General features: G+C 46.6%; 2 protein-coding genes and 1 pseudogene across 6 annotated transcripts; 1 reads left to right on the forward strand and 2 right to left on the reverse strand.

Annotated features, from left to right (window-relative positions):
- Positions 1 to 22,610: 22,610 nt before the first annotated feature.
- On the reverse strand, positions 22,611 to 26,709 carry LOC116658323 (translation initiation factor IF-2-like). Of its 4 annotated transcripts, XR_004313666.1 has the most exons (3): positions 25,927 to 26,655; positions 24,943 to 25,028; positions 22,611 to 23,594 (listed from the first exon to the last, which is right to left on the reverse strand). XR_004313666.1 is itself a non-coding variant. In XM_032463308.1 (2 exons), the coding sequence occupies exons 1-2, from the start codon at positions 26,626 to 26,628 to the stop codon at positions 23,397 to 23,399; spliced, it is 900 nt and encodes a 299-aa protein (XP_032319199.1). In that variant the 5' UTR covers positions 26,629 to 26,705; the 3' UTR covers positions 22,611 to 23,396. The 4 variants fall into 4 exon arrangements, 2 of the variants coding, with proteins under 2 accessions (XP_032319199.1, XP_032319200.1); XR_004313665.1 differs by having other exon boundaries at positions 24,943 to 26,705; XM_032463308.1 differs by lacking the exon at positions 24,943 to 25,028 and having other exon boundaries at positions 25,927 to 26,705.
- A 79-nt stretch (positions 26,710 to 26,788) lies between these two features.
- On the forward strand, positions 26,789 to 117,874 carry LRRC1 (leucine rich repeat containing 1). 2 transcript variants are annotated; one of them, XM_032463306.1, is made up of 14 exons: positions 26,789 to 27,085; positions 65,175 to 65,292; positions 87,186 to 87,264; positions 88,496 to 88,585; positions 91,419 to 91,475; positions 91,765 to 91,828; positions 92,513 to 92,587; positions 93,979 to 94,123; positions 96,361 to 96,479; positions 98,254 to 98,337; positions 106,571 to 106,686; positions 113,457 to 113,629; positions 114,446 to 114,582; positions 116,378 to 117,874. In XM_032463306.1, exons 1-14 carry the CDS (start codon positions 26,927 to 26,929, stop codon positions 116,534 to 116,536), a joined length of 1,575 nt encoding a protein of 524 aa, XP_032319197.1. In that variant the 5' UTR covers positions 26,789 to 26,926; the 3' UTR covers positions 116,537 to 117,874. The 2 variants fall into 2 exon arrangements, with proteins under 2 accessions (XP_032319197.1, XP_032319198.1); XM_032463307.1 differs by lacking the exon at positions 26,789 to 27,085 and adding an exon at positions 59,125 to 59,177.
- A 12,284-nt stretch (positions 117,875 to 130,158) lies between these two features.
- LOC102516447 lies at positions 130,159 to 131,077 on the reverse strand (annotated as a pseudogene).
- Between the last annotated feature and the right edge of the window lie 11,535 nt (positions 131,078 to 142,612).

Genomic DNA, 142,612 nt, shown 5'->3' on the forward strand with positions numbered 1-142,612 from the left:
GGGGTTGGGCTGAGTGTGGGTGGGCTTAACGCCACTTGGGGATGTGAAGGACAGAGGTGACGTGAGGCAGGAGAGGGGTGCAGAGGACAGAAGGCACCAAGCGTGTCGATACAGAAAATTTGCTAACTGCTGATGGCACACCAGGAAAGGGGAAGGAATCCTCTTTCTCTTGCCACAGACCTGGACGCCTTCCTGGACCTTCCTGGGTCAAACTCTCCTTTCCCTTCTCTGTGCTCAGGGTTCTTTGTTAATCCTCTATAGTGGCTGTCCTCGGGTTTATCTGAACTGACCCATTGACTGAAGCCCACCGAGGGAAATAACACTTAATGTGAATCAAACACACTGGCTACTTTCTAAATGATCTCACCTCAGTCTTATAAAAATCCTGCAGGGCAAGATCTGCCACCATCTCCGGGAAACCAAGGCTTAGAAAGGGAGATATTTGGTTCCGATTCACAGAGCACCAAGGAGCAGAGCAGATATTCAAATCCAGTTCTCTCTAAATCCAAAATCTGTCCTCCAGAGACCGCCTGCGTCTCATGAGGCCTGGAATCTTGTCTTGCACCTCGTTTTTCCCTCAGAGTAACCTGCATGTGGTAAGTGCACCACACGTATTTATCAAATTGATTTCGAGTTTGTCGATCTTGCTTTGTGTGGTGGGAGTGTGTGTCAGTTTTTACTGAACTGACCTCAGGGTCAGTGAGAACATATGCTATCAGGGAGACACCAGATGCGAATCCTGTCTCTTCTCAGACTCTCTCCCACATTCCTACACTCTAGCCTGAATTTGGACTAAAGGCCACACTTCAGGCCATTGGAGCTGGTTCCCTGGGAGCCTCTGCAGGGCCAGGTCACACAAGACTGAAAGGTGAGGGGAATTCGATCCTGGTGGGATGAAACTCAATCAAGGGTAATGGGAGAGAGGACGGAGCCAGGCAGGTAAACTTTGTCCTTCCTTTTCTTGAACCCTTGTGGAGAAGGTCTCCAAAGCTGGAGAACAGAATCATGCAGAGCAAAGTGGTGGCCAGCAAGGTAGCCCACTGTCTCGCCTGGCCCTGCACGCTTCCTCACCTCACCTCCTTTTCTCCTCGCCTGCACCGCCCTGAGATTTCACCTCCCAAGTAAAACATCAGCACTAAGACAAGGAATAAAGAGAGACATTATACATCACAACAGGAATAACCCAAGGAACTAGCAAACATGCACTTATATGTATCTAGCAACAGAGACACAAAATAGAAAGATAAAAATTGATGCCACAGGGAGAGCTGGCCAAACTCTCAATCACAATGGGAGAGATTTTAACACACCTCTCTCAGAGGCTGATAGAAAGATTTCAGTACTCCTCCTCTTGAAGCTGAGAGATCAAGAAAAAAGAAATTCTATATCAGATTTAAGTGAGAAAAAAATACAAAACATCTTTGAACACCCAAAGGAGACGAATTCTGTTAAACAATTACAGCATACTTTCTACGGAGATATAGGTTTGGGAATTCAAGAAATTGTCAGGACATGACAGCTGTATAAGTAGGGAGAGTCCTTTCCCTGGGGGAAGTCAGTGCAAGGAGCCGTGGCTCTGTGATTCCCCTGTGCAGGTAGTCGTGGCCCCAGGCTCATGACTCACTCTGCTGCAGGAGAATGGGGCACAAGAGGGTGGTCATGTCCCAGGTCTCTGTTGAGTCCCTGGGACGGGCCACTGAGTGAGGGTCCTTGGCTTCCAGCAGGAAAGAATTCAAGAGCGAACTATAGTAAAGTGGAAGCAAATTTATTTAGAGAGATACACATTCCATAGATAGAATGCAGTCCTGTTTCAGAAGGGAGAGCAGTCCCAGGGTGCAGGGGTGGTTAGTTTTTATGGCTGGGTAATTTCATATGCAAACAAGTGGGAGGATCAGTCCAACTATTTTGGGGAATTAGGGGGATTTCCAGGAATTAGGTCACCATCCACTTTCTGGCCTTTTATGGTCAGCCTCTGAGTTGTCATGGCGCCTGTGGGAGTGTCATTCAGCAGCTGATGTATTACCATGGGTGCATAATGAGGCCCAAGGTCAACTGGAAGTTGACTCTTCTGCCATCTTGGGTTAAGTTGGTGCTAACCAGTTTATGTCCCATCCTGTTTTTGTCAATGGCTGTGTCATTCTTTTAGTGGTTGTGCCCTGCCCCCTTCCCTCTGGTCTCAACTCTGCAAGTAAAATCTCCCAAAGAAGCCAAACACTGCTGCTTAAAGCCCACACCATGTGTCACAATAGAAGGTGGGCCTTCGAAGATCTGTGGTCTTTGCTCCCAGCCTCCCACTCCTTTAACTCTCTCCTTGTGTTGAGTCCCCGCTTTCCTTGCAAAGTTAACTCTGATCACCTCCAGAGAACTGTGAGAAAATTGTTCTGATGCTAACGCCTTTACTGAGTTACATGTTTGACATTCTTGGTGGTCTTTTCCGAGGGAATGAGCATAAAATTTTGCCCTGTCGAGGTTTTTCTCCTCTACTGTATATATTCAGTTGCTATTAATTTGAATTCCTTTCTCCATGAACAACTTGCTGTTTGGCATTTTCCAAGGACACATGTTATTAATTAGAAAACAACACTTTTTTATTTCTTTCTCATTATAAAAGCAATCCTTGTTCACTGTAGAAAACTTAGTAAATACAGAAAAGCAGAAAGAAGAAAATAAAATGCATTCATTATCCTACCTCTCAGGGGCGGGCACTTTGGCATTTCATTTTAACCCCGTGACAACTTTTTGAAGTATGCTGACCAGATTTTCTGACGTCTGCAGGCCTGGCTTCTCCTCCACCTCCATCCTTTCCGGGTGGAGAAAAGACCCTCCAGCCCCTCCCCCATTTCCTCTACACCTGCCATTCATCACTGAGGAACGAACAGCTCCCCAAAATTAAAATTGTAAATGTCATTATGAATATGGTATTAACTCAGAAAATTTAGTTGGGACAGAGCCACAGGTGAAGATGTGACTTTGCCCATCAGATTTGATATTGAAGGCAACTGCTAGCACAAGTCATCTGAGGAATGAATTGGGTGAGAATCAGGGAAGAGTTCTAGGCTTACCCCCAAATCTCACTCTCCCCAGTTTTACAGAGTCAACAGTCCAGACCTCTCTAGAGCAAAATCCATCTTGTTCACTGTGTTCTAATAATAATGGTACAGCGCACACATCACTTACTGTATACCAAACCCTGTTAGAAGCACTTTACATATGTTACATTCATTGAGTTTTCACAATCATCCTGTGACAGAAGCACTGGCGCTACCACTCCCATTTCACAGATGAGAATACTGAGGCACCAGAGCTTAAGTGACTTGCTCTACATCTCGAAGCTAACAAGGAACAGGGCTGGGATTTGAACCCTGGCAGTCCATTTCTAGACTCTGCTGTCTCACACCGCTATTCAATGCTGCATCCAAAGTGATTTCATATGCTTTAAGTTGTGATTCCCACAGCCTGGGATGTGAGACAAGTTTAGGTGGTTCATGGAGGAAGTTTTTAAAATACCATGTGTTTAATGTGTGTTAGAAAAAAAAAATCTTGCACAAAGGTAATGCCACAAATGTTTTCACCTAGGGTGAATCAAGTTTAAAAGTCAACTCCAAACAATTATTAATAACAGTACCAATGGTTGCAGAAGGTTGCAAAAATAGTGAAAGTGATGGGCTCTTTAAATCTTTAATTTAAAAGTCAAAGGCAAGAGCCCACCTCCAGCTCAGTGAGACGCCTGCAGGAGGTTTCCCACCAGCTGAGAGTGATTCAAAGATGGCGGCTCAGATTCTCACCCATATTGCGACGTGAATGGGGACTCTTTGGTTGAACTTTACTCTCCCATAAATTATAATCCTATTATAGTCCTATTAGTTTTTTTTTAGACATTTTCTGCTTTGAAAAGTCCTCTGCCAGGTTTTCTTAGACTGAGGTCCTACCCAAGGAGCTGACAGTCATTCCATTACTAATCTTGACTCTAGTTGTATTGACTGGCTGAGAAATATTTACAAATAATTCAGAATTGTGTACAGTTTTAATAACTAGTGCCTTGGCCATGAGCTGGTCACACAAGAGGCATACAGACCTCCCGGCAAGGGAATCTGCCCCCAGAAAGTTCAAGGTCAGGGGGACAGTGTCTCGGCAGCTCAGATAGCCATTTGCAGTGGATAAAACACACATGTATTTTCAACAAAACGTGTGTTTTGTCTGTCCTTCCTATAAAACTTATGCTTCAGTGACACGATGCTGTAATCCTGCGAGGCTCTTGGCTGGACATAAGTTGAAAGTATTTTTTCAGTTTTTTACAAGGTCCTCTTTATGACAATGCAGGAGGCATTTTTTTTTTTTTTTTTGTCTCTAGTCTCGGTTACAGAAATAGACTTTTATTTTAGGAAATTGTGAATACACTACTTGTTTTGATGAATAAAACTTAGAGCCGACAAGGAGCCCTCTGCTTGCTAATCAGTGGCTGTCATCTCTCAGATACACAGACGCTAGAGCTGCAGCTCTTTTTTTTTTTAAATTGAAGTAGAGTCAGTTTACAATGTTGGGTCAACTTCTGGTGCACAGCATCATGTTTCAGCCATGCATGTACATCCATACATTCCTTTTCATACTCTTTTTCATTGTAGGTTACTACAAGATATTGAATATAGTTCCCTGTGCTCTACAGTAGGACCTTGTTGTTTATCTATTTTATATATAGTGGTTAGAATCTGCAGATCTCTACCTCCTAGTTTATCCCTTCCTCCCTGCACCTGTCACCATAAGTTTGTTTTCTATGTCTGTGAGTCTGTCTCTGTTTTGTAAATAAATTCATTTGTGTCTTTTCAAATACCATATGGTATCACTCATATGTGGAATCTAAAAAAAAAAAATAGAGCTGCAGTTTTTGACTTCTGTTTTATCTCATCATTTTCCCACTTATTTTTTTGTGTGGTTTGGATTCTTTATTCTTGTATTCAAAATTTGGTTTCCCCCATGACTCATAGGTCAGTATAATCCCTTTTATGTCTTACATGAAATTACCCAGAATGTAAATAAGTAAAATTATTATTCCCCAGATACTAAATGTTAAATAGATTGTGACCCAAATCGCTAAGGGCAGGAAAAACGTAGGAAGTGTTTTTTTTGTTTTTTTTTTTTTTTTTTTTTTTTTTACTGCCGATCACAGTTAATTTGGCTTCCGGGGCCAAACCTGATGTCTGCCTCGTTTCTAATCCAACTTCCAGGCATACATATTCATAGCCCGCTTGACAGCCTGTTTCCCCCACCCCGTGCTTTCTGTCTCAATAACAGCACTAATTGCCTGGGTAGGGAGCCCATTCAAGCGAGATTTTTTTCTTTTTCTTTTTCTTTTTCTTTTTTCTTAAACAGACTGCCCGATCTATTTTAGACAGGGTCTGCATATTTGTGGTAATAGGCATGATTCTCCTATTCTGTTACCGTTCATGGTCATTCTGATTAGAGATCTATTTAAAGCTTTAAAAAAAAAAGTTGAAGAAATTCACAGCGCAAAGAAAGAAGTAGGGAAACCGAAGCGCGAGTCAAAACACTTCCCCGAGACTCGTGGGTAAAGGCCTAAATAAACATCTTTGCCACGTCCTTGTAAAACTATTTTTGGTGTAGCCTTTTAATTAAACTGTCCTCAGGACTTTTTCAGATGCCCGCTCCACCCTGTTTCCATTCTGAAGATGAGAGGAAGTTGCACATACATCTCAAGTTTTCAGTGATGACTAGAGACTCAAGTTTTATCTGCCTGGGGCACAGGGAGCTCACGTGCAGGCTTCCAGGGGTCTCTGAACTGTTGTGTACAGGCTTTTTAAGGATAGAAAAATAGGCTTTGGCTTCATTAGATTCTCAAAGTATTTAGACATGAGTTAAGGAAGGTCTGTGGTCTCTTCAGGGCCAGCAATGCCCTTGGCACTCACCCTTTGACACTGAGCCAGTAAGGCCTTTCACTCTCAGCCCAGATCAGCCCTCAGTTCTTTTTTTTTTTTAATTGAATTATAGTTGATTTGCAATGTTGTGTTAATTTCTGGTGTACAGCATAGTGATTCAGTTTTTTATATATATATATATATATATATATATTCCTTTTCATATTCTTTTTCATTATAGGCCATTACAAGATATTGAATATAGTTCCCCAATATTGAACTCCCAATTTATATCTCTCAACCCACTCACCTCCTGGCCCCACAACCAAAGAAAGTTTGTTTTCTTTCTTTTTAAAATTCATTTATTTTTTCTTTCTTTCTTTCTTTCTTTCTTTCTTTCTTTCTCTCTTTCTTTCTTTCTTTCTTTCTTTCTTTCTTTCTTTCTTTCTTTCTTTCTTTTCCTTTCTTTCTTTTTCTTTTTTGGAGGGGGCAGTAATTAGGTTTATTTATTTATTTATTTATTTTATTGCTTTTAAAAAATGGAGGTACAGGGGATTGAATCTAGACCCTCGTGCATGCTAAGTGCACACCCTACCACTGAGCTACACCTCCCTCCTCCATAAGGAGATCTTCTCTGTCTGTGAGTCTGTCTCTGTTCTATAAATAAGTCCATTTGTGTTCCTTTTTTTTTTTTAAACATTTTTTATTGAGTTATAGTCATCTTACAATGTTGTGTCAAATTCCAGTATAGAAAACAATTTTTCAGTTATACATGAACATACATATATTCATTGTCACGTTCTTTTTTGCTGTGAGCTACCACAAGATCTTGTATACATTTCCCTGTGCTATATAGTATAGTCTTGTTTATCTGTTCTACATATGCCTGTCAGTATCTACAAATTTTGAAATCCCAGTCTAGGGAGCAGCTTTTTGGAGAGAGGTACCCACCCCCCACCCCCTTGGCAACCACAAGTTTATATTCTATGTCTATGAGTCTGTTTCTGTTTTGTATTTATGTTCTTTTTTTTTTTTTTTTTTTTTTTTTTTAGATTCCACATCTGAGCGATCTCATACAGTATTTTTCTTTCTCTTTCTGGCTTACTTCACTTAGAATGACATTCTCCAGGGACATCCATGTTGCTGCAAATGGCATTAGGCATTATTTTATTCTTCTTTATGGCTGAGTAGTATTCCATTGTATAAATATACCACATCATCTTCATCCAGTCATCTGCCGGTCAGCCATCAGTTCTTAAACACCCTTGTCCGCAAGGACCAGGGGCCGTGGGGGACAAGGATAGCTCTGGGGCTGCCCGGGCCTCGCAGGAGTTACAGTCCGATCAAACCTTCACATGCAAGACAGTCAACTATGGATCTCACACAGCTGCAGGTTCTCATCTAGTCACTGTGGAGTGGGCCCAACATTCCCCGCTCTCTCAGGCATAGAAAGAATAATTATTAGCAGTATCACCTACTTTCCATGTGTGTCTGACTTGCAGCAAACAAACTCCATGTTGGCAAATCTGGATTTATTAAACAGGTAAAGCAGGTTTGCTATAGTAAGGAAGGCACCGTTTTGGCACATCGGGTCCCCTGCTCCGCTGCACACTGCAGTCACCTGGGAATCTTTAAAGTCTGTTCATGCCTGGTCCCCACCCCCTGACATGCTGATTAATTGGTAAGGATGCCACCCGAGCAGGGCACGGGGACTGACAAGCTCCCCGGGAAATTCTAGAAGACAGCAAAGCTTAGGAGCCACTGATCTAATAGCCACAATCACTGCCTCATAACTTCTGAAAGCGATCAGCCAAGTTATGACAGAAAACTTGACCTGCCTGAGCCCTGAGCCTTCTACCGGACGGGACCTTCCGAGCATTCAGCTCAAACACTTCCCACCCATTTTCTGTCAGTTTCTCCGAAATGTTTTCTAGGACTTAACCAGTACCTCTCTCCAAAAAGCTGCTGCCTGGATTTTGGAAGCAGCTGGGAGGTTAGACGGATGTTAGGCGCAGAGGACCTTGCCTGAGGCCGCCGCGGTACGTGCTCAGCCAACCGCTTTATCACGAGGGTTTCGGTGACCCGGCCGCCAGGGGAGGGTTGGCTGGAAGAGCCCAGCAGCCTCCATCATTGTCTAAGTATCCTGGGTCCCGCGATGATCATTTTACAGGGAGCCTTTGAAGTAACTCGTCTTAAAGGTAGTGGAATTACTATTAAACTTCGATTTCCAAGATCTCTTACACTTAAAAACAAATCAACAGGTGAATAATGTGACATAATGGCATAAGCTCTTACTTTTTTAATCGATGTTCTGGTATTTTTTAATTTACCCACTGTGAATAAATTGGCATTGCTAAGTCTGTTATACAGAATAAACGAATTCCCTTCCCTCTTCCCCCTTTAATTGGTTAAAATCATTAGGAATCGCTTTGGATAACTTGTTAGTGCAACAGGTAAGATTAAGAACTTAATTGTTCATTTAGGGAAAGCAGAGATTTTGTGAGGCTTTTAAAGGTAAGAATAAAATAATGAAATGTGTGTTACCAAACTGAATACAATCTGTGTCAATACTTCACCATTTAGAGCAGTGATTCTCAGCTGGGGACGATTTTGCCCCCCAGGGGCCATTTGGTAAAGTCTAAAGACATTTCTGGATGTCACAGCTCAGGAGACGGATGGTATTGGCATCTACTGGTAGAGACGGGGTTGCTGGTAAACCTCCTATGATGCACAGGACACCCTCCCCAGCAAAGAGTTCTCCAACCTACAATCCGAATAGTGCCAAGGTGGACAGACTTGGATTTCAAGATGCAGACAGGGTAGTTCAAACCTGTCTTGTAGTTTCTAAAGTGAGGTGTTCCATGGATGTATGAACTGAGTTCTTGTTAAAAGCAAATAAAAAAATAAAAGTCACCACGTGAAGCTTCTCTGCATCTCCCACGGATAGAGGTGGTGGCATTCATCTGATGGTAACGTCATCACCACTTCTGACTTTATTTTGGAGCACAGAGCTTAATTATACACGATAGCACCCATGGTGAGAAAAGAAAATTGTCATGATGGGGAAAGAAGAAATAACCATTGCCCAAAGTCCTGGAAAAGTTTGGACAACAAAGGTGGGTAGCCATCGGGCACTGAAGCAGGTAACTGTCACCTTGTTTCCAAAACTGCTGAACCCTCCTGGTGGCAGCTGGCATCAGCCCGCTGTGTCAAAAGGACCTTGTTGAGTAAAGCCTGTAATTGCCAGTGGGTTCTCTGGGCAAGAGTGGGAGAGAAAGAGCTGGAAATTTCCATCGCCCTGTGAATTGCTGAAACACAGAACACAAAGGGGAGGTGGAAGTGACAGCTTTTAAGCAGACAGCTGCTCGAGGTGAGCCAGGAATAGAGTGACCCTGCACATGCTCAGTGAGCCCAGAAGAGGATACTTTGCTTCGTTCCATTAGATGCAGATGCTGCTCACTGAGCATCACTGACTTGTGTGCTTCTGAGTGAGATGTCTTGTGATTTCTCTTGGGTTGCCTATAAATACATTGCAGAATTTACAGCTTAGTAGAATGACAGTCCATTAGAAATAGAAGGAGATAAAGAAATGAGTGGTGGAGACTGTTGACTCCTGCACAGAAGAGAAAAGATTCTGAAATATACAAAGCATCAGGGACCTTTGGGTCAGTGAATGACAGGTACCTGCCCTTTCTTCCTCCAGACTGAAAACACCCTAATTATTTAGCATTGCCTCAGTGCTATTCTAGTAGATAAGGGATGGGAGGTAAGACACTAAAAATGAAGGAAGTGTGTCTGGCGGGACAGTTTTGGGGAGAGGCATACCGCTGGGGGAACACCCCAGAATGGTTTCCAGAGGCTGGTTTCCAGGGTTCAAAGGTGAGTGGCCAGGGAGGGGGGTACCTATGTCCCAGCCCGAATGCAGCTTGGTCTAAATTAGGAAAGAGGCCCCTTCCTCAAGACACTTCTCTGCTGTCTTCCAGAAAATTGTCATGATAATGACACAAGCGTCCCATGACTACTGTGTCGGCCCCCACCCCCACGCAGTGCACAGCACAACCTGCAAAATCATAAAGAAGCAGCTTTGGGGAGAATAACAAAGGTCGTCAAAGGCTGAAATTGTAAAATTCAGTGGTCCTAGCTCATCCCTAGTTAATGAGAGAATGCTCTTTCTTCATAGGACAAAGCCAGCTATGACAGATTTAGGAGAAAGGATGGAGCTTGAAAAGCATCATTTTTTTTTTTTTTTTGCAGCTCTCATTTAAATAACTGATGTGGGGGAGGCGGGAGGGGGACATAGCTCAGCTGTAGAGCGGACGCTTAGCATGCATGAGGTCCTGGGTTCAATCCCCAGTACCTCCGTTAGGGGGGAAAAAAAAAGAAAGGTACTGTAGAACAACTTGAAAAAAGTTTGTCTTCCAGAAGAATCTCCTTCACACTGCTTCACACACACTTCAGTGGATAGGGAAGGTGAATCTTCCTGGCTTGAAGAGAGCCGAAAGTATCATTTCCCTCTGTTTCTTCTCCATTTCTAGACATGTCAGATGCGGTTTGGTTTTGGTTTTTTGTTTTTGCCTTCTTGTCACTGTGCATTTCCAAATGTCGCCCCTTCTTACCGTTTGCTCTGGGGTTCATGCCATTCTAGTGCATTTCACCTGCATTTCCTTTCCTGGGCCTCTCCTCCCACCCCAAGCTGTCAGTTTGCTTTAGAGCTACTTGTACCATGAAGTTGGAGAAATTGGGCCACTCTTCAAAGAGCAGGATGGAGAGAGGGGACCAGAGGAGGCATCTGTGGACAGTGATGGCCTGAAGGAGTGAGAGGTGAGAGATGAGATGGAGGAATCTGGTGGCCACCACCTTAACCAAGGAATCACACTTAGCATCGCTCATCGCCTGCAGAGGCGTTAAACAGAGTACACAGCATCACCTATGAAGAACGCCTCCCAGAAGTGCTTACTCTGAATCTAATCAAACCTTTTCTTAGGAAATACAAGAGATAAAGAAACCAGGGAACTATATTCAATATCTTATAATAGTCTATAATGAAAAAGAATATGAAATATACATAAACGTATAACTGAATCACTATGCTGTACACCTGAAACTAACACAACGTTGTAAACCAACTTCAATGAAAAAGAAAGAGAGAAAGAAAGAAAGAAAGAAAGAAAAGTAATACCATGTGAACAAGTCAGATCCAGATACAGCCTGATCTCCAACACATTTTTGTCACAAAGTAACAATAATAACAAGTTAACCATTTTGTTGCCTCAACCTGGAGGAGGTATCATGAAAGCGTTTTGCAGTTGTGATGGGGGAATGGCAACACGTCTCCTGAGAAATCTCCTGGCCAAAATGCTATACATCTTTAAATATTTGATCACCATTTTCCAGATTATTTTTTCTTTCCTCTACACTGATGAAAGGTCTTACCAAAATATAATTAGTTTGTTCAAAATGTATATCAAATAATACAAGAGCTTATAAAAGGAAAGACAGCTCTTCCTTGCACTCATTACTACCTATCTTCCAGAAACAGCCACCCTTAACTCTTTCGGCTATTTTTAAAAATAAGTGTTGTCATGGCTCTAAATTATGTGCTCCTACCACGGTTTATCAGTTTGAGACCTTCTGATCTGACAGGTGAAGGTTTAGTTCTCTTACAGTCCCACCTTCTCTCTCTCTTCCAGTATACTCAGAGCATCATTTTTAGTTAAATTAATGAAAAAAAATAATTGCGCAAAAGTGTCATTGCAGATCCAAGTCATATCCTATGGTTACACTTCTTTTTTGCCTGCCTTTTGGTTTGTCCTTGCCTTTCTAAGCATCTTTTCTTCCTTTTTGCAGTGGTTTCCTGACAATAATCTTCCCTTGTTTGTTTGTCCCTTGTTCTTTTTTAAATGCACCACCATATTTCTCTGGTGCCATTGTTTTTTGTTTTTGTTTTTGTTTTTGTTTTTGTTTTTGTTTTTGTTTTTTCAGTGAGATTCTTGAAGAGCCCTTGGTGCCTTCGAGGCCTGATCTATGGGATGTCCCTTGTGGGTTTCCTAAACTCCCATCTTTCACTTTTGTGGTCTACTGTCTTATTCTGTACAGCATATTTTCTGGAAGCTTCCTAAAAGAGGAAAGAAACTGTTTTTTGAGGCTTTGAATGTCAGGAAGTGTCTTGACGGTTACACTTGAATAATGGTCTTGCTGAACGCAGACTAGGAACCTAGAAACCATGTACCTTGACGTTTGGAGGGCGTTGCTCTGTTGTTAGATGTTGCTTAATTCTCAGGTTGTTTGTTGCAAGAGTTTAGAAATATAGTTGATTTTTATATTGGTTTTGTATGCTGCAGTCTTGCTGAACTTTTTTTCCCAGTTCTAATAGTTTTTTTAGTGCATTCCTGACAATTATCTGTGTATAAGATCATGTCATCTCTGAATAGAGATGGTTTTACTTCTTTTCTTCCAATCTGCATGCCTTATTTTTCTTTTTCTTGCCCAACTGCCCTGGCTGGAACCTCTAGCCCTAGGTGAATAGAGGTGGCGAGACTGGACAGCCTTGTCTTGTTCCTGATCTTAGAGGGAAAGCATCCAATTTTTCACCATTTAGTGTTTAACCACAAAAGGATATTACATTTTGCAAATGCTTTTCTTGTGTCCATTGAGATGATCCCATGATTTCTCTTGTTTATTGAAAAGATGTGTTACATTAATTGATTCTTGGATGTTAATTCCTGGGATAAATCCCTCTTGGGCATGGTGTGTAATTCATTTATGTATAACTCATTTTTAAAAATAAAAAAAAATACAGTTTTAAAGGTTACTTTCTATTTATAGTTATTACAAAATATAATTCATTATATATAAAAGTATTCTGTATATATAAATTATTCCTTTTATGTATAAAAATTTTGTATGTTTGTATGTTTCTTTTTTACATGTCTTTTTATACATTTGCTAGTATTTTGTTGAGGATTTATACATCCGTATTCCTAAGAGATCTTTGTCTGTAATTTTCTTTTGTCATTTTTGTCTAGTTGTGGTGTCAGTGTGATAGTGGCCCCAGAAAAGAGTTGGACAGTGATGTCCTGCCTTCCTTGGGAACAGAGCCCTCTGACTCAGCACTGGGGGGGAAGAAGGCCCGTGCTCTTGGCTGCATCTGTCTGAGATGGAGTTTCTGTTTCTCTGAGCTGGGAGGGAGGAGGGCGTGAGTCTCAGTTTGAAGACCACAGACTATTGTTCTTACAAAGTTTTAGTGAGTTTTCTTGAATAAATGTATCTTCATTTGTTTTATGGCCTTAGGACGATCTCCAGTGGTTTTAAATGGTTGTTTGTCTGTTTTCTTTTTAAATAATTTTCACAGTTTTGCTGGACAGAAAGAAGGTCTTTGGTGCCCTTTACTCTATCATGTCAGAAGCCAGAAGCAAAACTCCAACTTCATTCTTTCTTATCACTTCTAAAGGTCTTTTTTAAAAAATTGTCTTGATTTTTCTATATAATGTTGGAGGAATTTCTGAAATGTCTTGTAGTCCTTGCTTGTCCATTTATACTTAAAATTGAAGCCCTGAGAAGCTGATTGCTTTGCAGAGGGAAGGGCACAAATAGGGGAGACGGATTGATCTCTAGGTTAGTGGGCAAATTATTGGGTTTCATAAGAGAATATGAAACAAAGCAAAAAAATCAGAAGTGTGGAGGAAGGGTCAGTGTGCTATTCACCTCGCCTTTCCTAGTTTGATCAAATACACATTCTAAATTGGGAAAATACAGCCCTTCTCCCCACCCTGGCTTTCCCCCTAAAACTTGAGTCATTTCAATAACCATTTCTTCAATTTTAGAAGGATCTTTTAGGAATTAATATAGGTAAAGAAACATGTACTGAGCTTCAGTAATTTCTCTAATTTCCCTGTTTTTTCTCTGATTAAGTTAAAACAAAGTCAGATTAACTTTTTTTCTGAAAAATACCATGTATAGTATTATTCCACCTTTATAAAATAATTTTTATTCCTACCTGTTTATCTATCACATTGCTTATAATCTACCACCCCGTGGTCTCTCTATATGCATACAGAAGGAAGTCTGTAATGTTTACCATTACCAGTTGCTTGTTATTTCTGGGTGGTAGAAATGGAGGTGGTTTATTACTTTCTTTTTAAGTTTTTTTGTATTGATTGACATTTTAAATAATAGGCATGGATCATTAAGAAAAAAAAGTCAACAGAATGCGAAAGCAAAATTTAGCCCATTAAAAGAGCCCATCAACCAAGCAGTCAGGGCTGGGACGACGGTGAAGCAGGTGAGGAGCCTTGGGTGCAAAATTCAGACAGGTGCTCCCTCACAGGGCCAGGCAAGTGCACCCTCGGCTCCTCCGTGCCTCTCCGTGGTCCGTGACAGCCCTGCAGATGACGCAGGGAGGACTTACAGATCAGCATAGGTGAAGAACAGCATGTTTGGAATTCTGGATAGATGAGGAAAGCAGACTCTCATAAACGATTTTTTTTTTTTTTTTTTTTTTAGTATTTTTTTTTAAGTGTCTGCAAAAGAAATAGCCATTACACTTTAGAAGTTCATTGATGAGAACCCCTGAAAGCAACCAACACCCAGTCTCCCTGTTCTTTCCTCTCCCTCAGTTCAGCATCAGTGAGTGTGTTGCAGGCTCCGGCCGTGGGGGGCACAGAGGGGCTCTCAGCCCCAGCACCCTCATTCCCTGACCACCCTCCCTCAGGTAGCACTACACCCTCCTTCAACTTTCCGGCCTGTTTTCCTGCTTTACAGACTGCCTAGCAGCTACCCCATTCCACGTGCACTCATACTTCACGTGTGTAGTTGTGCTTTGTGTGTTACGTGTTGATTGCCCGTCTTGCGTTATTATAACATACACGCCGCGACGCTGCCCTCATGGAAGCGTGATGGTGCGCAGTAGGTTTCTGCTTCTGGCTTCTGACATGACAGCGTAAAGGGCGCCACAGGAGGAAAGGGGTCGTTGTGCTTTCATGGAGTGACCGTGGACCCGATGCTGTTATGACAACAGGAAGATGAGTAGAATGCAGCCTTTGCTCCCTGCAGACAGAGTCTGCGTGCCTCCCTGCCTCTGCTCCCAGCACTGTTCATTCGCTCCCCAAATCGTTATCCCACAAACGCAGACCTTTGGTTTTTATTCCCCTTGCCCTTTTGTCATAGTCTCTGTTTCTTCTTTTTTTTTCCTTCTTGCCTTCAACTCTCACCCAGTTATTGCAGGGAAATATTTTTTCCTCTGTAAAAAAAATATCACTCTGAGTAATGAGCATAAAAGGTAATATGAGTAATTACACATTTATTAAGAGAAAGTCAAATTTGAAGAGAAAACAATAATAATAGTGTTACCAACTGTGAACATCTATTAAGTGTTTGCTCTGTACCTGACTCTGCCAAGCAATTTCTGTGCATGGCCTCATTTAATCAGTACAGATAAGGAAACCATGGCAGCAAGAAGTAACTTGTCCGGGTCACGGAGCCAGTAACTGATCTGAACTCATCTGATTCCAGAGCCTGAGCCCTCCCAGGGGAAACAGAGAGGCTGTGGGGTTCATGTCTGATGTACCCCTTGTGAGGGTTTCCTCCGTCCCCTCCCCACTGTACCAGCAGTTGCTCCTTTCATGCTCTGACAGAGATCCTCTCACACTCGACTTCAGCTCTTACCACGTGAAATGTGAGGCACGGGTCTGGAAGGTGCAGCCGGGTGCATCTTCTCTCGTTACCAGTGTCGTGAAGTATTTGCTCTCCTCATTCTTTGCGATCAGCAAGAACTTCCTATATATGTATCCATTCACACACCAAGAGTTCAAAACCCATCATCTGCTACTTACTAGCGCTAGAGAGTTAGGCAGATTACTTAACCCTTCTGAACCTTAGGTGACTCCTGTGTAATGTGGGGAGGATGATGCCAGTGTTACAGTGTAACAGGAAAAACCTGAGATGTGTCTGCAAGGTGCCTGGCTCTGTGCCCAGCACAACACGGTTGCTCTGTGCATGCCTGCGTTGTCCCTCCTGTCCACCCCTGACTCTCCCGCTGCACCTTACATAGCATCTCAGCTATGTTATGTTACCTATTATGGCTTGAATTAGTTACTTACTACTATGCAACAAATTACCGTGAACTTAGCAGCCTAAAGCAATCAACATTATCTCAACGTTTCCGTAGGTCAGGGGTCTGGGAACAGCTTTGCCGGGTCGGGGTGGTGGGTGGGGGTTCTGGCTCAGTCCTCCTGAGGTCCCAGGCAAGATGGCAGCTGACTTGCAGTCGTCTCCGGGCTCAGCCGGGGGAGAGTCTGCTTCCAAGCTCGCTCACGTGGCTGCTGACATGCTTCAGGAGATCGGCTTCTAAGCTTACTCAAGAGGGTGTCTCCACAGGGCTGTCTCAGGCCGTAGCAGCTGGCTTCCCCGGGAGCAAGCAAGCCAAGACAGAGAGAGACCGTCCACCCAAGATGGGAGCCATCGTCTTCTTATGATCGCATCTCAGAGGTGAGATCCCATGACTTTGGCTGCATTTTTATTAGAATCAAGTCCATAAATCCAGCCAGCACTCAAGAGGAGTGTCTAATACAAAAGCCTGCACACCAAGACGTGGAGGTCATTGGGGGGATATGAGAATCTGCCCACGACCTGGCTGAGTCTTACAGAGCTAGACCGGGGGTTGTGATATGTGCAGTTGCCTTTCATCACTTTCACAGAAAGGGACTCACACACTTTGGGAACAAAAACATTGCTAAGCACCGTCACTGACTGTGCTGGCTGGGCTTCAGCCGACTCCACGAAGTAATAACAATACTGACTCCTTTTGCAAAGTCTTACAGCTGTCACACCACCTGTACCTTTCAATTCCCACTCTAGCATAATTACACTTTTCCTCTGAGCTGGTTTGCTTCTTAAGAACCATTTCCCCTTGGGCTGTCTCCTTGGTACATTTTCCACTTCCTACTCTTTGGTTTATAGACGCCCACCCACCCCCCAACACCCACACGCTAGCTTCCTTCCTCTGGGAGCGCCACAGATCAGGCAGGTAGTCATGGTGAAATGTAAATACCACTCCCAGCCCACGCCTGGAAGGCGACTTGTTTATTATTCCAGCGCAGTCACAGCATGCTGCCGCCACCTCCCCAGCGCGGCGTGTTCCGTGTTCCGTCTCTGGCTGCTCTCGGCTCCTTTCCCCTCTTCCTCCTGCTGGCTGCCCCTGCCCCTCGGTCACGGCACTGCCTCATTGCATTAGCCTCCCAAGAGGGTAGGACATAGATCAAATTGGATAGTCGCATCCTTTCAGGTTTTAAAGAGATTCTGTAAATACTAACATATGTATGACGGAACTAGATAAACATGTCATAAATACTAAGTTAGTATTATAAACATTAACATTTCACTGTGTAAATATTAAAACACATATTTTATATAAAAATCATCTGCTTGGAGATTAAAAAGTAAATCCAACGACTTGAAATTTTGTGTTCTTCCATTTCCATGAGTTATTGAGAGTCTGTTTCTTAGAGGCAGTATTCAATTACTGAGTGGTTTGTGACTGCCAATCACTTTATTAAACTTACCACCTTTGAGGAACAGAAGGGGCTGTGAACAGGTGAATGTTCTTTTTTTTTTCTTTTCTTTTTGAAATACAGTCAGTTTCAATGTGTCAGTTTCTGGTGTACAGCACAGTGTCCCAGTCATGCATATACATACATATATTAATTTTCACATTATTTTGAACAGGTGTATATTCTGAGGTAGATTTGATGGTGGCAGTTACACAGGGAGGGGAAGAGACAGTGTGATCATGGAAAAACTGAGATGCACTGGCTGTGAGTCATGAGAGAGAAATGTTTACAAAAATGAAAACCTGATAGCCTCATTTAGTTATGATGAACTTTGTGACATTTACTTTGCTAAAGTTATACCGAGCAGAACATTTTGCAGAATAAGAATCATACTCCTTTTTTTAAAAAAATTGAAGTGTAATTGGTTTATAATGCATCAGTTTCAGGTGTACCGCAAAGTAATTCAGTTATACATATGCATACATGTATCTATTCTTTTCAAATTCTTTTCCATTATAGATTATTCTGTGAATCCCAAACTCCCAATTTATTCCTCCCCCTCCTTTCCCCTTTGGGAACCATAAGTTTGTTTTCTGTGCCTGTGAGTCTATTGCCATTTTGTAAAAGAAAAGTCAGAAAACAACGAACAAAATGGAAATAGTAACTCCATACTTACCAATAATTACTTAAATATAAATGAACTACATTCTCTAATTAAAAGACATAAAGTGGATGTGTGGATGAAAAAACAAGACCCATCTACATGCTGCTTACAAGTGAGTCACCTCCTTTAAGGACACAAAGTAAAAGGATGGAAAAAGATATTCCATGCCAATGGAAATAAAAAAAAAGCAGAGGTAGCCGTACTTATGTCAAACAAGATAGACTTTAAGCCAAAGACTATTATAGGAGACAAAGAAGGTCATTATATAATGATAAAGGGGTAAATCCAACAGGAGGATATAATATTTATAAATATCTATGCACCCAACCTAGGAGTGCCTAAATATATAAAGCAAGTATAACAAATCTGAAGAGATAAAGACAGCCATCCAATAATAGTAGAGGATTTTCATACATTTAACAACAGGCAGATCATCCAGACAGATAATCAATAAGGAAACACTGGACTTAAACTGCATGTTAGACCAGACAGACTTAACGTAGAACACGCCATCCAAGAGCAGCAGAACACGCATTCTTCTCAAGTGGCATGAAATATTCTCCAGTTTGTATCATATGTTAGGCCTCAACACAAGTCTTAATAAATTTAAGAAGACTGAAATCACAGCAGCATCTTTTCTGATCACAAAAGGGTGAAACTGGAAATCAATTACAAAGAGAAAACTGGAAAATTCACAAGTATGTGGAGATTAAAAGCATACTACTGAACATAAAATGGATCAAAGAAGGGATTGAAAGAAAATTAAAATACTATTTGAGACAACTGAAAATGGAAATACAACACACCAGAACATATGGGATACAGCAGAGGCAGTAGGGTGTTCATAGTAATAAATGCCTACAGTAAGAAATAAAAAACTCAAATACACAACCTAACTTTACACCTCAAGAAACTGGGAAAAGAGGAATAAACAAAGCCCATAGTAGAAGGAAGGAAATAACAAATATGAGAGTGGAAATCAAAGAAATAGAGATGAAAAACACAATAGAAAAGATCAATAAAAGTAAAAGCTGGCTTTTTGAAAAGATACACAAGTTAAACAAACCTTTAGCTAGACTTTCCAAGAAAAAGACTCAAAAAACACAATTATCAGTGAAAGAAGAGACATTACAACTGATACCACAGGGGAGAAAAAAGGATCATAAGAGACCGTTACAAATTACTATACATCAACAAGTTGGACAATATAGAAGAAATGGGTAAACTTCTAGAAACACACAATCTACTAAGACTGAATCATGAAGAAACAGAAAATCTGGACAGACCAAATACTAGCAAGGACATTGAATCAGTAATCAAAAACCTCGCAACAAAGAAAAGCCCAGAACTAGATGACTTCCCTGGTGAATTATACCAAACATTTAAAGAATTAATACCAATTCTCTCAAACTCTCCCAAAAAGCTGAAGATAAGGGAGTGTTTTCTGAACTCACTTTATGAGGCCAGCATTATCCTAATACCAAAATCAGACAAGGACACTACAAGAAAAGAGAATTATAGGCTACCATCCTCTTGGACATAGATGCAAAAGTCCTTAAGAAAATATTAGCAAACCAAACTCAATATATTACAAGGATTATGCACTATGATTAGTTGGAATTTACTCCAGGGATGCAAGGATGGTTCAACACCCACAAATCAATGCGATACATTGGTTGTCAGGAGCAGAGGGGAGGACTGGGGAGGAATGGAGTGAGGTTAGTTAAAGGGCATAAACGTTCAGTTATAAGATGAATGAGGCCTGAGGATCTAATGTAAAACATGGTGTCTATAGTTGGTAATGCTGTATGGTGCAATTAGAATTGGCAATGAGATTAGAACATAAATGTTTTTACCAAAAAGAAAAGAAAAAGACAAGTATGTGAGGTAATGGATGTATTAAGTAACTAGATGAAGGAACCCTTTCACACTGTATATCAAATCACCATGATATACACTTTACATACCTTATAATTTTGTATGTCTAATATACTGCAATAAACCTAAAGTTTAAAAAAAGCTTTATCAGTAACCTCAAAACATTTCATTCTGACAGGGCTTAAAAGGGGTTATTTCTCCAATGAAGTTTGCACCCATTTTATGGATGGTGCAGACTCAACTGGAGAAACATGGGTTTATTTTAGTTACCTGGTCAATATACTTTTTTAACAGTGGTATTTGAATTGTCTGAATGGCTCTGCTTATTAGAAGGAGCATAGTTCTGCTCATCGATATGTTTCTTATTTTTATGAAGTAGGTCTTGGCCTTTAGTGAAGACTTAGTGCCCATAATGATTTAATTTATACTGTGGGCACCACAACTAGAAAGTAAGAGTGACATGAGAAAAGGATAATCTATACGATCTTCTTTTAAATCCTTTGTGGATCAAGGTCAAAAATAAATGAAGCAATAAATGAAGGTTCTGTGTTCATTTAAATGACTAAAAATGTATTCTGATCAAGGGAGATGATGTACATTATGGCCTTTAAGCTGAAACGCATTATGCAAATGTCAATCATTGCCCCGACCCGAGGAAGGCTGCTTGTGAGCCTCCTCTAAGCATCACCCTCCATGTGCCTGTTTATTGGAGAAGCGGATGGTGACGCAGAGGCAGAGACGCAGGACGGACTCAGGGGCAGGTGCTAGATAGAGTTTTTATTGGGCTCCTCTGGTATAATTTCTTTCGTGTTGAAAAGCTTGACAGTCTAACTTCTCCCAGTCCAATTTACATGTTGTTTACCCAGACAGAGCACTCACATGGTAGGTTTTCTTTTGGCTGGTAACTGAGAAAAGAGGATTGACAATGACTGAGGCCTCGGGTGCCGTTTTCTGCGGTACGGAAAGCTCTTTCCACTGTATTAATCCAGTTTCCTCAACAGCATTTTGAGGGTGGCGTTTTTTTTATCTCTTTCACAGACATAAAGAGAGTGAATGTTGGAGTTAATATGATTCACCCAAGATCTCATCCCTAGTTCGTGGCAGATGCAAAAATTCAGTGCAAAATGGTGAGTTCTTTACGCCAGCCTACGTGACAGACAGCGTTTGGCGCGTTTCCATCAAGACCAAGTGTTGTTCAATATTTGCCTCATCGTCAGCATGTTTGCTAGACTGAGAAAAACAGAGATGCAGATAGATTCAAACTGCTCACTTGTAACTTCTCTCAATGGAGGAGCAGATTAAAGACTTGGTCATGTGAAATTTTGGATTGTTCACATACTATTACAACCTGCAAAGCTGAATAAATAAATGGTTATGATTTCTTATTTCTTTAAAATACATATGACTGTTTAAATCAAAATTATAAAGTTTTGCTGTGGGGTTTATAACATATGTAAATGTAATACATGTAAAAACTGTAACATGAAGAATCAGATGAACATAGATAATTGCAAGGGTTTTAGGGTTTATATGAATTAGTATATTTACTCTAAGTGAACTGTGAAAATTTAAGGATGCACATTGTAATCCCTAGAGCTAAAAAGCCAATAGGCAAAATCGGATTATAAAATATATTTACTCAAAAGATTGTGGGAAAGGGAGAACAGAGGGTCAAAAATCAGATGGTACCAACAGGCAACAAATAATAAAATAGTAGACTTACCCAAACATATCAATAATTATATTAAATGTAAATGGACTAAACTTTCCAAATAAAATACAAGAGATGAAGGATAGAATATTAATTTATAGTAACAGGAAATCAAAAATGTTAAGGTGGTGACTTCGGTTCTGGCTCTAAATGTGCTTGAATTCTAAACTAATTTACCCATGAGACTGTGTAAGCTCTCAGGCTTCTTGAATGATTTGAGTGGCTTTCTCTTACAGCACGGATCTATAAACTCTTCAAAATATCCTTAAATTCAAGTTTGGGGCAGCAGAGTGTTCCCTCTCCCAGAGGGCTTTGGGATTCCTACCCAAATTTCCTCCAGTGTTATACTTCATATGATAAGATTTAATTTGCCTATTTGATTTGCATATACACTTAAGTGACCCTTTAGAGAACAACAAAGATCAGCCTTTTCAGGTTAAGAAAAAATTCCTACTATGACTGTTATAATTTCCTCAATGACTACCTCTGGTAAGGCTGAAAGCTCTGTCTTGTCCCTTTCCATTTCCTCAGGAAATTGATCCAATGCCTAGCACAGAGTGGGCACTCAGTAAATAAATAACACAACATGATCAGCTCTAGAAGCAATTTACAGCCACCTGTCGGGTACTACTTGTTAACTTCTAAAATTAATTTTATTGGTGTATACATTTTACATAATAAAAAGTCCCCATTTTAAGTGTACAATTTGATGAGTTTAATAAATGTATACATCCACGTAACCACCACCAGAGTCAAGATACTTCCATTACCCTCAAAAGTTCCCTCATGCCTTTTGCCATCAGTCTTTCCACATTTCTTCCCCAATCCCTGACTGCAGGTACCCAGTGATCAAGGTTATACCACTTAATGTTAGTTTGCATTTTCTAGAATTTATATATATATAAAAGGAGTCATACAGTATATATCCTTTTGTGTCTGGCTTTTTTTTTTTTGCTCAGTTTTTGAAATTCATCTACACTGTTACATGTATTAGTAAAGTATTATTGTTGTTATTCCATTGTTTCAACACAGTATACTTTGTCCATTCATTTATCTGTTGATGACTATTTGGATTGTTTCCAGTTTTGGGCTATTTTTAACAAAATTGCTATCATTTGTAAATAAGCATTTGTACCGATATATGTTTTCATTTTGGGGGTATAAATGTTTAGGGGTAGAGTGGCTGGATCATTATACTAGGTATATGCTTATAAAAAACTTATCAAACATTGTTTTCCGAAAGTAGTTTTATCATTTTTCAGTCCCACCAGCAAAGCAGGAGTTCCAGGTGCTCCATGTGTTCAGTAACGCTTGAGACCATCAATCTCTTATTTTTAGTCATTCTAGGGGATAGGTGGTGGTGTCTCGCTTTAAAATCCACCTGCTGAAACCTCTGAATTCCCATCTCGCCCCCTGTGACCAGCTATCACTTTGGACTTTCATTGTTTGAAAATTAATGACAACAATCATTGTCAAAAAATTACTACTAGAACACCACCACCACCAATGGAGCATTTACCACTCTCCTCCCCTGAGGCTGTAAGTTCTGAGACCTATCTGCAGCACAATGCGTGGAGCACAGGCAGTGCATTTATTAGCTATCTGTTGCTGTGTAATAAATTACCCCCAATTTTAGCGGCTCAAAATGACAAATGTTTATTGTTTCACACAGTTTCTGAGGGTTAGGAATCCAGGAGCAGCTTAGCTGAGTGGTCCTAGGTCCAGGCCTATCGTGAGGTTGCAGCTAGGGGATTGGCTGGTCCTACAGTCATTGGAGGGCTTGCCTGAGACTGGAGCATTGGCTTTCCAGATGACTCACTTGCATAGCTGTGGGCAGAGGTCATATTCAGTTCCTTTCTGGCTGTCGTCAGCAGCCCTGGATTCCTTGTCGTGCGGCTCTCTCCATTGGGCTGCCCAGCAGGGAACTTTCTCCAAAGTGAGTGATCCAAGAGACAAAGATAGATGTTGATTACACAGGCCAGCCAGTATATGGTGAATATTTATGGACTGAACAGAGGTGTGCCTGACACTATGCTAAGCATTTTACTTAATCACCTTACTTAACCCTGATAACAACCCATGGACCATTGTCCTCATTTGTGGTAATAAAACTGAGGCTTATAGAAGTTAAGTGATCTGTCCAACTCTACAAAGCTATTAAGGGGCAGAGCTAGAGTTGAAAGTTGGACCTTTCCAGCCCCAAAGGATGTGAAAAATGGTTCACACTGAAAATGAATTGCACTATTCAAAAAAAAAAAAAAGATTTTTATGGTAGTTAAAATTTTGTTTAAATTGAGTCAAAATCCTTTACATATGGGAAAAGAAACTAGAAATTATATTAATAGGCAAACCCTAGATCTCTTCAGGAGGATAAAGAACTGGTTCCCTATTCTCCAGTTGACAAGGTGTTTTCATTTTTTTCTCCCTTGTCAGATAATAACAGCAGTATTTGTAATAGCCAAGACATGGAAGCAGCCAATCAACAGATGACTGGATAAAGAAGATGTGGTGTATATATGTATACACAAAGGAACATTACTCAGCCATGAAAAAGAATGAAATAATGCCATTTGCAGCAACATGGATGGAGATTATCATACTAAGTGAAGTAAGTCAAACAGAGAAAGACAAATATCATATGGTATCACTTATATGTGGATCTAAAATATGATACAAATGAACTTACTTACAAAACAGAAATAGACTGACAAAGAAAACAAACTTATGCTTATCAAAGGGGAAAGTTGGGGGGAGTGATAAATTAGGAGTTTGGGATTAGCAGATACAAACTACTATATACAGAATAGATAAACAAGGTCCTACTGTATAGCACAGGGAACTATATTCAATAACTTGTGATAACCCATAATGAAAAAGAATATGAAAAGAATATATATATAACCGAATCACTATGCTGTACACCAGAAACTAACACAACATTGTAAATCAACTATATTTTAATTAAAAAAAAAAACCTATAAGGTAGTTGCACGGATCTACAGAGCAAGTGAGACAGTACCTGTCGTCCAAGAGGTCACGATCTTTTGGGGATTAAGGTGGGACAAAAATAATCTAACACAGGGACGTACACATAGGGAATTCTTAATAAGGTTTGAATTTTTAAAAAGACCAGCCATATCTTTAAAATACACTTGGTGTTTATTAAAATAATCTAGTGTGATCATCTCTGGAACTCAATAGAAGATCAAGATGAGGGAGCCAGGCCTTTTAAATTTTTATTAATTTTTTTTTTAAAGCAGTTGGAAAACTTACAAGGTTAGTGACTTGCTTGCCATTCCAGACTCAGGTTCTCAGACAGGAACCACAGTTTTCCAATAAAGGTGCTATAAAATGGGTTTCTGGAATGCAGGAATGAAGGAAGAGTGGCTCAGGTTCAAAGTCCAGGTAACCTTCCGTGAGAAGGTAGGACTCAAGCCAGGACAAACAAAAGACAGGGTGGAGTGGGCAGAGCAGTGGAATTTAGGGACTGACACGTGCGAGTAGTACTTGGTGGTACTTGGAACCATCCTCCCTGACTGGGAAGTAAAAAGCTCTCCTAGCAGAGTTGAAATGATGAAGTGCCCCCCTCCCCATTCACCCCAGGAAAACGGTCCTGTGCATAGTTGCAACTGACACCCCATATGCCTTAGAAAAACTAGTTTCAGGCCAAAATAGGCCTCCTTACACTCAGCTTTCAGTCTTCTGCAGAAATGCGCATTCCGTGGCTCCAGATTTTAACTTTGGCAGGTTGGGGGCGGTAGTGGGGAGTGTGTGTGTGTGTGTGTGTGTGTGTGTGTGTGTGTGTGTGTGTGTGTGTGTGTGTGTGTGTGTGTAGATCCTGGGAGGTGTCTTGGCAGAGGTCACAGCCACTGGAAGGGGAAGGTGTGAGGCCTAGAGGGCAGCCAGGTTGGGAGTAGAATCGGAGTAGACTCTGGAAAACAATCCATCAATGTGATTGGTTTTGACCTGGTCGGCAAGCCTTTGTGAAGGAGCCAGCTTGGTTAGACAGGGAGAAGAGGGGGCAGTGCAGGGTCCTGGCTCAAGTCCGGGGATATGACTCGGGGGCGAAGGAATGGTCGTTACCCCAGTAGTGAGCCTCTTGGGTCCTGCCCAGCTACCCCTTCTTGGACAGCAACCTACCCTTTGCAAGAGACTGGGTGCTGGTGCAGAAACGCAGGCGCCGGATGGGGGATGCTCACCTGGCAGCTGCCCTGCGCAGCGCGACCTGCCCCACCTCCCCCGCTCCTCCCGCCTCACCTGTCCAGGCTCGTCAGCAGGGGCCAACATCTGGCAAGGCTGGAACAGGCCCAGAAACCCAGCTTTGCCAGCTCGTGTTTGCATGTGGGCTTCTGATGGGGAGCATGCACACGTCTGGGACCCTCGCAGACCCCTGTGCTGTCGGTGGTCTGGGGAGAGGGATTTCCTGTTACTACCGTGTACGGAGCCGGCGGTGGCTGAGGGTGTTACACCGCCTGCAGGCGGTGCCCGCGGACCGGAGGGCAGGGCAGGGCGGGGGGCCCCGCGCCGTGCGGGCGGGGGCCGCCTGGGCGGCGCGCACACAGGTGGCCGAGGCAGCCGCAGCCAGGGCGCTGGGGCCCCCGCAGGGCCGCACGGAATCCCGCGGCCCGGGGCGCCCACGGCGCGCGAGGTGCGCTCCGGGGCGGTCCCGCCTGACCCCGGAAGGGAAAGCGGTTTTGGGGAAGGGGAGCGAGGAGAGCGAGTTAAGTCAAACTGAGCGTCAAAGTTGTTTTGCTGCCCTCGGGCCGCCTCGTCCCCGCCTCCTCTTTGCCCCAGGCTTCTGCTGAGTGGCCTCCTCGGAGCCCCGGCACTCCCCGCGTCCCGGCCGGAGTCGGGGGGCCACGAGCGCCGGGTCTCGGGCTTCTCGACCCTCCGGAGCCAGGTCGCCGCGAAAACCCGGAGCGGAGCGGCCCTCGGGCCGGAGCCGCCCCGGGCGCGCATGCTCAGTCGCGCGGCGGCGGCGGCGAGTAGGAAGCGCGGCGCGGCGGCGGCGGCGCGGCTGGAGGGTGGGAGGGGCGCACCGGCCGGCGGGCGGGGGCGCGGGGGCGCGGGGCCGCGGGGGGGGGCTCCCGCCCGAGGTGCCTAGGCTCGATTGGGAGCGCGGAGCCGGGCGCGAGGAGCGAGCGAGCACGGGGGCCAACGAGCGCGGGGTGGGCGGCGGGCGGAGCGCAGCCGCCGGGCGGGCGGAGCGGGCGGGGAGCCCGGGTCTCCGCGGCTCGGGACCCGGTGGCGGGCGGCGATGTTCCACTGCATCCCCCTGTGGCGGTGCAACCGTCATGTGGAGACCATCGACAAGAGCCACTGCTCGCTGGTCTACGTCCCGGAGGAGATCTACCGCTACGCCCACAGCCTGGAGGAGCTGCTGCTGGACTCCAACCAGCTCCGCGAGCTGCCGGAGGTGAGTGTCCGGCCTCACCTGCGCGCCGCCCTCGGGGGAGCGCGGCCGAGCCCCGCCAGCCTCGCCGCCTCCTCTCCCCTTCCCTGCCTTCGCGCCCTCTCTTCCACCTCCCGACCCGGCCGGCTGGTCCCGCAGGAACCGCCACTACCTGCATTCACCTGCTTCGTCCTCCCGTACTCCTCCCCCTCCCCCGGAAAAGTTCCTTTTCTTTTTGTACCCGGCGACTCGCTGTTTTCCAAGTTGGCTCTAGACCTTGCGCGGTTGGGGAAGCGTTCTGTGCGGATAAGTAGTTTAGATACACGTCTAGGTACTGATAGCCGGCACCTGTGACCGGGCAGGTGGGGAGCCAGGTGGCTCGGGCCGTTCCCCGCCCGGAGGACGGAGCGCGGCACCCCGCTCCCGGGGCGGCCCCCTCGCCCTGCATTCCCGGACCGCTGGCCGGGGAGTGTTTCCCCCTCGGCCTGGGCAGAGCGGGGAGGAGGTGGGCAGCGCGCGAGCGAGCCGCGCTATCTCGGCATCTTCCAAGGAATGTGCTCCGGGCCTTATCGCGGGTGGGCCGTGCCGGGAAGGGCTGTAGCTGGGCGGCCTGCCTGGGCTCCGGGACCGGCCGCGGAGGGGGTGGGGGAGGAGGGGGGCTGTGCCCGCGGAGCCGTGGGCAGGTGCCCAGGTGCCCGCCGCTCGGGCCCGGCCTGCGTGGACCTGTTGCGTGGAAGCAGCCGCGGTGAGTGTCCGCAGAGGCTCTGCCCCGCGGGCCAGCCTTGCAGCCGCCGCTCCCAGAAAGGCCGCCTTCAGCTTGCCGCCTTCTGCCCTTGCGGTGATGTGTTACCTTTTCAGAATTGTTTATGTAAATTAATCACTCTGCTGCGGCCGGACTTGTCAAGCGACACATGCTGATCGTGCTTTAATGGAGGGTCCGGAACTGCGAACTTTCCACCTTCGAGCTTGCCCAGGGAACTTAGCTTGAGGAAGCCTTAAGGAGGAAGGTATCCCCAGTCCAGGGCCGTCTGTGCAGGAAGTCGGTGTGCAGTAGTCCGAAGGTGTTCAGGAAGTAGGGGCCCTGAAGGCCGGAGCGTCGGAACTCGTATCTTGCTGGACCCTTTTTGTTAACACAAAGCCCAGACGCGGTCGCAGAAACACTCACTAGTCAGACGTTCGGGCTTGTTAGAATGCCCCAATGCGTTCTCCGGCCGGAGAGTGTTTTCAACAGCAGAACTGTGTTTTTCTCAACCTTTCAAGTGTTGTTATTCTCCTTGGATTAACTTTCCTTGGTCTCTGTGGAATTGATTGGATGGTTTGCTCCGTGCGATCCCGGGGATTATCCTCGCTCGGATCTTTGCAAAGTCCACCCCCCACCCCCAGGCTTTATTTAGCTTAGAAGCAGAAAAGCCATCCAGTTCCCTCCAGCGTTTATTATTCTGCAGGCATTTTCAAACATGGTTTTATCCGGCCTTTAGCTTCCTTAAATTTGACTTAAAGTCACGAGCTCACTTACTGCCATAAGTTGTGATGAGTTTTAGGCACGGCTATGGCCAGGAATATAAAATATGTAATTTAATACGTTTCAAGGGCTTCAGAATGAAGTTGTGAAAAGAGGGGAGTGAAAAGTTGTTCTGCTAGAAACGTTTCCGTACTCTCTGTGGTGTTGTTTTGCTTGTTTGTTTCCTTCTGCAGGACTGGAAGATGCCCTTTGACTTGGATTGGTTTTTCACTCCCTTCTGCAGAGTTTGTGGGTTTTCCTGTAACGTTGGGGAATTCAGCTCGGTATGAGAAATTAGGGGTTTGGATGTGTCAGGTATTTCTCCTGATTCTAAATGGAAAACTTCTCAGAAGCTCAAAATACAGTCTGTAAATGTGGGCATAAACAAGCTTTTCAGAGGCTAGACGTGGTCTCGGTGATGGGTCATTGCTCTGACAGCTCTTAAATTAGTTTTATAGTTCTCAAGTTGTGTAAAATCCATTTGTCCCTGACTCATTGCGTGCCTGGGTGCGTGCAAGGCAGACTCCGGACAACCACCTTGAAAACACAGATGTTTGATTCACCATCTTTGCTTGGGCGTCTGTTGTTTCTCCTCTGAGATGTGTGTAACTCATTAGTGCTGCTCACTGCTGTCCCTGCCCCCTGCCCCCTCCCATAGCCCCACCCCTACCCCCTTGCCTGCCACTGATGGGCCTCCAAGGTGTTTGTGGGGGTGGCCATACCTGCTGTATGTTCTTCATTTGCAGCCGAAAGGGAAGCCTGCACCCTCCACCCCAACAGCAAGGGTACACCCCTCCAGCCGTCAGCATCGTGAAAAGCACCTCCTTCTCCCTGGAGGTCTGCAACCTCTGTTAGCTCCAGTCCTCTCGTTTCACAAACGGAGACTCAGAATTGAAGTGACTTTTTCAGGGCTAATTCCTGCCAGTTAGATGCAGAATCGCTGTCACCCTCCTTTTCAGGTGTCTGGCAACTATGACAACTTTGGACGCCCAGCAGGAACCTGGCCCGCTGCGCTTCTAGCACCGTCAGACCCTCAGTTACTTAGCCCCCCAGTCTGACTCACGTCAATAAGCTTGGCCGCAGTCAAGCATTTAATGACCCTCCAGTATTTGCTAGTTGTGGGAATGTAGAGATTAAGGAAGGTGTGATTCCTATGAGCTGTTTGCAGCTTTGCGGGGAGTCGGGGACTTCAGTACAGATGTGGTGGGTGTGGGGTGGAGTGGGCGCCCCAGTTACCAGACTTGGTGGTTGCTTCCCTGATCTTCTAACTTTTTTGCTGAACCTGCACCACCATCTCCAGCAGGATCCACCGTGTGATAGCCTCCAGGCTGCCATTCTGCAGGGTTGCTTAGAGCCTTCACCTTTAGCCTGGAGCAGCTGGACGAGAGCCTCACCACCCCTTCCCATCCTCCCTCCTCTCCCCTCCTCCATCCCTTTGGGATGTTGTTAACAGAGGCACCTTGAGATGCCCCCTTGGGAGCATATGCCCAGCATCCAGTAGGTCCTGCTGGATAAACTGCTGTTAATCTGTGGAATGAAAGTTGCTGAGTCTGATCCAAATCTTCCTCCTCTGCTTCTTTCTTGGCCCTGAAGCACATCACTGCTGCGGCATTGGTCCTTTTAATGGAGTCGGGGGTCTTCAGGTTGGAGGCATCCTCAGAAGTGGAGGTCGTCTAAGTGGTGCAGTGGTTTTGTCTTCCTCTCCATCATCAGTCCATCCCTGCCTTCCTTTTTGCACATACTCTGTGTTTCTGATGCCATCAGTTTCCCCACAGTGAGCTCTGATTCTCTGATACCTTCCAACACGTGCATTTACATGGCCTCTCTAGACCGTCACAGCGCCTGGTCTAATAGGCAGCAGATATTTGGAGTGAACGCTGTCAAGCCTTTCTCGTTTAACAGGTTGAGTTTCGTCTTGTCACCTCCTCTTAGTGAGAGTTCATTTGATCGTCCCATGACTGTCCACTGACCTTATCTCAGATACCTGCTCCTGCCCATCATTCTTTCTCACGTCCTGCTTTGTTTTCCCCCGCCCTCAGAGTACGTATCACTGTATCACTACCGAGCTCCAGTCTGCACTTGGTTACTTGCCCAGCTCCCCAGCCAGCACATAAGCTCCTTGAGGGCAGGGGTGCTTTTGTTCGAGGCTGAACCCAGGAACGTGTCTGGTACACAGTGGGCACTCCAGTGCCTGTGGCACGGACAAGTCCTTATACCCTGTCATGGGTGGACGGCCCCGTTTCTTAGTCATCGTGACTGCCCTTCCCACCACTGGCTGTGGCTGCGCACCAGTCTGTGGGAATTGGTAACGACACAGAGACACTGAGAACTCAGAGGTCCTGTGCTGCCCATCTGTTCTCTGTCTCTTCTATGCTGGACACTTTTGACCGCCTTACCTTTTGGAGATAATCTTTATGCGTCGTCGACATATTCTGTGGATATGACTTGCACATCTCCAGCTGTGATCTGTTGAGAGGACACTCATGCCCAGATGGAATAAGCCCCTCTTGTTTTCAACCCACCATGTTTCAGTTTAGGTCTCGCCCCCCCCCCCCGCCCCAACTGGCTTCTCTCCCCAACAGTTCCATTTCTAAAGGCTGGGGCAGCCGCTCTCCCTGCCTCACGGATTCAGGGACTTAGCTTCTCATCTCCGCCATCCTTCCATCAGAATGCCCTCTTTCCTCTCCATCTCTCGCTCCCCTGGCTGGTTCCCCCTGGATTCCTGCTGTCCTGTCCGAGGCTGGCCATCTTCTGCGGGTGCTCTTAGGGCTGGGCTGGAAGGAGCGGGAAGCAGGGATGCTGGAGTCAGTTCAGGTGCTGCTCCACCACCTGCATTCTTTCTCCAAGCCTCCCTTTCCTCACCTGTCACAGTAGCACCTACTTTGTATGGTTATTCCGGGATTAAAGAGATAATGCAGGCAGTGCACTTAACAGGGCTGAGATGGCTAAGCTCCTTTTGGATACTGTGACAAGATGCTTTTTAGGATACAGTGTTGGTTATTATGTATTTTTTTTTGAAGTATAGTTATTTACTATGTTGTGTTAGTTTCTAGTGAACAGCATAGTGATTCAGTTATAGGTATATACATATATATATATTCCTTTTCAGATTCTTTTCCATAATAGGTTATTGTAAGATACTGAATATAGTTCCCTATGCTATACAGTAGAAACTTGTTGTTTATCTGTTTTATACATAGTTGTTCGTATCTGCAAATCCCAAGCTCCCAATTTATCGCGCCTCCCTTTCCCCTTTGGTAACCATAAATTTGTTTTCTATGTCTGTGAGCCTCTTTCAGTTTTGTAAATAAGTTCATTTGTGCCATTTTTTAAGATTCCACAGGTAAGTGATGTCATATGATATTTGTCTTTCTCTGGCTTACCTTCAGTTGGTAAGATCATCTCTAGGTCCATCCATGTTGCTGCAAATGGCATCATTTCATTCTTTTTTATGGCTGAGTAGTACTTCCTGTTATATAAATACGCCACAGCTTCTTCATCCAGTCATCTGTTGATGGACATTTAGGTTGCTTCCATGTCTTGGCTATTGTAAATAGTGTTGCTCTGAACATTGGGGTGCATGTATCTTTTCGAATTAGAATTTTCTCCAAATGTGTGCCTAAGAGTGGGATTGCTGAATTGTATGGTAACTCTATTTTTTAGTTTTCAAAGGACTCTCCATCCTGAGGAAACAATGTTTTATAAACTGGACTTTGAAGACATTTTCCTGGGAATTGGTAAATTAATTTTTAAAACCAAAGTTAAATTTTTAACTTTCTTTTAAATAATAATTTTTAAAACATCCTAGGTTCTGTAACATCTAGATGACCTTACAATGAGTCGTGCCATAAGGATTTTGTGCCGATGTTAGATTGAGCACCCCTTTGATTGTCTCTAGCGAAGCAGGAAGGGTCAGATGTGGACTTATCGCAGAAATCATGCTTTAGGGTCAATTGAAGGCTGGAAGTTCATGAACTAAGGTTTCATGGCAGTTTGCCAAGAGTGATGGATGCTGAAGATCTCCCTGCCCCGCGGTGGGGCAGCCTCCCTGAGTTGTGAGGAACCTGCCCCAGGTAGCGTCTTGCACACGATGCAAAACCGCGTCATAATCGTCTGTCGTGTGCAATTAACACCGAGTTCTCTTTTGTTGTTTTTTAATCAGATTTTTAAATTGTTTCACCTTATTGTTTTCATAAGAGCTCAAGCACAGGGTGGGCATACCTAGCTTTTTATTCAGACATGCTTAAATAACATTATAATGAAAATGAATTTAAGGCAAAGCCCAGGAGGAAGGGCGTCCAAGAGATCACTGTCCCCTGGGAGCAGTGACTCGCATGTTCCTCAGGTTTGGGAAGCCGCTCTCCTTTCTCGGATGTGCTGTTGGTTTTCTGATTATGTTTCTTGTGAGTCCAGCCCCCCTTCCTCTTCTCCTGCTCCCACCTCGCAGACCCCCCCCCCCACTTCCCAGGTGAGGAGACTGAAGCCTGGGGGAGGTGTAATTTCCCCCAGGTAGGTGGACATTAAGGTCTCTTTGATTAGAAGCATTGAGTAGTTGCTGCACATTAATAATAATCCTAATAGCCACCGCTTACTGAGATTTTACTGAGCTCCAAACATTGTATTAAATGCTCAGTATAAATTATTTCCCTTAAATGGAATAGCAACTCACGTTAGCCATTAGAATTCCAGTTTAGCCAGTGCAGACGCTGAGGCTTATTTAAGAAGTTGCTCCAGAAGCTTGTGTAAGGAACTGGGCTGAGGTCTGCTGTGGGGCCAGCGCCTGCCTCCAGCCCCATGTGTCACTTGCCCCAGGGGGTGGGGCTTGGCTGTGTGACCTGCTTCGAGGAGCCTCCACTGAAGGTGATGACACCTCCAAGGTGTCTCTCGCTCTCTGAGGAGCCAAGGGAAGGCTTCAGAGGGGGTGACATTCGCATTGGAAAGAAGGAATTCGTTTTCTCTGGATTTATGCCCAGGAGTGGGATTGCTGGATCATATGGTGACCCTAGCTTCTTAAGGAAGCTCTCTTCTGTTCTCTTTGGTGGCTACACCAAACTACATTCCTACCAACAGTGTAGGGAGCAGTCCCTTTTATATGTGAATAACTGAATCACTCTGCTGTACACCAGAAACTAACACAACATTGTAAATCAACTGGACTTCAATTAAAAAAAAAAAAACAAAGGGAAGGGAAAGACATGTCGTGGTTGCCCAAACCAGTCCTTTCCAGGTGGCTCGGGCTAGGATGCCTGAGGGGTTGAGCAGGACTGGACAGAGGCTGGGGTTGGGGCCCTTTGGCAAGGAGATGAACTCTGTCCTCTGGATGGCATGTCAGCAGAGGCACAGCACAGGTTGGACCTCTGTTCTAGAAAGGTGGCTCTGGGGCGGGGTGGGGGAAGCAGTCTGGAGCCCCTGTGGTGGTCTGCGTGGGAGGAACCATACAGCACCTGTGGGCTGGGCGAGGCAGGTGCTTCGTGGAGGATGTTCAGGCTGGGAGCTTCCTGCCCTCTGGTCCAGCGCTCTTTCTCTGCCCGCTTCCGTGTTGTGCGGACCGCCTGAGGTCTGCATCAGTGCTCTGGGGGCACGAAGCATTTACCTCCCTTTTGTGGACACATGTTCCTCGATTGTTGAATGTTATGTGTCTGCATTCAACTCGTAAATTGCTTGCTAAGCTTTGTACGTAGTCATTGACTTGGGGGAAAGATGGACAGCCAGATGTGCTCAGGATGGGGCAGTTTGTTTGTTTTGGGTTTCAGATGAATATGGTCAGCGAGTTGATAAAACTGCAGCCGCAATAACGCTGGTAGCCCAGTGTGTTCTGTTTTCCTGAGGAATGTGTCTGGGTACCACGTGTGTACCAGACCACAGACCTCAGTTTCCTCATCCTCTGCTGATGCTCTGAAACACTGGTGCCTGGAGCATTTTTCATTTCCAGAGTAACTTGGGAGTCAACTCGAGGCTGACATCTCATTTTTAAAAAATCGTTCAATTCTTTGAGGAGATAGCAATACTACTCACTTAATAAACCTTTCCTAGAGTTTGACCAAGTTGAGCTGTGCTGGTAAAATAGCAAAGTGAGCCTGTTTCCACAGTCTCCTCCCCTCTTTTCTGGGGCTTTCAGGGACAAGGGGGCACCTCGGCCCCTCTTCATAGCTTCCAGAGTGTCATCCTCTCTGCCAGAAAGTGAACTTACGTACTGCGATAAGTCGGCACTTGGGATTGTCTTAAAAAGGATCCTTTACACAGACTAGAAATCTGAGGGGTAAAGCATAGCTGATATTTACCCAGGAGGGTCAGGAACAGCAGTGTGAACGTTTCTCAGCAGTGATGACAAAAAAATCCCAGCCTTGGTCCTGCCGGGCCCTGGACAGAGGTGTTGGGCTCTTTTGGGGGGAGGACCCCACAAGGCTGCAGGCTTCTCTCTTGGCTCACAGAAGTCTAAAGAAAGTTTGCCTATTTTAGGACTCTGTCCGGAACACAGGGCTAGAGATATTTGTCCCCTTCATGTGATAGTTTGAGGGGTGATGAGATCACGGGCCAGAGCTTAGTAAGTGCATAGGAGAAACTCCTGGATGTCCATTTACTTTCTCCTGGGTATTACTTAGTGGGCGGGAATGGTAATTTACTATCGCATGTGGTATTTTAGGAGGTCTAATCGGGTGTGTGTGCGTTTGTGCCTGCAGTGTAAAGTACTTTGAACTTCTGGAAGTAGGATGGAATATTTTAAAACATTATTTTTTTTGCTTATCATCATTTTGAGGAATTTCCTTATATCTAGGCTGTAGCTTCTAGATTCCGGAGAATTTGACTCAGTTGGGAGAAATTTGTTAATTTCTGTTTCCGAGAACTGCAAGGAGTAGATTTGACATGTGGTGGGTAAAAGGTGCTACACCTAATTGCAGCGTGTTACAGACTGAGTCCTGGAGAGTATGATCAGATGGCGGAGGACTCTCCACCCTGACCGCTCCAGTCGCCTTTCTCTCCACAAGCCACAGCCCCTTCTGGGGGAAAGATAATCAGAGGGGCTGTCAGCTGACTCGTGGGGGAAGTGGGGAGCATTTGTGAAGGGCAGAAAGGAGCTGCTGAACCCTGAGGATGTGACCTGGGTTCTGACTTCCTGACCTGATGGAGAGGATGCTGTGACCTGGGCTCTGACCTCCTGACCTGATGGAGAGGATGCTGTGACCTGGGCTTCCTGACCTGACGGGGAGGATGCTGTGACCTGGGCTCTGACCTCCTGACCTGATGGAGAGGATGCTGTGACCTAGGCTTCCTGACCTGACAGGGAGGATGCTGTGACCTGGGCTCTGACCTCCTGACCTGATGGAGAGGGTGCTTTGACCTGGGCTCTGACCTCCTGACCTGATGGAGTGGGTGCTGAGACCTGGGCTCTGACCTCCTGACCTGATGGAGAGGATTCTGTGACCTGGGCTCTGACCTCCTGACCTGATGGAGAGGGCGCTGTGACCTGGGCTCGTGCTGTTAGTGCAGCTGGCCTCACTTTGGACCATGATGTGGCCTTGTTTCGTCTCATTACAGGAGTAGTATGTGTCGGATGCATCGAAAAATTCAAAGAATAAAAAATGTGACACTTTCCTTGATTCTCTCCAAGTGATTCCAGCCAGACATGAATGATTTTAGAAGGTATTCTTACAGACTTTTCCTCTTCACATGCCACCATACAGTTATTACTCTTAAAATGACAAGAGGACCCCTATGTAAATGACTATGTAAATTGCTTTGCCACTTTTTTTTTTTAACTTCACACTGTGCCCTGGACATCTCCACGTCAGTACGTATAGATGTATTTGAGCACTGATGCTGGTGCTATAGAGTTCCCTCGCGTGGGATATGCCAGAGTTGATTTATTTCACCATCCTCCGATTGCTGAATATTTAAATTGTTTCCACCTTATTTTTTTGCAGTGACAAATCGTGCTGGACTATATGTTCCTGTACATGTCCCTTTGCAGATGTTTCTTTAAGATGAAGTTCAAGATGCATAATTGTCAGATGAAAGGGTGCACACTTTAAAAATTTCAGTAGATATTGCTAGATTGTCAAAGATTATTATTTTTTTAATCAGAGTTGAATGGAGGCCTTGCCATTAGGGAAATCTACCCACTTCCCAGCTAGAGGATGAAGGATGAGGGAGGTAAGGTGATGTGTCACAGGAGTATGAAAACGTGGGCTGTCCTCTCCCCGTCCTGACTGCACCTGCTGTGAGCTCTCCCGGGGGCTGGGAACATAGGCCAGGAGGTGGTTCTATCATTTCTGCTCCTTTTCTCCTTGACAGGACTCCTTCCCGTAGACCTGTGAAAACCCTCGGGTAGGCTTCCGTCAGGCACTTAGACTTTTGTTCCAGGTCTTTGGAAGACAGACATCTGACTCCTGTGTTGAAGTAGCCTGTGGGCTGCAATGGGGCAGGGAAGCGAGCGGGATGGAATTCCTCACGTAGCTCAGTGCCAGGCAAACTGGGAGTTGCCGTGGACCTCAGGGGAGGCTGGTTTTCACCGAAGGGAGGTTCAGATGGGCCGGGCAGTGGGGGCGGGCGTCGCAGACGGGGAGCTTTTGTGAGTCAACGTGATGCTGTGTTGCGGAGCAGAGACCCTCACTCTGGGTTGTGTTTCTGGAGCAGGGGGTGCGGATGGACAATGTGCAGGATGTGGGGGGACAGGCAGCATGGCACCAATGCGGTGTGATGACTGCGCGGACCAGCCCTGCCCCCGGCCCGCCTCCTGATGTGGCGGTTCAGGCCCACGTCTCCCGCTGGCCGGGAGAGTCTGTAGACTGCTTAGGAGGCGGGCCTCTTGGTCGCGACGCCTCGGACAGGTAACTCGGCACCCCTGTGCCCCAGTCTGCTCGTCTGTAAAAAGAGGGTAGTAATAGTTCCTCTGTCTCAAAGCTGTTTGAAGGGTAAATGAGTTCATGTGTGTAAAATGCTGGGAGCACGTCTGTTCCATAGACAGGCCCCCAGGACAAAGGGATGGTCCTTGTCATCATTATTGGCTATTTTGTGAAAGAGGCCGAAACCCCTTCACCTCCAAATCCGGTCTCCAGACTTGGTGGGAGAGATCCGTCTGAAACACAGGTGTGGTGGGTGACTTCCTGCGGCAGTGGCTTCTCCCCTTTTGGGACAGCCTGGCCGTGTTTTCGTCCCCCGTCCCTCCCCATCCGGAACCTGTGCTCCAGCAGCGGCCGGCTCCCCTGGTTACCAACCGCGCCATCCTCCCGCACCTTCCTTTGTGTTCTGTCTCCTATGAGGTACTCTCTCTCTCTGCCTCCTTGTCTGCCTCGCTGTCTGCATCCCATGGGACACAGCTCCAGCGATACCATTCCCGTGGGAAGCCTCCTCTTACCTCCTCTCTGGTTTCTGGGGACACCAGTACCATTATTCTCACCTCTTTGTCTGGGTCTCTGTCCCCCGTCGAAGCTGGTTCCTTAGAGCTACGCACCTTTCCTTCGGTTGCGTTCCCGCGGCCTGACAGGGTGATGAGCACAGAGCAGACACGTGAGACGTCTTGCAGCATCATGCAGGGAATGTTTTCAGCCCATCTGGGGAGGGCATTTAGAAATGGGTTTGGGCCAGACCGGGAAGTAGAGCTTGAAGATTGCTCCAAGGAGGGCCGTGCTTTCTGCGGTCCTTGCCTGTCTGGGTGGCGTCACAGTGCGGGGAAAACAGTCCAGGCCTTGGAGTCCGTCAGCCCTGGGCTCCTGTCCTTGCTCTGGCCGACAATGGCATTGACCTTGGGCAGTTCATGTAATCTCTTGAGCCTCAGTTTCCTTATCTGAGCCATGAAGCGGGTGGTGTCGGTGATGTTCAAGGTCTCTCTGAGTTCTGACCTCCCTGGGTGCTAATCTGATGAAAGTTTATGACTTGAGGCCGCTGCGCGAACCTTAGGGAAGCGGTGCCCTGTTGTGCGCGTGCTCCGGGAGGCCGCCCAGTGGGGCTGAGCAGAACCACAAGGCTAGGCTTAATCATCGTAATCAAGGGTTCGGTAATAAGAAGAAACTGTTCCAAATGCTTACCCTCCTGTGGTCAGTTGTTGATTCCCAGAACCAATTAGGGCAAAAAGATCAGCAGATTTTCTTTGGTTAAAACACACACACACGCACACACCCACCAGCGACGTTCGAACACGGAATTCTTTCCCCCTGTGTCAGTTGCGTTTCCCCAGCTTTTAGAAGCGAGGCGAAGCGGGCCGCTTGGCTGGGGCTTTGTCTCCTTAGTAAATGAACTCAGGCAGTTAGGAGGTGGCTGTTTGAAACTGCACTTTGGCTTGATTTGAGTACCCGAGAGACTGTATTTTGGGAAACTTAATTGGCGGACCGATGCTTAGAACATCCGTGGGCTAACCTCACCCTGAGGTAGCTTTGCAGGGAGTCTGTTGGGTTGAAAGCTGCCCACTCCTACTCTTCTGCCTAATCGCTCGCTTCCTGACCGGGTGTCGGTGTCGGGGGCTTCCCGGGCCACGTGGTTCAGGAGTAGGGGGAGGGGATGGACCTCTGCTGGGTCCTGCCAGACCCTCCTCCTTCCCCTGCTCACTCCACGCACTCCTGGGTGCTGGCTGTGCTCTGGGCGTGGTTCCTTCTAGCAAGGTGGAGATCTTGCCTTGTCCTAATGGAGCTTCCATTCTGGGTAAGGGAGACAGCCAGGAAGTGGATGAGCAGATGAGAATTTCAGAGAGTAATGAGAGCTGTCAACCACAGACAGGGAAGTGCGGCAGAGAGCAGTGGAGCAGAGGCTCCTGTTTGCTCTGAGAAGGCATCTCTGAGGAGGTGACCTTTGCACTGATGCTGTGAGGAGGTGCGTGCGTGTGGTGGAGGTCCTTGCAAAGCTTTGGGGATGGGTTTGGTGAGCTTGTGGGCTGGACAAGGTCAGTGTGGCTGGCGTGACAGGGACAGGGAGCAGGAAATAAAGGTGAAGGTGTAGGTGGGGCTCAGAGACCCTGGGGAGGAGTTTTTCCATCCATGGGAAGTGTGGCAGATCATAAGCCCATTAGTATCTCACTGATGCTTTAGAAAGTTCACTCTGCTGGCTGGTTAGAGTTTTGTCTAGAGGGAGGGAGGGTTCTCAGAAGCAGGGAGACCTGGAGAGAGGAGCTGATGGTGAGTAATGAGATTTATGGTGGGGGTAGAGTCAACAGGACCTGCTGATGTATCGGATGTAGATTTTTGGTTTCATCAGCTGAGGGCTGGCAGATTCCTCGCCAGGTTTCGGAGGACTAGGAAAGGGAATACTGCAGCCGTGTAGGGGCTGGTCAGTACTTGAGTTTGGGCATGAGACCCGGACCTTGGGCCAGGAAGCCTGGGTAACCATAACTGCAATAAAGACAGCAGATGTTTTTTGAGTAACATGCCTCAAACTGTGCTTTGCCCAAACACTTCCCACCGTGAACTCATTCAGCCCTCCCAACAAACGTAACTTCATTTTACGTAAATAGCTTTGTTACACTCCTGAGGGCACCAGGACGCAGAGAGGTGAATTCACTTGCTGGAGTCTCACAGGCAGTACACAGAAGAGCTGGGGGCAGACTGATGTGGACCAGCGTTCCCGGCCCGCGGGGCTGCTGTCCCTCAAGTTCAAACACACAGAGACCACGCTGTCTGCACCAAAAACCGCCCGACGTGCTGGGAGTTGCGTCCGCCCTGTGAAAAAGGAGCAGAAAGACAGCTGTGACCCCCGGGTTATTTTTTGCACCATTAAGAAAAAGAGCACCGAGCTGAAATATCATTGTAAGAATTAGGTCACCAAATATTAATGTGCTTATTCATGCATAATCTTTCAGAGAAGATTAGTGGCACCCATTCTTTGGGGCTGGATTTTTTACCTTCTGGAGCGAACTCGAGCACTGGGTTTATCATAGGAGGTGCCCCCACAGTCTTTCCACCCCCAGTCCTCCGGCTGTTGCACTGTTTATCTCCGTTCTCAAAGTGTGATGTCAGGTGATTGGCCGGTGAGGCAGGTGTTAGTGTTGACTGTCGAAGTCAGAATTACAGAGAGCTTCCCATGTACTTTCTGGAACCATCCATATTCCAGTACCTTTACAAATGGATGCTAATAAGATCAGGGTAATAGAAGCCATGAGTTTTATACTGGACTCACCTTACCTGGTAGCACGCTTCAGTTCTTCACCTGCCTCGGCTCTCCACAGCTTCGTTCTAGAACGGCAGGGGGCGGGGGAGGCGTCCCATCTGTGCGCCGGCTCTCTCCGGTAACGGGAGCGACCCGCTGACGTCACCCAGAGGCCAGAGGAAAGCGAATCCCGGCCCTCCTCTTCAACCTCACCCGTGCCCACCCCTCCGCAGAACTTACTGCTTACAAAGAAAGTCTGCGTGAGGATGTCTGGAAGGTAAACAGAGCAGAGGGTCGTTTCTTGCAAGATGTAGTTCGTACGGTCTTTTGAAAACCTTACATATTCTTTCGGTTTGCAGGTTTAGGTCCAAAGTCAGTCCAGCCCAGGAGAAGCGGCGGGTCACTTCCATGGTTTCAGTTCCCGGTCGTTTCCCCCGAGAGAGGGGTTCAGCCCTGGAGAAACAGGAAGGATATTCGGAATTCTCTTGGCTGCAGAGAACAAACACCTCAGCCTAAAATGCCGAAGTGAAAGAGGCCCTTAGGGGTCTTGTGTGTCAGGAGGCCTGAAGGAAGGTGGCTTTAGGGTCAGTTCAGCAGGTGCGCAGCGCCGGGTGCTGGGGGGACTCCTGAGTGACCTGGCAGGGTGGCACCCCGGGGAAGGGCTTACGCAGAGTCCGGCACCTAGGGGGGCAGGGAGGAGGATGGGGATGGGCGCGGCTCAGTGCCGGCTGGTCCTCGCAGACACCCTTGCAGACATCCATGGTAGTAGTGCTTGTGATGTCTCTCTTCAGTTTCCCCCTGGGTCTTCTGCCAGAGACACAGGGGCCGTCTGCTCAGGGAGCGTCTCTAGCAGAGTTGATTTCTCTTCCAAGTTATTCTCAAAAAAAGGAAAAGCTTGTCCATGTAGACGTTTCTCTAGGTTTTATTTTCACTGTGCATGAGAGAAAATTTGTGAGAGAAGAAAAACCCAGGTAAATGGGATGTTACAAAGATTAAATTGCCAATTGGACTTAGTTTCTAAGTTGTTAAATTCTGACGTGCTGAGGACCTCCTAGCACGTTCTGACATCCTCTCTGTTGCATTTCTGTGACTCAGTGCCTGTGTTGGTGCCGTGCGCTCTGCTTGGAAACCTCTTCTCCAGTGGTGCCTCCTCCTCTGGGAAGCCCTCCGGGTCTGCTACCACACCCATGTCCCTGTGCTCTGCCAGCCCCTGTGGTCCCACCTCTTCCACGCTGTTCATCGGGGTTCGACTTAGCTGTGTATCTGTTTATTTCCCTCGGTTTGTCATCAGAGGCTTGTTTTATGCATCTCTGTCCCAGGCACTGGGGAACTCAGTGCCTTATTCATGGGAAATGTTCAAAAAAATGTCTGTTACATTGAAAAAAGTGATTTTTAGGGAGTAGCTGAGATACATAAATCCTCAGATACTCACTTTGGTACAGTGAGGGGCTGGCAGTACTGCGGTCCCGCCTCTGTCAAGTGCAGCCTGAGCCTGGCATCTCCAGAGGGACCCACCAGCGGCCAGTGAAGTGTATGGTGGTGGAGGTTTGCTGTCCACCTGAGCGGGCTGGGGCCGAGTCAGTGAAATCCTGCAGGTGCGGGGTAGGGTCTGTGTCGCCCAGAGAAAACATGGCATCAGTCCTGCCTCTTCGCAGAGGCATGAACGAGGAGTGAAGTGGCCAAATGGTGGGGAGTGTCTCTGCCCACGCGCTGGACGCCTGCCCTCGCCTTGGAAGCGTGGAGGGAGGACTCGCTACAGTGTGGAAACACCGATAGCAGCCCTTTCGCGGCTGCCTGCAGTGTCTCAGACACACGACTGGGCACTTAAACAGGATTTGCCTGGTCCTCAGGTCAGCCTTCGTGAGAGGGTTTTTGAAAGTCCTCTTTTCCAGATGAGAACACTGAGCCTGGGGAGATGGGCCAGGGGACATCGGGGAGGAGGCCGTGGGAGAGGTCGTAGCCAGATCGGGACATCGGAGTGGGAGGTGAGCAAAAGGAAACCACTTGGAGCGAGGTCAGGATTCCAGGGTGTGACCCAGGAGAGGGTGGTGACGCACATGGGAGTGTGGGTCAACGGCCTCCTAGAAGCCCGGGAACCAGCAGGTTTGTCCGTCGCTGGGATCAGCACCCTTGCTCAGGCAGGGGGAGCAGGTGGGCAGTGCAGGATGGGGCGGTCCGGCCTGAGACAAGCTGGGGGGGCAAGAGGGGCTCATGTCACATCTAAGGACAGCCACCCTGACCCACAGGTGGGGATGGAGGCCTCCTGTTACCACCTTATTCAGTGCTTTTTTTTTTTTCCTGGAAAACAAGACTTTTTTGGTGAAGTCTGCCGATTTTCAGGCGTTGACATCTTATGTGTATCACGTGCGTGGGCTGGATTCGGCTGCGTGGGCTCGTCTACCCCTCTGCTGTGCAAGCCCTTGACATCCCTAGGACGGAGGCAGGAGGTGGTGGTGGGGGGACGGCTGTGCGTCGGATCCCTTGGTCTTGGTAGCGCCTTACCTTCCTGGACATGAGTTTGGAGGATGGAGGTTTTAAAGATAAAGACCTAATGAGCTAATTAGTTTTTCAGTTGGCGCTAATAGGAGATGATAGTAATCTGAAGCCTTTGGCTCAGGAGGATCGCAGACTGATACAAATGTGCCAACTCCTTCTCAAGTGCCAGTTGCCTTCTTCTTTTCCTCTGCATAGAGGAGCCCTCTTTTTCAATCCTGGGTTTTTTTTTTTTTTCTCTTTTTCTTTTTCCTGGTTTGCTTCTCGGCTCCTACTGCCTCTTGTGCCTCTCCTCAGCGTTTTCTTTCCTGACCCTTTCCCCTTGTCTCTTATTTCTGTATTTATGTCTCCATCCCCAATTCATTTTCTCCCAGAGTTCAGCTCGAGTGAGTTGGTTAATGCAACATGTTAGCTCAGTGTTTCAGGGTACTGATTCAGGAAAATTGTGTATCCTGTTTTCTTAGTTTTTTTTAAACTCTGTGAATTGACTGTGTGAGTCGAGGTTACAGGTGGGGAAATTCGGCCCTTGCACACCCAGAGGCATGTCTTGTCCTCACGCTAATCACCCTGGGGGTTTTACTCAAATTTCAGAACGTTGTTTCTCCTCTGGCCACCTCCACGTAGCTCTGACCATCATTGGTGTTTGCAAATCTTTGTCCTTTTGAAGGGATGTTTGACATTTGGGACAGGCCAGGAGTCAAGACTATAAAGAATAAGGTGGTGAATCTTTCTGAAACGGGCCCTAGTCCTGTGGGAAGAGGAGATGCGGTCCTGAAGCACTGACCGGGGTCAGCGGTACTGCTGGGGGGCGGGAGGCCAGGGGTCCTTGAGGTGGCTCCAGGGGGAGGGGCACAGATGTGAGAGCCTGGAGTCTGTGCCCATTTCCCCTCCATTTGCAGCCTGGCTTTAAAGACTTTGCATCCAGACACACTGTATTTGTCAAGTGACCAACAGCTAAATTGTCCTGTTTCCAAAGACACCTTGGTTAGCCCTTTAGTTTATCTTCTGGAGATAAAGGTACCATTTCTATTGGCCTTTGAAATCCTGCAAGGGACTCTGAGACCTGCATTGCCATCCTGGTGGGCCTGTTGGGCTCCGGAAGCTCTAGGTGGGGAACCACCGGGGTATGGGTTTCCCAGGTGACACTGTCACCGGATGATGTGCACGTGGCTGAGTGGCGCACGGTGGTTAACCTGCACGCCTGAGTCAGGCTCCATGCACGCCTCGCGTGTGTCAGGTGCAGGACCGAGCTGCTCTCTCTAACTGTTCCCTGGCAGGCACCGCAGTGGTTTAGACTCGGTTTCAGAAGCACCTGGGGAGTTCTTTTCAGACCTGCGGATTCTGGAGATGTATTTCCAGAAATGCTGGTTCATTATGTGGGGCTGGGGGCAGCAGGAGCCCCAGGTGAGTGGTGCTGGGGGCCCCTCGGCCACCCCATGAGAAACACTGGTCGAGTGGGCGTCAGGGTTGGCCAGGGTGGGTCCCTGTCCTGCCTCCTCCATACTGGCCATGTGATCTTGCCAAGTGCCTTAAACATCTCCGAGCCTCAATTCTCTGGTCCTTGACATGAGATGGGTGATGCCATCTGGGGAGTGCAGGTACCCATCAGGTACAGACACAAAGCACCCGGCTCTGCTTGGCACGTGTTCATCACTGAGGGTTGGAAATAGGGGTCTCCACCCATGCTCTGGATTTCTGATGTATTTGTCAGAGGGGAATATAGCCAACCCTGAGGGTGAGGATCGCATTTGACACTTTCTCTGTCCTCCAGTCCACTGCCCTGGGGAGCTGCTGGATGATGGGGCCCCTTTGTCCCATGTGACCCAGAAGTTGGTGGCTCAGCCTGTAGGTCCGGCTCTGCCCCTTAACGGCCACAACCTGAGATTTCTGTGGTTCTCTGTTCTTCCTCCCACGTACTGGCATGGGTGCACACGTGTGTGGAAACACGTGGACAAGCGTGCACAGCTGAGCTGGTCCTGAGGAGCTGTCCCTGAGGCCTGGCTCAGGCCCAGTGCTCATCGCTGGGGATACTGAACTGTGGTGACAATTGTCTGCGGGCCTGCCCCGCCGAGGCCCAGGGACTCTCCAGCCTCTAAGAGGTGGCCTCCGCCCGCTGTATCTGCAGGGAAATCACCGTGTCCATCTCCAGCCACAAGCCTGGATCAGGCCCTCCTTCCCCTGCGTCCTCAGGCCCCGGAGGCGCGGGGCCCACCGCACAGTTGTCTCCGTGAAGCCTGGGCTTCGACAACATGACTTTGATCTTCCTGGAAGACAGGCAGGCCAGTTTTTCACAAAACGGTTTATTTTTGTTTGTTTTCAGTGCTAGCACGGAGAAAGAATGCCTTGGTTTTGGCCCAGGGTGCTGTCAAAACACACCACTTCCCGCGTCCAGGATGTGAGCAGGTTTAACAATTGCCCAAGCGTGCGCGGCATGGAGTTCCCAGCTCCCCTCTGCGACTTTCCAGCAGGGGTAACTTGGCATTCTCTTCTTGCTAATCATTTAAAATTCTCATCAAAAGCTTTGCTCTCATCACGTGAGCTCTTTTGGCAAATGCAGGAGGGTGTGTCTAATGTAATTCCAGTTTCAGAAGCAGTTTTTTTAAGTCAAAGAGGCGTTAATCTTCAATGTCTTTGACGTTGGGCTGTTTATTAGAATTTTGAGCATGTAAATTATGGTGAGCATGGTACCAGAGGGCGCGTTTTTTTTTTTCTTTTTTCTCTTGTTTAGTTTGCTTCCTCATTCTTGGCTTGGTAATTATATTTGGGATAATTTAGGCTTGGACTACAAAACAGATGTCAGATCTGTGTTCTCTGTTTGTCACACAGTAATAATTTTCTATACATTACCCAGCAGAACATACAAGTGTATTTTAGGAATTGAGCCCCGTCATCTCTCTTCCAACAGGCTCTAGAATCTTAAGCAAAAGAAACAGGTGGGGATAGAGAAATCACTGAGATGGAAACTCTAAGTGCCTGGTGACTATAGAAATCAGTAAAAAGCCCCTTTTTATTTTATTTTACTTTATTTTATTTTATTATTTTTTTTTAGTTCAAGTTACCAGAATCAAAATAGAGCTAAATTGGTAGTCATTGCTTTTGAATATAGCTTTATTTCAATAGAGTATTTAAATCGTGTGTTAAAGTTCCTTTTCAAAACTTTAATGATTTCCTAGGATTCTTTGTAAACTAAATATTTCTTTGAAAGTAAGCTCATGGAGACTAACGGGAAGGGCGATGGATCCGGACGACAGCCTTCTTTCCTGTGTTTTTTTTCTGATTCATACGTTTTATGAATGCTTTCTGTGTGCTCAACAATCTGAAACAGTGTGTGAGCCCCCAGAAACCCCAGCTCACTTCCCCTTTACAAGCAATTCACCACATTAGTTTCATGGTAATAGATTAAGACAGAGAAGACAGCCAGAACCTTAATTAGTGCTTCATCTTTTAAGCTAAAAAAATTCACTTGAGTTGGCATTTTTAATATTCGCAGTTGATTTTGGGGGGCAGTATTTTTTTTTTTTTATTCTGCCTCTGATTACAGAAATGATATTGATGCCTGTTTTGGAAACCTGTAATGATACAGAAATGTTTAACAAGGCAGAAGAAAATAGCCCCTGCCCCCATAACCACATCTGAGATTCCAGCCCCTGACTTCAGTGAGAGGGGGCGACTGTCTAGGGCCTCACATCAGGGCATCCAGCTGGCTCCCCCGGGAGCCCAGGGGGCATCCTTCATCCCAGAGCATCCCGGCTGCCACCCGGCATCCTGGTAAACGCCTTCCTTTCTGCCGGACTTGGAGCTCCTCGAGGGAGGAGCTGCCTTAGTTTTTGTATGCCTAGAACCTGGAGTAACGTAGGTGCTCACGAACGGTTACGTTGAAACTACATCCCATGCATTTTGCGTTCACACCATTTGATTGCGGACAGCCGGCACTTATTTTCTTGAACTGTCTACAGATATTTCAGAGAGCATTTTATATTTTGAATATATAAAATATGGACATGGTAAAACATTAAGACAGCGCCAAAGTGTGCACAGTGAGAAGCCGTTCCCCTTCCATCCGCGTCCCAGGCCTGCGCTTCCCTTCGGAGGGGAAAGCCACTCTTCCAGGACTTAGTATCTCACCAGAGGTGGTGTGTTTCCACACAAACAATGCAGATCATCTTTTAAGAAACCTGCCTTTGGGCTGGAGGGCGGGGGTGGACCTGTGAGCGGCAGGGCTCTTCTGGAAGCCTTCCTGCCCTGTCTGAATGGGACAGCTCAGCACAGCCGTTCCAGCTCTGGCATTCTGCTTTAAAAATAGAAATACCAGTGTGTCAAGATATAGATTGAGGAATTTTTATTACTGCATTTTTTTTTGTGGTGGCAAAAAAGAAAAAAAAGGAAAAAGGAACAGAAAAAAACAAATAAAGGAAAACGAAGTAAAGTCCATGCCTGTCCGGGAAGCGGTTGAGTGAGTTGTACGCGCACCGTGGCTGTGGTGAGGCCCTTACCAAGATGAGGTGGCGCGTTATTCATCGGTTGTCACGGAAGAACTTTCTCAATGTGTTTTTATGTCTCCAAAGAAAGATGGGGAGAAGATCGTACAGTATCTGCTTTTTACAGAATAATGACAGACTCTCCAAGGGGCTGCGTGTGTTTGTGTGTTTACGTGTGGCATCACAAGCATGGAGAAGGGTGGGGCGGAGGGAGCGAAGTCAAGAACACTTGCTAAGTTCAGTTTCTTCTTTTCATATAAATCTTTCCTGGAATAGGCATTGTGCTCATGGAAGTGATTTGCTGAATCTCCCTCCCTTCATTCTAGGAAATGGCAGTGGGCACTCAAATCCTCCCTTAATCTCATCTCACTAGGGCTTTTATCTTTTGGGGTCTGAGCCATCCGAGGCAGAGCGCAGGGACTCCTGTGGGACAGTGAACTGCTTTTGCATGACACGTGTGCCTGGGGTTTGAAGTCGGCGGGGAGGCACTGACCGCCTGCAGCTACCGAGCAGGAGGACCTTGGAGGGCAGGTACCACACGGCCGGCTGAGCAGCTGAGAGGTGGCAGGAGGGACCCACGGGGGCGATGATCAGATTCCCCCAGGAAAACTGTCGGACCAGAAAAAAAAGTCACTGAGGTCCTGGAAGAGCAAGAGACCATTCAGGGTCTGACGATCCCTGGAGGGTCTTGCCAGAAAGGTGCGTTAGGTGGCAGAGGGAGGCGCTGATGGAGGTTACATCGCGGAGGAATGACGTTCGGGCGTCTTTGCTGGGTTTGCATCCTGACACAGCCCTTTGTTGCCCTTCACGTCATCTCGTTATCCTTGCCTGGGTGGATGTTTGGGGCAGGTAGGGCCAGGAAGAGTGGGAGGGAGGTGTCCTTCAAGGGAGCCTTGAAAAGTACCTGCAGAAGGTGGTGCCCCTGCCCCCTCTTCCCAGAAGTGCCTAAACGCTTACTGATTGAATGTATGTCAGTCCTGGGGAGAAGTCTAACTTGCTGTTACACAGCCCTAAGTTACTTCGTCTTGGGTTGAGGAGGTGCCTTATCTGCTCACACATCTGTAAAGGACCCTAGAACCTCCACTCTGGACCCAAGAGATGGAAAGTCAGATGGAAGGGACGGGGGTGGCGGGGGCTCTGCTCGTGTTGGCAGGAAAGCACGCCGCCATCCTCTCTGCCTGGAATCTACCCTGCTCCCTACTGTAGAATCTGGTCATCAGTGAAACATTTCTAGTTCATTTATTCTGCCTAGTTATGCTCCTAGAGGAGATGTTACATTTCACCAGAGACCTTTTTAAAACTTGGTGCTCCAAATGAGATTTTCCCGCAGGCCAGAGACCTGGCCGCACCCCCGTTCTGGGCACAATACTGCCATGAGCGCAGTCCGAGAGCGTGTAAATGCACATGTAACTACTGGGTTCCTGTCGTGTTCAGGGTTTCATTGATATGTGTGGTTTTGGGTTATATCACGTTTGGTTAAATCCATCCCCAAGCCTTGTTCATGCATGTCGCTCTGGGCCTAGTCTCCATTATTCTGTACAGAATTTTAGTTTATTTTGGGGGTGGGAGGGTCCAAATGCAAGCCTTCGCATTTCTTGGGGCTAAATTTAATCTAATTAGACTAAGCCCAATAGGGCTCCTGTAGCTGCCTTTTAAGAGATTTTTTTCCCCCACCTGATTTTCTTACAACTTACTTGCTAGTGTCAGGGACCCTGAAAACCAAAGAAAAAGGTGTCACCAAATAGAAGGAAAGCAGGAGCCGGAGACTGCACGTAGACCTCTGTCCAGCTGTGTGCTGGTGGTGTCACTTCCTGCTGACTATGCGGCCTCTCTGAACTTCCACCCCCACGCTCTTCTCTTGGTATGAGATGCAAACATCTCTCTTTCTCTCTCCCTCCCAGTCTTACAAATAAGGATGCGTCCACACGTGGCGACCATCTGGAACGGAGCTTGGCACATGGTAGGCACCTGCTGAGGAATGGCAGTGTCTTCAGCTCGTTAGTTACAGTGTTGCAGAGCTTGGAGCCTGGTACCCCGCGGTCATTCCTGCAGGTGGGCGACGAGCCCAGTGGCCAGCATCCTTCGCGCTGGCTTTGATTGTTCCGCCAGTTTCCCGTTCCCCGCTTTCCCCGCAGCCCGCCTCTGCATTTGTGCAGGGCACCGTGAGAGGTCTTCTCACACACCGTGCTGAATTTCAGGTGCTCTCTTTAAGGACACAGGTAATTATTCAGGGTGTCATGCGACAGGAAGAAAGGCAAGACATTGACGTGTCCAGGCTTTAAAATCACAGTTGGATAAAACAGAATTTGGAGAGGTGAGGTAGATATGCCCCGGGGACAGAGGAACAGGGCACCGCTGGATGTCAGTACCGTGGTTACGGGAGCCGTGGGCTCGACTTCCGCATCCCGCGGTGGCAGCCACTCAGGGGGACCTCCTTAAGGACCTGTTGCTTCCCTCGGTCTCTCTCCAGGTGTCTGAGCTTGTTTCCTCTCTGTCCTTCAGGGAGCACTCAAGAATCTCTCACCTGCACCAAGCTTTCTTTGAACTGTTGGAAGCCACATGATTCTTTTCCTCTGTTTTGTGCCTTTTGGAAGATGCAGCGTTCAGCTTGCAGAAGGTCACCCGTGTCACTGCCGGGCACCATTTGCATGCCCCGTGGGTCCCCACATGTCTGCCTCACTGGCATCTGCTTTTCCTCCGTGGATGGATCCGAGTGTGACTGTCCTGGGCTCCTTCCTCCGTAAGAATATTACCAGCTATGCTTTATGACAGTAATGGACGAATATAATCCAAGCTGGATTCATTAGGATTATATTATTTTTTTTTTTCCTTTTTATCTTAAAAGGAATGAGAACATTCTTGAGGGCTCTCAGAGTATCCTGGGCCCTCGGCCCTGGGCTGGCCAGTGTTGAAAGGCTCAGAGACTCTGTCCTGAGAGCTACCTCCTCCTGGAGGGCCACCTGATTTCTGGTGGCTGTGCCTCCCCGTTTTCCATCCTCATTTACTCCAAGAATATTGGATGGTCCTGATGGCCGTCTAAGAAGGTGCTTTTCCCTTCTTCATCCCCTCTCTCTGCTTTCTTCCAGGCTGTTGTGCCTTGGTGGCCGTTCTCAGATTCTCTGCAGATTCCTGCCCAAGTAAAGACGGCTGTAAAGGGGCTGTTTTTTTCACTAACCGCTCCGACCTGTTGCAAGGCCGACTTTGGAAAGACATCAAGGTTAATGCTTTTGCCTTCTAATTTGAGGCTCTTAACATATTTTAAAAAAATTTTTTTAATGTTGTGAGATCGTTCTGTTCTTTTCCATTTTGAATGGAGCCCACCAAAAGTATTTCGGTCTTGTCAATGATTACTTTGAAATGAAACTCATGAAACAGGATATAATTTACTGGGCTTGTCATGAATTGAGAGCCTGTTTTTCTCTTTGTCGTGACCCTAGCTGTGTGTTTCCAGGGCCTGCTAAGAGCAGCTCATCTGCTGGTAAAGGTACACAGGACGGCTCCTGGACAAGAAGAACACAGTGATCCCCAGAGCAGGACTGCAGAGGAGCGGGGAGGAGGCAGCAGTGGCGAAGACTCAGACACCACAGTTCAAACTTGCCTCTGGAGTATTGAAACCAGTGGGCAGCCCTCAAGTCAGGGCCCACAAGAAGCCGGGGGAAGTATGTTGGGGTGAAGTCCAGCCTTGGAGTGGGAGAGGTCAGGGAGAAAGAGGATGAGGCTTATTCCATCAGCCTTGCTGTCTCCCCATCAGGAAGGTGGCTTTGGCATTTGGAGAGCCAGACACATCGTTGGCATTTCCAGCGTGCTCACAAGTAAGCCACATGGATGGAGCCGTAAAGGCGAGGCTTTCTCAGCGTGGCCAGAGACCGCGAGTTGCCAGTGGGTGGCCAGGCAGGAGCCAGGTCCTTGCTGGGCACATGGACAGTGGACGGGTGGTTCAGTATTCTGTGGTTCACTCCGGATTATCAGCCACCTCCTCTGCCACTGGCAAAGTGTTGAAATCCTATCGACTGTAACTAAATCCCCTCACTTCATTTTCCCGTCCTCGGTCCTGGTGGGACGTGCTGCTGCATCCCGGGAGGGCAGGATGGCTGCACAGAGGACTCCTCCGTCCCTCTTGTCCTCGCCCTTGCAGACATTTAATCCACATGCGTGTTCTTGGGAGACTTGAGTGTGTTCCCTTCCTGGGAGGAGGGGGGAGGCTGAGCCCTGGAGAGGTGGGAGATTCTCTGTCCCGTGTTGCTCACGGTGACCACACCAGCCTCACCAGGACCTCGCCTCACCAGGACCTGCCATTCCCGCTTGTAATGCTGTTCTTGTCTGTCAGGTTTACCTTTTATTTATTTGATTATTTTATTTTACTTCATTAAAAAATTTTTTTTGATGTGGGAGGTAATTAGGTTTATTTATTTATATTTATTTTTTTAATGGAGATACTGGGGATTGAACCCAGGACCTCGTGCATGCTAAACACGTGCTCTACCACTGAGCTGTCCCCTCCCCTGAGACTTGTTTTTCAGACTTAAAAACAGAACAAGAACCTTCTAATCGCATGGGAAGTACTGATAGGAATCCATTAAAATTCCATATTTGTAAGTTGCTTGTCACTCCTGAGGGAGGGCACGAATCCTTTCAAAAAGACCTCAATGTATTGCAGCCAGTGGCCTCGTGGCAAAGCCATGTTGATGCTGCCGCCTGGCCAGACTCTTTCTTTTCTCCTTCCTTCCAGTACCGTGAAAAGTCGTGCTTCGTTTTTGCCACCTGACCTGGCCAGTGCTTCCTGATTTTTCTTCTCATTCACCTGGCGGGGGTGGGGTGGGGGGCTGTGACATCACATTCTGGTGAGTTTGGACGCCGAATTCTGATCCCCTGGTAACCTGCCAGTTGCTTCGCTGCCTCTTGCAAATGCCGTATGTGGTGCTAGTTAATGACAGGCCAGAGTGAGCATCACCAGCTGTTCTCTCAGAACCCGGGTGCATTTTGAGTGGGACGCAGAGCAGGCACAGGGAAACTGTACTTGCAGAATCTCAGGGTCAAGTTGCCACCTCCTAGGTCAACCACCTGTCTAATTCCCCAGTGCCATCACGGAACTGCAGTAAGTAATCCCCTGGCCCGTGCTTGGGCAGGGAGCTCGCTGTATCGCCAGCACATTTTAGTTCAGTATATAGATGGGCCTTTTTCTTCCTTTAGTTTCCCTTTGGTTTCCATTTGTTCAGCCATCAGATTCCCGAGCCCTTCTGCCTGGAGATCACACATTAGCAGGTCTGAGGCGGGGCCTCGGAGCCCACGTATCTACGGAACGCCCCAGTAATTCCTAAAATCCGTGGCTTTGGTTCTTCGTGTTTTGACAGCAAAGCTGCACCCTGGGCAGGGATTGTGGGTGTGGGGCTGAGGATGCTTGCAAAGCAGAGCTGGGCACCAGACATCCCGAGTGGGAACTTGGAATTCATCTTCTAATCCATGCTTTATTAAAAAAAAAACAGTCAAAACAGCGTCGCGTCTCGTCCCTGGACACGTCAACTGTCTGGGGTGTGGCAGACCTGTAGGAGGTTCCCAGGGACACTTGTCACCACAGAGGGCGTCTTCACCTGGTGAGGGGGCAGAGACAAGATGCTTTGGGAAGCAGTTTTCACTTTGCCCAGGTGATGGGGTAAAAAGGAGAGGTTGGGGCCTTTGGGGCAAGATGTTGGTAGCCAGAGAAAGGTGTTGGGGACAGTTGGGACCTGCTGGGTAGCAGACGATTCCTGGGGCCAGACAGGCCACTGGGAAGTCATGGGCAGAGGTTGGATCGGACGTGGGACTTGCAGACAGAGAAGCTGGGTGTGAGGTGTGGCTTACATGCCCTGGTATCCTTCTGAAGTTCAGTTCAGTTCATTTCACTGATTGCTCACTGGGCAGTTCTGTTGTGAGATGTGAGGGAGCACTTGATATGCTGCCAAAACCTACGGAAATGTTGATGGTTATACACACTCCCAGGGTAGGAGCGCCCCTCCGGAGTACGTGCTTGGTTCTGCACGCACCAGTCGGCCGCTGGAGGCTTCGGGGAGATGCATCTGTACTCCTGGGGGTCAACTCAGTCCCACGTGTAGTGCTGCTCCCGTGTGGGCGGGGGTGCCTTCCGAGCATCCACTTCTGACCTCACATGTGTTTTTGGAACATCACCCGTCCGAGTGGGGAGGCTCTTGGTTCAAGGCCAAGGAGAAGAGACGTGGGCACTTTGTCTCACCTGCCTGCCTTCTTTTTTCTTCCTTTCTCATAATTCGCATCATGGGCTATTGGCCCCGGAAGGGAGTGCAGAGACCTATTTGAGACCCTTTGCTACTAGTTATCCTGGGGCCAGCCTGAAGGAGCAGTGCCCCAGGGCAACCCCTGGGATCCCCTTTCCAGAGCTGTCTCCATGGACACTGCCCTCCTCCGGGCCCCCTCCCACCTGTGTGCCTCTGGGCCCAGGCTAGGCCCACCCTCAAGTCTGGACCAACGTGGATTCCACTCTCTGGGTTACTGAGCCTCCCCCAGATCCTTCCAGCCCTGTCGTGTACGTTTCAGTTCACGCCTCTGCTTTATTTTGTTTCTGATGATGTGATGAGCGGAAATACTTCTTTTGAAGTTACTTTGCTGTGTTTGGATCGTAGCGTGAGTACTTGGTAGACTGGAGCCACTGGACTCGTTAACTGGTATTTAAGGTCTCTTCACCAGATCCTTTAAGTGTTTGGTCTCAGCCGTCTGTTGACTTGTGTGTGTGTGTAATGTCTTTTTGTTTGTGGTCTTTCTCTGCTTTTGAAAACAACAGAAGTCTTAAAATGTCTGGGCATGATTCTTGTCTAGCTCTTGACTCCATCCTCACGGTGTAATCCGGGGGCAGCAAGATGTTATCATTGGACCTAAATTTCTTACACTTGAAAAGCTTGAGTAGCTTGGATACACAGGAGGGCGTGGTTTATGGTGGTGTAACAGTAATAATTATAGCTAACGTTTGTTAAACTTTTCTCACGTAGGCACTGCTCTAAATGCTTGACCTGTGTCCACTCATGTAAGTGTCACCACAATTCTGTGAGGGACAGGGACTGTTATCACCCCCTCTGACAGATGAAGAAACTGGGGCACAGAGAGGTTAAGCTGCTTTCGTGAGGTCACACAGACAGCCGGTAACTGGGGGAGCTGCGTCTGCAGACTTCAGACTCCACAGTGCTTCTTGGCCCTGCTGTTTATGGTAGACAGGGAGGGACTTTGGACGTGAGTTTGAATCCTGGCGCCGACACACCTGTGTAAACTGGGCCCAGGTGTGTCACCTGTCCATGCTGCAGTTTCATTATTTGTGAAATGACAGTAGCGGCCAGGAGTAGAGTGGTTTTTAAGATTCAGGGAGGTGAGGTTCGCAGAGCCTCGTACCTGGTGCATTAAAGACGCTGCTTCTTAGTTTAGAACCGCTTTTGTGAAAAGTAAGAGTGTTGAAAGTTTTTGTAATCAGACTTTCAAAGTCCACTCTGGTAATGCAGCATTTTAATCTGAAATTGCTTTGACCTATGCCTGCGCCATGTTCTTCCTTAAAAGAAGTTTTTGCTGTGTGGTCAGTCAGTGGTGCCAGGCTGTGGAAGGTGCTTTCCAGAGAGACAAGCAGGTGGTGGTGTGGGATCAGGCCAGCACCCCCTGGGCTGCTGATGGGTGGTGTAGTGTGGGGTGAAGGAATGCCCTGGTTTCCTTCTGTCATGTGCATCTGGGTAAAAAGCTGGACTCCGGGCTGGGAGCTGGAGGCCGGGAAAGTGTTGGCACAGAAGCCATCAGGCCAGGGCTGCCTGCAGAAATTTCCCCAGGGGCTTATGGGGAATGGTTCATGCCATTGTACCTGGACGCCTGGGAGCTCTGGCTTGTCTCCTGGATGTCCAGGAGCTGAGGGGAGGCAGCTGTCTCTCATACTTTCCTTTGGGATCCCTTCAGGAGTTCTCTTTTTCTCCAGTGTTCTTTCTGGCCCCGAGAGAGCTTTCCGGCCCCGAGCACTCTAGGTGATGCACCGAGTGAGTGCTTATCCCGGGGCAGCAAGCAGCTGGCCAGCAGCGCGTGCACGCCGCTGGGACTTCTTTGCAGGGCTTGGTGGTGATGGACGAGCCGCGTCCTCAGATGCCGAGCTTTGCGAGTGGAGCGGCCGGGATGTGGGCCTCAGGGCCCCGCCCCACATCCCTGCACGTTCTGATGTTAAACAGACACTGGGCACGTCCGGGTGGCCTCTCACCACGCTTGCTGGTAAACAGCAAAAATAAAATGTAAAGAATGTCGAAAAGGGCAGCCCGAAGAAGTGGCAGTGAGAGAGCTCTGCCCGTCCTCCTGGCTCTGAAAGCCTTTCATCAGAAGGAGCTGCCGCCCATGGGGGTCGCACACTTTCCGCTGGGCGCTCATGGCTTCTCTTGTTCCTTCGACAGTGGGGCAGTTCAGAGAGCTTTCCACATTAGGCCTGGGGTTTGCAGTTCTTCATCTGGATTAACGTTAGAATTTAATACCCAGTTCAGTTTGTGAGACTAAAGTGTGGCGATCAGCGTGAGCTCTGTTGTGTTTTTGCAAAACTGTTTGTGAGTTGCTAGGGAATCTGCTCTTGGTTTTTTCCATCTTGCTTTTCACACGGCTGTGTGGGTCGGCCAGGAGGAAACGGCGTGAACTTAGAGTGTGAGAAGTTTAAACACGAGAGAGAGTCTGTTTTGAAGATGCATGGGCCGTTCTTATAGGAGCTTTAAGCACGTTGGAACCCAGGCCTGTCGAGGTGGACAGACACGCTTGTACTGAAGTCCCTGAACTACGCAGTTTTAATCTCAAGTTGTGATGATAGAAATGCCCAAATACATGTCGTAGCTCCTGTGTGTTTGGGATCTATTAGAAAATGTTTTGGGGTGCATTTAAACCCTTCTCCACTTTTAAGGTCGACAGTGATCACTGTATTTCTAAATGCCTGAAATCTGGTTAGAGCCTCGCAGGGACCTCTTCCTCTGTGCAAAGACCGAATTGTGTATTTAAATTGTTTGGAGCCCTGTGAGGCTTCAGCAGGTATGTGTCCTATGTTTGGGTTATTTCTTCTCTTGGGTTTGCTATATTGCAAATATATATGTATTTTATATTGCAAATATATATATATATGTAATTGCTATATATAATATGTATATATAAATATACTTTTTTGTTTTTTTAAACATTTATTAGTTTATTGTTTCTACAAAATGCATTAGTCATCATTTAAATATCTGACATCATTAGAAATCATTTTAACATTTTTTTCTCCCTCCTGCCATAAAAATACACTAAGTAATTTGCTTAAAAAAGAAAGCTATGAACAAGTGTTGTGGTTTCCTCTCCCTCACCTAATACGCACCTCAGTGACAGCAGTTTGTGTATTAATAACACAGTGGGCTGAAGGCTGAGCTTCAGATGCTCTTCCACTTCCAAGTGCAGTGTGTATGTACATAAACACACATCTGTACACCGAGCAGTTATGTACATGGTGCTATACTTGTTAATGCACTCCCTCCTGTTTCGGGAAAGTCCTTCGACAATTCCTTGAAACAAACCCTCCAAAATAAATATGATGCCCTGATGACTCCCGATGCAGGGCTGACCCCAGGCAGTGGCATGTTGGACATGGATTCTGGGCTGTAATGTGTCGATTAAACGAGTGAGTCTGGCGCCCCCCCCCCCCCCCGCCAACCCTTCAGCATCTCTTGACGGTGGTTTAAAACAGTGTGGTCCTCGGAAGCGTTACTGAGAACGAGAGACGACGTCTTCTTCTTCCCCCTAATTACACTTTCCCCCTAGTGTAATTAGGTTGCACTGACAATGCCAGTCAGTGTCGCCTTGGGAGACTATGGGTCGTTTCTTTGTTTTGTTTTGATTTAATTTATCTCAAATCACGTTGATGGGCGTTCTGAAATTCCTCCCCTAAAATCAAATGTTTTGTGAGTTTTTTAAACGTGTCTCATCCTTTGGGTCTCTCACCTGCCTCTCTATTAGGGGCCCGGGGTCTTGACCCCAGCCCCGCACATCCTCTGTCCACATCTGACCACATGCAGGGCCTCTCGTGCCAACCAGAGAGTGAAGCAGGTGCTCCCTTTCTCACTGGAGGGCCGGGTTTGGAAGCGGGTCCCTGGGCAGGTGGTGTCCGACAGCCCAGGGTGGGCCGGCTCGTATTCTTTCAGTTCCACCAGGACTGCCCTGCTGCTGGGTAATGGCTCCTCCTTTGCCTCCAAAAGTAGACCAAGCCTTTTTCTTTTTTTAATATGCCTTTTAAAAAAACTTATGGATTAGTTTATTAAGAAGCAAAAATGGTGATGTAAGTAGGTCTAAGAGCCTATCCTTCTACAGAAATATAAAAAGAATCCAGAAAAGCTGTCCAAATCACGTTTGTTAGAACTCTGAAAAACTATCCAAAGCTTATAGCAACCAAGGCAACTCTTACTGCCTTCTGTAGATTCTTATTTTGTAGCTGGCTTTATTCCTTTGATAACTATGTAAGTTTAAAAAGCTAAAGATCTAATCTCTTCTTAGAAACAGTAATTAGTACATATATGTAAACTAAAAAGAAGTGCAGAGTACTGTATATATGTATGTAAATGCAATATAATGAGCATGTGCCGTCAAACTAATAATTCTACATAATAAAACTGAAAAAGAGAAAAAAATAAAATAAAAGTTGTTTTAAAATTGAAGTAGAGTTGATTTGCAATGTTGTGTTAGTTTCTGGTGTACAGCATAGTGATTCAGTTATTCATATACATATTCTTTTTCAGATTCTTTTCCATTATAGGTTATCACCGGCTATTTCTATGCCTTTTTTCCTCTGTCATATTATAAACTTGTGTCACATTTCTGCCTGCTGCCTCCCCTGTCCCTTTCGGCCTTCCCCGTTGCCTAGGGTTTTATCTGGAGCTACTCCTCCAGCCCCAGGATCCTCTTGGAGTTACTCATTGTCTTATCTGCCCGGATTTCTTCCTTTTCAGGGCTGCTGTCTCTGCAGTACCTCTGTGTGCACTTACATGCGGGTTCGTTAGCGCGTTCTTTCCCTTCCTGCAGCATCAGGGCCATCCTAGTGTTACCCATCCCAGCCCCCTCCCCCTTCCTGTGACTTTGCTTCACTTAGCTAATTAGAATACAGTTGCACAAATGTTTTGTTTGTGAGTTACCTGAGCACTTACTACTTTGTGGTCCTCTAACGTGGCTGTTCTTTGGATTTTCCCTGCTAGAATGTTGTTAACTGGCAGCAGTGTTGGGGGAGCCACTAAATGTTGCAAAAACCTCAATTTCCTCATCTGTGAACTGGAGGTAAAACACTTTACCTCATTGGTGCATAGAGGAATTCAGTTAAATAAAAGTGTCTACAAAAACTTCAATTCGAAAGGATACGTGCACCTCAATGTTCACAGCAGCACTATTTACAATAGCCAAGACATGGAAACAACCTAAATGTCCATTGACAATGACTGGGTAAAGAAGTTGTGGTATATTTTTTACAATGGAGTACTACTCAGCCATAAAAAAGAATAAAATAATGCTATTTGCAGCAACATGAATGGACCTGGAGATTGTCATACTAAATGAAGTAAGTCAAATAGAGAAAGATAAATATATGAGATCACTTATATGTGGAATCTTAAAAAATGAGACAAATGTACTTATTTACAAGATAGAAAGACTCACAGACACAGAAAGCAAATTTATGGTTACCAGGGGAGAAAAAGGGGGAGGGTTAACTTGGGATTTGGGATTAACAGATACACACCACCATGTATAAAATAGATAAACAACAAGGACCTACTGTATATATACCACAGGGAAGTATACTCAATATCTTGTAATAACCTATAATGGAAAAGAATCTGAAAAAGATTGTATGACTGAATCACTTTGCTGTGCACTTGAAACTAATATAACATTACAAATCAACTACACTTCAATAAAAATCAAAGTGTCTGTGTGTCCCTAGCCTAGTCTTTCATGACCAAAAGGGATCCATTCTTTATTGACTTCTACCAATTCTGTGCATGATTCGACATCTTTTTTGAGATGTAATTCACATGCCATACAATTTGCCCATTTGAAGTGCACAATTCAGTGGGTTTTGGATGTTTGTGGAGTTGTGCAGCCATTACCATGATTAATTTTAGAGTGTCTCCATCACCCTGAAAGGAACCTCATACCCATTAGTAGTAATTTCCCGTTTCCTAGGCAGCCACTAATCTACTTTCTGTAATTTTATGCATTTTTACCATCATGCTTATTATATTGAGTGCTAATAGGATTTTCATGTTTCTTATGGTACATTGAAGGTATTTTGAAATGCAGTCCTAATATTTTTAGAACTGAAAAGAGCCCTCTGACCATTTAATGCTTACTTCTTTTTTTTTTTTTTAATTGAAGTACCATCAATTACAGTGTGTCAATTTCTGGTGTAGAGCATAATGTTCCAGTCATGCTTATTTCTTACACAAGGAAACGGAGGACCAGAGAAGTCAAGTGACTCACCCGGGAGCATACCCATTCCCCTCTTCTTTACCAAAACACACTAAAAAAGTGTCTTATTAACACTTATTTCATCAGTAGTCCTTATTTTTGAGTGTTTGCTAAAACCATTTCAAATTCAAATTTGGGTGTGAGATATGCTTGTTTGAATTCTCTGCTTTAGCCAATGGATCTTTTTAATATTCTGTGAAAATTTCTTGGGTTTTTCCCTTTATTATAACTTTCTCATGTATCAAAAATCTTTTCAACCAATGTTTGTTCATAATATTAATGTATTTTTCTGTTTAACTTTCCTTTAGAAAAATCATTGCTCTGTGATTAACCATAGAATTTGCTGGGATAATCTGTGTAGTTTTTACATGGCACACCTGAGGATTCTATGCCATCTTGTGGTAGAGCGTTTACTCTACCAGATTTCCCCAAGAGTCCTCACAGACTCTTTGCCCCTTTCAAACGCTGCTCAGAGAGCTTTGTGTAAGAAGCCATACTATCATAAGGGAGAGGAAAGAGGCCTGTGGAGAACAGAGGGGCTCCAGCTGGTGCTGGCACTGCTGCCAGACTGGAAGAGTTAGACCAGGGGGGATCTCCACCCCTTCTGACCCTCTAGCTGAGTGTAACTGCATGAGTGAGGTCAGATGAAAAGAGCAGAGGAACTGCCCAGGCACCCCACGGAAATGTGAGAAGAGAAAAAAGCTCGTGTTGTTTTTGAGTCACTAAGTTTGGGATGATTTGTTACGCAGCAGTGGCTGACTGATACACACAGGTGCCAGTGTTGTAGAGACATTGAGATGATTAGAGAGTGTAATCCAGAAGAAGGGTTTATAAGCTTGTTGAGTTTTCTTCCCTGACTTTCTGAGGAAGTCAAAAACTTGAAGATTTAACGGATCTTAGTGGCTTGTGTCTGTATTATAAGAATACAGTTAATTTAAAGCATTTGGATGCCAAATTAAGATCCCATCAGGATAATAAGACAAGGATTGAGGAGTTACTGTTTTCATCTTGGGATGCTGTCAGAGAGGATTGTTTTTCCATCCGGTATGTGCTTCCCCAGTTGAATAAAGAGTGTTTGTGACAGGCTTTCTTTGAGGATGCTTTTAACATGCAGAACAAAACTTAAATTTGCTTGCCATTGGAATTTCTATTGGATGGGGAGCTTTGTAGGCTGTCATTTCCCCCAACGTAAACCTAACTTATTATTCACTGTAGATCTGAGTCTCTAATTGACTTGATTTCTCATATTATTTCTGACTGGTCCCTGAATGTATGGCTTTGGGGATGGTTTTTGTGCTGTTGCTATTATGCCTTTCCTGGAAAACAAAGTGAGCTTTTCATGCTTGAGTAAACACACGGATGCATTATGAAACTGTCAGACTCTTGGAACAATTGGCATAAGCTCAGTTATTCAAATGTGACTCTTTTGAATGGCTTTTGTGTCAGCTAATGCTTTAGTATAATGCAGCCTAAGGAAATGTCAGTACCTTTCCTTAAGAAATTAAATTTCAGCTCTACGATTAAAGAAATCCAAAGGATTAGACCTTTTGTTGAGCACTTTCGTTATCATATGCAGCTAATTGGTAGCATTCATTTGCTGAGATGCATAGTTCATTTTATTTTGAAATGTCTTTCCTTTTTTTTCCCTTAAAAAAATAAAGTTGTTCATGCCTTTCCTTTATTGCCCTGCACAACTTCCACACTCCCACAACCCTGCCCTGCTATGATCCCTTCCCCGCACGCACACCTTGTTTTTTCACATAGTGTACCTGCCATCTTGTTTTCTTTTTAAATTCTATTTGCATCGTAAATCTTTTTCAAGTTCTGTGGTGTTTATAGCGATCGATTTTGTTCTTTGCTTACTAGTGAATTACTAGTGATATGCTAATCATTTCCCTTCTTTGACATGTTTTTCATTTTTAGTGGTGAGAATGTGAAGGCATATTATGCATTGTAGCATGTTGTTCTTATCTGCAAGTATTTCATTTATGAGAATGGATGCCCCAAAGTATTGTTCTTATGTCAATGGACTTGAAGACTTGTTACAGTTTGTGTATTGCCCAAGTGATTTCTAAAAAGAGGATAACTTCTTTTTGATCATAGAAGTTACAATCCCTTGTACCCAAAAAAGAAAAAAAAAAGATGAAGCTTATTAAATGCGAGCACCCTTCAAAATTATCATTTGGAGCGCCCTGTACTCTTAGCAGAGCCTTTTTCCTTTATAAATTCAAGTTCTGTTTTTACCAAAGTAATATATGCAAGTAATTTTTGAAAAATCCAAGAAGTCGCATCAGGATCAGTGAGGGGTGGCAGCCTCGTGCCCCCCTCCCCCAACTCCAGGCTCTGGGTTTTGAGAACCCCCAGCTCTTGGTGTGTCTACGGACATCTGCCTCCACATCCCTAAATGGCTTGCTTTTACAGTTTGTTCTCCTACCCCCACTTTTTAGCTATTTATTGATTTTCTTCTATGGAAGATGAGTCTTTAGCACTTAGAGTTTCTTTCACATCCTTTCAATATTGACGTAATAAAAATTTTGTTCTAAATATATATGTCTTAAAATCTTATGACTATTGAAGTATTGTTCACAACCAAATCTTATATTTCTGCTATGATTATGTCTTATACTATTTATTTTTCCTGGAATTAATAACTCTCCTTTTTTGCTTGCTTTGTTTTCTCTATTTCAATTTCTCTTTTTTTTTTTGTCCAACTATTTTATTTTTATTTTTTAATTATTATTTAATTATTTTTTATTTTAAAAAATTTGGGGGGGGTTAATTAGGATTATTTATTTATTTATTTATTTTTAATGGCGGTACTGGAGATGGAACCCAGGAACTCTCATGTGTGCTGAGCACACGCTTCACCACTGAGCTATACCCTGCCCCCTCCCCATTTCAGTTTCTAAGTTATCACCAAGCAGATCTCGATACTTCCAAGCACCTCGGCTAAGCCCTCACGTGTGTTTTTATTTTAGTTTTTTTTCCAGAGCTCCCCTCTGGGAGCCCTCACATTCTTTTCCATATAGGCTGATCGCTCTTAGGACCTACTGCTCTGCTGACGCCTTGGAATTCCATCACTGTTTTATCCAGGGAATTTCCTCTGTCTCTGTTTTGCTGGTTCTCTGATGTCTGGATCTCAGCTCCTCCCCCTTTTAGATTTACTTCCACATTGTGATGGATTCTTGAGAAAGGTGCACGGAAGGTAAACTGTGAAACCACGCATGTCTGGAAGCATCTTTATTCTGTCGCCCTACATGGTTGATAGTTTGCTGGGTATGTAACTTTAGGTTGGGAATAATGTTTTCATGGCCTTTTAAAGGCATTGCTCCATTGGCTTCTTACTTTCAAGTCTGCTGTTGAGTTCAGTGCTGTTCTGACTCCCAGTCCTTTGTTATGACCCCCCTGCCCCCACCCTCTGGTCTCTGGAAGCTTTAGAATCTTCTTATTCTGGAGTCATGGAATTTTATAATAGTCCTTGGTATCCCTCTGTACTCTGTTTCATTCGTTTCATTGTCCCTGTCGTGGGCCCTTTCAGACTGGAAAACGTGTCCTCTGCCGTCCCTGTGTCTTCTCTCTGGAATACCTGTTCGTTGTAGTTAGCGCCTTGCGGTCCGATCCTTTACTCTTCCTATCTTTTCCTCTCCTGTTTCTCCATCTCATTGTCTTTCTATTCTACTTTCTGAGGGACTTTTTGTTAGGTTTATCTTTCATCTCTCTCTTTTTTCTTTTTTTGATTCTTACATTGATGTTGCACTAGCATCTAATTTCTGAGAGCTTATTCTTCGAAGCTTGCCTCTTAGCATCACACTGCTTCTCTGTCTCTAATTTCCCTGGGTATTCATTCCATTTTAGGCTGATGAAGTCTTCCCTGCCCCCGCCCTCGTATTTGTTTCTTCTGAGGGATGTGTGGACACCCACTCTCTTGCATGTTAAGGGCTTTTTGTCCTCCAGCGTCAGGAGAACCTCACCTGTTTAAATGAGATCCAGGCACTTGAAGGGGAAAAAAAAAAGATGATTGGAAGCCCAGTGTGCCTGGGTGGGGCTTGGAATGTGGGGCTTCCTGACAGTGCACCGTGAGCCTGTTTCCCCACCTGGAACCTGGCTGCGGGGAGGGGGGGTTGTTAGCACTGAGCAGCCTCTGACACCACCCCCCCAACCCCCGTGTGCGGCAGGGTACCACGCCCCTCCCTTAGCCATGCTTTCTGGTGCCTTGCCTGGTTGTGCAGGGTAGAGAAGGGGTTATGGGGACCAGCCATCCTTATGTCCATCTTCAGCCAGATCTCCTTTCTTCAGCAGTACCTGGACCTAACCTGTGATTGGCTGCTCACGCCAGGCTTCCATCTCAGCTGTGTTTTGATTCTTCCGTTGGCTACCCTTTGCTGATCTGTTTTCTGGCTTCGAGGATTTTGTTGCATGTCTACTTTGCTTCTTGTCCCCTCTCATTTTGAGTTGCCTTCGCGCCTTGTTGTCATATTTTTATGTCTGTGTTCATCTCTCTACAAATTCCTTTAATGCCATTTGAGTACCGTTTGCAGAGGGTGTGGGGCCACAGGCATGTGCTCAGAGTGCTGTGGTTAATGGAATTATCCAGAGCAGGCTCTTTTTTAGATTGGTCAGAAATGATTCTCCTCCACACGGTTGTGGAATATTTATATATTTTCTGATGCACTGTAATGTCTTTTAAAAATGTTTGAAAAATATTTTATTCTAATTTTCAAATATCTTTAATGTTGTCTTAGCATCAATTTTTCTTAGTAGAAAATGTCACCACCTAACTGGATAGCAGAAAGGAGTAATTACTGTTCTCATTGAGTTAGTTATTCATTTTTAAAAAAGTTTTAATTTTGAAATCATTGTAGATTGATAGGAAGTTGCAGAAATAGCACAGAGATGTCCTGTGTACTCAGTTTACCCCCGCGGTAACATCGTCACATGACTATGGTACAATATCAACATCAGGAAATTGATATTGGTGCCGTCCTCATTTTTAAAAGACGTAACTGTTTTTTAAATTTCATATTGGGCAAAAAAGTTTGCATTGCAACTATATGTGAGATCTGTATGGAACTGTTTTGTCTTTCAGCAATTTTTCCAGCTAGTCAAATTACGAAAGCTTGGACTTAGTGATAATGAAATTCAGCGGCTCCCTCCAGAAATAGCAAACTTCATGCAGCTGGTCGAACTTGACGTATCCCGGAATGGTAAGAAAAAGATTCCACTCGAATTGTCCGTTTGTTTCTTCTGACGCCGGGGGCCGTTCTCAGTAAGTACAGCTGGCTGCGTGCTACCAGAGGTGCTTTTCCCCTGATGCTTGCAGGAAAGCTACCCGTCCATTTGAGGGTGAAATTAAGGCCATACTGAAAAGCTCAGTCACCTTTTAGGTGTTTCCTCCAATATTCCACGGCACAGTTTTTGAGACGCCAACTTTCTCAAAGTGGGGTTGCTCTGATTCACAGTGGTGGAGAGTGGACTGGGAAAGCCACAAGCTTGCCTCTTCATGTTACCGGGTGTGACAGTGAGGGCTGGTGGTTCATCCTGTGTCCCAATCCTGCGGGCTGCTGAGGTCAGGGGAGCTGCCCCGGGAAGGACTGCTTTCTCCCGGCGGTGGCCCCGGTACCAGGGGTGCTCCTGTGAGCATCCGCCTCCCTGCAGTGAACGGACCTGTGTGTTGTCCTTTTATTTCTAACTAAGCCGCGGTCAGGTCTGCCCACCTGAATTTGTGTGGCACATTTGTGAGTTTATTTTGATTTCCAGATTTCACTGTAATGTTTCCTTTTCATTGAGCACTTCAATAGGGTATTTCTATCCTGTTTAGCCTTTCACTTTTAAATGAGTGCCCTGGTTTAACCTTGTGTTTTAAAGCCCTTCGAGCCTTCCCCAGTGGGCTGGTCCCACTGCCAGTTGGAGCGTGTTTGATAAATTACTTTAAGTTTAAGTGGCAGCTCCCAGAGGCTGTGTCTTGAGGGATGGAATTCAGTGCTTGCAAGGACTCTGGTTTAATTTCCCCAGGATAAGCCCACATGTACTCCCTATTGTTTGTAAACATGATAATCCTTTTCTTTCTCTCGTATTACACACCTGCTTTGTGTTTTGTTTTGTGTTCCTACAAAAATCTGTAGATTTCTTCCCAGTGAACCTTAGGTCTGGCCCTTCCTGTCTGATGTCCTCCACAGAAACCCCAAGGACCAGATGCAGGATTTTCTTGCAGGCCGTTGTTAAAAGACAGTGATGACCATCAGTATTTGTTTGAAAACGCAGTGAAGAAAAAATGATTTTATCCCCCACTTTTAAAATTCCTGCCACCTAGCAGATCCTGTAAATTAGAAACTGTCTTTAGACCGAGCCGTACTTTCTTGACTTAGGGTTCTCTTTTCGTTTTATGAGAATTATTTCTTACCTTGAAGGTACTAGAAAAAGTGGAAAAAATTTTTTTCAATTGAAGGATAGTTGATTTACAGTGTGTTTGAAAAAAAGTGATTTTGGGGGCTTGTTTTCCAATGGCATGTTTGGTTGCAGGGGCCCAGCTCAGCTTAGATAAAGGGGTTTGATTATAAAGGTGGGGCTGGAACCAACATTCTAGAAGCATTGCCACGGAGCTCACGTCATATACCATGTTCGGAGTCCCGTGGCCTGTCTTCGTGGACCTGATGTGGCACCAGCCTCTCCAGACCTGCTGTGCTGTGGCCTCTCACCCCCTTGCTAGGACATCTGGTTGCCAGCTCTAAACGACGACTGGTTGACCCAGCTCTTTTTCTTTTTTTTTTTTTTTTTAAGTTGACCATCAGCCATAGCTCTAGGTCACGGGACACCCTAAAGAGTGGCCGCCCTGGGACATGGTGGCAGGCAGTGCCCTGCACTCAGCACAGATGTCGTTGACGGATGGTGTCCCTCACCCTGGATGTGGCGGGGGCGGGCATCGGAGGCCCGTGGTGCAGCTGAGGCTGTCCTGCGTCCCCCTGTCTCGGGTGCACGTTTTCGCAGCTACCCTCTCCTGTCTTGGCAGTTGACTCAGTCGTAAAGCCTAAGAAAGAGCAGACGTGTGAGCTGAGTTATTTGGGAGGAGAGAAAACCTAAGAGCTTGAACACAGAGCCTCCAGCCCCGTCACCAACGCTGGTGGGACAGGACGCTCTGTGGGCAGGCGGCATCGTCAGCCAGCAGTTTTACCGGCTCCCATGGCGGCTGCTGCTTTTCCAGCATTCAGAGGAGGAAGAAGGGCCCCCTGCCTCTTCCCTCGTGTCCGCTTAACGCCTTCCAGTGCGTTGCTGGAAGAAGGAAAGCTTTCTCTGAGGTCGTATCAGGACACAGTGTTTTCTCTCCCCGGGATACCTCGCCCCCCCCACCTTTGTTTCCCCCTCATTTTCAGCTTCTCCTCCTGCGGTTGTTGGAGTTTTGGGGAAGGACCTTGCAGCCCCTCCGCTTTTCATCAGGCTCCTGGAGAAATGCTGAGGACGGGTGAACCGCCCCTTCCCCTGCTGGCAGACCTCGCTCTGGCTCGTGTGTGTGTACATGTGTGTGTGTGCGTGTGTGCGTGTGTGGCGGGGGTGGAGGGAGCTTTCTTTGTAGTGGTGAAAAAAACGCACAGATGACTGAGCAGAAGAAGGTCACTGTTTCAGTCTCACCCACAGGAACACAGGTCTTGAGCTATTCCAGATCAGGACAATCTCCCTGAGTCTCCTCTCTCACCTTCTGCTGATAAAATCCCATTAATGTGAATCTCCAAGGCAGCTGAGTAGTTAAGTCAAAGTTACACAGGCCGCAGCCTGAGAGAGGCAGCTTGAGGACCCCTACTTGGCAGGGATGCAGGCATCTGGGAGGGTTTGGGGCTCGTGTCTGGAGGCCCCTGTGAGCCGACAGCCCCGGCAGAGGTGGCCTCCTCCATCATCCGAGGCTGTTCCTTTGAGTCCTGCGCAGCTGGGTTGTAGCAGGGCCACAGCCAATGCTGGCTGCTGTCACACTGGGCTCTTTATTGGCCTCCTGGGTTCCTGATTTGCCAGAGAGCATTGCTGGACAGTGGAGGGAAAGGCTACCGAAAGCAAAGGATTATGTTAAAATGGAGATTTTGATGCACTGGGTCTGGAGCTTCTGCATTGCTAAGAAGCTCCCTGGGGATGCCAGCCCTGGTGGTCCACCTGCTGGCCCACCCACCCTGCTTGCACCACCAAGGAGCAAGTTCTTAGCTGTACCCACTTTGCAGCCTGCCCCTATCAGCGTCCCGTGGTCAGGAGCACGGATTTGCTCAGCTTCCGGCGGCCTTGCACCTGCCCACATGGGAGGTGGGAAACCTCCACGATATTCCAGCTTAAAGCCTGAGAGGCTCGAGCTGACGAAGTTCAAGTTGGCTTCCATTCCCGGGGCAAAATTCTGCCTCTCCTGACATTCCCTTGCTCAAGGGAGGGAGAAAAGACAAGTTTCCTGTTCCTCACCAAAAGAAACCTGCAAATGAAGAGGAGAGGAGTTTTTCCAGGCTCATTTCCCAGGCCAGGAAGAGCCACCAGGACCTCCAGACCCTGACTGCTGTGGTGTCGCTCTCTGAAGTTTCAAGAACAAAGTCAAGAGAATTGAGTGTGGAGTCAGAAAGGAGAAGTGTGAGCTGGGGGAGGGGGAGGAGGAGGGCAGGGCTGATGGGTTGGGGACAGACTGTGGGGACTTTTTCCTGGGATGAGCACAGTGTGAACGGTTCTGTCCCCAGAATGACAAGATGTGCTGGGCAGAGAGGGCTGGGGGTGGAGCCTCCACCTGCCCCTCCATGCCAGCCGCGCCCTCCCACCCCTCCACCGGTGGGATGCTGGACCTTGCTCCGTGCAAACCCAGAGAGAGGCCAGGACACTGACCGGCTTCTCATGTCCTAACTTGGTCAGTTATTTTTTTTTTTAATCAGACAAATTAGCTAAAATCTATATAGGATTAAAGAAACCTGGTATTGCCCCATAGATTAAAGAATGATGGGAGTATATAAAATTAGTACATGAATGTGTGATTAAAATACTGGCCAAAAAAAAGCACATGGACTTCAGATTAAGATCTGATGCTATTTTCTATGGTGAAGTGTGTACACTTTAATGCTTGGACTCTGTGCCTGTTTTCTCTGCTCACTGATTCTTAGCTGTTCCAGGCAAATGGTCTCTGGATATGTGAGAAGAGATATTACCCTATTGTAGTATCCTGCTACCCACGCATCTGGGGCAGACTTTCCTAATGCATTGTGAATCCTGCCTGAAGGGTTAGTAATTTGAGTTTTATAGTCTATGCTGTAATTTGACTTACGTCACAGTACTGTGTCATTATCCATTTAGTTCATTTTTTTCCCCAAAGTGTGAAGCATATGCCACGAGCACTATAAGAGAGCATTTTAAGTGGTGCTGCAAAACAGCAATTTTTAATATTGAGTTGTAGTGAGGAAGTTGTACCCTTTTTCCTTCCTTTAGAAAAATTGTATTTCCTTTGGGTTGCTTTCTGTAAAATTTAATGATGCTCTGTTGCACTGTTATCTTCTGTATCTGGCAGTGGTAATAGCTTTGTATTCATATTAGTGATTCAAAAATTTTTGAATCTTCCTCCCATTAGAAAAGTCAAATGAAAAGAATGAGGTAAATCATAACACAAGTGCTCTGCCAGTGTGGCAAAAATTGTGAAGGTGAGGTGGGGATGGGTGACGTGATGGGGACCCTGATCAGCGTTAGCAAACCCCACCAAAGAGGGGGTGAGTTTATTTCTCATATGGAGCAAACCATACTGCCTGCAGAAAAAACATGGCAGGAGACCGCATGAAATCCTTGCGAATTACTTTGCAAACCTGAGTTAGCAAGAAACGAAAAGATAGTTTTAGTTCAAATCATCGTTGGCAGCCGGACATCCCTTCCGAGTAAGCAGATGGACGGCTCGTCTACCAGCAGGATGGTCGTCCTGCCAAGTTGAGATGCTCGACTCTGCCGAAATGCTTGGGCTGGCTGTCTTCTGTCCGACCACAAGCTGCTGACCAGTGTCTGTGGTCTGTAGCTGTGGGTTTGCTTAATGAAATCTAAGGCCATCTGGAAGCCTGCTGAAACGACCTGATGTACCGTCAAGTCTTGGTGCTTCTGAGTGTGCCGTGAAAAAAGGCTCTCTCTGGCAAGCAAGGAATCCGGTGTGTCTAGAAGCCCTCCTACTTGGCTATGAACAGTTAGCCTTTTTTTCTTTTGTTTTTTGTAATAACTACATATACCCACACCAGAAGTGTGGCAGAAGCCAGTTTCAGCCCCTGCAGACTGCAGATGTGCCACGGGGTTAGTGCTCGCTCTGCTTAGCACCTGCTCCCGCTCTAGACTTAATCCATGGTTTTAGCAGGTGAGTTTCTTTGTCACAGTCGCTGCTAAAGTGTGGCAGGAGACGCGGGGTGAAGCCCACAGTGCCTGGCCACTCTGCCGCGTAGGTGGAGAGCCAGGTCATTTCCACCCCCGGCCTTTGCACACGCTGCTGCTTTCCTGTCATGAGCCCTTTCTCTGTCCTAACCCTTACCTTCTCTTTTGTTAGGAAGAGGGGTTAATAATAGAAAAAAGATAATTGCCTGCAGCTCACATTTTAATTCCAGACAATAATAATTATTTTCAAAGTGAAGGGTGCAAAGAAATTGGGCTTCTGTCATGTTTTCTCATCACCTTTCTGTGCTACAAAGTTTTTTTTGTTTTTTTCCAGGGAGCATTGTTTAAATGTGAGCATGCATAGAACACTGAAAGGGTTGGAATACACTTTGCCAAGAGACCCTCCCTCCCTTTTTGGTACTATAAAGAAACATCGGTGATATTTTCTCAAATAAACCTGAAAAATCTATCACAAATTAATGTCACAATTTTTTTTTTTTTTTTTTTTTTTTTGCAGGGGGTAGGTAATTAGGTTTATTTATTTATTTGGTTTTTTGATGGAGGTACTGGGGATTGAACCCAGGACCTGGCGCATGCTAAGCACACGCTCTACCACTTGAGCTATACCCTCCCTCCATACAAATTGCTAACTCCAAAGGGAAGTTTTGACAACAGTGCCTTGGCTGACAATGGTTTTGGATCTCTCTCAGTTTGTTTTGCATCTCCTCAGACCAGTGGTTTCACTTTTTATAGTGGACTGGATTTTAAAAAACATCCAAACATTACCTAATGCCAATTTAGGAAATAAACAAAGACACTGACGGTCCTTTATGTTACTCAAAATCTGCCTCAGGGAGCAATTCCAAAGAAGTGTAACAGAGTAAACTGTTGTTAATCTAATATTAATTAATAAAACTGCTGTTACTCTTAATTAAAGAGTGAAAAATGATTGTTACTCTTTATTAAGTAATTCAGAGGTTGCTTTCCTCTTATCAGAAAAATTGTGACTGTGCTGAATAGGTTGTGAGTTTATGTAACCTTCTCTCTCCCTCTGTTTTTGAATTAGCATGTTTGTCATAGAGATGTGCCCTCTGAGTTTGAGATCAACACCTCTGAATGTATTCTGTAGGTCAGTAAGCTCCTCAGTTGGTCTGGGTTCTCCCCCCACCCCCGCCCCGCGTGGGTCACTCGCTCAGCCTTCACCTGCTACGCCCAGTGCCAGATGCTGGATTTTCCAAAACAAGGGGGAAGGTGTAGCTCAAGTGGTAGAGCGCATGCTTAGCGTGCATGAGGTCCTGGGTTCAGTCCCCAGTATCCGCCTCTAAAAATAAATAAACCTAATTACCACCAAAATAAAATTATTAAATAATACAAAGCAGTGTTGGACTTACACGGACTGGGCTGAGTTGAAGACACAAAAATAATTGCAGCGGTCTCTCCTGAAATAAAACAAAATCCCAACACGTGGGATGCTAGTCTCCACTCGCTGTTTAGGCAGTTGACCTGGGTACCGACTTGACAGTCTCCAGCTGTAAAAGTGCTTGTTGAGGGCGAGCGGCCACGTGGCTTCCCTCGGATTTTGAGGTCACCTCGTTTGTCATGTGAATCGGGCTTGAGCCAAGAGACAGGGCGTCTCCAGGCAGCCGAGGGCCGGATGGCATCTCTCCACGAGGATGGCGACGGCTTAAGATGCTGTTGTGAGCACAGACAGTGCTCTGAGCCAATTAAGCCAGAAAAGACACGTCTCAGAGAGGGATGAGGGAACCGAGGAGGAAAGAGGGAACGAGGGGCAGGATTCAGAACCGACACTTGAGGATTGTATATAGAAACGCTGGGGTTTTAGATTAGCTTTGTAAGTATTGACAGTGTCCTCAATCTAACACACCTGCTCAAAGCTAATAATGAATTATGATTCTTAAATCTTTTCAGTTTGGAAAAGCCTTGGACCCAGGTCTTTTTTTTTTTTTTTAATGCTTATGAGTGTCAACGATAGTTCATAATACAAACGTATACAGCCAGACACAGATGGATGGGCTCCCGTTTGCTAATAGCACAAAACCTGTGCGAGATGCGTGAGGTTTTTTAACTTGAATTTTTTCTCAGCAAGCTCCGAGGTAACACTTCTAGGGTAACTGCTGTGCTGTCTTGGCAAAAGATTGGTGTATTGCCATAGAACAAGGAAAGCCAAATGCTGAGAGTGTCAAGGGTTTTATGTTTGAAAGGAGAGGAAAGAGATTAGATAATGTGAAGGTCCCGGGTCCCTGGGAAGCGGGTGTGGCTTTGTCTCTCATGGCCGGTGGGTCTTGCTTTCACTTACTTAACATAGGTTTGTGGGCACCGTCCTTACCATTGTTGTCAAACATTTAAATGTTTTAACAAGGCGGATGCATCACTAACTCTTGCCTTTTCGACTTTCTGGGGGAAACATGACTGTGGCCTGTTTAGCACAACAGGGCGCTGTAGGCGTGGAAGGCAGGGCTGGCCTCGGCCAGGTAACCGGCCAGGTAACCAGCAAGGTGGGAGGTTTCCAGAGGGTGTGAGACGTTAAAGGCCAACCAGACAGAGTAACGAAAGAGGCGAGTCAGCGATTTAGAAGTCTCTACCTGATGTCGGATTCTTGTGTCGAAATAAGTCAGGGAGGCACGGTCACGCCCCGGGCCTTGTGGAGATGGGGGTACATGGGGAAGGAACCGGGGCAGAAGCGGGCCAGGCGTAAAACGCTCAAGGGCGTTTCAGGGCCTGTGAAGCGGTCGGTTCTGTACTTAGCCGACGTAGGTTTTGTTTGTGAAGGTGCTCGGGGCAAGTGCCACCACGCGGCGGTCCACGCGTCGAGCGTTTGCCTCTGCTGTTCACCCTTTGTTTGATGGTCTTGCAGAATGTGAACCAAGAGGCAGGGCCGATGGGGCGGGGCAAGATGAACACGGGGTCTGGGCGTGTGGACAGACGTGGGGGGGCCCGAGCCAGGCACTTGACGCTCGGCCACAACAAAAGGCAGGGCCCCCCCCCCTCCTGAGTAGCACCCGGGAGAGGGGCGCTGAGATCCCTCCGGGCAGAGGCCCTAGCTAAGCTGGGGGGGTGGCAGGCACCCTGCGGAACCGCGTGGGTCATGAGTGTCCCTCCCCTCCCCATCTGACACGGACTCCACATCCAGGCCCCCGCCTCAGCTCTACCAGGGACCAGCCAGCCTGCAGGTGTGACCAGTTGGAGCATGCAGAGGGCTCCCTGCGGCCATCGGCTCTGGTCTTCTGGAGTGCTCCCCTCCTGCCAGTCGAAGCTGCTCTTCTTTCTAAAATCCCTCTTGGCTGTGCCAGCAGCCGCTCTGACCTTCCTCCAGGATCCAACGGGAAAAAATAAACTCAAAGAAGTGTTCTAAATAAAGGTGGCATGGTTCACGGTGAAATGTACAACCAGGCACTGGTGAAGTCCTGGCTGGAATGTGTGCTTCCCTGAGATAAGGGACAGAGAGCAGGACACTTTTAGACTGAGTTTTATTCATCTCTTGAATATTTAACCGGCACCAGGTGTTCAAGTGCTGTGCTGGGAGCTAGGATGGCAAGTCAGATTAGTGACAGAGATTTAGCGGGCAGGGGTGGAAGGACCAAGTCCATCTGGGGTGACAGGGCGGTGTCAGAGGTGTGACTGAAGGAGCCAGGGAGGGGCCCCATCATTCCCGGGAGGAGAGGGGTATTAAGAAGGCTTACTGGGCAAGATGACATTTACCAAGCTCTGAGGAGCAAGGAGCAGGTGGAGACATTTCCAGGCAGATGATGTAGCACAAGTGTGTGTCTGAAGGTTTGAAATAGTGCAAAGGATTTGGGAAACACAAGATATCCTGTGTGGCAAGAGACGAGGCTGGAGAGAGGCAGATGGCTGGGCCTGTGTGCTCGCCCCAGGAGTGTTTCCTTGAAAGCCTGGTTTGGGGGAGGGGGTGGCGCTATGCAAGGGTTTCCAGCAAGGGAGTAACTCAGCTCACTCAGCACCAGCAGGGAGCGCGGGGCTGATCAGGGCAGCCTGGATGCAGAAGGCCTGGCACCCCTGTGGGGGATGGAGGGATGGGAGTGGGAGCAGGGAAAATGATACTGAGGGGCAGGGTGAGGGAGAGGCCTGGGTCTGGGGTGGACAACCACTTCCCTCCATGGGGGAGACGGGAGACCCCAGAGAGGGCCAGATCTGAGGGGAAAATGAGTTTATTTGTGGACACGTGGAGGGAAGGATGCCTTTTTTTTTTTTTAAATGAACACACTGATTTTCATTAATTTATTTTTTTGGGGGGAGGTAATTAGATTTATTTATTTATTTATTATTATGTTTAGTGGAGGTACTGGGGATTGAACCTAGGACCTCGTGTGCGCTAAGCATGAGCTCTGCCAATGAGCTATCCCCGCCCCCCAGCTTTTGGAAGATCTAAATGGGGCTGTAGCTGAATGTACGGGTTCAGGGGAGACATGTTAGCAGGAGAGGAAGGTTTGGGAGTCATCCGTGTGCAGGTGATGGTTGAAGCTGCCGCCGTGAAGGGCACGAGGCGTGCAGAGTATCACTGGGGAAGGGGACGCAGAGGGAGATTCTGAGAAGGCTTAGTGGGAGGGTTTGTCAGTAGCGCTGAATGAACTGCAGAAAAGGCTGAGCGAGAGAGTGGCTGCCGGGTCATCACGGAAGACATCCCGGAGAATTGACCTCATGGGCTAAAGCTTTCAGATTAATGGATGGAGTTGTTGTCTTGGACGGGACTGTCCAGGCAGGACTTTGGGGAGCACCGTCGTGAAGGACTGGAGAAAAGAGACTTGAGAGAGTGACTGAGAAGGAGCAGGGAGAGAAACAGGCGCATCGGGAGAGCTCGCCTGGGAACCAGAGTCCGGGAAGCACGTCCAGGAAGGCTGGGCGGAACAGTCAGTAAACGTGGGCTGGGAAGTTTCCGTTGGACTTGGCACCCGGCTGGTCATCTGTAACGGCGGAAGCGATGCCAGAGCGGCTGACAGCACACGGCGCTGCTTGTTCTGTGCTTTTCCCTGGACTCTTTGCAAGGTCAGAGGAACGCTGGAAAAACACCATTTCTGGGAGGAAACAGCAGCGATCAGAGTTTCCTGCCGGACCTGCCAGGTCTAAGGGCTGTGAGCGATCAAGCTGGGATGTATGTCTTGGACAGCTGACTATGATACAACTAATGGGGAATTTCATAGCTCTGGTCATAATGTGTGTGTGTCTGATCAGTGTCTAGCATGGGAACGAGCCGTCCAGGCGGACCCGGAAGACAGAAGGTGGGGGACCAGTCACCAGTATTCTGCGGCTGGGACCAGAGTGCGCTCTGGGCAGTTTACGCCTGGTAATTCCACATTAAGTGTTGAGGACCACAGACGATGCTCCCTCCTTCTAAAACCCTTCAGTAATTGCACTGACCCATTGTGTTTCCAAGTTTATTTCATCTTGGGATTTTTTTTTTTTTTAATTATAAAAGCAGCGTATGGTTCACTGTAAAAAGTCAATGGAGGCAAATAAAGTTTAGGTCATCAACCTGCCCTTCCCACTTCCAGACTCTCCCCACCCTGGTGAGGTTGCCAGTGTTGGGTGTCACACCACACTGGGCTTCTTCTGAAGGTACCTCCCTTCCCCACTGCTTCCCGAGATCATGGAGGGCACAGACTTGCCTTCCTTACCTTTTTCTCCTCACCTTCTGCCATGTAGCTGGACATAAGCCGCCAGGGTCTGTTAATTATTAGCTACATGAATGATCAGAGAAATGAACGAGTGAATGAATGGGACGATTTCTCAGGCTTTGCCCTTGGGGCCGTTGGCTTCTGTTTAAACTTCAGCGAGAAACCGATACAAGAGGAGAGCCTCCGTTTTGGTCACTGACTCGTACGAGTGCTGTGGATGGCGCTGTGTCATGGGGTGCAAGGTCTGCAGCCCCTTTTTCAAGCCTAGAGGGGCAGACTGAATTACGTGAATTAAAATTAATTCAGAAAGCGGGAGATGACTGGCAGGAGAACCAGTCAGAGATGAGCGGCTCAGCACTGCCGTGGCATTAGGTGTGATCTGATCTTCATAATGCATTTTCAGCTCTTAGAAAGAAGCACACAGGAACTTCTACATTGAGTTCACACAGCCTAGAAGCGTTTACTGTGCTGCTCTGCACGTCAGGCACTGGGGTTAAGTCATCATAGGTAGAGCTGAAGGAAGAATCCTGTCCAAGAGACACAAGCTATAGTCGGTCCCAGAGGCCTTCCAACCACGGGGGCTAAACCGTATTTGTAGGTGTAAAAGGGAGGATGGAGAAAAATGGCCAAGTTCAGCAAATTAGAATGTCCTGCTGATCATCAGACCACAGATAAAGGGGATTTCAGGTACCACAAGAACAGGAATTCTTTCCAGTTGGAGATTGAGACTGGATTCCGGTCTTCCCTCCTTCCCTGGGGGTGGCGCTTCTCCAGGTGGGCTCTGGGACCGCCTGCCTCAGAATCCTTGTTAAAATCGCGTATTTCCCACTTTCCCCAAGGACTCCACAGTTAGGATTCCCAGAGCACGATCCCCAGAGTCTGCATTTTAATCTCCAGGGAAAGCTCACGTAAGTTAAATTGGAGCCGGGAGTCACTCATTTAAGAATCTAACAGAGCCTACACAGTCCCTGAGGGGGCTGAGGTCCTGAACAGTATTTAGGCCAGAAGGGGGTCCTTACAGTCTGAGCTTCAGCCTTGGGCTAAATCCGCAGCTTAAGTACAGAAAACGGGTTTTGCCCAGCCTGAAATTCACGTGTCTGTCTTAATAACCCAGATATTACAGGTAGAGGGGTGTAAGAATTGGTTTTATTTTAAAAATGGGAAGGAGGTAGTTAGATTAGATTCAAACGGTCCCCTTTCCATCCTTTTCCTGCCTCTTTCCCCCCATTCCTTTCCCATCTTCTACTCCACAACAAAACAGCTTTATTTGACCTCCCCCTGCTGTCCTGCCTGTCTGCCAGAGTCTGCGGAAGCCCTCAGACTGCTCTGTTTCCACCTCAGGGCAAAAATGGCTTCACCCTGGAGGTGCCCTGCGGGTGGGAGCCGTCGGTGATTGTTGGGTACCACACCAGCCACTCCGGCACGGCCGGGGCCTCGTCAGCGTCAGCGGCCGAGTCTCAGATTCACCTGAGGTCGTGTTTTTCCTTTTTTTAAAGCTGACCTCACCCCAGGCCGCCTTCCTGGAATCTCAGGGGATGATGGCCCCAGCTGATTGTGATACACATTCAGGGCTGAGAACCAATTAGGTTAAATGCCTCAGTGTTTCTCATGGGTCTTAAGACCCTTTGTATCTGCATCTCTGGGGCATCGGATTAAAATGCAGACTGGTCCTCCAGACCCAAGACCCCGTGAATCAGTTGCTGGGAGGGGCCCCAGCCTTTCCATCATGTAAGCACTGCAAGCCTTTCTTCCGTTGGGTGAAACTTGGGAACCCCCCGTCTTTGGGCTACTCGGTGCTTTTCTCCGCCTTGGATTAGGGATGTGCACTGGGAAGAGCTGGCAGGAGCTGTTGAGAATCAGTGCTCTGGCAAGTTTATCCAAGCTGAGAGGCCTCTCCTTGTGCTTGTGCAGATCTGTGTTGTCCCCTCGACCCCAGCCCAGGCCCCTGGCCGCTCCTCTGCTCTGTGTTACCCGCAGTGTGGTTTTAGGAGTCCGAGTGACTCATCCCAGCCCACGGTCGAGCCTGTCAGTTGGAAAACACCGTGCGTGGTGTGGGGGTGAGAGGGTGTCCACCCCAGCAGACGATCAGACCCACAGAATTCACGGAAGGGATGCGCCTGACCCCAGGTGCTAATTTGCACTCCAGGGGAGGGGAAGGGTCCGTGGCCTCAGAAGATGGAGAGGCCTTGAGGGAGAGTGGAAGCCTTCATTTCCAGATTGAAGCATTCAATCCCTGAGAATTCCATTTCCCTAGAGAATTTTGGTGCATAAAGACCAGTAGTGTTTTCGTGTGTATTAAATGGGACACTGAAGTAGCTGGTAAGTACAAAGATTGTATTTTTAGTTTTTGGCATTTAGTTGCTGTCATCTTGAGGTTTAAGTAGCCATTATGCAGAATCATATATATTTTATTTTGGGAGGTGGGCAAGTAAGACGAGTGTCACACTGTCCACGTCCCCCCCACCCCCAGCTTCTCATTCTGTATGAAACCTAACACTTACCCTCCTGTTATTCCTTACTTTTTGGTGAAAAAAAATTTTTTCCCTCCAAAACAGGAGATCTTGTATCTCAAGACACATTTGTGTTTATTTGGTTAGCTCTGCTGGGGAGGAAAAGCTGAGGCGTGGAGGTTATTTCTGTCATTGTGGCTGGAATTAGGTGAAAACCCTCTGGGCCGAGAAGGTTTCTTTCCCGGCACAAGTTACCAAGACTCAAAATACAACTTTGACAAAGGGCCCCTGTCCCACCTCCCTCCCCGCAACACCCAGAGGCCACGCCAACCTTTCCGGCCTCACAGCCTCTCCCTGTCTCCCCTGCAGACACTGGAAAGGCTGCCCGGGCAGGACTCATGGCTTTGTCTACAAGGCTGCTGCCTCCTGGGCACGTCCGTGGGGGTTGGAATAATATAATAAACGGGATGGCGCCTTTGGAAAACAATCTCCCTTTAGCATTATTGTTTTTTTCCTTGCTCACCCAGGGTAACAGCCGAGGCAGCAAATGCAGACACGGATCATGCGTTCAGACTTAGTCTTCTTGGACAATCCTGGGTAGTTTTAAGCAGGCTGGAGTCAGACAGCCAGCCTTCAGCCAGTCCTTTTGGCACTCGAAGCCTTGCTGGGGCCGAGTGGTTGAATGGGTCTGTGAAGCCGGAAGATGCCCCGAGCGGGCCTGCGGTCAGAGCAGTCAGGGCCTCACCGCGGTCTGGGAGCATCTCTCCTGATGCGCTCCTGCAGTTCACGGCTGGTTGTTTAGTCCCCATCGTGTTTGGATCCTGCCTTTGAGTGGGCCTGGATTCGTGGTGTTTGTGCGTGGTGGGAGCCTGCCTTCCCTGCCAGTGCGGCCCTCCCGTCTCATCCTCCCTCCCTCCCGCACGCAGCATCACCTCGGAGATGCCAGGTCTGGTTTTTCACGGAGGATGTTGATGTTGGGGGTTTTGTCCTTTGCCTCTCAGCCTGCCCCTCCCTCATCTGCACCTGCTGCTCCTGCACCCCTCCCGCCCCTCCCCACGGACAGGGCTCTGATGTCCCCACATTTGGCCTCCCTGCGCCCCCTCCCGGCTGCCTTCTGAGCAGACGGGCGTGGGCTTCCCTGCGCCCTTCATTCCCCTCTGTCTGCCCCATGGCCCACTCCGCAGACGTTCCAGACAGAAAGATCAAACCCAAACATGGTAACATGACCTTTCCCCTTGACCTTGGTTTCCTCCTCAAGCCGCAAACTCCTCTTCCCGCCGGGTGGCCAAGCTTTCGGAAGGCACACTCCCCACCCAGGCTCGCCGGCATTCGGAATTACCAGGGCGGTAGGGTTTATTTTGGATGGGATTGTGACACGGGATGGCTCGCTCTTTGTTTTGATGAGACAAACTCACTGTCAGTTAGTAAAAAGCCAGGAGATTTCAGTCCCCAGTCGGGCTGTAATCGATGGACAGAGCACAGCAGCCCTTTTACATAAATACGTTTGACTTCACGATCAGAAAATCGTGTTCTTCCCCTTCCTCTCTTGTCTCCATCTTTGTCTCGGACTAGAATCGGGCAGGTGCTGCCTCCACCCCCCACCCCCCATCCACACGAACCAGTGGGAACGTCGCTTCTCCACCTTTGTGGTTTGATGCTCTGCGAACCACTCTGTTGGCGACCTCTGGACAGCGACAGCAGATTCCTGGGGCCCAGCCTGCATCTCGCTTACCTGTTGGCTGCCACGTCCTCCCACCCTCTTGGTGACCCCTCTGCCCCCTTGACCTCTCAGCTCTGTCCCCAGAGTTCTACCCCGGCCCGCACATCATTAATTCTCTCCTGGGTCCTCCCTCCTCAGATGGCTCACCCACCCCCGTCTCTAGGTGAGATGACTGCCCAGGGTGTCTGGGAACTGCAGGCCTGTGTCTCCCCTCCTCTGTCTCCCCACGTACGTTTCCTCTGGCCTCTCTTTCTCCTGCGTGTTTGGAGCCGATAGAATCTGCCTGTCTTCTCCCTCGGCCGTGAGGCAGACGGACCAGGATTTCAAAGCTCTGCTCTTAAACCTGGCCCTTCCCAGTCTTGAGTCTGTCCCCTGCTCTTCTCCCCACACCTAAGACTTCCCACTGGTGTCTAAGGGAGTGGTGACAGTCCCTGCCAGGTAGCTGATTTCAAAGGGGGCTTATCTGAGCACCAGACAGTTGGGGAGCAATTTCAAATCTCCATCTAAAGTAGAAGGGTTGTGTGAAAAAACATCAAGTGTGTATGTGGCTGAAGGGAGGTGTGTGTGTGTCTGTCTGTCCAGGGTGACCAGCTGGAGCCAGGAGCCAGCGGCCTGGGCAGGTTGGCCCTGTACACATTTACCACCCAGAGGGGCTCCAGCAGGAGGAGAGCTCAGTGTGGAGCAGCACTGTCCACCCGCTAGGCTCCTCCCTCCTCGTCGGAGGGCACCGTGTGGGATGGGAAGAGGACCAGGTTCTCTGTACTCGTGTCTCGCGCCTGCACCACCCTCAGTGTATTGATGTTAAACATGAAACGTGCTTGATGTGGACGTGGTTAGTTTCCGTGAGAAAGGAAACCCAGGCGGGCTTACCCGCAGGCCAACGTCTGCTACGTCTTCTCTTTGTAGAACAGAAATAGATGTTTGATGAACCAAGAATGGGGAGGTTGTTCACCTTGCACGAGTCTCGAGCTGGCTTACTGACTGTGGCTGCAGAGGTCGGGGAGGTTAGAGCCTGGTGCCCGTGTGCCCCTAGGGTGGCCGGGGGCCCCGGCCCTGGGTCTCCTTGAGGCCAGTTCCAGTCCCCGTGGGGCTGTTGTTGCCACGGCCCCATTGGCGGGTGCCATCTTACTTTTTGTTTGTCTCTGATCTGGTTTAACATCAGCCATGTGGTGATGAGGCTCTGCCCTCGGATTCTTGACTGTTCATGCAGCTACACGTATCTCTGCCTAAGATGGGATGCTGATAACAAGACACATCGAGAAGGAAAAATACCACATGATGTCACTTATATGTAGAATCTAAAAAAAAAAAAAAAAAAAAAAAAAAAAAAAGACAAATGAACTTATTTACAAAACAGAAACAGACTCACAGACAGAAAACAAACTTACGGTTACCCGGGGTGGGGGTAGGGGGTGGGAAGGGATAAAGTGAGACTTTTGAGATTTGCAGATACTAACTAATAAATATAAAATAGATAAATAAGTTTATACTGTATAGCAAAGGGAACTATATTCAATAGCTTGTAGTAACTTACGGTCATAAAGAATATGAAAATGAATATATGTATGCTCATGTATGACTGAAGCATTGTGCTTTGCACCAGGAATTGACACAACATTGTAAACTGACTATACGTCAATAGGAGAAAGAAAGAAAGAAAAAAACACCCAGTTCTTTCTGTGCTGACAGAGGCCTTGATGATAGCTGCCCCTCCTGTCTGAGCGTGTGTCAGGGTGAGAGGGGAGGTGGCCGTGTGCCGCAGACCCCACAAGCTGCTATGACAAGTGACCCGCACTCGGTGAAACCAATCTGGGGGGAGCCCTCTCGGCCTTTACATTTGTGTCCTTTGCCACGTTACCCTGTACGTTACCTCGTCTTACCTCTCAGTAGCCCGGGTTGGGGGATGAAGCCAAGAATCGCCAAGCCAAGCCCCTTTTGTGAGTGACGGAGGTATAGAACAGGCTGAGTTTTCCCATGCTGGGGCCGGAGGGGTGGGGTTGAGGAAGGTGGAATCCCAGCCTGATGTGTTAAAAACAGATGCTGAGAAAAGAAGGAAACAGCAAGGACCTACTGTACAGCGCAGGGAGCTATATTCAGACCCTTGTAACAGCCTATGACGGAAAAGAATCTGAAAAAGAATGTTATGTGTATAACTGAATCACTTCGCTGTACACCAGAAACTGACACAACATTGTAAATCAACTAGACTTCAATTGAAAAAAAAAGAAAAGACTAGGAGTGCCAGGAAGGGCAGGGACTGTCCTCTTAAATCACTTTCTAAATGACAGTGGCTGCGGCGAAAGCTGTTTTCTTCTCAGAAGCCCTTGGGCTGACGGTGCCAGCGTGGTGTCTACGGGGCGGTGCTGGAGACTCTCTGCGCTGCAGGGTTCAGGGCTGACTGTCAGTCCTCTGTTACAGGCTGTGCTCGTGGTTATACTGATAATTTATACACTTTTTATTTTTTGGTAAACTAAAAACATTTTTACTTTTTGGTTTATTGGTAAACTACAGGCATTCTTATGTTTTAATTGTGTCTCACTAACTCAGAGCAATTCTGACTCAGAAATAATGAGAGCCTAAAGTGGGCCTGAAATAAAACGTTATCTTAAGAAAGTTGTAGGGAAAGATTACTTAATTTTATAATCATTCTCAGACATTTTGTCATTATCGAATTTTAGGCTTTTATTCTTGGACATACAGGAGACAAAGCCAGTTTGGATAAATGAAGAGTGATTAAAATTTTTTGCTGTTTGACCTTCTCTAGAAGCTTGAACTAAGCTGAACGGTGGCAATTAGAAGTTTGGGGGACATTCTTTGACGAGATGAAGAACCTCATTAGTTATTTCTCGTATTTGTTTGTAAATAGATGTTTATTCAGGGTTTAATCATATGGCTTGTCAGACGGTTAAAACAGTAGCAAAAGCGCTCTCAGTCCTTCTCATCTCTGTTAATAACACTAGTACTTACGCTGCTGTTTATAATCACACTGCTCTTCTTCAGATTATTTGGCCTTGAATGGGAAGTAGTGATCCTCTCTACTGACCCCCCACCCAGTATAAAAAAAGTGGTCCAGCAGCGTGTCCTGTGCTGTTATGTTACTCTCAGAAGCTGGAGGTCTGATTACCCCTTGTTTATAGGAGAGGAAACGCCTTGTCTAGCAAATTAATGGTAAACAGCTGAGCCTGGAGCTGGTCGTCTGCTATCAAGAGATCTTTCCAGCCTTCTCTCCAGATGCTCCCGTGCTGATGTTCTGAAATTCTGGCACTCCCTGCCCAGGGCCTCCCCTCTCCCTCTCTGGCCCATGCTTCTTCTCAGCTCTTCCTTATTTAGTTCAAAGCAGAAGTGTCCCCCTTGGTCTGATTTTTTCCCCCTTCTCTGAACTTCTGCAGCACTCACGGTGTGCTGTGCTGGCAATATTTGAAAAATACCTGTTGACGACCCATTTTACAGATAAGGATATGAAGGCACGGGGGTGTGCTAAGTAGTTTGCCCGAGGGCCCCAGGAAATGCAGAAGACTGTCACAGATTGCTTTCCTGGCTGTTTGGGGAGTTGATGGAGGACCCGTGGGATACAGAGAGAGACAGATAAAGAGGACAGTGTCATCCTCTAGGTGGTCGGGGCCTGAACTAGGTTGATACTAATGAGAGTGGACAGAACGAGATGGGGAGGGAAAATAATTAGTGACTAATCAGAAGGACTTGGACATTGGATGTGAGTGGGAAGAGAGGGGGGTGCAGGGGAAAGGATTCTAATTACAGGTTTTTAATGAGGTTGGTGGTCAGCCTTGGCTTCATTGAGAAGTGGTTTTTATATGTATTTTTTCACATGTTGATTCTTAAATCTCACATTTGTCCAGAGCAAAACCCTTGGAAGGCAGTTAAAGGGGGATTTCAGCTGGGAATAACCTGCAGGCTTTATACTAGCTCTTGTGAGCTGGGACCGAGCAGTTTCCGCACTGGTAAAATAGAGATAATTTCCACCCTTTGGAGGGTATTTCGTGGCTCAGATGAAGAGAGCAGCCGTCCTTGCAGAGGCTCAGTAATGTGAGTTTCTCGCTCATTCATTCGGTGCCTGTGGGCTGCTTAAGCTTAATACGGCGGTCCCTTGGAGAAAAGGGAAGGAGAAAAACACCAAAAATTCTAGGATGCTCAGATCTCTCATGTAAATGGCATCATCTTTTCATTATCCTCCCATCTGCAGTAAAACCATCTCCAGATCACTCACAATACCTAGCACAATGGAAATAGTTGTAAGTACGATGGAAATACTATGTAAATAGTTGCCACGTGAGGCCAATTCAAGTTTTGCTTTTTGGAACTTTCTGGAAATTTTTTAAAAACTGTTTTTGATCCACAGTTGGTTGCGTCCCCAAACGTGGAACCTGTGTATGTGTGGGGCCAACTGAGCTATCTCAGCTTCGGGGAAATGGTAGCAGACAAGGCCAGGTGTGGTCCTTCTCCCCAGTGAGCTTTGAGTTCAGTAAGGGAGACTGACCATCGCCAGGCACTTATCTAATCAGAACCGTGACAGATTTCACAAACGTGAAGCCCACGGAACCTGAGAGCAGGGGAGTCCAGCCCCACCTTGGGGCCCAGAGGTGTTCCCGAGGGTGTGACATTTTAGCTGGGTACTTAAGGATGCGTAAATGTTCCGCTTGCTTAGTTTTCTGTTCTGCTATTTTTAGTGACCTAAAGCAAACCAGTAATCAGGACCCTATTGCCTTTCTCGTCCAAAGCTCTTATTTTTGCAGGCAAATACCTTCTTTTCAGGCAAGTTAGGAACAGGCATATGGTAGAAAGCAATGGTCTTTGGAGCAAGAGACCTGTGTTCTGTTTGCTGAGCTTGTATACAAGCAGGTTAGCTTGAGGAGGGGACACCTTCCTATGGAGCAAGCCTCTCGGCCAGCTCTGTCTGAACTCAGTCCAGCGCTGTTCTCGGGCAGTTGCTTTTGGTGTCCTCAGATGCCCTAACTCCAGACCAGTCCTGACCAGTTTCTTACAGCCGCTATTCATGTGTTCCCATGGAGGGCCCGTCTTCCCAGGCTTCAGTGATGTTTCTGATGCCCTGAGAAATAAAGACCTTTACCTAATTGACACATCTTTCCTCTTTCTCTGTTTTCTGGATCTTTTTCTCAGATGGAGCAGAAAGCTGCTGTACTCTGTGCGTGTGAGTGTCAGCTTGACCTTCTTCCTTGGCTTGTGAGGCCATGGCTGCAGCCCCAGCCTCTCTTTTCTCAGTCTTATAAATACCTCCCCCCCCCGGGACCTTAGTGGTGGCAGAGGAGGGACTGTTGGGGGGTCCAGGGCCGACAGCACCATTCCCTGGGCAAACCTCACCTACCTGGACAGCTGTGCATTCCTGTAATGGATGGATGTACCTTCATTCGTTCCTCCCTTTTTTTTTTTTTTTTTTTGCCTTTTCCTTTTTTAAAAAGTTGAAGTTTGTGTGTCTGTGTGTGTATATATTGCCATCATATTTATGAAACTAGGATCATTGGTAGTGTGTGTCCTTCACGACCTTGTGTGACCCTGCATAGGCAGAAAACAGTGTGAAGCAAATGTGACCACAAATTTAAATACTTTCAGCTTTTAAATTTGTACTGAGAGCTTTTCTGTAGCTTCTGGTTACTCTGTGGTGTTGGAGCAGGGCGTGCATTTCCCCCTTTATTTCTCCCATCTCCTCTCCACCCCCGATTTAGAAATATTAGGTATGTTTTGGCTCAACTTGCATTTGTCAAGCTGGTGGAAGAAATGGCCCAGGATCAGGAGAACCTTTCCTATTTTAGCCCTTCTTAATGTTAGTGGGTCCAAAGTAAACAGATTCTCGAAATTAAATGCCATGAGCTGAACTTTTCAAGCCCCCAAAAAAGCTGTAACCTCAGGTTTTAAACCAAGAGAAAGAGGAATTTAAAATAACAATTTCGGTCATTTCAAAAATCACAGTGTTTAGTGGCAGGCAAACATGGGGGAAAATATTCAGCCTCCTTACTAATAAAAGGAATGTAAAACAGAATGTTGCCAGACTACTTCACCAGTAACTTGGGCAGTTTCTAAAATGTAAGGGAAAAAAGGAAGGGGAAGGATGTTGAACTGGGCACCTTGTACTGGCTGGTCGAAGTGTAAATGGATGTAACTCGCCCCTCTAAAGCAATTTAACAGTATTTATCAAATGCTCTAGAGATGTGAGTGCCTTTGACACAGTAATGACAGTCTGGGCGCTCAGCCTAAGGAAATAACCAGCAATGGACATGAATATAATTATAACGTTAGGAGCTTGGAGCAACCTGAATGTCCAACAACAGGGGATTGGCTAAATGAAGTATGAAAGTATAAAAGTGGGCTTTTTGTGCCACTGAGAACAGCCAACTATTTGGAAGAATAATGACAGGGGAAAAGGTTTATAAAATAACATAAAGGGATGCACAAACCTAGTGTTTTGCAATATAATCTATTTATATACACACTCTGTGTGTGTGCGCGTGACAACGTGACAATGAACAAATACTTCAGAGTGAAACGTTTTCTCTGGGTGTTGGGGATGTTGGTGGATTTTTTTTCTTCTTCTTAGGACTTTTCTGGGTTTTCCAAATTATGTTTGTAATCAGAAGAAAATTCATGATTTAAAAATGCATCCTTTAGAATGCTTTGTACTGATACAACCATGTGAAAATGGGGGAATGGGAATGCTGTCAGTGACTTCCGGTAAGGTGACAGAACTTGGTGGCGGTGGTGGTTTTTAATCTTTTTCTTTAACGTGCTTCTGTTTAGAATTCATCTTCTTCTAGGAAGGCAAATATAAAATACACGTGGGAAAGTACTTTAGAAGTGCATGCCATGCTTCAGCAGGTAGTCCCTTGTGACTGTGGTCCAGCGTGAGGACGATGAAAACTCTCCACCGTGGAAGTAAATGACAGATACTTTCTTTCCCTCTACAGATATTCCTGAAATTCCAGAGAGCATCTCATTCTGTAAAGCACTGCAGATCGCTGACTTCAGTGGAAACCCACTGACTAGGTAACCTTTCTGCTTGCTTTTCTGTGGGTAGTACTAAGGGTACCTTTTTTGAGAACCGGGCTGTCCTGAGCCCCTCCTTGGGGCTTTTGGCTCAGCTGTGAGCCCCCTGACCGGTGGATTCCAGGCACTTGTGTGGTCCGGAGAACCATGCAGGGATGGCCCTCCAGAGTCTGGTCCCGCGGTCTCTCTGGGCCAGGTGGGTCCATTACTAATCGTGGGGACCAGATTTGGCTTTGAAGTTTGGAATTACCTAGATTAAATATCAAATGGTAATGGAGGATTTGTTTGTTTATTTGTTTTTAAAGGAACCTAGAAAGAGGAAAGAGATTCTAATCTAGAGACTATCACTCAGGCAGGAGTCCTCAACCATCCCCTGCAAAAAAAAAAAAAAAAAAGAGTTATGCAAAACAAAAGTTATATGATCTTTTCTCTGTATTAGTGGATTTATGTATAACGACTTTCAGCATTTTAGATGCAATGAGATCTTTTTGCCTTCAGTTAATGTTTTTTTTTTTCCTCCCTAAATACTGGCGACCATAGATATATTGAAAGTAAAGTTCCTTTGTAAGTATTTAAATAATAGTTTTATTTTGAAACCTCACCATTCAGTAGAGTCTAAGAGAAGTATACAAAATTTCTTTGTGTAGACCCTTGTGAAACGTGTAATCTGCTCAAGTGATTGGCATCTTAAATCAAATTAAAAGGAAAACATTAAGAAAGTAGCAATTGCCTGTCAGCTGCTCAATTGTAAGTGATTCATAGCGCTGCTCTGGGTATAAGCTACAGGAAAAAAAAGTTACTAAGCAGCTGTCTCGTGTTTTATTATAATCTTGTGGGCTAAAATTTCTGCCTATTTTCTCCTCATCAATGAAGCATTTCCACTCTCAGGCATTTTCAGTTACAGAAGCTATTTTCTTTCATAGAGCACTCAGTAGGCTCACAGCGTCTTTTTCTCTTTTATTCTTACAGCTTGTATATCTTTCCTCTTTAATTATTTCTGGGTCACCTTCTCAGCAAGTATTTATCATGCCCCTGCACTGCGAGGCAGACCAAGTCGTTATTTTTTGCCTTATAAATAGGAAAACAAGACAAAAGTGCCATATGTAGTGTAACTTTAGAAGGTTATTTCAATTAGCATATAGAAGAAATCATTATATTTATGTTTAATATACCTCTAGTATATATGCACTTCTCTTTTTCAATTATATCGACATTTTTTTTGTTCTTTTAGATTACCAGAAAGCTTTCCCGAATTACAGAATTTGACATGTCTTTCTGTAAATGACATCTCATTGCAGTCTCTGCCTGAAAATATTGGCAAGTAAGTTTTTTTTAAATTGAAGTATTGTTGATTTACAATGTTGTGTTAGTTTCTGGTGTACAGCATAGTGATTCAGTTATATATATGTATATGATAAATAATATATATATAAGTACTTTTTTATTATAGGTTATTACAAGATATCAAATGTAGTTCCCTGTGCTGTACAGTAGGACCTTGTTGTTTATCTGTTTTATACATAGTAATTAGTATCTGCAAATTCCAAACTCCTGATTCATCCCCCCCACCCCAGCCCTTTTCCCCTTTGGTAACCATTAATTTGTTTTTTATGTCTGTGTGTCTGTTTCTGTTCTGTAAATAAGTTCATTTGTGTCTCTTTTTTTTTTTTTTGTACATTCCATATATAAGTGATATCATATGGTATTTTTTTCTTTCTCTTTCTGGCTGACTTCACTTAAAATGATGATCTCCAGGTCCATTCATGTTGCTGCAAATGGCATTATTTTTTTCTTTTTTTATGGCTGAGATAGAGATAGATAGATAGACAGACAGATAGATAGATAGATAGATAGATAGATAGATAGATAGATAGGCAGGCCACATCTTCTTTATCCAGTCATCTGTTGATGGACACTAGGTTGCTTCCATGGCTTGGCTGTTTTAAATACTGCTGCTATGAACATTGGGGTGCATGTATCTTTTTGAATTAGAGTTTTCTCTGGATGTTTGCTCAGGAGTGGGATTGCTGGGTCATTTGATAACTCTAGTTCTAAGTTTTTTTTAAGGCATCTTTTTGAAAACCATTACCATGTGTAATACTCTTTTTTTTTGAGGCCTGGGAATTTCTATAAGATATTTATTGTTTCAAAAACAAAAATGAAAGGGTTTTAGAACAATTTCTGGAGCACAGCCACCATAAGGAAATTTGTAACCAGAGATTGCTTCAGGACGAATCCGGTGTGAAAATAGCAGAACTGCTACGACTGTGTAATTCCACACCCCCCCCCCCCCCGCCTTCAGTACCGCTTTCCCCAGTCAAGTACTATTGCTGTAAATGTTTATAGGTTTATACATGTTAATGGTTTAATAATGTACTGTCTTTTGTTTGCTTGGGGCACTTCAATTTATTTGATTCTTTACTTTCTTAATGATTTTGTCCCCCAAAATGGAAAAAAAAAATCCAAGTGGTTTAGGGCAGGAATTTTTAAAATATAGTGGAGAACAGATGTAATTTTTTTTTTTTTAAAGTAACCCCTCATCCAGTCCCTGAAATAGAATCCTAAAAATACAGTTGACCTACGTTCTGGCTTCTAGAAGAATGTCCCTCGTGTGCCTGCTCTCGGGGACTCTGTGAGACGTTAAGGTCAGTGTGCTGAGAGGAAAAACTTTTGTGGTATCTTTCTGCAGGAGTTTGTGAGGTTTTTTTTTTTTTTTTTTAAACCTCATTTGGTGGTGGGAGGGGCAGGAAGGATAGAAAATAGTATTTTTTGGAGGAGAAGGAGGTTATTCTGATGGTATTCCATAGAAATTTAATGTGCCAGGAATTAAAATTGAAGGATAAAATATCTGTTACAGGGGAGTGGTTAAAAAAATTAAGGTCTGTGTAGATAGCAAGATACTATGCAATTAAAAAATATTTGTTTGCTCTCGCTTTGATTATGAGAACTGTTACTCGGTTTCTAAATTTCTAAAATCATTTTTCGTTTCCTAAAACTGGAGGAGGATACACTGAACTTGTGTGTTTCATCGTATAGTTCAAGTGCATTTCCAAGCAGATGGGGTTTATGTGTGTATGTGTGCTGATCATGCAAATCACATGTGCATTTGCTGATGTTACGAAACCAGCTCTGTTAGCGCCTGTGATTCTGGCTCTTACGCTGGAGGAGAACAGAGGATTAGGGCGGATTAGAGGGTTGGGGTGAGGTTTGACTCCTTGTGTTCTGTGCGTGCACATGTGAAAGTCCTCCGCGTGGGGGCGTCACTCTGGTGATACCAGCGGAAGCTCACGTCTTCGGTTGGCTGGAGCTTAGTGCGGTGCCTGCTGGAGTCGCAGCGACTCAGGTTTCTTCTGAACCAGTACGTTTTGCCAGCGCCGACATCACTGGGACGTGTGCGGTTTCTGCGGGTGCAGGGTTGCCACTGCCTGTGCAGACGCGACCCAGAGCATCAGCTTCTGAGGGGGAGCCCATCTGTCTCCTTTAACCGTGCTCCTCACGGACATGGATTGCACCCGGAGCGCAGGAGAATCCGCTGCAAAGAGTGCCACCCTGGGGTTTAGTAAGAATAAAAGCAACATTATTACAGCCGCCGTTTACCGAAGCAGCCCTGCGCCCCAGGCACCACGTGGCGCGCGATAGTACGTTACCCCTCCTGCGTTTCAGTGGCCCCTTGCTCTGTGAGCGCAGCGTCTGGTGAGAGCACATGGGTGCCCCGGACCCAGGGCCCACTGCTTCCAAACAGGCACCGCTCCTCACTAACGTTGGGAAGAAGGGCTTCGTGAGATTAAAGGCGTTCCTGCACATTTTTGACATTCTCAAGTCCAGAAGCGCCTCTATGACTGCTATCTTGGTCCTGGGAGTGGTTCCCTTTCAAGGCCTGGTGACTTAACGTTCACGTGTCAACTGCACAGAGTATCCAAGCGAGGGAGCCTTAGAGTAATGACGCTACTCTTTTGAACTTTTAATATTAAAATTTGGGAAGTAGTGGTTATGTTGTTAGTGGGCGTTCAGGCGGTGGTGGTCTTGGATACTTCTGCCCCGGGAAGCGACGTGCGAGGTGTTATTAGGGCTTGTTCCTTGCGCAGTGTGCATATTGTGAAGTAAGCAGAATGTTAGAAACTTTCCTGATACTTTCCCCTTCTGTTCATTTCTAGTCTGTATAACCTGGCTTCACTGGAACTGAGAGAGAACCTTCTCACATATCTTCCCGAGTGAGTCTCTGCGGAAAATAATACACTGACTAAATTTCTTTAAGCGTTGGGGTGGGGGGTGGGGGGGGGAGGCACAGCAGTATCTTGTCAAAAAGAAGTTCTGTGTCTTTTGGAAAGTTTCAAAGATGCCAGCCTTCCCTTAATAGTCCTTCCCTTAATATTTATGGCCAGAAAGTCCAGATGAATCTTATTTTTGGAAACCGGTCCAAGCAGGGGATACCATCTTGCTCAGCATTTCTGCATCCTCTCTAAGAGCTCCCTCCCTTTGTTTGTTTGTTTTTACTAATAGCTCTCTTACCCAGCTACGGAGACTTGAAGAACTTGACTTAGGAAACAATGAAATCTATAATTTGGTAAGTCAGTACTGAAGAGAGATTTGAACTGCACCTCATCCTTAGTTATGGTCACAGCAGATTTGGGGGGAGACATAGAGGGGTGCTTGTAGACCAGGGTTTCCACGGATACAGCTCAGCAGCATGAGAGGATGTGCTTCAGTTCACACAGGTTAAGAAAGATGATTTGGGGGTGGAGAGTCAGGAGACAGTGGGCACTAGCGGAAACAGCTGGCCTCCTTGGGGAGCAGTGGGGTTGCTTTTAGGAAGGGAGGCCTGATGTTGGACAGGTACCAGCCAGCATCCTCCCTGGCACCCAGCTGTCAACTGTTGAATCCGGGTTTTTTTTTGGTATATATATTTTTATTGAAATGTAGTCAGTTTACATTGTGTCAATTTCTGGTGTACAGCATGCTGATCCAGTCATACATGAACACACATATATTCGTTTTCATATTCTTTTTCACCATAAGTCACTACAAGATATTGAATATGATTCCCTGAGCTACACAGTATGAACTTGTTGTTTATTCTATATACCTCAGTGAATATCTGCAAATCTCTAACTCCCAATTTATCCCCTCCCACCCCTGTATTCCCTCGGGAGCAGTTTGTTCTCTGTGTCTGAGTCCAGGATTCTTTCTTTCTTAGTGGAAGGCTGAAAGTTGAAGCTTTGTTACCATAACATTATCTTTTTTGTTTTAGCCAGAATCAATCGGAGCTCTCTTTCATCTAAAGGAACTCTGGTTGGACGGAAATCAGCTGTCCGAATTACCTCAGGTGAGTGGTAATTTCACGTTGTCGCCCCTAAAACGTAAAACACCCCCCACCCGCATGTAGTCTCTGCTTCTACATGAACTTTTCTGTCAAAGGGATCTTGAAAGCCGAAACATCGGTAGCAAAAGCAGATTTGGAAAAATATATCAAGCATTCACCCATGCCACATTACCATAGTAAAATCGAAAGCCTCAACCCACCGTTTCTAAAGATAGTGATAATGTCCCGAATCTGTAAAGTCTGCATTTTATTTCGTCCTTGCTTTACGCTTGGGTTGCTTGCTGTCGGCCCAGAAAATTTGGAAATTACCGGGACGCCCGATTCAGATGGTATCAGTTTCTGCCGCTGTTGGTGACGTGCCCAAATGCTCTGGGATAATCTGACCACGTCTTGCCCTGTAAGAGTTGACATGAAAACCGTGTCCAAAGCTCTTGTTTCATATTTTCTCTAAATGTTGCTCACGGTTACGCTGGAAGGTCACAGTGTTCACATTTTTCCTACTGGTACCAAGCATGAGAACCAGGTTCCAAATGAAACGTGGTCTCGTGTGGACTTCTGAGTCCCTGGTCACCTTTGGGGTCCCAGCCAACAGGCCCACCTTCTGGTCAGTTGAGAGAGAAACTTGAACAAACAAACAATGACAACCACAAAGGGGCGTTTTCCCCTTATTTTATCTTTCTCCAGGTGGGACTGAATTTTGCTTTTTGGTGTCTCTTAGAGCCAGTGTTTGAAGTTGGAGTATATTTCACTATGGCTCCGGGGCTCATGTGTTGCAGGCTTTCAGAGGCTGTCTCTGCTCTGCTGTGCACCTCGGAGGGGAGTGCATATCGGTGCAGGGAAGCCTAATGGCAGAAAAAAATCCTTCAGTAAAATTCTAATTGTTGCAGTTGTGGCGCTGGAATGACTGTGACGTCCCCTGTGACTAATGCGGCTAGGGAGCTAATCTGAGTCTGTTTCTGAGGTCTTGGCTGCATTTGGGAAAAGGGAAGGACAGATCAGCAACTGATGTGGGCAAGGATTCGATGAGCACTGAGATTTCCCTAGGAAACTATGAGAAATCCTGAGCGAGAGATTTTTAGTTACTTAAGAGTCAAAGGGTGGGGGGGAGGGGTGTGCCAGGCAGTTACTGAGAACGTAATAAACTGTCAGCTGTTAGACATGCAGGGGGAAGAGTGTATGTGTGGACAGACGTCCGTAAATGACTATGTGCAAAATGCCACGTCGTGGACACAGAGAAATGCACACGCCAGGGGTCACGTTGTTCATGTGACACCGAGGAAACATCCATAGAACCGCTTTGGGATTCAATGGCGAAAAAGCCCTGTGAACACATCCCTCTGTGCTGTGGCGGGTTTAGATGCCCTTAGGTCTCCTTTTCTGTGTCGTTGATGTAGGAAATAGGAAATCTGAAGAACCTGCTGTGCTTAGATGTCTCTGAAAACAGGTTGGAGAGACTCCCTGAAGAGATCAGTGGCCTGACTTCACTGACAGATTTTGTCATTTCCCAGAACTTGCTAGAAGTGCTCCCGGACGGCATTGGTGAGTATCGCTCTGTGCTGGCTGTCGTCTGGCGTGCTGCGAACCCATGCTGGCCCTCAGCGGGAGCTGGGCTCGCAGCCCCTTTCGTCTCCTGGTCGTGTGTTCTTAAAGGAGTGCCAGGAGCGTGTGACACAGGGTCGGTGTCTCTGCACGCAGGTGCTTCTGCCGTGCTGGTCTGGCAGCAGTTATGAGTGTTATTCTGCTCAGGTGCTGCCCCTCCTCCGCCGCCCCGTCTCCTCTGTCCGCATTCTGTCTCCCTGATCTCGGGAGGAATTAGCCCAAATCAGAGAATGTGTTTCAGGCATATGAACAGCCACTAAGACATCTCCAACTGAGCATCGTAAACGGCTTATGAGAAACTAGCTTTGATCTTATCGTGCGACCAGGGAAGGGCTGTGAAAGGGAGTCGGGGTGTTGACTTGAGCCTTCCCTGGTACAGGTGAGAATCATCTTTTCCTGGAAGCATCCGATGCTGTTTCCTTTACAAAGCAGTCCGGACATTTCCTTTACCATCAAGGAACTCAGTCCGGGGTGAGAAAATAAACACAGAGAAGATACAGACATGGACTGTCAGCTCCACTGTCACAGAGCTGCCGGAAAATTGTCAGAAACTGTGCTGAACCCTGTAAGTTGTCACAGGATTGCAGACTCTGGCCTTCATTTAACCTTTATTCACGACATCAAAGGGAGCGTCTGAAAGATGCTCAGGGCTTGGAGCAGCCGTGTGACAAAGCACCACTCCCGTTCCGGTGTGTTTGGCCCAGATGAATGTGGTCGCTGATCACAGCGCCTCGGCAGGGACGCAGACACTGCCTTTGGGTCCAGGCTGGGTGGAAGTGGATGAGGATTTTGACTCTCGGTAGAAATGTTCACTGTGAATCGTCCACGGCGTCTGAAAGCAGTGGTGGGAACTGGGGGTGTCCCGTTGTTGGGACTGGGGGAGGAGTAGGAGGCGTGGGCTGGCCGGCTGCAAGCGTTTGACAGGCCGTCAGGTAGGAGGAGGAGCAGACTGATCACCTCAGGCAAGTGCAAGGAAATGGTCATGACTCCTGATTTAAGAAAGCACTTAGGGGGCGGAGGGTATAGCTCAAGAGGTGGAGCACATGCTTGACATGCACGAGGTCCCAGGTTCAATCCCCAGCACCTCCTCCAAGTAGAAATAAATGAATAAACCCAATTACCACCGCCTCATTTGAAAAAAAAAAAAAAAGGAAGAAAGAGCTTAAAAGAGACTTGTTCTAAATCAGTTTGGGCTGCCTAGGGAAGGGGTGAGTCTCCCGTCACTAGACGTATTCAAGGAGAGGCTGCAAGGCCACGTGATATCATTGAAAAGCTCAGTCGGGACGAGCTCTGTCAGCCGTCGGGCTCCCGGCCCCCCTCGCTGGTGGCCCCCTCCCGGGGCAGTGTTAGTAGGTGCCGATTCTGCCAAGTAAGGAGCCTGGGAACTGGTTAGTTCTCCTGCAATGCCCTGCGACTGCACACAAGGCCGGTTAATCTTTCTCTAGCTTTCTGTTGTCTTGTATGATCGAGACTGTTTCCTGATTTTGCTGGGAAAGCCACGCGCAGTGGATAGGAGGGCGGCTGCCCATTTGGCTCAGCCTCCTGAGGAGCGGAGCTGAAAATGAGAATCTGAGGGTGCAGGTTCTCCTCTGCCCCCTCAGCGGGGGCCCTGGGGAGGCCCAGGCTCCTTCTCCACAGCCCGAGGGCATCTCCAGTGAGTCCATTCTTCCTGCTTTGAGGGAAATAGATCAGTTTCAATAGGACTTTGTAAGATCTTACTGCGCACAGAAGGAACGACCTCATCTCAGGGGTCCTCACTGAGTCATTGTCACTCGTAGGTGACATGATACAGTAAACTGCACTGCACTGTCTTTTGTTTTGAGCCAGGGTGACTCCTAGAGTAAGATGAGCTGTCTCTTCTCGGTGCAGGAATCATCCCCTGTTCTTAAAGCCCCACCAAGAGCCAGCTGTTGGTTTTTCTTTAATTTTTTTGGCTCTGCGATGATATTTTTAGGTAGTGACATTTTAGAGGACTTGCTACTAATTGCCAACTGTTTCTGATGTTCCTGGCCAATTATTTGAGCTCTCAAACCTTTCGTGATCTCAGTGAGAATGGAGGAGTTTCGTCATGTGAAGAGCTGGGTGAGGAAATCAAATGAGTCAGAATGCGGAGAGGAAACACCGAGCGGTGATCGGAAAACAGTGACAACTAATGAGTTTAACTGACGCTTTTACAGGAAAGCTGAAGAAACTGTCCATCTTGAAGGTGGATCAGAACAGACTCACCCAGTTGCCTGAGGCGGTCGGGGACTGTGAAAGCCTCACCGAATTGGTTCTGACGGAAAACCGGCTCCTGGTGAGTGTGGTGTCAGACGTGCGGGCTGGTTTCTGCATCAGAAGGGCCGGTTGGGGTCGGTGCGACTTATTTGTAATTTGTGAAGGCTGGATGGGCATTGGCTTATGTTATAAGTGAAAAAGGGACTTGAGGAGCAAACACGGGAACATAAAGATGACCCCTTTTTACGAGTGCAGGCTCCCCTGTCGGCGTGTGTGTCCCAGCGGTGCTCACTGTACCGGGACGGAACTGGCAGGCAGTGCGTGTCCAGGGAGGCGCGGGGACAGCTGGCCCTGTCGGGGGAGGTGCTGACGTCTCTGCCAGGCATGCGAGGAGGACGGCCAGAGGGAACGTCATTCTGTCTGGGTTCCTGGAGCAAATGAGAGAGCAGAGCAGGGAAGGAAATAGAATTGGGCAGGTGGGAACACTGAGGGGAGGACTGCTCTTTGAGGGGCAGCCAGACCATGGCTTCGACCTTGACCTCACCCCGTCTCAGAAGTTGGGTGAGGCAGCTGCAGGTGCCCCACCCTTGGACCAGCCTCCCCGTTCTCTGGGAGGACCTCGTGGGTACCACCTGCTGATGGGGTGGCGCAGGTGGGGTTTCCGGGGTGACAGGTCTGAGTTGCCCCCCACTCCCTGCTGCTCCTCTGCATCCAGTCCTTCATCCTCCATCTGCACTTCCTCTGCTGCTTCTCCTTTTTAAACTGTCCCGTAGCCGAGTTTTTGCTCCAGTCTACTCTCCTGCCTTTCCATCCTCTCGTCTCCATCTTCATTTGTCATGTTAGTGTTTTTTTTTTTCTAAAGTACAGTCAGTTACAATGTGTCCATTTCTTGTGCACAGCACAGTGTCCCAGTCATGCACGTACATACATACATTCCTTTCCATGTCTTTTTCACCAAAGTTTATTACAAGATATTGTATATAGTTCCTGTGCTGTACAGAAGATTTTTTTAAAACCTTTTTTTTAATATATAGTGTCACATTAGTTCTTACCCTACTTTTCCTTTTTCCTTTTTCTTCTGTTTTCTCCTTTCTTTATAAAGGAACGAGCAATGCTCTTTAGGTGAAAAGAGCAGAAAAAGACAGCAGGAGTCGATCAAGGGCACAGGGGGTGGTGGAGGGGCGTGGAGGGGGGCCCCCCCAGCAGCATCTCCCCTTGGGTGGCACAGCGGCCCCCTGGCAGGTGGGGTGGGAGTGCCCAAGCCCTCCTTCCTCATTGCTGGTTGTAGAATTACAGGCAGTCGTCACAACGGTTGGAAAAATAACCTTCACCCCTGGGTTCCATCTGGATTGAAGAGCCCCCCTCCGTGTCGGGCCTAGCCTGGTTCCTGCAGGGACCGAGTTCCCGCACCAGCCCTGGCGCCCTCCCTCTCTCCCCCTGGCCTCACGGCAGCCCTGCCCCGGCCCTGACCCCCTGCCCAGCTCTCTGGCCCCTGCAGGCTTCCATGCCACCATCCGCAGGTTCTTGGAAGTGCAGGGGACAGGTGAACCCTGAGGGTGCAAATGGCACTTCCTTGAGCTGAGGAGCCTCCCTTATCTCTTTCACTAGGTGTCTCTCTGTTCCCGGGGCCTGTGCCTTCATTTCGTCTAAACATACTCTCGTTTTAACACAAATGCAAAACTCTTAGGTTCCACATCCCCTAAGCGAGCCTTACAAACACCCATGTTCAGGAAGAGCCATGCCTTCCCTTGCTGGATGAGACTGGATTATCTCCGTCCTTGGAAAGACCCATTTCACTCGGAGCCATGTTCACAGTATGTGTTAAGTTAATAATAAAAATGTTATTTTTACAGACTTTACCCAAGAGCATTGGGAAACTCAAGAAGTTGAACAACTTGAATGCAGACAGAAATAAAATAGTGTCTTTACCAAAGGAGGTACGTGCTTTAAAAATACATCTAATAATAATCATAAGGAGATAATAATGACACACAAGGGATCAGAAAGGTCAAAGACCTTGCGAGACTGACGTGGGGGAAGGCCAAGGTATGAGCTCCCGTCTGTGAGTGCAGAGGTGGTGGGAGGCGTTCATCGGAGGTGATCGTCAGGAAAGTGAGGAGCGTTGGTGGGTCCGGATGGCTGTGAGCGGAGCTGGAAAGGGTGGACTGGTCGGACTGTGCTTGGGAGAAAGAGGGAGAGAAGGACGTTTGCGGGCTGACCTACTAGAAGGGTGGCGCTGTGGACAGAAAGGGGTGGTTTGGGAGTCGGGCAGAGGAAGAGGATGGCTTTTGCTTTGATTGACTTGGATGAGGAGTTAAACTGTCCCATGAGTCATGGGAGTTATAGAAGCGGCCCTTGATGCAGCCTCTTCATGGGAGGAGGCATGCGGGCGGAGCTCAGCTCCGGGAGAAGGGTGTCTACCCTGCAGGTGGAGGACGGTGTCGGAAGGGAGAGCCAGGCTCTTAGGATTTTTCGGTCAGTGCTCCCGGCAGGAGGGGAGAGACAGTCACCACCCCCTGGGGGCGCAGCTGTGGGGCTCAGGGGCATCTGGGTTTTGGCAGAAACTGTGCAGATACTGGGGAGGGGGAGGAAACCCACGACAGAGCAAATAGGGAGGCGTCGGCTGTGTTGTTTGTAAAGAAGGCGCTCTCTCTGTTTGGAACCAGGCGATGGGGAGTACCGAGCTTGCTTTTTTATTAGCAAGATGGCCTAAAACAAAGTTGAAGTCCCCTCCACCCCGCCCCACCATCACATGAGCTGCAGGGGAGCCCCTCCCCTCGGCCAAGGCCTCACCTAGAAAGGTGTGGTCCCCAGTGATGTGGTCACTGGCCAGGCGCACTTTCCTTCGTATCTCTCTGTCCGACCCTTTCCAGCATCTGTCCTCGAGTGATTTCCAAGCTGCCCTCCGGCCAGCCGCCGGAATGGGAGGGACTTTTCTGTTCCCAGAGCCGCATCTCAGGGTGTCTGGCTGGGCCTGCTGTCTCCTCCCCTCATCTTGGTGTTCTACCCCTGGTCACCCAGGCTTCTCCCAGGTGAGAGGCCAGTGTCCCTGAACGGAGGCCTAAGGACGTTTGTTATAAATGTGACCGTGTCCTGACACTGCCATCATCTGCACAGTGGCGTTGCAGTAAGACCGTTTCCAGCAGAAAGACTTAAGCTCCCCCTCGGCTAAACTGGGACACAAGGAAGAGACTCCGCCCATCAGAACATTTCGGTTCCAGCCTCCAAGTGATGTACTAAAACACATGCTATCCCGAAGGCTGATTTTATTCTTGTTGGAGAGCACGCATGGACCGGTGCGGCCTGGACACCTGCACCTGCAGGGAGAAGTCAGACAGGCTCATTGCTCCTGCCTCCGAGCCCTGCGTGGGACTTGGTGCTGTCATGCACGTTAGGTTCTTGAATCGTCCCGGCAGCTGTTGAGGTCACGAGGTTGTCCTCATTTTACAGATGAGGAAACTGAGGCCCACGAGATGCTTTCCTTCCCGGGACTCACGTGGCTGGGGGGTGTGGGGTTGGTAGAATGGGCTCCAGATGCGTCCCTTGATGGTTAAGCCAGGCAACCTGGCCACTCAGCTGACACAGGTTGACCCCAGCCTTTTCGTCCCTGTGGCCTGGAGGTGAGTCAGGACCTTGACTGAGTAGAGACAGGTCAGATCATCTTCAGTTTAGCCCCTTTAGAAATGAATGCATTTGAGGAACATTTTCAGTGAAGGCTGGAGAGAGCGCTTTGGGTGTGACGTGAGTCCCCATTACGGTCCCCCGGCCCCGCGGCCCCGCGGCCCCACACCATCCCTCCCTCTGCAGCCTGTCTCTGGAAGGAACGCGTTCTGGACGAGAGCTGGAGGAGTTAACTTTTGTCAGGCCATCGCTGTAACACGAGCATCGGTCCTCTGTTACCCTGGGGACGGAAGCGCGGGCTCAGTTTCCGATCAGAGAGGTCACGTCTTTTGCGCGCGGTGCGTCCGCACGGACCGCTACTCCAGCTTCTGACGTGGGAAGGCCTGTGTGGACCTGTCTGGCTTCCAAGCACGTTCATCCATCAGCTCTCATGTTGTATCCATTTTACACGAAACTATGGCAGGTTTCCTGGCACCTAGATAGTGTTATAAAGGCAGCAAGTCTGTGCCCTTTCCCTCTGCTGCCCGCTGAGGCAGGATCACTCAGGACGTCTCACTCCCACTCACACACACGTGCCTCCCAGACCGGGAAGCATGGCCAGTCCCACCGCAGGTCTGAGCGCGGAAGCCCAGTAGGACGGGCCAGCGCGGGCCCCTGACCGTCCGGGCCCCTGATCGTCCGGGCGCAGCAGCCAGACCTCTTGAGGGTCTCCTGACCTTGAAGTGCGTCTCAGGCGATGGTCCAGACAGCACGTCGTGTCTGGAGTCTCTGTGCAGCGAGAGTGGCAGGCGCTGTGAGTGTGTGTGTGAACGTGAGTGCGCGTGCATGTGTGCGCACTCTGCCCCCAAGCCCGAACCCATGCTGTCGAACCCCGCCCGCTCCTGCTTGGATGCTGTTCTTTCAAAACGTTATAACTTTCTCTGCAACGGTTAAGTTGCACACACTGACCCACCTGAACTGAAGCGCTGACCTGTTGCATTTCTCCTCCCTGAATCCATAGTCGTGTTAGTGGCCATTAGTCTGCTTGCTGTGTTGGTTCTTTTCTGTCTTTTCCCCCCCATTTGGTAGTATCATATACTGTCAGTTGTATAGCACAGCTCTGTAGTCCAGAGCAGCATTTATTTGCGTTTTTGCTCCCCCAAATGGTTGAGGGGGAAATGTTTGTGCCGTGTGGGTCACAATAACAGATTCTGTGTGTGCTGTGAGGCGTTAAGTGTAGTGAACGTTTGCAAATCAATGAATGTCTCTTGTTTTCTTAATTGTTAGCCGCTTGGAACTTTAGAAAAGTCAGGTAAACTTGCCGCCTTGTAAGTATCATTCCGCCCGCAGTGGCACCGCTGACTCCCATCCTGCCTGTCAGACGCATGCGGAGTCCCATCGGCTGGCCGCTTCGTATGTGCTTCACCGGAAAACATTGGACGTTTTCCTCTAAACTCAGTGTTGTGTTTTTTTTTTTTGTTTTTTAATTTGACTGCATGGCCTGGAACTTGATTATGTTCTGTCTTTTCAGATTTGTTCAGATGATTCTCTCTCTAAAGAATGCCTTTCTGAGAATTACATCTTAAGTTATTCAGAAATTCTGAATGGCATAACTTGGCAGCTCACCCGCCTTTGTTAAATTCTGGTTTGTTGGCACGATTCTGTCTCCGGTGGGAAGGCTAGATTCGCTGTATTCGCTACTTGTGGCATGCTTCTGATTTTCCAAACAACGGACTTGTGTCTTTTGTTTGTCATCCTGTTGCTCAAGTTATGTATGTTTCTGGGATAAGGAGGTCCCCTCCCCAAATCCTACTTTGGGTGGAGGGAAGAATTAAGGGGAAGAGGCTGGGCTGTGGCATCATTCTTCATGGATAGACAGGAAGTGGGCATCTGTGCTCATGGGTGAGACGAAAGAGAGCCAGGAACTTCCTGACACCTCCCAGCCGCATCTGACCTTACCAGTCTGGACCACAAAGAGTTGCTGGCTGGAAGAAATGGAGCATGTGTCCAAGTTTGGAGTTCAGTCTTTTGTCTCCATTAAGTCAAAACAAAAGGGAACCCTAACTACATCACACCTATCCAGCCAAATGAGACAGGGTACGATTTGCAGGTCAGTCATCAAAGCTTCTCTTTGTCAAGCAATCTGCAAACATCAAACACACACAGATATTCAGGACATTCAGAAATGCCCACGGGGTTAGAGTACTCTTTTTGTGGAGAGCTTTCTGCCTTCCTATTAGCACAATTTAGAATTCTCTGGAGTAAGTTCCCATGGTGTCCTACAGTGAATTATTGATCAATAAAAGAGATCATGTAAGCTAAAAACCTAAAAATGCTAGAAAGAAAAAAAAAAGCCTGGGTTTCAAGATGGAGAAGTTATCCCTAAACTTGAAAGAGGAAATAAGTCATAAAAGAAACAGTTGATGGGTTTGTCTAGTTGAAAATAAGGTTTCTGATCTTCAAGACAATAGACAGCCTGGGGAGAGGAGCACATTTGTGTAACACGTGATGGATGTCTTTCCTCACTCTGTTAGAAATTCTTTCATCCCATTGAGAAAAGAGATGTGCCCACTCTGGACAAATGGGCAAAAATTCAAGCAAAGACCCTCCCAAGAGCCAGTAAGTGATTCACAGGAGAAGAGAGAGAAATGGCGATGAACGTGAAATCATTACTTACAAAATGTTAATTAAAGCATTTTTGCCTATCAGATTTTCAAGATTTAAAAAGTGTAGTCATATAGCAAAGACTGGTGAGCGTACAGGGAAGTGCATATTATCTGGGAAGTATAAATTATTCTGGCTTCTCTGGAAGGGAGTGTGGTAATGTTATTAAACCCTTTGAAAATGTACATACCCTTGGATTCTGTAATTCCACTTGTAGGAATTTATCCCACGAAAAAACAATTATGGGTATACACTAAGACTCACGCGCATGGTTACTTCTCACAGTGTGCATAGGAGCATCTCTCGTTCCAGGCACTGTGCTGAGCGTGTACAGGGATGGTGAACCCGTGCCAGGTACTGTCTTATCCCAGGTGTTATAAGAGTAACATATAATGTGCTTGTTCGTGTCTGTTGGTCACAATAATTCTAGGAGGTGTAGGTCACTCATTATCAACATCCAACAGATTTTGAAACTCACACTCAGAGAGGTCAAGCAACCTGCCCAGGAACACACATCAAAGAAATGGCACAACTAATGAGAAGTGTCTAAACTGGTGATGTGCTAAGTAATCTGTGGTACAGCTGAAAGAATGAAATAACTATGGGGTCAGTAAAAATCCTGTTAGAAACATAATGACGTGGGAAGACATTCTTGACGTTCTGCGTGAACAAAGGTGCCGAGATCATAGTATTGGGCCCGATTTTGTGGAAGTGCGGATGTATAACCACAGATGCACAGCATTTATCCCTCCGAATGTCAATACTGATTATCCCTTTGTGGTAGGATTTGGTTTGAGTTATTTTTTCATCATGCTTGTGTGTGGTGTGTGTGTCTCTGTGATTTTTATTTTCCAGTCAACTAAATTATTTTTTTTAAATCATTTGGAAAGAAGAATGCTGTAGCTGTTAGTGGATATTTTGATGTCAGTGGCCCAGCAATTTGGGGAGTCCCAAAGCCGCACGGTTTCCCAAATGTTTCTGAAGCAGGGAGCCTTTGAGTAATACACCACAGCCAGGGATGGGAAAGACAAAATTAGTCTCTGGTTTCTAAAATTGCACATCATGGTCTTTCTGTTCAAATTGGATCGCGACCAGATTTTGCTTTATTGTACATTTTCCTTTCTGCCTACGAGATGTGGGTTCAGTGCTGTTACGAATGACACCGAAAGGAAGAGACGGAGGGAGAATGAAAGTTCCTTTGCGCTCCGGGCGGACGTCGCGGAGCGGAGCATGGGCAGAGGTGCTGGTCCTGGTCCAGGCTTTCTCTCTGAATCACGGACTCTGTCTGATCATCTCCTCTAAGCTATTATCCTGGGGTTTAAGGGAGTTTAAAAATGTCAGCTTCCTACATAACTGCCAGTAAGTTGTTCAACAGTGACTCTGCTGCCTGGAAGTTTGTAGTGATGGAAACGTGTTATCCTGCTGACCCCTAAGGAACGTGTAAACGCTGCCTCCTAAACCCCAGAGAGACAGCCAAGTGACTGACATGAAATGCAGCGCAGAGCTCACGGCAGCCTTCACGACCATGAACACAGAATATCCCTGCGATGCACCGTCGGGGAGACAGCGTTCCAGGAAGTTCTGGTGCGTCCGGGGCAGAGCCGGGCCCCAGCACGTTTCGGCAACACAGCCCGGGCTCAGGTTGACCGTCCATCCCTCGGACCTGGGACTCGCACTTCTCACAAAACAGCAGCTGCGTTTATCTGGCAGCAGCAATGAGCCAGGTTCTGTGATGGGTGCTAATTACATATGTGGTTTCTTTCCATCTAATGCTCATTGTGACTTTTGTGGAAGTGACATATCCGAACCCGAACCCACCGAACCTAGGACGGAGCCTGAATTCCACCCCAGGTCTGTGACGTCCCAAAGCCCCCCTCCTTCCATCGCCCCGCTCTCCCCTCTGACGTCTGTAAAGAACTCGATCCACTGAACCATGGTTTCGGCCGCCTGATCGTCTTTTCCAGAAGCCCGAGCTTTGCGCCCTCCCCTCCTGGCTGGCTTGGGAACGGGCCCCGTTGAGTGGTGTGAGTGGTCTGAGCGCCAGGGCCCAGACGGGCTCTCTGTCAGCCTTGTTTCCAAACATGGCCAGTGGCATCAGCTCAGGAGGGTCCCTCTCCCTCCCCTGACAGCCCAGAGAGCCTGGAGGCCCCTGAATGCAACTGCCTTCCTCCCCTGATGTCTCAAATGGTGTGAGATTGGAACGGAAAGGAAAAAGGAAAAATAAATAACCAGCCGTAAACACAGTAGGCAGCGCACCCACTCCCCAGGGAGTCCTTGCCGTTTCCCTCAAAGGACTTCAGGGGTGTTAATGGGTCCAGGACTTTCATCGCAGTGACCCCTTTCAGACCCCCCCCCGACCCACTTTAATTCATTAAGATTTTTGAGGAGATGGTATACATACCAGCAGGGTCCCCCCCACAGTCAGCTGGGCAGCTTCATGACAAAGTGAAGCCCTGAATCATGGTGCAGCCTCAGCTGTGTACCCCCACCCCCGGGGCCTCGCTGTCCATCAGGGGATCAAGTATGTGAGTGACTGACACCCACTTTGCCTCCCTGGAGTCCAGATAAACTCTGTCCCCAAAGCTGGGCCAGGATGGCAGGACGAGGCGTGTCCAGCCTCAGCCGTGCGCTGGTCAGGAGGGCCATCTTCATGGCTCGCAGACCCAGATGCTCACCCTACCCCGGGATCTTGGCTCCCCCCCGGGGGTAGATCTTTGTTGGGACCGTCTACGTTCATCACAGAGAATCTGGTCCTGTTGGTCCCCACACGATCCAGGGTGTCCAGGGTTTTGGTTCCTTTCCTTCTGTGATGTGAAGCTCTGTTCAGATTTTGTTGAAGGCCCAGGTCTCTCTGCCTCCTCAGGTGGGAGGCCCTGGAGTATTTTTCCACGGGTCAGAGAGGCATCCATAGCTCCATTCATGAGCCTTTTCCAGCAGTGGCTCTCCGGCCAGCGCGTGCGCGGCGGGTGTGGGGCTGGACCCGGCCTGCGGGACGTTGTGTCTGGTAGCGAGCCGTTTCTCCACCCTCTTGGGTCAGCTTTCCCGACTGTAGAACCCACAGCCAGTTTATGCAAGAGAATCATTGAATTCTTTTGTGATTAGGTGCTTTTTTTGGGAAGACCAGACTCATACAAAGCTCAATTTACTTTGAATTGTTTACTTAAAAAAAAATGGTAATCAGATCTGGTGTGGGTACAGATGTTGACGTTTGCTTTTAGCAGTGGGTCACAGCCCACCAAATTCACTTTTTGCTGAAAGATGGTTGATTTTGCATTTGTCAAAGGGAAAATGAATTTACCCAATTAAGTTGTGAATGAACAAAGGCTGGTAAAAAACGTACGGTAGAAATTAATGCATTGTATCATCTATCAGATGCTTCTCTCTCTCTCTTTTTTTTTTTTTTTTTACTGTCGTGGGCAGGTCTTCCAAGGTGTGCGTGTGTGTGTGTGTGTGTGTGTGTGTGTGTGTGTGTATTTGGTGTGTTTGTATCCTTGGCTTAACTTTGGAAACCTAGACTTCTGAAACTCCAAATTATTATTTCCAAACAATATTTGCTTGGACCTGTGTCTCCTGGTTAACGTATTTAAAAGGTGCAGTTGCATCAGACAACACGAGAAAATTATTTTCTTTTCAGAATGAAATTGTGGAACTGCACTGTCGATCTTCTGGTTTTAATTTAGAACATGAATGTTGAATGAATGTGTTGCAGAGATTTTTATGAACTCCCTGGACCACTCGGTGCTCTGTATGCTTTACGTGGATCATCGTGGGTCATCAGTGAGACTTAGAATCATCTAATATAATTTCCTGCATCCTTTTCTCACCATTTGATGAAAAGATGCTCCAGTCCCAACCCTACTTCTCAGGACAACCTGGAAAAAAGCCGTGTTTTCTTTCCCATCGTAGATCGGCGGGTGCTGCAGCCTCACCGTGTTCTGCGTGCGTGACAACAGACTGAGCCGAATACCCGCAGAGGTGTCGCAGGCCAGCGAGCTACACGTCCTGGACGTGGCGGGCAACAGGTAGGCGTGTTCTGCGCTGCTCTGCTTGAGACAGAGAAACCGACGTCCACCCCCTCCAGCCTTGGCCGCCTCGCCTCCGCTCCCCTCGGAGACTAGATGCTGGTTGGTCACAGGACCCCGGCCCTGGGAGGTCCTGGTTCTGGGAGCTGGAGTGACGGAGCCGAGGGAGTGGAGAAGGTCAGGGACGGCCAGCGCACGGGGTCCTTTCCAGTTGAGGTGAGCACGTCTGGAGAAGGGCTTCCCGGACGGCAGCCCCGCAATGGGAGGGGAGGGCGCTGCCTGGGAATCGGGAGTCTAGGCTTGACCTTGGCTTTTAGAACTGGCTTCTGCGTGTGATCGTGGGCCTCGGAGTTTCCTCCTCTGAAATGAATTTAAACTAGATTCCAACCCGAGATCTTGAGGTGCTCATCCCTGGACTCTGAGCGCCCTGATGTTGTGAACAAAATTGTATCCGGGGACGCTTCTCTGGTGAACAGATCTACGGCTGATGTGAGAATCGCCAAGCGGTTCATAGTCTAAAAAACTGAAGAGCTGCCAGCCTGTGTCCCCAAGGTCACCCCGCGTCCTGGGTCGGAGGACCATGCGCTGCTCGCCGGCCGTCTCTGGAAGAGGCCTGCTCTTCACCTGCGTGGGGGGTCGGGGTGTTTCCGCCGTCCCGAACTCCTTCCTTCACCTTGGATGTCACTACACTTTCCTCCCCGCTGAGCCTACCCGCAGTCTTCCTCCTACCTCTGGTCTCATCACTCATGCTTCTCTTTTCGCCAGGGAGCCTTCTCTCCGTGATAACTGCCTGTTTACCTGCATGTGACCCTCCGACAGCCTAAGTTCCCTAAAGTTAGATGTTCTGGTTGCTGTGTCCTCGAGGGATTTGTCCCTTCCCGGTGCCTGGCACATAACAGATGCCAGGCAAATAGTTGTTGACTGAAAATGCAAAAAAATGTTCGTTTTGCAGAATGACCAGCAGGCCACTGCAAGGTGCCTGGTCTCATCGGCTTCATTGCCAAAAGGAATTTAAAAAAGGCTTGTAGGCATTATATAGTTAGATGGGGGGAGGGGGGCAAGGTGCTAGATTCAGGGGTTCTAAGTGGTAAATGCCGGTGATCTGAAGAGTGTTTGGGGGATGGTGTCCGAAGTCTGGCTGGCCGCTCACTTAGGTCCAGCACAAGCCATGATTTTTCACTCCTGCTCATGGATTGTGGACAGCAGGGCTGGACTCTGGTGCTGAGTCGTGGCCTCAGGGAACGCTCACCTCTTTAAAGTTAATGCTTGTGGGACATCTTGGTTGACCAGAAGGTCAGGATTGATGGGCATTGGCCGCTGAAATTCTTGTTGGACCAAGTCTAACAGGAGACATACAGCTCGAGGAGGGCAAGTTCTGCCCTGAGCTCTCCCTGCCAGCAGGAGAAACTCAGTGACACCAAACCGGTCCTGGTTCTCGCCTCTCTGGGGAGAATGGCTTTGCATCACTCATTCCAGAGCCGAAGCGTGGCTCTGATGTGTAAACACTGTTTTACTTGAATGAAAGTCCCGTTCTCCCGCTCACAGAAGCAGCCAAGGTTCAGGTTTTACTGTGCTTGGGCTCGGGTGCTGTCGTCCGAGTCAGTTAAGTGTGTCATTTAGTCCGTGTACGTATAGATTTTAAGCTTATTAAAATATTTAATGACTGCTAATTGAAAGTATCAGTATAGAAACTAATAAAAAAAAAAAGGCTTACCATGTCAGCTTCTTTGCTTACAGAAATGTCACACCATGGGAAATCACACCAAATGCACGAGTTTCTGCCCCTCCTCTCAAGCATACAGGAACAGCAGGTGGCACGGGGAGACGGTGCGTTGGTTTCTGGGAACCTTCTTGACACATTTGATAGGAATGATTATAGCAAAGGTAACTCTAAAATGCCACTTGGAAACTGAGCGTCACGCCTCCTGGTACAGTAACAGAGAAGGTGTCTTGTATCAGCAGCTACCTACAGGCCCAGTCTGCAGTGCCCTTCGCTCGCAGATGCTTCCCCAGGTGAACTCCCACCAAGGGCACCCAGTCAGCTATCAGGGCATCTTCTCGCAGTGTTACCAAGACCAAATACTACAAACCGTGGTGGTCGTTAGGGAAATCGTTTGCACCTTGGAATTTTATAATCCAAGAAATTGAATTAAATTAAATTAAAAAGATTACCAGATATCGCCTCAGACCTGTTAGAATGGCTTTTTATCAGAAAGACAGGAGATTTAACAAGTGTCAGGCAGGATGTGGGGAGAAGGGAACCTTCGTGCGCTGTTGGTGGGAAATGTAAATTGGTGCTGCCACCATGGAAGATAGGGTGGATAGAACTGCCATATGATCCAGCGGTCCTACTCCGGGTATATACCGAGAGGAAAAGAAAATGGGAGAGCAAAGAGATGTCTGCGCGCCCATGCTCACAATGTTGTCATTCACAGTAGCCAAGATACAGAAACTGCATGAGCAACCGAAGGCAGATGAATGGATAAAGAAGAGGTGTGTGTGACTGTGTGGAGTGGAATATTATTCAGCTCTGAGAAAGTTGGAAATCCTGCCATTTTACGACAACATGGATAGACCTTGGGGCATTTTGCTCAGTGAAATAAGTTAGACAGGGAAAGCCAAATACTGTATGATCTCACTGATATGTGGAATCTAAACAAGCCAACCTCACAGAAACAGGGAGTAGAGTGGTGGCTGCAGGGGCCAGAGGGTGGGGAAAATGAGAAGATGGTGATCAAAGGGTGCAAACTTCCAGCTGTAAGGTGAATTAGCTCCGGGAATCTACAGTACAACACGGTGGCGCGCGCACACACACGCACACACACGATGGTGATTAAGTGAGGTCACAGAGGTGCTGCTAAGCCTGCTGACGTCCTCGAGTCACAATGTAGTGGTCCCTCCGTATCCACGAGGACTGGTTCCAGGACCCCCAAGGTTACCAAAGTGGGCGGACGCCCCATCCCTTACATAAGATGCCGTAGTACAGTCAGTCTTCCATATCCACGGGTCCTGCATCCTCGGACCTGAGAGCCGACTGTATACGTAAGTGTAACAAATCGTCACGTTGTCCACCTTAAACTTACACGGTGTTATATGTCAGTTATATGTCAGTACAGTGGGAAAAAACATTAAAAGACAAAACGCAACACAACAGTAGACGGTGGAATTCGAAGCAGCTACGGAATGAGATATGTCTCTGCACAGGGACCTGGAAGACACTCCATGATGCGCAGGACAAGGAGCAAGTGTAGAGCTATCCGCGGACCTCTAGTTTTTGGTTTTAGAAAGCCTTACCTATACGGAGCACCGAAATGTTAAAGTAACTCCCTGAGAGAAGGAGTAGAAACTTGAGGTTACTGGGGGCTTTCCCTTTAGATATTTTGGTACCGTTTATGCTTTTTCACTGATTATGTTCTCTCGCTATATATATATCTGCTTTTAATTCTTATTTTTTATTGACATGTCATTGATTTACGATGTTGGTTTCAGGTGTACAGCAAAGCAACTCAGTTATACATGTACATACATATATGTTTACATCTATTTTCAGATTCTTTTTCCTTACAGATTATTACAAGATATTGAATGTAGTTCCCTGTGCTCTACAGTAGGTCCTTGTTGTTTATGCATTTTATGTACAGTCATGTGTATCTGTTAATCCCAAACTCCTAGTGTTTCACACTTTTTTACATTTTTCACTTATTATGTTCTCTTTCTCTGTATATCTTTAAACATTTTTTTAACAAGTATATTTATTTTTATTTTTATCTTTTTTTTAAACATCTTTAAACATTTTTGAAAACTTTGGTTAAAACTAAAAATTCTAGAAGGAGGCAGTGAACAGACGAAGCATTCAACAGTAAGACGCATCCAGCCATGGCCGAGTGAGTGTTACGTTCACCCGCAGGCCACGTTTAGTGCTAAGTACGTTGGACAGAGCGGTTGCTGTCATTCAGAGTCAGAGGTGGGGAAGGTCACTGCAGGCCAGGTGGGTCACAGATAGAACTGGAAACTAGAGGGTCATGGTTTGCTTGCTCATTTGCTTTAGTCTTTGTACTGTTGATGTCAGTAGTAACCACAGGCTTTTTATTTCTGGAGGGAATGTGGTTCCAAATGGAACACAGAGATGTCTTCAGTTGGGGCTGTGGCTTCTTGGGTTGACTCTGTAGAACACAGAAGGTACCAGGGTAAAACCAAAAATGTATTATTAACTTGCTGGAAGGCAAGAATGTGTATGTGTGTGTGTGTGTGTATATATGTTTTAAATTTTATTTTGTAATCTGTTTGCTGGCTTATGTCTGGGATGGTTCACCCCAGAGGAACAGAGGAGTGCTGTGTCTGTGTCTTTTCTCCCCAGGCCACAGTGAGTCAGCGGGAGGGCCGGCCCAGCCCGCAGAGTCTCTGTTTGCACACTGTTTCCCTCTTGGACACCACAGGGAACACCTCTGTCCACAAGGCACTGGTGAACGAGCTCGTGTGTGGTGTGTGCTTGGTCAGTAACAGCCGTACCCAGGCTGGACACCAGCGCTTGGCAGGAAAACCAGTGTTGGAGACAGCGCGTCAGGCTTACACGGCTTGGTTGAATGTGATTTTAAGATGTGTCACTGTGGAGTCTAGTAATTTATTTCAGCTTTTACTGTGTGATGTGTCGTTCACTAGAAGCTGTTATTATTGATGCTCGGTTTAGCCTTTTAGTGATACCTTTGCTTTGGTGTTTAGGTGGGAAGCCGGTTGAATAGTCTGAGGAGTGTGACGACGATGTGTTAGTATCCGTGTGTCGTGCCAGCTTTCAGACCCTGATTTATCTTTCCTTCATGTTCCCGGGGGTAGATGTGCTGACAACAGATTTCCTGCCCCAGACTTTGAAACTTAAAACATTCTGGAGGATTGTTAGCTTACCTCCCTTAAAAAAACAAAACCAAACAAAAAACAGGAACAAACTTTCTAAAGAAATTGCCCTTTTGTTCAGTAAAATGATAAAAGGGTTTGATGTACTTTACGCGTCCACCACGTATTAGTATGTTCTTAAAAAAAAAATCTCTGTCACAGCCTCGGGCAGATACTTGCCTTGTGTCTTTAACTTCCTTGCCTTCGAGTATGTGTGTGACAGCCTTTGGGCAGAGGGCGAAGTGATTTGTATGAGCATTACGGACTTAGTCTTTCTGTCCCTGCAAAGAACCAGTACCTCAAGTGCGGGAGGTGGGGCTGTGAGTCACTGCTCCCTCGGCTCCCCCCCGGGCATCCTCATAGTAGAAGCAAGTCACTGCACTGGCCTGATTCTGGGATTTAAAAATACCTATTTGTCCCTCCATTTGGCTCACATTAGTGAAATACTGTAGTATTTCTAAGACGTGGAGTCTCTTCCAGGGTCCTTTAACAAGCGCAGTTCTCGTGGATACACTGACTTGAGAACCTAACTGAGGTACTGCAGTGTGTGCTCAGCATTGCACCCAGCGCCTGCGCGTGGGGTGGGTCTGCCTTTACTGGACTAAGCGTTAGGAAAAGAAAATATTTTTTCATCTCGATCATTAGCGCATTGGAGGTCTTTTGCAAAACCTATTAATTATCCTTACAAAACATTTGTTAGCGCATTTGTTGTAAATGCTCCCTACGCATTCTTTGATCATTCTGAGCTTCGTTTGTTGAAGCGGCTTCGCTGGCTTGTGCTTGCATTCCGCTTAGACTGGTTTTACAGTCTCGGAGTCTAGCTTCTCTTCATAGCTCTGTGTAGGGTTCTAGTTTATTTTTCCTTACGTCTGTCAGTTCGCAGTGGTGCATGTGTCTGAAAGGGCGGTGCGAATCTGTTGGTGAGGCGTACAGGTAGATCTCCCATGCGTGTTAACTCGTGGCGGATGTACCATATCATAGAAGAAGGAACCCGAGGAATGCACGCTGTCATATAACTTCTTATCGAATTAAGGGGCCAGAGATTTCTTTTAAGAAAGTGTGCCTCCTGTTGTCATTCACAGAATGTGATTAGTTTATTACTCTTTAACTGATGGAGTCACTTCTGAGACTGACTTAATCCTCGGAGCCATCCTTAGAGTGAAAATACTTGATCAATGAAAGCCTTAGTTTCTTTAAACCTTAAATCCCTGGTGTCTGCAGAGGTTGGGCGGTTTGCAGAGTGAATGAGTAGACCTGTATAGAAACATCGGGTTTTTACTACAGTTTCGCCCTTGGCGCTGTGAGATTTGGGGTTGGATAAGCCCTTGTTGTGAGGCCGTCTTAAGCATTCACTGTAGGATATTTAGCATCCTGCCTGGCCTCGACCCCCTCCATAGCAACAGCATCCCCTAAAATGTCTGCAGACATTGCCAGGGGTCCCCCGGGGGGCCCCCTGTTGAGATCCTCTGCTCAGAGTCATCTCTGCTTCACACTAGCCCTGCTGGTGAGGCTGTCGCCACTGACTTGGTAACAACTCTGGCTTCTGGGTCCTTCCACAATTACACTGTCTTTCCCTCCCCTACTCTTTAAATCGAAACATCCTAGTATGAGAGTAAATAGTGTGTTTTGTGATTTCCTCTTTTTTTTGCCCTGTGGCCTGGAGGTGCTAATGGGACGGTTGATGGCAGAGAAGGGAAGCCCAGTGACCGACTGAAGGATCTCTATGTGAAGTCAATCAAGTGTCTTATTGTAAACATGACGTCTTCATACATATTGAACCCAATCCCAGGAAGCTCTTTTTAATTTTTTTTTTCTGGATTTGGACAAGAATTGAGGTGATTACGAATTTTGAGATCCCGATGCCTCCTTTTGTTTTACATTAGGTTGTTGCACCTGCCTCTGTCCCTGACCACGCTGAAGCTGAAGGCTCTGTGGTTGTCGGACAACCAGTCCCAGCCCCTGCTCACGTTCCAGAAGGACATGGACCACGCCACAGGGGAGAAGATTCTCACCTGTGTCTTACTGCCTCAGCTGCCTTCCGAACCTGCTTGCCAAGGTGAGTTTAAGGACCGTGTTCACTTGGCCGCGAGGCCGGCGGCCCTCATGCCTGTCCGTAAGACCTCTCACACCTGTGTGAGGCTGCGTTTTGTCTGTCTGCCCGTAGAGCCAGCCCGGCTGTGAGGTCGTGCTGGGTCTTTTCTGGGAAGGTCTCCCTGCATCTGTGCAGAAAATGGGCTGCTCACACCTGTTACCAACGTCTGAAATTCTTTAGTGTTTTGGCTTTGACTCAGAGCGAAGGCTGAAAATACAAAATACATACTCCTAAAAGAGACTAGAGTCACTTAAAATCCAAACTGATGGTTTGGAGGGTTAGTACTGAACATCTTCAGCAAACTGGTTTTAAGCCAGGGAGCTGTTTGGAGTGATTGTGTCTGTGTTTTGTAAATCAGTGTGGTTTAAAAAAGCATTCACTTCAACGTCGCGTTACTGTCGTAAACCCTTTGCTGAGAGCTGGTTTTGATGGAGGGGCGCTAGAAGGTTCTGGGTGAACACAGCCACCTTGCCGATCCCAGTCAGAGAAGCGTTTAAGACCCCAAGGGAACAACGCGGCAGATTGTGTTACTAAGGACAGTGCTAGATCCAACACGCGTGGCCATACAGCTGTCAAGAGGGAGTTTTTGAAGCGAGTGTATAAAAAAGAACCATGAAAAAGAACTCCATCCTTACGACGTCATCCTGCAGTGAAATAGTAAACGTTGATTTAGTGGCTATTTTATGATCGCAAATAGCATTATGCATCATTGAAAAGGAAGGGCAGCCTTGCGGGTCACAGGACCCCGAGATCCCTGCTGACGTGTTCTTTGTCCGACAGAGAACCTGGCCCGTTGTGCTGCCTTGGAGAGCTTGGTGAACGACGTCTCTGATGAGGCCTGGAACGAGCGTGCGGTAAACAGAGTCAGCGCAATCCGATTCGTGGAAGATGAGAAGGATGAGGACGACAACGAAACGGTATGGAAACGGAGACTTTTGCCCCCGCGGAAGTTCACAATGTGAAAGCCTTCCGAGGTGGACGGAGAGTCACATCCGATAAAGATCACTTTTATTTTCAAATAGTCTTTTCTCTGTTTTGCCTTCAGCATTTAAGAAATTTTTTTTAGGGGGAGAGTATATAGCTCAGTGGTAAAGTGCATGCTTAGCATGCATGAGGTCCCGGGTTCAATCCCCAGTACCTCTGTTAAGATAAATAAATAAATAAACCCAATTACCTCCCCCCGTAATAAAAATTAATTAATTAATTCAAAACAAAACACAACTTAAAAGAAATTTATTTTAGAGAGAAAACTAGGTATTTCTTGATCCTGATTCACCAAATGTTTGTCGGGCAAATGGGATTTCGGTTTTTTTTTTTTTGTTTGAATAGTTTGTGGGTGCGTCTTTTTTTTTCTTTGCGATAATGTCCCCTCCTTCCCCCACTGTTTTCTTAAAATTGGTTGGGAATTTTTTCTTTTGTGTTGTCCCGGGTGAACAAAGTCTCTTCCCGCCCTCCACCCCCGGCTTACAGCTGTCCCATGTGGACTCATCCTCGTTTCATGATGTGACTTAACCCGCCTGCTGTCCTCCTGGACCTCTGTCCTCCTTCGTGTAGCCGGGGGCCTTCACCTTCATGCAGAGAGCTTGTGGCCTCAGTAGGATGACCCTACAGGTCTTCACTCAGAAATCGGGGGCAGGTGGGAAAGGACTAGTCAGCCCTCCTTTCATCTGTCCCTGACAGTGTGTCTCAGACCCCCAGCATCTCCAGGGGTCAGCGACAACTCTTGGAGCCTTCCTACAAGTTGACTTTGGCGTCTTAAAACTCCTTGCACTAATTGAGATTTTCATAAGCATAACCTAGAAGAGAGGGAGTGCTTCCAGCCCCCGAACCGAAGAGTGGATTTTTAAATTACTGCCTGGAGTCTTTGTTATCCCAGCTGTTCCACAGATGGGACTTTATCCATTTGCAGGAGTACAGTGCATGGCAGGAATCAGGCATGACAGAATGAAGTCCGCATTTGTGACCCTCTACTGCTCACCCCACAACTTAGAGCAGGGTTGTTTCACCCCTTACTCGTGGCCTCGGCAATGCCCTTCCTTTTTTTAACCTTCTGAAGCTCCTGGAGAGGCCATTTAAAAAATGTAAACACTGTTTCAGGAGTGAAAGAGCAAGTCGTGTTAAATAACATAATATTTAAAATGTTGCCCACGCCCGTTACTTCATGCCCAGCACTGCGGTCTTTTAGAAGAACTCAGACTGTCTTTGGTAGGTCACATAAATACAACACAGCAGCAAAATCAGAAAAGAAGTGCTTTCCCATTTCCCTTGTTCCTTCACCTCCCATGCCTCGTGGGTTGAAGGAAGCCAGAACCACTTCAGATAATAGTAGAACATTCCAGCGATTTTAATTTTAGAATTTTGTTTACCCCTTCATCTTTGCCCCCACAGTTCTGTCTCGCTTAAGTCTTTTCTTTCCTTCTGACCGTTCACGGAGCTTTGTTTTCATCTCAACACTCATCTCCTATTTTACAAAAGATCCTTTATTCCGAAAGTAACCCTTCCATCTGGACCAGGTAAGTTACACACACTTTGATCCTCCATCCTCGGTTAACCACTGGTGAGCCGTTGAAACGCAGGTAGCCCCCGCAAGGCCTGCCTTTCCGCCCCGCCCTGAGCCCTGAGCCCTGAGCCCCGGGGAGGTTGAGACCGCGTTGGAAGGCCAGCCCCGGGATGCCCTGAAACCCAGCCGCCCGCTCCGCTCTCTGTTTGCAGAGAACGCTTCAGAGGCGGGCCACGCCGCACCCGGGCGAGCTGAAGAACCTGAAAAAGACAGTGGAGAACTTGCGAAATGACAGGCACGCTGCTAAAGGACTGGATTCCAACAAGAACGAGGTCAACCACGCCGTGGACAGGGTGACCACGTCCGTGTAGGCGGCGCCTGCCCCGCGTGCGGCCTCCTGCGCCCTCCCCGCCGCGCTCCTTCGTCCGCCCGCACCGCGCGCACCTCCCCGCCGCGGGTCGGGGTGCTGCTCCCCCGGGAAGTGCCTTACTCCAACCCGCGCCCGTGGGCTCTCGCCTCTTTTTTTTTCCCTTAAACTTCAGTTGTTTGTAATAAGTAGAATACACTACTGAAAACATCTGACCCTTGTTTTTGTCTTATGTTGGGCTAAGGGAGAGCAGGAAGCGGGATTTCTATCCTCCTCCCTCCCATCCATCAAGTGCTGGGGCGTTGTAAACCCAAGTTCTCTTGGACCTACTGACGAGAGAGAGTTTTATGTCTGGGGGGGGGGCGGGGAATGGATACTTTTTTAAACCTTTTTTGGCAGCTCAGATGGTGTAAATTAAAAATTTTTGTATAGGTATTTCGTAACAAAAAAATTTATGTATTTCTTTTTGTTATTTTATCCGGAAAACGGTACACATTTTAGCATTTGTGCAGGAAAAAAGAATAATTAACCAAACCAATCCTGAAGTGTTTGTTTTTATCTGTACCACTCCCTTGTGCCTTACTGTATCCTGTGTTCTGTCAAACCGTTGCACACGGCAGCCTCTCTGAGCAGTGAGGTGACACTTGGAACGTGGTACGGTTAAAGCAGTGTTGGCTTTTAATCCGTGATCGACCAAGTGGATTTATTTTTAACCAAAAAGAAGAGTTACCACCAATTTATAAATTATATTGGTTGATTTTTTTAAAAAATAGATGAACCAAAGGATTTAACTGCTAGTATCTCACTTCTTAAACTCTGATTTTTCATGAATGAGTCCCTTAATGATGAATGTGGCGTCTGACTGTAATTATTCAGAAAGCGTGTGCCATTTGTAAAATAAAATAAACAGAAAAGCACAAAAAGAGAAAGCTGGCTCAGAAACGCAGTGGGTAAATAAATTATGTACTGCAAAAGAAAGTATGATTTTTTTTTAATTGAAGAAAGCTTTAAAAGTTTTATATCGCGATATAAAACCACAATAAAGCAGAATAACCTACAACCCTATTAGAAACATTGCTGTCTTTATAAGTGCAATTTAATTTGTAAATAGAGTTTGGGGTCAAAGTATAACAAAATATTGCTTCAAGTTTTAATTGTAAATCTGCTAATTTAAGGGGTCTAGAGGTATGTTTTGGTGTATTTCTGTTGATTTTTTTCTCTTTTGTGTGTGTGTATGATGTGATAAAAGAAGAATGAAAAGTGCCCACTGTGTTTAGGAAAATCACGTTGATGTCTTTTTAAAATTTTTTCCATGAAATAAAGTCACCCTGGACATTAGCAATACTGCTTTTTAAAGTGAATTATCACCTTGTACGTTCACACGATGGCAGACCACCGAGTCCTTGACCAACACGCTCCCTTTCCTCAAACATCTGAACCACCAGTCAGTTTCGCATTAACGTCCTGTGGGACTTGACTGCCCCCCTCCTCCCACACGGGGCAGAATCACCTTGCACTCTGGTTTGTGACCTTGGGTTGGGGCTGACTGGCCAATCAGACTCCTTAGAAACCTGCTTTCAACTGACGAAATACGGTACCTTCTTTTATGAACATGCGTTTACTTACTGAGTTCCCTTTGCTGTTTTGGCCATTGGTCTGTGTGTGTGTATTTCTAGGACTTTTTATTGAGTTGAGAGCACACTACGCCTTGGTGGTTTTGGCGAGTCCGTTTTCTCCCCTGGTGCCTCCTCCGTGGGCACCTACTTTCTCTTCTCCATCTCTATGTTTCCAGCATATTCTGTTTCACTGTATAAAGGTGGTGCCACCAGCTCGTGGGCTGATAGAGAAGTCGACTGGTTTGGCTTTTGTGTGTTTGTGAGAGGCCCTCTCCCCTCTGTTTCTGAGTTTTTTGGGTTTTGTTTTGCTGTTTTCAGTTTGGGGATTAGTTGATCTGCCACTTCCTCGAGCGGGAAAAGTCACTTTCCTCTTAGTCATTTATTCTGGGTGACACTACGATGCTTTTTCCGCTCAGGTTGCTGGGACAGACTTAGACTTCATGATGGAAACAGCATCAACCTATCAGACCCAACTGGAGAACTTGCTGGCCTTTTCCACGGAAAGGGAAACAAATAATTAGGCACATAGAATTGCCTAGAAAAATGTAAACACACACTGTTCTGTCTACCTCTGTTCCACCAGAGCCATGATGAACCCGAGGGAGGGCTTTATATAAAAACAAACAACCGAAAACCACTATAGAAGTTCTCTCTGTTCTTCAGGGTCAAGGTTTCTCCTTGGAGAAAACCAATTTGTTCCTCTGTCAGCCTGTAAGTCAGTGGCATCACCTCCACAAACAAAACAGAGTCTGCCAGGATCTTCAGATGCAGGAAAGGAAATGGGTACCCACAGATTAAGGAGCAGGGTTTCTTGTCGTCATAAGGAAAATTTAATGACGGGAAAGGATGCCTTTCCCTTGTGAGGCCAGTGCCAAAAGTTCCCGACTTTTTCCTAGGGAATCCTGTCCCACAGAGGTGTCAGCTCCTCCCGCCCCGTGTCTGTCCCTTCCTTTAGGGAAGGGAGGAGAACTCTGTACAGCTCAACTGTTTATCTTGGGGGAGTGATAGGTAAAAGCAGGAAAGATTAGTATGACCGGTTCACTCACTTCTTTGTAGCCCCCGTAGTCTTCGTTTTAGCAAGGAAATGACACCTAAGTGGATGAAATAGTACTGAACAATTTAGAGGGGATGAAATACTGAAGCCATTGATAATTGAACGAGGGACAGGTAAGGAAACGAGAACTGTTTGCCTGGATGCTCTGCTTTCTTCTGGAGAGTTGGGAGGAATGGTCCCAATCAACCTCATCTTTTATCTAAAAACTTTGCAGTTCGATGTCATCAAGTCAGGAAGCACAGAGGACGTGGTTCCCACCAGCCTCTCCCTATGGTCCCCCATCTCTGGTGAGATCTGCCACCCCCGCCAAGGTTTAGTGGACTGGGTGGGGGCTGGGAAAAATCCCTTCCTGCTCAGAGAGTTTCCCTGAGCAGCCAGTTCTCACCTGGTGAGGCGGCCGGCACCCCAGCCACGGGCTCGCGGGCCAAACACCGTCTGACCAGGGACGGCACCAAAGCTGCTTATTAATGGAGGGCTGGCAGCTCAATGAGAGTTGCGATCTCATTTCAGCATTTAGTGTTGACTTCACACCACTTTCCAAAGAACCAATTCAAGAAAAAAAATCCAAACTTAAATATGGATCATCAAAAACATACAGAAGTCATACGTATGATTGAAACATGCGGCTGTATGCCAGAAACTGACACAATATTGTGAACTGACTATCCTTCAATTAAAAAACGCAACACACACACAAAAGCAGAATTGTGTAGTGGCTCCCCATATCCCCATCACCCAGCACCAACAATTGGTAACATAAGATCAGCACTCAGCCATTTTAAAGGAACCAAGTTGTATTTTAAAATATATCCAGGGGGAGGGTATAGCTCAGTGGTAGGGCATGTGCTAAGCCCGCATGAGGTCCTGGGTTCAACCCCCAGTACCTCCATTAAAAAAAAAAAATCAAATAAACCTAATTACCTCCCCCCAATAAAAAATAAAATAAAATAAAATAAAATAAAATAAAATAAAATAAAATAAAATAAAATAATAATAAAATAAAATAAAATAAAATAAAATAAAATAAAATAAAATAAAGTAAAATACATCCATAAGGAGAAGACTGCACAATGAAGTAATTAGAAAACTCTGGAAAAGCAGAGAGTGAATATCCCCTTTAAGTAGCCCTTTGGAGTTGAAAATCCCAAAAGCCAGCACAGCCCAGCTGTTGGAAGCACATGGACGTAGGTGTGAACCCCAGTCCTGCCATGTGGCTTTGGGTAAGCTACTTAACCTCCCGGTCCTTCATCTCTAAAATGGGGCCGTGATATGCCTCTGACCGGCTGAGAGTGAGGATGCAGTGGGATACAGGAGACTCCCACTCTCAGGGAGTGAGTCGTTACTGTTATTAAGGGTCTTGCTGTTGCTACAGTGATGTTTTTAGCATCACTTCCTAGCCCGGAGCTAGCACTGTGTGACCTCCAGGGTCATGTTCTCCAGGAATGAGGTTCTCCAGCAGAGCAAACGTCACCTGAACACTCTCTCACCTGCGTTACTATCTAGAGACCCGTGTGGTATGTAATGGGCGAGGGAAATTTTAATTTGTTGGGTCAGCTCACTTAATCAGGTTAGCGATGGTCTCGGTCCCATCACTGGACTCACCGGCTATCCTCAAGGGGAAGCTACTTTCTACCAAGAAACCATTAATTGCCTCATTGAGAAAAAGGTCTCTGGGTTCCCACACAACGTCCCCCCTCTGCCAAGTCCTCCGTTGTCCAGGTTTTGGTCTATTGGGCTTATTTCCCGTCTTATCTCTACTTTATTTCACCTCTGATTTCCGTAACTCCCTCCTTTTCCAGCTCTCTTGCTGTGTTCTGTCTCTTCTCTCTCAAAGGGAGACCTCTGAGGCTTAGAAGGAGGGGCAGGTAGACTGAAGACCTGGATCACTGGTGGGAAAAAGCCTACTGGATCAAAGGAATGGGTGCAGCCTGAGCTGGTGAGTGTGCAGTCCACTCCCATCTCTCTGCAGGATTTTATTTTTAAAAAGCTGACAGCTGGCAGGATGGGGGACCAACCAGAAGAACCTGATCCGGTGACCTTCGTTCAGCAGGCTGTGCGAAGGGCTGGAGATGCGATTTCGTGTCTCTCAGTTTTTTTTTTTTTTTTTTTAAATTGAACTCCAGCCAGTTTACAATGTTGTGTTAATTTCTGGTGTATAGCATAGTGTTTCAGTTGTGCATATATAAATATTCTTTTTCATTATAGTTTATTACAAGATATTGAATATAATTCCCTGTGCTGTGCTGTTGTTTATCTATTTTATATACAGTAGTTAGTATCTGCAAATCCCAAACTCCTAATTTATCCCTTCCCACTCCCTTTCCCCCCTGGTAACCGTAAGTTTATTTTCTATGTCTATGAGTCTGTTTCTGTTTTGTAAGTAAGTTCATTTGTGTCTTTTTTTTTTTTTTTTTGGATTCCATATATGAGTGATATCATATGGTATTTTTCTTTCTCTTTCTGGCTTACTTCACTTAGAATGATGATCTCTAGGTCCATCCATGTTGCTGCAAATGGCATTACTTTATTATTTTTTATGGCTGAATAGTATTCCATTGTGTAAATATACCACATCTTCTTTATCCAGTCATCTGCTGATGGACATTTAGGTTGCTTCCATGTCTTGACTACTGTAAATAGTGCTGCTATGAATACTGGGGTGAATGTATCTTTTCAAATTAGAGTTCCCTCCAGATAGATGCCCAGGAATGGGATTGCTGGATCATACAGTAAGTCTATTTTTGTTTTTTTAAGGAACCTCCATACTGTTCTCTATAGTGGCTGCACTAAATTACATTCCCACCAACATTGTAGGAGGGTTCCCTTTTCTCCACACCCTCTCCAGCATTTATTGTTTGTGGACTTTTTAACAATGGCCATTCTGACCCGTGTGAGGTGATACCTCATTGTAGTTTTGATTTGCATTTCTGTGATAATTAATGACGTTGAGCATCTTTTCATGTGCTTGTTGGCCATCTGGATGTCTTCTTGGGAGAAAGCTGTCTGTAGGCCTTCTGCCCATTTTTGATCGGGTTGGCTTTTTAGCTGCTGTTGTTATTGAGTTATATGAGCTGTTTATAATATTCTGGAAAAAAAGGCCCTTGTTAGTCACATCTTTTGCAAATATTTTCTCCCAGCCTGTAGGTTGCCTTTTCATTTTGTTTATGGTTTCTTTTGCTGTGCAAAAGCTTATAAGTTTGATTAGGTCCCCCCCCCCCTTTTTTTTTTTTTTTTTTTGCTTTTATTTCTGTCACCTCGGTGGACTGCCCTAAGAGAATGTTCTTAGATTTATATCAGAGAATGCTGTGCCTGTGTCCTCTTCTGGAGGTTTATGGTTTCCTGTCTTATGTTTAAATCTTTAAGCCATTGAGGGTTTATTTTTGTGTATGATGTGAGGGAGTCTTCTAACTTTATTGCGTTACATGTGGCTGTCCAGCCTTCCTAAGGCCACTTGTCAGAGAGACCGGGACAGCAGATTTTTTGTTTGTTTGTTTTAATAGAGGTTCTGGGGGTTGAACCCAGGACTTCGTGCACGCTAAGCGCACGCTCTGCCTCTGAGCTATGCCCCTCCTGCAGACGGTGCAGTCCTAAACTGTGGGGGAGGGCCGTCACCGTGACAGGCCCAGGCTCTTGAGCTCAGGCTGGGCAAGAATCTGATTGGGTCCATCCTCCAAGGTCCTTGGGAGGCACCAGCATTTAATTTCTGAGCAGATGATGGGCTGCCTCTTAGTGAAATAGGACTTATGGTGGTTCCTGTCTACTGAGCGCTCACTATGTGCCCCACCGTGAGCTAGCTGAACAGTCTCAGTTTTCCAGAGCAACCCATGAGGTCGGTATTGGCATTTCCATTTTGCCAAGGAGCGAATTAAGATTCAGACAGTTTTCTTTACTTGTTCCAAGATCAAACAGCAAGCGACAAATTTGGAATTCGAGTCACAGCTTCGTTGACTAGAGTCTGATCTCCATTACTCCTTTATTTGGCTTTGCCTGCCCCCCGCCCCCACCACCCTCAGCCAAAATGCTGTGAAGCTGCCATTGTACTTAGAGTTCTATTTATTGTAGAGGTGATGGTTCTGTTTTAACTTATTGGGATTATTTAGGTCTAGGTTATGGACAAAGACGGACACAGAATTGAGTGAAATTTAGCACCGTCTGGGCAGAGTGGGACCCAGTTGTGGTAGCAAATGCTGTGCCCCCACCCCCGTGCAACCCCCATCTCGGGTGCCCAAGCCACATGGCACCCTACAGGAAGTGCTGTAAGAAAGTGTTCATGGGATCTTTGTTCTATTATCTCAAACTGTGTGCAATCCTCAATAGACTTGGGAGAAAAAGTACTTGGTTAGTGGGTGTGACCAGATAAAAATTACTTTTTTTTTTTTTTAAAAAAAACACTGACTAAAGGGACAGTTGGATAACCCGCTCTTGAGAGAGCTGCACTGTGTTTCTAAAATTGGCAGGGAGCCCTGGGCTGAGCTCATTAGTCAGGACCGATCTTCACCCTCCCTTTCACAGCCTCCCCTTGGAGAAAGGACAGATAAGGAAGGCTTGGAAATCAGTGGTGCTGCAACTTGGCCGTGTTGCAGGAGGTGAGGCGGGGGGGAGTGAGGAGGGTGACTCATGATTTATTACTTAAGATCCTCCCTGTGAAAGGGTGGTTGGCAGAGATTGGACAAATAAGGGTTGCTCCTGTTTAGGGACTATCGTTTAATCAGAGACGCAGAAAGCCAGAAGAGAAAACCCATGTGACTAAGCAGCGTTTCACTCTGCTCAGGACTGGCTCCGCCACGCGGGGCTGGGGAACAAAAGCCCCGGTGCTGTCTGTACCCCGGAGCACAGGGTCTGATGGAGCGACCCCGCACCAGACACCGCGATTTACAGAGTTGACAGATGCTTCTCTGGGGAAGGGGGTTTCTCAAGCTAAGTCACACGTGCAGGCTTGATGCTCACAGAGGCGCCCAAGGACCACTGGGGGCTGCACCGACTGAGCATCGGAGGGAACCGGGCTCCCTGGGGGACAGTTTGCTCCTTGCCCAGTGTCCCCTGTTCCCCTTCGCACACACCTGGCTGCCGCCTCCCAGCCGTAGGTGTGAGGGCTTGTTTGTTTAAACCTCGCTGAGCACTGCTTGGAAAAACAAAACAACACACTCACTTGTCTGGGCATTGGATGATCTTCCTGAAGTCTGGTCCTGCCCAGTGGCCCCGAGGCATCATGGGTGGGGTGAGTTTCGGCGCTGGTTTGGGGAGTTTCGGGAATGGGCTGCGGGCTGGGTTGGCTCCGTGGGGGTTGCCCTTGGTTTTCATCATTCTGGAATGTCTGAGGGTCAGGGGCATCACCATAGAGGAGACCGTAGGGCTGCCGCTGTGTCGCATGAGGGCAGATGCCCCTGGGGAGGCACTTCTGGGGGCCTGACAGATGGGAGGTAACCGTCATCCAGGTGGTGGTCTCCCCTGGACCCCTGGAAAGTCACCTGTCGAGTGAGGTCCCCGCTGGATGGGGCTGATTCCTGCACATCACTGACTGCCTGTCTTCCCCCAACCCCTGCCGTGTTGATGTCACCAGCAGATGAAGGTGGTGTGCCCAGGACCCGGGCAGAAGCAGACCTTTGGCGACCCAGAGCTGGTCACCTGTGGTGGCTCCACCCTAAGTGGGACACGCAGCCTCCCCTTCCCCCCAGTCTTAGCGTGCAGCTCCGTGCAGCAGACAGGATGTCGCTCCGGCACGTCTCCTCCGGCAGAGCCTGGGGTGGCGCGGGGTGGCTCTGAGGGTGCTGAGCCCATTCCTGCTCACTGTCCTGGGACCTGAGACCACTACCGTGTTCTCTCCTTCCTGGAGGCGGCAGGGACGAGAGCCCCTTGGTGGCCGTGTTAAAGAGATCCCTGGGTCCCACCCCAGGAGTCTGATTCGGAGGGGCTGGTCTGGGGCCCAATAATCTGCATTTTTTAAATGGAGGGACTGGGGACTGAACCCAGGACCTCATGCATGCTAAGCACGGGCTCTACCACTGAGCTCTGCCTGCCCCCACCCCTGAAAATCTGCATTTCTAACAAGTTCCTGGGTGCAGCTGCCGCTGGCCCAGTGACTAGACTTAGAGAACCACTGCTCTGTGTATTGTAAGGAGTCAAAAGTTTAGAGTTAAGCAGAGCGAGGTTTAAACCTAGCACTTAATTAATTTTGAGACCTTGAGAGGTTTTTCTTGATTTCCCCATCTTAGTTAACCCATTTTTAAAGTGGGAATAATCTCCCTTCAAAGATTCTTTTCTAGACTGGGATTTCAAAATTGTAGAATAGATAAACAAGACTGTACTGTATAGCACAGGGAAATATACACAAGATCTTATGGTAGCTCACAGAGAAAGAAATGTGACAATGAATATATATATGTTCGTGTATAACTGAAAAATTGTGCTCTACACTGGCATTTGACACAACATTGTAAAATGATTATAAATCAATAAAAAAAATGTTTAAAATAATAAAAATAAATAAAGCTCAGAGATCGATGCTAAAAAAAAAAAAAAAAGATTCTCTTCTCTTTTTTTAACAGAATGAGGGGATAAAGGTGGCCCCTGGAAGGCTCTCCGGAATTGCCAGCTCCTTGGCCATCCTGAAGTGTGCGCACAGGGGTCCCACAGGTGGCTGGAGGAGCATCTGGTCTCTTTAGCTGGACTTGAGGCTCCTCTGTTAATGGATTTGAGTTAGTGGGAGCAGAGGAGGTGCTCAGAGAACTGAGAGCTCTGCTTGCCACCCCAGGGGAAGCCCGGAAGTGCTGATGGGCCCGTGGTGGGACTGTATTAGCACGTCTGGACTTGCCCGTGGAGGAACCGTGTCTTACTCATTTGTGTGTCTGTTCCTGACGCTCACTGAAGCCCCACATCTCCAAACCCACAATCTGCTGTTACACCAGGACTGTTGGAGGAAATCTCCCAACCGTGATGTCTCTGAACATTTCAGGAACCTGAACCTCATCCCTGTCCTTCATGAAGCTAAGCTCATTTCAGTGTCTCAAGAAGCTAAAGTCAAGTTGCTTTAGTCACCTTGTCCCAAGTTCTCTCTGTTCTCCCCAAATCCATGACCTCCCTCCTTGTTACCGCAGAGATCCCCAAAATGGGTTACTGGTATGGGAAAAAACATACATCAATACGTAAATGTTAAATTGTATCCCTTGTGGTCTAAAGCAAAATGACATACATCGTTAAACGCTACTTTCCTAGAGATCTGATGAGTGGTGCGAATCATTTATCACACGCTTTCTAAATAGTTGTGCATTTTAGACTTGTTTAATGTATGCTCACTATCTCAGTGACGTGCTTCTCTGAGCCCTGGTTTGATTTGGAAACAGCATCAAACTTTTTTTGGACAATATTTCTACTAAGATATTTAAGGGCGGGGTCCTTAAGCTATGGCTCACTGCCTGTTTTTGTAAAGAAGATTTTGTTGGCACACGGCTGTGCTTATTTGTTTATGTACGGAGACTGGCCCTCCAAGCCTAACTTAAAATACTCTTCGGCTCTTTAACTGATGAAGTTAAAAGGGGTTTCTGCTTCTAGTCAATAGGTCTCAGCTGGTACTTTAGCCACCAGAGGGCGCTAAGTGTCTGCCCGCTTATTACAGCCAGTTGCCCTTCTGGACCCCCAGGCTTCGCGCAGGGGCTGAACTCAGAGACCCTGCACCTTGGTCCCCACCCCGCCCTGCCCCTGGTTCTACCAACAGGGGATGCTCTGGGACACAGCCTCTCAGACTGCTCAGGGGCTGGGGCACACCCTCCGTGTCCCTCCTGGGCCCCTTTACCATCCTAGGCCTGGCTGAGCAGTATCATTATGTGACTTGTAGTCTCCGTAATTGAAATTGTTCAGCGTCCTGTAGACAGAGTGTTCCAAGTGTTGATGTGATACGTTTAAATTTGCAAAAATAACTACCCCCAGCAGCTCACGCCCCGGTGGACATGTTGATTCAGTTCTTGCCTTTTCTAGACCTATCTGCTGCATTTGGGTGGGCAGCTTAAGAAGGAACCTTTCATTTCACACAATAACCCAACAAACAGGTACCTACACTCAGCTGGAATTAACATTCCCCATACAGTTCTCATCCTTCACAATATGCAGGAAACGATTTCCAGTCTCAATCTTTTCAGTGCTGGTCACAACCAAATGGTTGATTTGACGATTCAGTAATGGGTCAGATCCCATAGCTGGAACCGCACACCTTTGCTCTCCTGGACACGCTTTCCCCTGCTTCTCCCCACACATCTCTTACCACCCTCCTCGGTCCCTGTACTTTCTGACAGTCCCAGTGTTTGCCTTCAGCTTTCTGTTTCTTTACAGAGTAAATCGTAGAGCCGTTTCATGCCATTTTCACTTCACGGCAAAAGTTATCTTGCAAACAGAGATAGCCGTTCCCGGCGTCACAGTCGCGTGCACCACACGGTTGTCTGTGAGCTTCGCTACTTTTGGAAGGACTTTCCGTGGAAGAAGAATTAAACATCTTTTTTTTTTTTTTTTTAACATCCTATAACAACATTACGCAAGCATTTACTACATGCTGGTGCTCATGCTAAAAAAAAAGTCCTTTAGCCCAAGTGCAGAGCTGAAGTTATCTGACATCATAATTGACGAGAAAAATGCTCTGCCAATTTTCTTAGATGCTTAGAAAATGCAAAACAGGTCCACTCTTCAATCAGCAAAAATAATTTGTATAACCAGCAAACGATAATGGAAAAACGTTGGAGAGATGACTGTAGCATCCACCCCACCCTAAGGAGGCCCCACGTGGACCGTGCTTGTATGTTTACACATCTCCCCATTTTAACCATTTCTATGGAAGAACTGAACAATGCGAGTTTTGAAGTATATGAATTTGGGGGCTACATCTCTCCAAAAAAAAAAAAAAAAAAGCAACATCTTGATTTTAAAGGCTTGGGATTTTTTGTTTGATTTTGTTTTGATGCTTTAGTCTAAAAAGACCGTGCCAACCTTTCGACGTGGATTTTAGGTAGTTTGGAAGAGGAGAAGATGCCGTAGGTCAAGAAAGGGTGACGGAAGGATGGGGGGGAAGCGGAGATGTGGAAGGAAAGGATGGAGAAACATGAGAGGGTCTAAGCAGTGAGGAGACCCTTGGGAGACCACGAGGAACAGTGATGAAAACACGGCAGGTGACGGGTCTGGTTGGCGGAAAGAATCCAGTGAAGGTTTCAATCCGGGCTTCACTCCTCGAGTTTATCAGCTCAAGTTTATCAGTCGGCCCCCTGATTGTCACTGAGTTCCTGTTGTGGGCTAGGCTGTGAGATGCCGGAAGAAACATCGACCAAGACAGGACTCCTGCCTCGTGGCATCGGAGAAACGGAGGGCATGACAGGAGAATCAGAGACGACTTGACTGAGTGACAGTTAGCGTCAGCCCCGCAGAGCATCCTTGTCTGCTTTAGGATTCTGAGCTGCATTGCGGCATCTGCGTCCTGAACAGGACCCGGCTTATTACGTGGGGCTCTGGGAGGATTTGGGGTGACAGAAGTATGCTTTGCTAAAATTTTATTTGCAAGCTGGGCAGCAGTCCAGACTCGGCCGCCAGGCTGTAGTCTGCTGCCCCCTGTCCTGGATCATGCACGTTTGTTGTCCTTCGTGACAGAGAGAAACGTAAAGTAATTTAAGCCACCACAGTGGACTCCGATGCAGCGGCCCCCTGCCTCGGTCTTCAGCTTCTGCTGCTGGGACTGTCAGCCTTCGGAGAGGTTTTTCTGGCTCCTTCTGGCTGGAATGACCTTTGCAACGTGGATCTCCTGTGCATGGCAGTCACCTAACTTGGCTTGGGTCCAGGGAGTCCTTTTCGACCAGCCCTACTGCCCCCCTCCCCCAACCCCAACTAAGAAGGGGCTGCTTGTGACCAGGGCTCGTATGTTCCTGGTTTCTATTCCTCCAGGAACTAGCGCCTCTGTCCACGCTGGTTCCAAGTGACTAGAAAAATCATAGGGACAGCCCGGATTTTCAAAGGGCCTGGGGAAGCAGGGTACAAAAACGGTTTTCGACTTGTGTTTTGCCACATCAGTCTTAATACATCAATGAAAATTTTCCTACCTATTTTTTTAACTTGTGAAGAGTGTGAAATAGGTATTATTCCTAGCGATTTCTGCCAAACTTAAAGGAAAGAAAATTGAGAGGCAAAACGGTGGGCTTTAGGAACTGGGGGATGAGGGTGCATTCGCTAAAAGTGAAAAAAGATACAACACAAGGACAGAAGGAGGCTGTTTCCTCGCTAACTACGTTCTCGCATGTTGCATCGTGCTCCCTGAAAGGCTTTTCCCCCAGCAGCTCTCTCTGGGCTCAGGATCTGCAGCCCTCGGAGAGGAAAGCCAGCGTAATGACTGCGAGTCCGCCTGCTTGTGAGAACCCTGTGGACATCCAGAAAGAACTTGAGCTCCCCAGGAGGTTGGCTTTGAATGTTACCATCTCTTTAGGGAAGTATCTGGATTTGAAATCCTTTTACAGGCAAACGCCGCGGAGGATCAAGCGCTCTGAGTCAGCGGTAGCCGGGATGCTGCGAGGAGCCGGTGGAGGGACCAGGGATCCGGGCAGCAGGGGACGCAGGAGGGCGGCCACATGGCGGCCGTGGCATCCCCTTGGATTTGTGCAAAGCACCCGCGGAACGGCTTCCTTCCACAACAAGGTGTGTGTGGAGTAAGTCCTCCTGTTGCATGGAGTTAGAAATAGGCAAGCCCTGGTCCCAGGGACTGAGGTCCTGACTTCAGAGGGCGGCTCTGCGGAGTGAGCCTGAGAGGAGCAGCCCTGTGCTGCGGCTCCCTTGGGGCCGGCCCCTCCCGGGCCGGATGCTTCACAAGGCGTCCTTTACAACAGCGATGGGACATTTCAATAAACATGTCATGCACACAAAGTTTATCTAGTTGTTCATTAATTTTTTTTTAATAGTGAAAATTTTTATATTTAGAATTAGTCAGTTGGACTGAGTTTAGATGATTCCAATTTTGTTGGCAACACCCAAAGAATCAGAGTCAGGAGCCAGGCGTGCACGGGCCTTCTTCTCTCCATCAGGCCTGATCAGGGTATTGACTTTAGCCACGTCCATGTCACAGAGCTTCTGCACAGCCTGTTTGATCTGGAGCTTGTTGGCCTTGACATCCACAATGAACACAACTGTGTTGTTGTCTTCTCTCTTCTTCATGGCTGACTCGGTGCTCGGGGAAAACGTGATGATGGCGTAGTGGTCAAGCTTGTTCCTCCAGGGGGCGCTCTTCCGAGGACATTTGGGCTCCCTCCTGAGCCGCGGTGTTTTGGGCCGTCGGAACGTGGGAGGCGTCCGGATCTTTTTTTTTTTTTTTTTTTTTTTTGTGGCTGTGGACGCCTTTCAGCAGTGCTTTCTTGGCCTTCAAAGCCTTTGCTTTGGCTTCGGCTTTGGGAGGGGCAGGGCCTTCCTTCGCTTTCGCCGCCATCTTCGTGAAAAGGCTAGGTGTTCATTTAGAATAATAATAATAGAAATAAAATGTTCAGCCCCACATTCCATCCAGCTCAAGAAACAGAGCATCACCAGCATTTTGGATTTCCTTTGTGCCTTTTCCTCCCGGCACTCCGCAGGGAAGCCCTCCCCAGAACTTTTTTCAATCCCTTGCTTCTCTTTTATATTTGACCACACATGCATATATTACTAATCAATACGTCATTTAGGTTTCCCTATTTTTGAGCTTTATAGAAATGGAACTAGGGGGTGTATTCTTTTGTATCTTATTCTTTTACACAATTTTATTTTTGAGATTCGGTCACGGTGATATGCGTAGCTGTCTCTTCATCACTATGTAACGTTCCATGGTATGAATATATCACTGTTTATATATTAGCTCTATTCTTGATTTATATCAAGACATTGACATTTTTTCCCTATTATGAATACGGCTCCTATGATCGGTCTTGACCGTGGCCTCTGCAGTGGTTTCTCTCTGGTTACAGTTCTTGGAATAGGATTACTAAATGGTCAAGCACATGCATGTCCAGTTTTACGAGGTGGTGCCATGATATTTTCCAAAGTAATTGTTCCAGTTTATACTCATGCCTACAGTGCGTGAGTTCTCAGTCCTCCACATCCTTGGTTAGTGTTGGTACTACCAGAACTTACAGTTTTTTCTATCTGGTGGGTATGAAATGACACCTGGTATTGAATTTGAATTTCCACGGCTAGTGCAATTCCTGATTGAATACAGTTGGGCATCTCTTCAGGAATTACAGGCTTTTTTTTTTTTTTTTTTTTTTGCTCCTCTGTGAAATGCCTGTTCCTAACTTTTGCTCTATTTTATAGGGTTTATTTTTCTGATTATGTCATAGCTATTCTTTATTTGTAATCTTCTGTTAAGTGTGTTGCCTCCCAGTTTGTAGCTTATCTTTTCACTCTTCTTTGGTGTCTTTGATGAACGGGATGAACGGAAGTTTAAAAAATTTAATGTAGTCAAATATACCAATGCTTTTTCTTTTTTCATGGTTTGCCTTAAGAGCCTTCCTTACTCTGAGATCATAAATTGATTCTCTTCTAAAAGTTTAAAAAAAATTGCCTTTAACACTTCAATTTCTTAACAATTTCAATTTCCACACACATGTGCGTGTGCATGCACGTGCACATGCACACACACATTTTATATATATATATATACACATATATACACACATATATATACATATATATATACATATATACATATATACATATATATATAATGGTTGACCAGTTAGACAGTAACTACCTGCATAGGTGTGCTGGCTCCAGATTCAGGACAGGAAGTACATGCATGCATCTCTTCCGTGAGAGTCCACCCATCACTCCAGTGGCCGTGCTTTACCCCACGAGACAGTTCAGACATGGGGAAGTACATCACAGTGATTAGAAGTCCCAGTAAGATCTGTGTTGTTGTTTGGCCTTCCCTGGTCGTGGTCACAATCATAACTGCAGTGTGGGACAGGCCCAGACTGGGACATGCTGGGTGGTTAGGTTTCTGCACAGATTCTCCAAAACTTGCTTCTGTTAAAAACGTTTAGGGTGGCGGTGGGTATAGCTCAGTGGTAGAGCACATGCTTAGTATGCAGGAGGTCCTGGGTTCAATGCCCAGCACCCCCAGCACCTCCATCAAAGTAAAGAAATAAACCTAATTACCACCCATGTTTAATTACCTTTGTGATAAAAATTCAACTTTAAATGTCCTGAAAAAATGTAATCTCTTAAAAACCTATTCACAGGGGTCTATGGCCTTCAGTTGAAAAACCACTGGGCTGGGGTACGTCTTACAGACCGGAAGTCCTTGCGAGGCTGAAGCGCACGTGGGCGCGCAGAGACCCAGCGCGGGCCCTGAGGACGGCACGATCTCGCGAGAACTGCCCCTGGGATGCGCGACAGCCGAGGGCGAAGTGCTAAGTCCTTCTAATTCGCTGACAATCTCTTGTAATGACGACTCTGAGCCTGTGGCTTGGGGCTCCTCTTGTTTTGCTGAAGATCGCCAGTCTGTTGCTGAAGGCCAGGCCTCCTTTGCGTTAGTTTACGTTAATGACTCTGTGGGTGGGACTCTGAGCGTTTACTATTGGAGGGAGCCCTGGCGTCACCGTTTTTGTGTAAAAAGAGGGGTGTCTGCTGGTAGGAGGGCCTTGATGGGGTGGGGGGGCGTGGGAGGACCCTGGCCCACACAGCCTTCCTGCTCTGCCTTGGCACTGCTGAGTCACCCGGCCTTGGCAGGGCTTTGCGCACAGGTAGTGCCCAGCCACCCCAGCCGAGTGAAGAAATGCCACTATCCCTTCTAAGGTCTGGGGAGACGTTCTCTGGTCCTCTCTGACACCATGTAATTTCAGGCATTTTATAAATGTCATCGAGTGATTTAATGGCCTTGAAGGACACTTTCTAAGAGATGGCATCTGAAAAATGGCAGAATGACGTGTGTGTGTGTGTGTGTGTGTGAATGATGGTTGCGTTCTCCTCAGAGTGTTGGGCACCAGATACCTGCACTTGTATGTTATTAGGCACTCCTTTGTGGGCACCCTAACCTCTTCCAGCCCAGGCTGGCATCGGTACTCTCCACGTAAGACCGTGTGAGTGGGAAAGTCAGTCACCTTGCCCTGCTTTCCTCCCAGGATGTGGGGAAGAAGCTTCTGAAATATCCTAAGTGCTCACTTGTCAGGTTCCTACTGGGGCTCATTACAAGGAAAGGAAAATGTTCACGGTGGTTTTTTTTTTGGACACGCTCAGCTCAGCTAATGCAAACCGGAAGGAAGAATCAGTACAGAAGCCAGAAGCCGAGGAGATAAGAGTTCCCACCTGAGAACAGTTTTTTAAAAAATAGTATTAAGCCTTTCTCTTTGCTATAAAATTAAATATTAACTAAAGAAATGAGCTTCTTCTAGTCCAAAAAAAGTGTGCTATGGAGATGGTAATACTGCCTCTAGTTACAATGCTGAGTTACTCTTCTCCTGGGCTAGTGTGGGTTGCATTGCTTCTAATTCTCTCAGGACTGGTCCCTTGTGTTTGATAAGCTGTTGCCATGGTACCATCAGGAGCACTTCCCTGTCGTGCATGTGCACCAGATACTGACACATTGTGACTGAGTATACTTCAATAAAAAAATAAAATAAAAAAGCACAAATTGAAAAAAAAAAAAAAGAAGAAGCCCTTTCCTGCAGGTGGACCTGTTAATGGACTTTTCTATTCTCGGTGTCAGGAAGGGAGTGGAGAGGGAGGAGAATACCATTTAACTACTTAAATTAATTGACTAAGCCCCATGAATGTGAGTCAAATGATGGCAAAAGTATTTGTAGGCAGAGGATTTAAAAATGATCCCTTGATAAAATACTATTCATGCACAGCGTGCTCCAATTGTGCATTTAAAAATTATCTATTTTTTTTTAAAGTTCAGTTTGAACTTTCCAATGCATTTGCCTCAGAGGATTTAGTCAGAAGATTATCTTCTTATTCAGTCTTAAACTGTCAGTTGACATTGTGTTGTTTCTTACAGAACATCGCTTTTGCAAGTAAAAGTGCTTTCGTAATAGCGATTTAAAATTTTTTCCGGGTATCCTAAAAGTTTTTTTTGCTATGATTATTTATTATCATCATCATTGCCTGGTTTTAAGGTTGTTTACTGATTGTTTTAGTAGATTGCCTCTCTTTCTGGTAACTCCAGGATTAAAAATTTTATAGAGTCAGCAACATCTTTCCAAATCACCATCTCTTTGAATGGCTTACTGAAATGATTAATCCTATTTCTAAGCACTTTACTTTTTTCCCCCTCTGTATTTGATATCAGAAGAAAAAAAAAACCGTTAAGCCTTTAAACTTGAATGTACTAAAGAAATAGCTTCACCCAGACATCTCTCTCTCTTTTTTAGCATTCTTTTTTTTTTTTTATTAGTATAGTCAGTTACAATGCTGTGTCAATTTCTGGTGTCCAGCATCATGTTTCAGTCATACACGTACATACATAGATTCCTTTTCATATTCTTTTTCATTATAGGTTACTGCAAGACATCTTTCTTAAGACAAGGTGAAGACATGGAGAGGAGGACCATTTGTGAGGGTTATGTGTTGACAGCTTTAGAATGTCTGAAGAAAGGGCAGGAATAAAATATGGCAAAGAGTGAAAGTAATCTATTAAAGCTGTTCTCTTGCCTTCAAATATTGTCCACCTCCAGGGTGAGCAATATATTTTTAGATGAATGTTACCACCCTCCTTTCTCACTTTTTTTAGAGGCTGTCGAAGCACTTATTATTCCTCCTAAAACCCAAAGCAGGAGCCAGTCCTTTAATGATCTCTTGGCTGTTAGAGTCCACAGCAGTGAGCAAAGAAATCCCTGGAAAGTTCTCATGAGAAATTGATGACGCTACAGGCACAGTGAGGATTTTGGCTGTGGCCAGCCTCTCTGATTGAAAAGTGTATAGCACTTTTGGATCAGGTTCCAGCCACGTCTCGGGAGACACTCCAGGGTACTCCCGCCCGACGAGTGACAAGCAGGTACAGCAGCCCTTTAAGGTAAAGCTATCCATTCAGGAATATTTTGCTGTCTTGCCACTTAGAAGCATCACTGTAGATGGCAAGTGGCCTCATCGGGGGTTGATGCATGTGTCTGCATGCACATGTGTGTAGGCACGCACACACGTGTGCTATGGTGTGTGTTCGGATCCGCAGTTTATCCACTGCAGTTGACTTCTTTGGACTCAGATATTTAGAAACTACTAATTCTTTTCAGGTTTCAAAAATAAAATCTTCTTAGTCTGATAGCATAACATAATGAAGTTCACCTTGCTCTCTAACATTGGAGGTGACATTATTGGAGTTTTGTCTCCATTTATACACAGAAACACACCTGTATTTGTTGATCACTTCGCGTGCATCTGCCTAAAGTTGAGATGGCAAGGGTGGCGCTGGCTCAGAGGATGGTGGCTCTGTCTTGGCCTGAGGTCTATTACGGACTGGCTGTGTGTCCCCAGCTAGGTGGCTTCACTGCTCTGGGCATCAGTCTCTAAATCTTAAACCAAAGGGATCTATCTTTTGGTAGTTTTGTGAGAAGGGTGGACCTGAGAAAAGGTTTGACAGACTCACATTATCAGAAAATATTTTTTATTTCACTGGAACTTTTAATCAATAGTTTGGGGTGTATAATCCTACATTTCAAATTGCTTTCCCTGTAATTTTTGACTTCTGGTTTCCAGGGTTTCTGATGGGTGTTCCAATACCATTCTGATTCTTGATCTTTTGCAGAAAAAAAAAATCGAAGTTTTTAGGACCTTCTCTTCCTTCATGTTGCTTTGAAATTTCATAATGACGTAGCTTCATCTACATTCATCTATTATATTAGAGCTGTGTGCACCTGTCAAGGTGAAAACTAATGGGGAATTAAAAAAAATATTATCTCCATTTTTAACTCTTTTTTCCCCCCTGTTCTTGTTTTCTGGATTTTCTGTTATTTGGATCTTTGACCTACTGGACTTTTCTAGGTTTTTTGTTTTTTTTTAATTATTCCTATTTTCTATCTTTTTGTCTTTTTGTTTTACTTTCTGGAAGATTTCGTTCTTCTAGTAAGTTTTTCATTTCTGCCATCATATTGCTTCATGGATACAATATATTCTCTTATCTTTTTGAGGCTATTAATGATATTTTGTGAAGACTGTTTTTCCCTCCTACATTGTATCTGTCTCCTAATTTTTTCTTGTTATTTGCTCTGGTCTCTGTCTTTCACATCAGATGATTTCCTCAAATGTCTGATGATCTTTATTTGCCTGCTCATGTTTAAGCGGGGCATTACACTGACTGGAAGTTCCGTGCCTGTGAGTGGGGCTGGTTGCTGTGGTCTGTCCTGTAAGGCAGTCTGGTGGTGTCCGTATCTTTAGCACTTTTCTATTTGACTGGAATGAATTTCCAGAGTAATTTCCTCTGGTTATTTTCCTGGAATGTCCATTCCCAGTTTCCAGTAGCCTGAGAGAGGGGAGGTGTCTCAGATTCCATATGTTAACTTTTATTTAATTCTACCTACACAGTTACATTTTCCTGAGGATACTTTTTTCCTGAGTTCTTTAAATATAAAGAGAAAAGGAAAAAGCCTTTCCCACGCCCTGGGGGAATTTTTATGGTCATTCTGCAGCAGCGGGATGTACCCTCACTTACCCTCGCTCAGAGTTTGGGTCAGGTGTTGAGACTGACGACATCATAAACACACCGAAGGGCTGAGAGGCCATTTATGAGTTACATAACCGGGGTTTCTGAGGGAGGGCAAGGCAGGCCTCTTGCACAGGTCCAGAATGGCTGGGGATAGCAAGGAAAGGGGCCTGGCCTGGGTTTCCATTGTGGTCAGTGGGCTGGGTTGGGGGGAGGGTTCAGGGGCAGAGAGGATGCTGTGGTTTGAGTCTCCCATCCACAGCAAGGCAGGGAGCACCAGGGCTGCTTCTCAGCTTCCTCAGATGCCGAAGGGGGCGAGGGAGGGGGGAGGCGTGAGAGCTGCCAGCAGTCAGCCATCCAGAAGTGGAGTCAGGACCCTTGTTACAGAAATGCCCTGAACAGGGGGCAGATGGATGGTATGGAAAATGTTACCTGGGGAGACTGTCTTGCCTGGGTCCAAGACAGAGAACGACTTCTTTCAAAGTCCACTTCTCCCTTTGTGTGGCTGATGCCAGGGCCAGGGGTTCAGAGGTGATCCCATTGCTTGGAAAATGTGCTCAGAAGCCTTCAAAGTGGTGCTTTTCCGAAAGCAGCAGGGCCCCAGCAGCAGCAGCGTCTCCTGGGAATTAACCAATGCAAATTCCCAGGCCCCACCCCAGACCGGCTGAACCCGAAACTCTGTGGGTGAGGCCCCCGCACCCTCTGTCTGAACAAGCCCTCCAGGAGAGGCCAACATGCCCGCCAGCTGAGAGCCACAGGTGGAGAGGATGCACGTTCAGACACGTCTGGGAGGGAGCCGCAGAACCGCGTGACACAGCGGCCTGAAGGCCCAGGACTTGTCAGTTCTCCATCAGCAGGTGGGGAAAGCAGCTCGCGGTCCCTGTGAGGGGCAGGTGGAGGGAAGGGTTTGCAGAGGGGGAGGAGCCCAGCCACGCGGCACAAGGCGAGGGTCTGAGGGGGAAGAGGGTTGGTAGAAATTTCCAAGGGGTAGTAGGGATGACAGAAGAACTCTTAGGAGGGGCGGCGGGTGATGCTCTGATGTAACTTTTCTATGTCGTGACATACCAACCTCTGTCCCAAGTCTTCAGTAGGTCAATATACACGACCCACTTGTGTGGGGCAGCAGGGAAGGAAGGGGATGGTGCCAAAGGGGGAAAAGCCACCACTGCTCTGTGCAGAGAGGGTATGTGTGCTTTATGTTTCCTTACCAATGTGCTCCCCAGTGCATTCAGTATCCACTGACTGGCTCGATAAATGAAGACTCCGAGTATTTTTAGAATTTATGGAAAGGACCTAGATGTGTGGAAAAGACTATGAAAAGGAATATGTGTGTGTGTGTGTGTGTGTGTGTGTGTGTGTGTGTATAAAATATATATATATCTCTGAATCACTATTCTGTACATCAGAAACAAACACACATTGTAAATCAACTATACTTCAATAATAAAGTAAAGAAAGAAAACCAATAAAATTCACCTAAAGCATCAAAAAAAAGTAAAGAAAATTAAATCAGAATAAGTTAGCCCTTTCCCCCTGCCCACTCCCACCTTCCTAAAAAAGAAAAACCTGGGCCTGGTTCCTGCCCTGGACCTGTTTGCCCTCTGGTTGCGAAGGCCAGACTGAGGCTGAGGCCCACCTGTGTCAGCCACACATTTTTCCTTAGGAATCTCAGCACCCTTAAATTCAGCCTTTGTTCCCACTCTACCGGGCCTAGATTTGGTTTCCAGTGTTGTTTGCCCTATCTTGACCTAGGAGGTAATAACCCACAAGGCTGCCAGTTCTGGAAGGTCTGCAAGCTGTGGTTGTGCAGTGCCCAGCCTGCATGTCAGCACATGACGGCCCTGAACACTGTGTCCACATGATTTTTGCAAAATGCCAACCTTATCTGTTCTCTGTTGGGATCACTGGTTTCATACTCAGAATTCTGGAGGAGGTTGCCTTGCTTTTATTCCCAGGTACCAATCCTATAAGATACAAATTAAAGGAAAACAAAAAGCAGAATTTTAAATACAAGACTGTAATCAATTACAGGTTAGATGACTTGGAAGATGCATTCTCACACTTCAGAGGTGGAGTCATAACAGTGGAAACATGATCTAAGGGTTAGAATATTTGACTTCTATGGAAAACAGATTGGAGTTTCCTTAAAAAACTAAAAATAGAGTTAGTATATGATCCAGCAATCCCACTCTTGGGCATATATCTGGAGAAAGGTCCAAAGCAAAAAGATAAATGCACCCCAATGTTCACAGCAGCACTATTTACAATAGCCAAGACGTGGAGGCAACCTAAATGTCTAGCGACAGATGACTGGATAAGGAAGATGTGATATATATACACAATGGAATATGACTCAGCCATAAAAAAAGAATAAAATAATGCCATTTGCAGCAACATGGATGGACCAAGAGATTATCATACTAAGTGAAGAAAGTCAGACAGAGAAACACAAGCATTATGATATTGCTTACACGTGGAAACTAAAAAGACACAAATGAACTGTTATTGAGCATTTACTAAATGTAAGGAGGTACCAGACCCTGCCTTTAGAAATCACTGTTCAATACAGTCCACTAGACACAAGCAGCTATTACATCGTTGAAATGGGGCTAGTTCAAATTGAGATGTGATGTAAATGTAAAACACACTCTGGGTTTAGAAGACCTAATAGGAAAAAATGGAAAATATCTCATTAGTAATTCTTCATATTGACCACATGCTGAAAAGATAGTAATTTGAATACATCAAGTATAATATATTAAGATCAATTTTACCTGTTTCTTTTTATTTTTTTAAATGTGGATACTAGAAAATTTACAATTCTAAGTGTGACTCACAACTTTGTCTCCTGGTATCTTTCTGTTGGACGGTGGTGCTTTAGAAATTAATAGACCAGGGAGGGGCATGGAAGCAGATCATTAGAGGTGAGTGGGGCAAGCGCTTTAAGGGATGGAGGTATGAACTACAGAGGAGGGTGCATTGTTTCACTGGTGTGTTCAGGAAGAGATTTAAAGAGGGAAGGAGAGCAGGACAGGAAGAGAGAAGAATGCATGGGGCACGGAAGACAGCCTGGCGGCTTTAGGAAAGCGTCTCCCTTTAGGGGGACAGAGGACAAAGCCTTGGGGCAGCAGCAGGAAAATATAGAAACCCTGTCTTCATAGTTTCCCCTAATAGTTTAAAATTGTGTGTCACTTATTTAGAACGTTATTATTTGTCTCGCAATCTGAATAACAGCAATATTTTTTTCTTAGAAAAATTACCAATAGCCTGACTGTATTATATCAGACACCACTAGATGGCACTATGCTCCAGGATTGAAAAGCTGGCTGGCCAGGAAAAGTGATTTGGCGGTCAGCAGCCTAAAGTTTTCAAGACTGCTTCTATCATTTTTGAGCATGCAGACCTGATAGATATGTGTCTATTTATTTATAAAGGATATACCTCATACTGCACTGATGCACTCTGCCCATCGTAAGACACACATATAGAAAAACTGTAGTATAAAATGCTATGATGACAATAAGTTGAATCTCTAGCATCTTTCCAGCACCGTGGTGGATTTTTTTTGGGGGTATGTGCACCCTGCTTTGAAGACCATGGGTCTATTTCATGATTTTTAACTTCATGAAGATGAGAGGGAACTGCATTTAATAACGTATAATAACCTATAGTGAAAATGAAAATAAAAAAACATTTTACTGCAGATGAGTATTAAAATAGGCATTGCAGTTACATCACAATCCATTTAAAACATTGAAATTAAAGACCAAAATGAGAAAAGGTCAAGACTTGATTCCTTAGAGATCTTTATAATTTTCCACTTTAAACCGGATTTGGTCTAATACATCAGAATCATAAATGAGTTAAAATAGCAGACTAAGTGCTATGGAATTTTTTCTGTTATGTATTTTGTTGTTTAAAAATCAAAGAGCTTAAAAACTTTGAAATGTTACAACAAACAAAGCAAACAAAAAAAAATTGGATATAAATGATTGATTAGTGGTGGAGGCTCATGCCAAATAAAACAGGAAGAACTGAGTTTAAAAAAAGAAACTCATTAAAAAAAAAAACCCAAACAAGGGGAAAAAGTCCTGATTTTATTAGACGAATATAGTTTCATTTTTGTCCCAATTTCATAGAGTTGTCTCTGTAGAAGAAGGTTTTTGTTTTTCATTTTTTAACATATGATGGGCTTTTGGATTTTGGAGAACATGTGTTCTGCACTGGTCAGGCGACCCCCGCACTGGTCAGGTGATCCCTGTGGTCCAATCAGCTGTGTTGGAGGGTGGGACTAGATCACGAGATCAGCGGGAAATCCACTCCTGTGACTGGGGGTGGGCTCAGATTTCAGAGAATGAGGATTGCGAGGTAGGCAAGACCCCCATAGGTGTTATTTAGAGAAGGACAATTCCAGGTAATTACACTGGCACAATATTTTAAGTCTTTTTTGTGAGGCAGGTGCAGTGTGGCATCAGTAAGAAAGCTGGATTTAGGCGTTAGTAACATCCATAATCACAACGACGCTCTTCGGCCCGCTTCACCCGTCAGTCTTAACTCGCCGCCATTCAAACGGGAAAAGGGCTTCCTTTTCCCTCCGTGCTGCCTCCAACCACCTTCTCCCAAACCTCACATGCTGCCTTTCAGTGACTCTCTGGACAGGTGCACACATTTTGCAGACATTTTTAGGGCATTTAAAAGTCTCAGTTGGGTTCAGTTTAAATTCTCCTTTCATATCCAATTTAAAGTTCCCCGCTCCTCCACCCACCGGCCAGGCAGGTGTCCAGGGTCTGGGAGCCGGTGGTGCTGGTGGTGGTGGTGGTGGTGGTGGTGGGTGTGTGCGCGCGTGTAACTGTCCACACTGCCTCCCCCTCCTCCTTGTATGTCTCTGACTCCTCTGAGGTGCTGAGGCTTCACGGAGGGAGGTAGAAAGGGCGCTGCCTACACTCAATACACCCTCACTTTACTTTCCTGACTTCCGAGTCTCATCTCTGAATTCTTTCTGCCAGGAGACAAGAACCTACCCTCCAGTAACAGGCATTTGTTGAGCCTTTAAAAAAATTCTTCATGTGGCAATATTTTAAAGCAGATCAGTCATGACTACATGACAATAAGAAGCCCTTAATTTTAAAGAATGCCTAGCACAGTGGACACCCGGCTTTCCTCAAAGTCCATGCTGGGACTGGATGTTTGAAGTTGTTGATTTTATGGTGGAGGTGTTTTGTGGGATTTTTTTGTTTGTTTTTTTGTTTTGTTTTTCTTTTTTCTTTTTTTGATTTGCAATGTTGTGTTAGTTTCTGGTGTACAGCATAGGGACTCAGTTATATATATATATATATATATATTCTGTTTCATATTCTTTTTCATTATACGTTATTACAAGTTACTGAATATAGTTCCCTGTGCTGCCCAGTAGGCCCTGGTTGTTTATTCTGTACATAGGAGTTTGTATCAGCCAATCCCAAGCTCCCAATTTATCCCTCCCTCTATGGGGGATGTATTTTGAGTAGACATTGTTTATCAAAATAAGGAGCAGAATTTAGAGAAGACAGTACGCTTAAGGACTTACTAAGGCCAAAAAAAAAAAAAACTCTATTTTTTTCCCAACCACAAATGGGTGAAAAATAGAATGCTAGGCTGATAGGTAGCAACAATTTCTTGTTTAAAAGTCCTTGTATTAATGACTTGGCTATTAATTGAAGTGCAATGTTGACAACCTTTGGCAGTTCACCGTTGGAACACATTTTCTGTTTGCTTTGGTCCTTGGAAGTGGTGGAGGTGTTGAATTTATAA

This window comes from Camelus ferus, chromosome 20 (assembly GCF_009834535.1).
Source record: "Camelus ferus isolate YT-003-E chromosome 20, BCGSAC_Cfer_1.0, whole genome shotgun sequence".
NCBI classification, from domain to species: domain Eukaryota; kingdom Metazoa; phylum Chordata; class Mammalia; order Artiodactyla; family Camelidae; genus Camelus; species Camelus ferus.

Bases quoted from the DNA above. Each gene is read 5' to 3' on its own strand.
- LRRC1 (XM_032463306.1), top strand. From the start codon at position 26,927: ATGTTCCACTGCATCCCCCTGTGGCGGTGCAACCGTCATGTGGAGACC. The intron at 87,265-88,495 runs GTAACCTTTCTG...TTGTTCTTTTAG, and splicing joins AGTGGAAACCCACTGACTAG to ATTACCAGAAAGCTTTCCCG. The intron at 98,338-106,570 runs GTACGTGCTTTA...TTCCCATCGTAG, and splicing joins TAGTGTCTTTACCAAAGGAG to ATCGGCGGGTGCTGCAGCCT.
- LOC116658323 (XM_032463308.1), bottom strand. From the start codon at position 26,628: ATGCGCGCCCGGGGCGGCTCCGGCCCGAGGGCCGCTCCGCTCCGGGTT. The intron at 23,595-25,926 runs GTGAGGCGGGAG...CTTTGGAGAAAG, and splicing joins CTGCTGACGAGCCTGGACAG to TTCCCTGCTGGGCAGCCCAA.